Source organism: Vigna angularis, chromosome 3 (genome assembly GCF_016808095.1).
Source record: "Vigna angularis cultivar LongXiaoDou No.4 chromosome 3, ASM1680809v1, whole genome shotgun sequence".
Classification (NCBI taxonomy): Eukaryota; Viridiplantae; Streptophyta; class Magnoliopsida; order Fabales; family Fabaceae; genus Vigna; species Vigna angularis.
The window spans coordinates 15,407,058-15,517,363 of NC_068972.1; the positions used below are offsets into that span (position 1 = coordinate 15,407,058).

The following is a 110,306-nucleotide window of genomic DNA, read 5'->3' on the forward strand; positions in this document are numbered from 1 at the left end:
TTAATTTTTTATATGATTGAATTCAGATGTTATTGGTATTTATATCTTTTTAATGAACCTCCTTTTCAATAGATGAAATTCTAGTATTAGAAAACAAACTGTTATTCGCGTGTTTAGTTTGTTTATGTCTTCACTCTATAAAAGAGCATACATCATTATCATGATCAGTAGTGTACAAAATAAATCACGTTGGGACAACAGTTTATTATAAAGTTGGTTATTGTTAGAAATATTATATCTTTTATTTTTATCTTTTATCTTTCAGTTAGTTTGTTATTATTTCTTATTTGTATTTTGGGCTTAGCCCATATTTCTTCTTTTATCTTTCAGTTAGTTTGTTATTATTTCTTATTTCTATTCTATTATAAATAGAGAACCCTATGTGTGTTTAACACAAGGCACATAAGGGAGATTAATCCCATATATAATTTTCATTATGTTTAACATGGTATCAGAGCAGGTTTTCTGATATCTTCCGGTGGTCTTTGCTGTTTGCCGGCGGCCGGCCGTCATGGCTGCCGGCAGCCCCTAAAAATTTCATAAGATTCATTTTCTCTTCTTCTTAAATCTCAGCACCCAGAATCAAAGAAACAAGTATCTTTGGAACCACTGCCTCCTCTGAACCAGCTGCCTTCTCGCCGGCCACCGTCACAGTTCCGACCGGTGACCAATGGATCTGGACCGTCTCTTCAAGCGCGACCTAACCCTGGCGGTCGCCGTCTTTGTCTCGTCTGCATGCGCTGTCACGCGCCTCCACTCTCCGGAAATAGATCTCGAATGTGTGTTCATCACGCTCCGCCTTCTCAGTGTAGGTATCAAACCTAGTCGTCTCACCGAACCTCCCTCTCTCTATTCAGACCTTCCAGAGCAGCCATTGCTGCCATCGACGTCTGTCTTCTTCTCGCCGCATGCTTCCGCATCTTCGGACCTCCTTCTTCTTTTTGCGTTTTTTGTGCTTCGCCTCTGTAGTAGAGGGTTTCGCCTCTGTAGTAGAGGGTTTCGCCTCTGTAGTAGAGGGTTTCGCCTCTGTAGTAGAGGGTTTCGCCTCTGTAGTAGAGGGTTTCGCCTCTGTAGTAGAGGGTTTCGCCTCTGTAGTAGAGGGTTTCGCCTCTGTAGTAGAGGGTTTCGCCTCTGTAGTAGAGGGTTTCGCCTCTGTAGTAGAGGGTTTCGCCTCTGTAGTAGAGGGTTTCGCCTCTGTAGTAGAGGGTTTCGCCTCTGTAGTAGAGGGTTTCGCCTCTGTAGTAGAGGGTTTCGCCTCTGTATTGCTGTTCTTGCCTTGTTCTTCCTTTCTTATTGTATCTGCCGCACAGATCTGCTGCGTTTATTTCCTCCTTCTCCGCTGCTCTCCTTCATCCACTTCTGAAGTTGAAGTGTTTATTGCCTCCTTCTCCGCTGCTCTCCTTCATCCACTTCTGAAGTTGAAGTGTTTATTGCCTCCTTCTCCGCTGCTCTCCTTCATCCACTTCTGAAGTTGAAGTGTTTATTGCCTCCTTCTCCGCTGCTCTCCTTCATCCACTTCTGAAGTTGAAGTGTTTATTGCCTCCTTCTCCGCTGCTCTCCTTCATCCACTTTTGAAGTTGAAAGTTTCACAAGCTGCTGTTTGTTCATTGAGATGTGATAACCCATCTCTCCTTACCTCACACTCTTGAAGACAAATCATCTAGTTCAAAATCAAGTTCAATTATTTCAAGCTTGGTTCATACAATTTGTATGCTCCAGCTTGAGGGGGAGTGTTAGAAATATTATATCTTTTATCTTTATCTTTCAGTTAGTTTGTTATTATTTCTTATTTGTATTTTGGGCTTAGTCCATATTTCTTTTTTTATCTTTCAGTTAGTTTGTTATTATTTCTTATTTCTATTCTATTATAAATAGAAAACCCTATGTGTGTTTAACACAAGGGAGATTAATCTCATATATAATTTTCACTATATTTAACAGTTATCATTTCCCTAAGTGATTATTTCCTAAGAACAGACGAAAAGTTTTAATCAATCGAAGTTTCATATGATTAGGAAAGTCAGTGAATACAAAATCCAAATAATCCAAAACTGCATAAAAACAAAAATAAAGTTACACTCTGTTTAAAATTTTCATTTCCTATGAACACACGAGACAGTGTTTAATTCTAATCTATGATCTATCTAAAGGGAGCATAGCAAGAGGATTTGGACTACGTGGAGCTTTAGACTTTCTAAGTTCTTTACACACATTATCTAACATCCCCAGAAAATCTCTAACAATCACAAATATCCTCAAAGGATTTGCATCTTCTTTGCTCACATCCCCATGAAAATATTCCGTGATTTCTTTCACACGTACCAATACTTTATTTTCATCTCCTCGTAACTCTTTCAAGTTTGCATCAGCATAGTTCAGAAATGACTTCATACACTGTACAAAGTTAATGCTTCTCTCATCTTTATGCAGTTCCTTTTCCACTATATGTTGCAGCTTTTTCATACCTTCTGATAGATTCGACACAGAGCTTGCAAGAACATCCAAGTCTATTGTGGCTGTTTTCTTCACGTTGTATAACTCAGTGCTGAGTCCAGAAACAAGTTCTAATCCCATTCTTTTGTAATCTTCTTCCTTCTCTTCCTCCGTTCTGTTCTTACTTCTCTGGCTGATTTTTCCCATAATGCTATCTGAAACTCTTATTCCTTCCGAACGAACAATCTCCTGAACAACGAAATGGAGCAACGTGGTTTTCCCATCAGTTCCCTTAACATCTGCAAGCTTGAGAAGGGCATCTAGTTTAAATGCTCTAGCACCTCCTCTGATTGTTCCAACGTTCATACGGTTTCCTGTTTTGAGCACTGCTTCTAGTAGCTTCAAGAATAACCTGCTTGATCGAAGTTCCTTGCATGCTTCCTATGGAAATGGGAAAATGACAACGTGAAAGAAAGAATTCACAAAGCTTTCAATGGGATGAAAAAACTTCAGTTTGGTGTCTAAACAAAACCCAGAAATAATAATGCTGTCAGATCAAAGTTAGAGTTTTATCTGATCATTTATGTTAACATTTAATGCAACCTTTATTTGGTGCACCTACTAAAAAATTCTAATTTTGTTCGAAATTAAGTACTAAAAAAGTGTACAGATGGATATGTAAGTTTTGTCTTTGATGGGTACCTCAAGCATTGAAAATGAGTTCCTGAGGTGAACTACTTCATCGTCAAACGTCTCTCTGAAAAGCATGCCTTCTACTCTTTGAAAGGCATATGGCACATCAAGCATTGCTCTCACGAACCTTTCGGCGGACCCCAATTCATTGATGTCACCTTTATAATTGAAGAGCTTGGATTCTTCTTCCTTGGTGGGTACCATCTTCACTAGTGCCTCTAGTTGGGGTAAAGACAGCCCCTTCCCTGATTTTCAAGAAAACAATAAGACCTTCTTCGACAATATTATTATGACCATCAATTTTCTCCAGCATATGGAATAAATGCACATGAATACTCTCATGTTATGAAAATAAAAGTCGGTGTGAGAATTTACTTAGTGGTCATAACAAGATTGATTATTATTAATAATGTTGTCAATGGAGTAAGGGATACTTTATATAATTATTTCCACCATAAGTATACTTATGGTAACATGCACTTTGGAGTTAGGAACATTTTTAAACAACGATTTCACCTTTTTCTTCGGCATATTTCATAATTGAGGACTTAACTTTACCTTGCATTAAGGCCTCGCAGACATGCTCTGCTGTCGCATTCAGAGCTTTTGACAGTATAGTTATGTTCTGCAGGCGTTTTGGCTCAAGTACGTGCTTGCCTGGTGACGGGGTTTTACTCTTTGTTTCGTCGTTCTTAATTGAATTTTGCAAGTTGTAACCAAAAAGAGACTCGATCATTTCCTCATCCAACCTGAATCAAATCCATAATGTGCTTAAAACTGTAAAAACAAATGACCATAAAAAAAATTGATGCTGGGCTATGAGTGATTAAGTTGAACTTACTCGAATGAGCTCGATCGCAGTTTATCCCAAACCATTGTGCGATTTGGTGCGGCTCTTACTTTGTCCCAGTGAAGTGGTTTTAGTTTTGGCAATGGTGCGCCATCTTTACCAAGTGGGGTGAATTGGGGGAGTTGAGATGGTGGAGGAGGTGGGGTTTTGGTATTGTTACTATTGCCTTTGAGAAATGGAGGTGGGCATGGTGGTGGGGGGATGTTGGGAGGAGAATGTGTAGGGTAAGGTTCAGGTGTGGAAGGCAACTCCTTTTCTGGACTTTGATTTGAACCTGAGAAAGTGTCTGAATTTACCGGAGATGATAAATTATTAGATGTCAAAGAAAGTAGGGAATGAGAAGAGACTCTAGAGGAAGAAGTGAGAGAATGCAAAGAAAACAATGGCATTTGCAATGGTGGAGGAGGAGTTGGAGGAGGAGGTGGTGGTGGTGGTGGTGGTGGTGGAGGGGGAGTAAATGTTTTTGAACATTGGTGAGTGGTCTCAGTCTCTTGCTCCTCATGTTTTGTACTACTTGATGGTTGGTGAGATTGTGTATTTGGGATTGAGTTGTGTGGTGGAGAGCGAAGAAATTGGTTCAGTAATGAACTTGAATTTTGACGTGACAGAGAGTTTGTGTCACTAAGATTACAAGCTGAAGCATTGGAAAGTCTATTATTGGAATGAGAATCAACGAAGGAATGGAAACTTTCATCGTCTGAAGAATGACAATCTTCAGGCATGATCTTATCCCCAGAAGAGTTGCCGCCATCAGATTCAGCTTCACCCTTTTCTGAGTCTGCATCTTCATGAACAGATGCAATTTCCTTGGTGGAAGAACCGCTAACATTATCATAGTGTATACCATCCTTGCAAGTTTTTTTCAAGGTGCAACCATGTTGCTCAACGTCCTCGCCTAAAGCATTAAGATAAAACAGATCTAGTCCAGAGTTTAAACTCACCTTGCCTGATGAACTTCGATAAGAACCTCCACTTCCCTTGCTCTTGCTACAGAGTGGCATTGTCCTTTTGGGTTTCTTTTTGTGACTTGAGAATTTCCTCCACCACAAGAATAAACCACAAGCACCAATCAATGTAGCAACACCAGCAGATACAAGAACAGCTATTAGTATTCTTTTGGCCCTGCCTCTATCTTCATGATGAGTTTGGTGAAGCGGAGGATTCTTACGGTGCCGTGGATGATGGGAATGAGAGTGCACGTGTGGAAGTGGAGAAGGAGAAGGGGCCGAAGCCTGAGCTTCTTCAATGAGGGGAGATGGAGAAGGTGAGGGAGAGAGAAACTCGAAATCACCATTGGATGGTACTTTGGTGTGGAAAGTCTTTAGTCCAAGCAAGGATCTAAACTTGTCCACTATGAAAGCTTGCTTCTTTTCATTCTCATCCAGTCCTGAGATTTTCTCAATCTGCTTTTCATCATTCTCTTCAATGAAATGAATATCTGGTAGGCCATGAAGTTGGAAGCTTCCGACTGCATTGAACAGAGAATCCGCCACAGTAAAAATGTGTGATGACAGGAGCACGAAAAGGGTGATGATGAAGATGATAGGAAAATGGTCAGAAGCAGAAGCCATTTGTTTTTCCTTCTCCAAGCTAAAAAGTCATAAAGACATGAATGCATGTTTCCTCTTATAAAAGTAGTTTGCTTCCATTTTATTGCATAAATTTGAGAAGAATTGGGATTTGGGTGGTGGTGGTGGTGGTGATGATGTGTGAGGGAAGATCTGGAACAGTGTCTTTAATGCTACTCCAAGGAACCCCTGAACCTGGCAGTTGTGGTTGTACTGGTCCTTCTTTAGTTCCCTGTTCCTACACTCTTATCTCTTCTCCCCATAATCAATTCTACCCTACAAACACAACTGTTAATGCATTGCATACATAACACAGCCAAACTCTTTTCCCTCTTTCCATTTTGACTTAATTCTTTTGTCTTGTATGCCTTTTTAAGCTGTTTTGTCAGAAAAGAAAAGTTATCGGTCTTTTCTCCCGCTCATGGTGATTAAAACATCCAAATATCCACACCCTTTTAGTGTTAAGTTGAGGATTCAAACCCATGTTCTCTTCAGAATTTCAAGTTTGGATAAAACTTTTTAGTACCTAAAAGTCACCTAATCAACACCATGTAAAAGTATATGGTAGGTCCTCTTTTGTTGGCCCTGCCTAACGCTATGAGGCCATTCTATATAACATTTCTCCAACCCTTTATTATTTATTATAAACAAACAACAGACTGCGTAAGGTGGGGACAAATCAAATTTTACTCTATAATTTAACTCTGCAAACTTAACGGCACATAGACTTATAGTGACTGAAATTTTATCTCAGGCTTACTAGTACAGTATAATATATATATATATATATATATATATATATATATATATATATATATATATATATATATATATATATATATATAAACCTTTAGATTCACCTAATTAAATATGCTAATTATGCTCAGAAACTTTTTCTCATCTTATCACGTGAAGACATGTATGAAGTGTTAAAAGCAGTATGTTGATTGTTTAATAATGAGATGTTACAGAAACTGCTGGTTTTCTTCCCACATGATATTGTACTGATTATTCAGTCTCAAGGGTGTTCTTTTAACGCAACTTACTTATGGCTACAGTAGCGATTGACATTTTGTGAGCTAATGTTAAAATAATATATGGAAAAAATTAAGGGAAAAATGTAGGGTGATATTAAGAAGCAGACATGTACACGTCTGAATGTCTGATTTAACCTCAAAGAATGGCGTGGTCTTGACAGCTACTTGCAAAACCTGTTATGTGTCGCCTTCCCATCGTTTTTTTTTCCTGACTTGCTGTACCGTTTCATCAAGGTAAATCAGATGTACCTGCTTCTAACTCTATTTTCACTTCATTCGTATTTTAAATATATATAATATATTTCACAAAAAAACAAGAAAAATTTAAGATAGCTTTTATCCTTCTTTATTCTAAAATATATAATCTTTTTTTATTACACTCCACTAGATTGCTACTCATTCTTGTTTTCATCTTCTATTCTAACAGTTTTTCCAGAATGTTTGGAACTAGAGTCTATGTTTTTGGAACCGTATTTCAGTAAAAAACTTAGTTTATCAGAAATGTAAGGACTTTAATTAAGAGTAAAAGTGGTCTATTTTATATTGTATTTAAATATTTTATTATTAAAAGTGATAGGTTTACAAATAAAAAAAATCAATTATTTAAGTTCAATTTGAAAAGATTATATAGTCTCTTCAAACTTATTTTTTTTTTGTCTGAAACATTCTTTCATTTTTTTTAAATTACAGTCCATTATAAAGATTCTGAAGTAGAATAAAACAATTTTGTTCGATCATAATTTGTATTAGAATAAGTTCATTTTTTTCTATTTCTTTGAATCATTTTTGAGAAGTTTTGCATGAGTAATATGTTGCTTTCATAAGATTCTATTAGGTTCAAGATGAATATTTGTTTGTTTAAAATTGTTGGAGTATTTTTATATCATTGATATAAGTTTTCTATTACAAGTATTGCATCTTATGAGAGAATAAAAAGTTAATGGAGCACTTATAAAATCAAGAAGCTTGATCCATGTAAGATAAGCTAAATTATTTTTTATGATGTTTCGGTTTAAATGATTTGGTAATAAGAGTGACATGATCACTATTTCTTATTGGAGAAAATTGGTTTGTGTGTATGAATAATGAATGAGTTGGTGTTGAGTTAGAGATTTTGTATATTGTAGATAGTAAATTTAGTTTGATTTTCGAATAGATTCACCAGTTTGGATTGTTTGAATTAGTGTATTTGATGATTTTTTTTAATATCGGGTGAGAAATATGTTTTTGTTAAATCTCTAGAGTATTTTGTGATTCCGAATAGTGAATAATAAAAATATATCAACTCAGTCAAATTGGTTATGTTAAATACTATTTTAGAATTAAAAATGACATGTTAGATAAAATAATTGAATAAATAAATTTAGTTTGAACCAAATTGAGAAGTTAATAAACTATTATTGAATCATGATTTATTCAAACTCGCTAAAATAATTATCTTTTTTTTAAGTTAAATAAGTTTTTAAATAATATTATAAGGAGTTTGTCAAGCCTTGTTAAATAAGTTTCTCTTTAGATAATTGAATTTCAGTTTTATATTTCAAAAAGTATAAATTGAAAGAAGAGAGTGCAAATTTGTCACTTTGAATAACGTTTTAAAGGTAGAATGATCAACTTAAATAGTAAATAAGTCTAATTTAAAAATTAAAGTAGGAATGATTTTATTTAAATATTTACTTTTAAAATAAAATTATTCTGGAAAAGAAAATGTAAAATAGTAAAATTACTTGCCTACATGATAGTGTAATGCATTGTTCATCATTCTTGTTTATGCTTTACTTTGTTATAAAGCCTAAGATTTTGAAGTAGCCAAGAATTGTAATACTTTTTCATCTTAACAAAATAGTCATAAAATTTCTTCTACTTTTTTCATTTTACATTACAAGTAGTCTATACATAGGTTAATGGATTAAAATTTAAATATAATCGACATATGAATAATTAATACTATCTTAAACGTGGACCATTACAATAAAACACATTTAACAAATTTAAAAAAATTCAACAGATAAATTATAAAAAAAATATGAATCACTTTAGTCACTTTCGTTTTCTTCCCTTTTAAGTAAAACTAAATTTTGAGAGCATTCAAATCCTACATTTAAACATCAACCTCCACTGCACATTGTAGCAAATAACAACGGAAACATTGTAAGAAGAATTGATTATGTCATGTTAATTAAACATTTTTATCTTTATTGTGATTATCACCAACTCAATACTAAATAGTTTGTTTGATCTATTAAATTATTATTATTTGCAATCTGTATTAGAATAATGAAAATTAACCCTATTATTCTTAACTAAATCTTTGATTATGGACTTTTTATATTTTTTTAGAAAAGTTTTTATTAGAGAAATATTATATAATGTTACATAAGTTCCATATAGAAAAATTGAAATTATTTTTAATCCAAAACTTCAAAGTATTAGATTTAGGTTTAATACTAATTTTAGTTTTTAGTTTTGTTAGGTGTGTTTAAAGTGGTTTTTTTATTTTCACGGATTTACTTTTGGTATCACTCCAAAAGGCCTCTTAACAATGGAGATATGTTATGTGTATATAAACTCATGTTCATCTCTTATTTTATCCGATGTGGGACTTTGTTTGTATCCAACACTTTTAAAGGTAAATCACTTTCATATAATATATTTTTTCTTAAGCATAAATGAAAGTGAAAGTTTTAACATATCTTATGCTAAAAACATGGAGTGTAAGAATAAATAAAAACTTAGTAACAAGTTATATAATAGTAGGTAACATGATAAATTTATACATCAACCAACATAAACTTTTATAATTGTGATATCATAATTACATCTAGCTTGACCTCATTAAATAACTTAATAAAATTAAGATGTTTTTATTTATATATTACAATTTAGTATTCATTGACTCCAACACCATCTTTAAGGAGGTTTAACATACACTCATAGATTTCTACATTGGTAAGATATTGTCTATTTTTGACCAATTCCTCACGGATTTGTTTTAGGTATCACTCCAAAACATTTCTTACTAATGGAGGTATCTTATGTGTATATAAATTCATATTTATCTCTTATTTTATCTGATGTGAAACTTTGTTGATACCTAACATATACAAGATCTGATAAATATATATGAAACATCTTAAAAACCATGTGACGAAAGGTTTTAGATGCAAAGCTATTGATAAATCAATCTTATTGCTTTTAAAATATGTTTTGAAAATAGTTAGTATGAGAAGGGAGTGTAAGTTTAGATGTGAATTATTGAGAATAAAAGGTAGATGAAGTTGAAGAGTGAAAAAACAGTAAATATTTATAGAAATTTATGTAACAGATGGCAGAAAGAGGAATAAGGGCCCATAATGTGGTGAAGGTTCAAATGATACATAATTGATGGGAGGAATAAAGAATATCGCATATGCATTGGCACAGACATCAAACAACAAGACCAAACAAATGAGGAAAACAAAGAAATGGAAACAGAATCCAATGCAACATTTTGTCAGAAATCAAATTACAAATTAGTAGACTCTATTGTGTTTTACTATGTTTTATGTCTTCTTCATCCATTTATTTATTATTATTATTTAGCCTCCACTATCTATTTTTCAGTTATCCACCACAGTTTTTTTTTATGGTTTTCTAAAAGGAAACGTATTAAAGTAATGGTAAGTGGATGGAACCATTAATAAATTTCAACTACGAAATCACCTTATATTAAGTTTTATCTTTTATTTAATATGTTAGTGTTTATTATGATAACAAATTTAAATTTAGTTATTTAAAAATACAGATTTATTCATCCATTAATTTACCTATTTTTTTCTGCAACTCCATTTTTTCTTCATGCACTTCATAGCCTAAAGTAAATTACCGAAGCACCCTTAATTTAAAAATCATTAAAAATTAAAAGTGTAAATATGAGAATTATCATTTCTTCTCTGACCTAGTTGCCCACTTCATGAGTTAGTCGTCTTCTCTATACATCACTATTACTCTTTTTTCTTCCACGAATAGAGTAAGAATAGAGTAACGCACCTCCCCCATTAGCTTCTCACCGTTCAAGAAGCTCTCTTTCACCATTCTCTTTCTCTTTCTTCTATTATTATTATCTTTCTCCTTCTTCCATTACCATTCAAGTTCGAGAATATCTCCCTCACCATTCTCCTTTTTTTTATGTCTATTTACTCCTCATCTTCTTTCACTTTTTGCAAATTCCTTTCTAGAAAAAAATATAAACAATACTTTTTTTAATGAATTTAACTTGCATTTTTAATTAAAAAAATGGTTATAGAAGAACAAAAAATATTAAGAAAAAAAGCTCAAGTAATATATTTATAAAACAAATAGGTGAGAGATATATTATAGAACACCTAATTCGAAAGGTATTTTTGGATTTCGAAACTACTTCTAAAACGTTCGTTCTAGATTTTTTTTTTGTATTTTGAGATGACTATTTTTGAAGGTATTTTCGAATCTAGAAATACAATTAAAAATATATATAAAAAAATCCATAATGAATGTTTTAAAAGTCATTTCAAGATCTGAAAATACCTACCAGAACACCTATTTCAGTTTTTTTTATTATATAATGACTATTCTTAAACATATTTTCAGATTAAAAATACTTACTATAGCACTCAATCCAGAATACAAAAAAAAATATAAATTCCATAATAGGTGTTTCAAAATGTATTTTAAAATTAGGAAATGATGTGTGAAACATCTGTTTTAAAATATTTCTTGTATTTTAGATTGACGATTCCAAAATATATTTCCCGATCCAAAAAGACATTTTAGAACACTCAATCTAAAATATATTTACTTATACTTTTCATATGATTCGAAAGATATTTTCTAGATTTTGAAATATCTAATCTGGAAAATATGAAAATACGGAGGTGTATAGAATTTTATTGTAATTTTAATAAGAGATAGATTGGAAATTACAATTTTTTTGGGAGTGTAAGAAGAAAAAAGGGAGTGCAGGAAGAAGACCCGGCAAATAGATAAGAAAAACAATGGGCCTTATGACAGGCACTGTAACAATATATACATTAAAACTATTTTAAAAATTTACACATCTGTCAAAAGAAAAGTTATACATGAAGGTCCTTTTAAGAAAATATAAACCGTGATTTATTAAAATAATCATTTTAAAAATAAGTGACTCTAAGTTTATAATTCATAAGATTTGTTAACATATATTAACGTATTTTTAGAGTAAATAGTTTAATATCTTATTCTTTAATTTATTTAAAAATGAAGTTACAAATATTTTACACGTTTATTCTAATCTTTTGTTCAATATAGTATTTTTAAAGGGAAGAGAACATAATTTAGATATTTAAAATTTTTGTTTTTTCAACATTGGTCACTTTTTATTACAAGAGAAAAACATTATCTTTAAGATATATTTTAACAGTGGTAGAGGTTTCATATTATTACTTAATTCTGAATGGTTATATTTATTTACTTTTACAATAACTATCTTAAATGACCTGGTAATAGTAACTAACTTAAATTCATTAATTATAATTGTGAGGAATAGTGTTATGTGTTGGAGTAAGAAGTAGTCTATTGTGAATTCAGATACGAAGAAATACAGGTTGGTATTTTGATGCATACTTTTTTACTTTATGCATTGTTAGAGATAATTTTTATCTATTAAGCACATAAAAATATAGAAATTTTTAATAGAAAAAAAATTTATTTTTTTATTGTTATTATAATAGGTGGAAACAAATTTTGAAGTGATTTAAACATATAATTTAAATAACTTAAAATGAATAAAAATATAATGTTTATAAAATGAATAAAAATATAATTTAAATTTTAAATAACTTAATTAATAGATTAAATTTTAAATCAATTAAAATAAGGAAATATAAATAAACATTTTGTATGTAAGAATATAATTAAAAAGAAATAATTAAAATGCGGGAATTTTTTTTGTATTCTTACAAACAATTTTTTTATTTTATTTAATTTACTTAAAATTAATTAATTCTATTTAACTTTTACAAAATCACTCACTCTAGTCTTCAAAATTAGACTATATATTTTTATTCAAATTATATAACTGTTTATGATTGATACAAATTAAAAAAAAAAACCTTAATTTATTATTATTCTAGAATAATATGAGGACTAATGATAGTTTAATATATTTAATCTAATGAATTTCTTAAAAGTAATAATTAATATTCTAAATATTTCTTACTAACCAAGAAAATAATATCCAAGGAAATTTTCAAAAATATCACATATCATATCATCACACTTATCACTTAAATTTATTGTTCCCACTTCTTTTTTAACTTGCATTACTTTCTCTGTTTTTCATGTTCTTATTGAGTCTTATTTTTCTTTCTTCTTCTTTTTCTTCAAAATTTGATCTTATTTGGTCCTTCATGTTCTTATTCAATCCTAATTTCTACTTTTCTTCATTCACATTTCTTTGTGTCTCATGGTGTTTTGAGATGTTTATTATGTTATTCTTCTTAACTTCGTTTTTTAATTTTCATAGTATGTGTTTTTAGTTATCGTTTGGATGGACGGGCTGGATGAGCTGAATGAGTTGGATGATTGGATGGATTAACCGAGCTAACAAGATGGACAGGATGGTCGGTCATATCAGAATGAAAAGGTTGACAAGATGATCAGGATTGATTGGCTAACAAGGATGACCAACATGGACAGGCTCGCAGGGATGGAAGGGATGGAACATGTTGACTGGATTGTTGTGATGTGATAGATGGATTCCAACAATGGATGAATTGACGGGATGGATGGACTGCCGATCTGGTCTGGATAGTTGAGATGGACAATCAAGATGGTTAGGCTAACCAGATGGTTGGGATGGACGAGTCAACCGAGATGGCGTGATGGCCGGACTGACGGCTGGGATGGACAAGCTGGACGGGCTAGTCAATCTAGCTAAGATGGACGGTCTGGCGGGGATGGTCGGACTCCAAAACACCTCCAAAACATGTTCTTTTGCATTCAATCAATTAAATCACATGATAATGTTTCTTGGATTGACCAAACTTAACCTTTATACTACATTATTTGAGGGAAAACTTAGTTTTATTTAATAATGTTTGTGTGACACAAAAAGTCATCTATCAATGGTCGGAATGTACAGGATGGACGGGTTGATGGAATAGCCAAAATGAACTAACTGACGGGATGACCAAAATAGACAAAATGATCAGGATGGACCAAATTGACGAGATGACTGGAAAAAGCTGAATAATAAGATGACCGAGATGATAAACTATACTGACATAGCTAAGCTATATCTAGTTTGATTTCTTTTGTCATCTTTAAAAAAAAAATAATCCATCCAGAATCAAGAGAGTAGTGATTAACAACACTATTTTAATACGAGTTCCTCCTACTTGTGGTGTAAAACATATATAAGAAAACTAATTGGAAAAAATATAAATTATAGTTGAAATACAATTGTGACGCATATAATCGTTTTGCTCTTGACCGTTTCTAACGCGCTTTACGCCGTCTCTTTGAAGGGGTCATTAGTGGTTGTCCTTTTCACAAAAGTCGAAAAAAAAATCTAAATATGTAATGATTTCAAGTTCCATCCAAGATCATACTCACATTATCAACACTGTCATTAGTGTGTCTTTCGCTTTTTTCTTCTCAGCTTCTTATTCTCATCCTATCTACACTCCATTTAGACAACTTCCAATAAGTACAACAACCTCTTCAATTCTTCTATTATGTTTCCCACAAAATTTAACACACAAAAATGGTTGTTTGCTTTAAGAAAAATTATTAATTTAATCACAAACTGACTCAGACGCAGAGAATGTTGACTTTCCAACACAATACGCGCAAAACTACACCTTCTGAATTTTCATCCCGCTTTCACCTTATCATTCAAATAATTTGTTTCAGTAATTTTGTCGAATATTTAGTAAACGTTTACCGAATAGATTTATCAACAATGAAATTTGATTAAAATTTATATAAGATGGTTGAAGATGTTATATTGATTAAAGATAAAATAAATTTATACTAGATGTACTATGAATAAAGATTGAGTTAAGTTTAAATTTCATTTTTTATTGTAATTATGTCTTAAAAATATTGGTTATTAGTTATACGTGTTTTTGGATTATTATTGAATATTAAAATATTTAAAATATATTTTAATAAAATTTGTTATTTGTTAAATTTATCTATTATTATTATTATTGAACATAATAATTATCTGAAACTTATCATTAATTGTTTGTTGGATTTATCTTATTACTATTATCATATCATTATTAAATCATAATAAGATTAATTATTTGTTGAATCTATTGTATTACTATTATCATATTATTATTAAATTTAATTTCATATTTAAAATTTATATATCTAAATAGAAGGATAGGTAGAAAAATTTATATTATCTAAATATAATTAAAAAAATTATCACATATAAATAAGTGTGTACATAATTTCACAAATTGATTTTATAAATTGGAAAACTTAAATTTAAGATTTTAAGAAAGATGATATTAATATCTCTTTTAATTTAAAACTTACATGAAATTTGTAGTCTTCTATTTTATTGATCAACTTTCTTATATTCAACCTGAAACTTAAATTCACTTAAATTTTTTAAGTATGAAAATGTTAATAACACATTATCACTTAATTTGTATTTTGAGAAGATTTGATCAAGAGAAGAAACTATGTACCTAAACTATATATGTGGAGAAAGCTGAAAGCATTTTTCATAGCACTGAACAGGAAGATGAAAGAAATATGTATCTGTCTTTCCTATATGATGGTCAAGAAGAATACGATAATGCAATCTGTCTTTAGTGTGACAAGGAAAAATTAAAATTGCTATTTAATGAATAAGTTCAACTATAAGTCATAGATAAAGGCAATTGAGGATGTTAATTCTAGAGTCTTAGAAATATATTTTATGTTATGGAGTCTTAATTCCTATTAATACTTTTTCACACGGTCAATGCATACAAGTCGAATGGGTTGTTACCCAACCTTTCACAAGTACCATACTAATTACGTATAATTAATTTCTAAATCAAACTATCAAACACATTCATCGTAAATTAAATTATTTTATTTAGGGTGCCTTGCTACGCTTCGTAAGCAGATATTCTATCGTTGAAATAATACACACATCTATATATAAATTAAATATATGTAATATTCAATCCCACGAGTAAAAGTTTTCAATGGTCAATGTTCAAAATTTCCTATATACCAAACCATAAACTTTACTTTAATCAATCTTATCCTAACTAATGTTTTGCTGAACCGTTACTTATTATATTACAATTTAGTGAGAATGATTTCACAATATTATAGAACTGCTAGACTACATTTTGGGGAGATTCTAACTCAGTTTCAGACAAAAACTCTGTTTTTTAATATATTTTATTATTCTAAAAAATAGTATATATATGTAATCTCTTTAAAATTGGTGAGTTCTAATTTTGGTCCTCGCAAAACATTTTATTTGCCTTTTATTCTTGTAAAATTTAAGATCACTCTTTTTAATTCTTACAAATAATGTGAATTTTGGTTTTAATTTGTGTAATATATATATATAGAGAGAGAGAATTTGTTAACTTATGTAACTTTTTAAAGTGTACCAAATTTTAAATGATAAAAAATTCCTATACATAAAAAAGACACATTTTAAACACATGAATATTTTAATAATTTTTATTTTTAATTTAAAATAAAAAATAAAAAAATCATAAATTATTTAAATACTTTTAACATCCAAATTTAGAATTCATAATATATGAAATATTTTTGTCAACTAAAATTTGATATAGTTACATAAGTTATGAAATTCCTATATATATATATATATATATATATATATATATATATATATATATATATATATATATATATATATATAATTAATGAAATATAATATTAGAAATAAAAAATATTTTTTAGGACAGGAACCAGAAAGCTTTAATAAATAAACTATTTCACAACTATTTTTAAAAATATTAATTGAAATATTATATTAATATGAGAATAATAAATATAAATATAGATAAAATTTGAAATAAAATAATAATATATATAGTTTTTCATATTATATACACATCTTCAAATACGATTCCATTTTCTAAATATATTTTTTCTTTTATTTACAGCGGTCAAAATACGAATGACATTACTCTTTACCATATGTTTAACAAATCATATCTGTTATGAATTAAATATTTTATTTATAAACTCTTTGAACGTGTGTAATGCGAGATACGTGCGGTCGCAGAGCTAAGTTATTTAAAGGGATGATTAATGCATGTTTAATAGTGTTTTTGTCGAACATTGTTAATATATAGTAATTGTTTTATTAAATTAACTACAATGAATTCTAAATAACTTTTATAATTTTTAACTAGTTCAAAGTCATTTAAGAATAGTGAATTGATTCATAATACCGTTGTAATATATAATACATTTCACTAATACATGATAAATTCAGTTAAAAGTTTTCTTTTACAATGATAAATTAAAAAAGTTGAGTATTGTAACAAAATCTAAAATAATGTATTCTTAATTAATTTTTTTTTATGATTGATTAGTTATTTAAGTTGACCTATTATATATATATATATATATATATATATATATATATATATATATATATATATATATATTTAACACAAGAGAAAGATGTAAATTTTAATATACTTTAAAAACAAACATAATAATTCAATAAGAATAAATAATATGAAATATGTTTTTCTCAGATAATGAGTATAAACATTTAAATATATGACAAAATTTGATGGGTTGAACAATTTTGATGTGTACTCCTGAGTATTGGAATGTAGGGAGAGATTCACTTATAAAAAAATTCTTTGACATTAAGTTAATAAGAGAGTTTAAATCTTTTGGGTAAAAAAGATAGTGAATATGAGTGATTATTTATTTTCTCGAAAATACTATTTGTATTTATAGGATTTCTGAATTTTATTACTTATTATGTGATAAAAACATATAATATCAACTGGTATCAAACAATATCAATAAACATAATAACTTACCATATATGTGATAATTAACAAAATAATCATAATAATGTAATACCTTACCTGATTAACCAAATATTATATAGATAGATGGTATTAAAGAATATCATAACGTAATCAAATGATCGAGATTTGATTATATATTCTATTAATATATGAACATTTACGCCAACAAATATATCTTAAAATGTTATATAATCACTTTAGGACAACAATGTTGAATAGATCTTGTTGGGCCGCATCACTTAACATATTTATTGGACCGAGTATGTTCGCAAGCCCCACACGGTCGAAAGTATGATTAGCGAACATGAAATACCTGTTGTGGTTGTAACTGACCATTTGGTCAAATTGTAGTTGGTTTCATGTTTGTCAATGGATTGATCGTTTGGTCTAACTGTACGTGGTTGTCTTTGACTTTTTTTTTTCTTAAAATATGACCATGTAAATATTAAAAAAAATCCAAAGTATTTTTGCCACCTAAATAAATGATGTATGAATTCTTCTTCGAGAATGGTACAACAACCCAATATGTCTAAGTTAATTAGAAACATAATAGCATATTAAATTAGCATATCAACATTAAGAAAATATAATTATTTAAATTGAATGGCATTTTGTAGGGGTGAGCAAATAAAACTGAACTGCAATGCACTACTAAAATTTGTAATGAATTAAAATCTAATTTGTCAAAACTGAACTGTAAAACAGTTCAAACAAACTGAACTGAACTGTTTTTTGTTTTATTAAACTGGACTAAACTGAACTATACTAAATTGTACTAAACTACAATATAAACTAAACTGAACTACTAACTATACTAATTTTAACAGTGCCCTAGTTTTTATTAAACACTTTTCTTCAAACTTTTCTACTTTCTTGAACCGCCACAAACACATACAACTGTAATTATAAAAGTTTATTACAAAAAGATTAATTATTTAAATTTTTTAAATGGTAGCTGTCTGATACCCAGAAACAACGCGGTAATTATATTAAATAAATTATTAAAGTAACTTTTTAATTGAAATTAAGAAGTATAACAATGCATGTTCTTTAAGTTTTTAACTGATGAGTCCATTAAATAAAAAATATTTAAATTTTATTCAAAAAATATTATGATTCTATAAATATTTTTTTATTTAACATTTTTTTCTTTAAATATTTTTGAAAAATTTGTTTATTTGATTCTAGATGAGAGCTTTTTAGAAAATCTATTATCTACTATAATATAAAAAAAATACTAAAAATTTATTTTAATATTTATTTTATTTTATTTATAAGTGTCTTACAAATTAATTTTTTAATCATTTGATATTATTATTATTTATTTTATTTATATTTCTTTTATTATTATATGTGTATGGAAATTATTTTATTATTTATTTATTTATTTTATTTTTTATTTTTTATTTATATTTATTTTTTCATGAATATTATTTTACTTTTATATTTATTTTTTTTTAATTTTTTATTTATATTTTTTTATATGTGTATATAATTTATTTTATCTTTTTATCTACTTATTTTATTTTAAAATAATTTTTTATTTATATTTATTTTGTTGTCTCATAAAATTGTTTTATTAATCAATTATTTATTATTTATATTTTATTAGTAAAAATTAAACTAATATTTATTAATTATTATAATATAATAAAAGATGATACTAGAAAAGTTACTCTTAGTAAACGTTTGTTAATATTTTTGTCATTTGATATTTCTATAATATTAATTCTTTTTTCTATATTACTATTTTTTTATGATATTTCATTATATAGTCATTTAATAAAATTTAACGTTAAAAAATATATTTTAGTTTTAGTATGTAAAATACTATCATTTAAAAATAATAATATTGATATTTATTTTAAAGTTAGTTGATTTTTAAAATAAATAATTATTTTAGTACGTGCGCTTACACACATTTTAATATCATTAAAAGTTTTTTTTAACATATTTTGACATATTTAATAATATGTTAAAAAATATAATATTTTTAAAGTATTATTTTTTTATATAGTCTTTTTCTTTTATGATTTCTATTACTTAATCATTTAATAAAATTAAATTTTAAAAAAAAAATATTTTACTTTTTTTTCTTAAAATAATATTATTTAAAAAGCAATATATGTTTATTGATAAAAAAATTATAAAAATTTTTGATAAAAAAAGTTTGTCTTAAAAAATTCATTATTAATCTTTTATGTGGTTTCTTTTATTAATATTTTATTATTAAATAACGTTTTCTTGGCAAGACGAAACAGTTGAACGACAATCAGAGAAGAAGAAAGAGTAGATACAATTATCCTAGTTAAGTGAACCAAAAATGTTATAAGTTCAGTTTTTAAAAACTAAACCATAAAATAATATATTGAACTTTTAGTAAAAGTGAATAAGTTTTTTTTAGTATAATATAGTATAATTAACTATAGTGCAGTATATCAGCTATTTTTGCCCAGTCCTAACATTTTGCATTCATTTTCATATTATGATCCTTGTTTACGCTACATTTAAGTAAAGATAGATCCAAAAACATAATTGCAGGAATATAGTATGTGATGATATAAAAGTAAATTATATGGCTACATATAAGAAATATATAGGTGATAAACTAATTAATAATGTTATGATAATTAATCTCAAGAGGTATGCAAGAGGTGAATGTTATAATAAGTTCACTTATTTATTGATAGTGTGTGTACAACTTGTATTGATAAAATCTATATCATGTAATATTTTTCACATTACTTGGTTATGATAACTTCCTAATTAAGGGTGTTGCAGTTAATGCAAGTTGTAGATTTCTACTACAGGTATGAAAGTAAAACCACCATACCTCAACATAGTAAATGTTTTTCCTTGCCACGAAGAAACTTGTACGGTCCACGATTTATACGTTAAAATAAGTCAAATAGTGATAATGGATAAGGTTATTTATTTAAATATTGCTATTTTATTTGTGACTTTGATGAATATTTGTTATGTTTAATTATCTGCTTATTTTATAGTAATATTTTTTTGAACATGTAATGAAAGTTTTAAGATGTGGTAATTTTAATTTGAGCTGTAAAAAAAGGTAATTTTTTACGCGGAAAAATCTTTAAAAGTACTAGTGTAGATAAAAATATTGTTTGACATAAATTAATGTTTGGGTCTCGTTAACACATAAATTTAATTAGAAAAATATATTTTTCATATCCTGTATTTTTATCTCCTTATTTATATAAGATGAATAGGATAGTAATAAAGTTAGACAATAGATATAAGAGTGTGCAAGTAAAATTTTTTAAGAAATAAAGACACTCGTGTTAGGGGATTATATATAAGCTTTTAGGATAACTTTACTCTATTTTGCATATAAAATATTACTACACAAACTTGCAGAACCATGTCGAAGATTATGAGAGGTGTATCATAATTAGAGTTGAGTTGACAATTAACATTGATTTAAAAATATTTATTTTATTTTTTTCACTAATAATATTTTTTAAAATTCAATTTCTCAGTTTAAAAGAAACACATTAGTGGAAAAGATAATTCATGATGATTTATTATGATTGATGTAGTTCACTTGTTATAATAAGTTGATCGATGACATTTTTGAAATAATAAATAAAGAGAAAAATCTTATTATGACAAGTGTAGTGGACTTGTCATAGTAAGTGAGACGCGGTGACACAAATGTAATTATGTTGAAAACTATTATGTTATATTTAGGAAGACTTGTAATAGTAAGACTTTACCATCACTGTTAATTAATCATAATATTTTTAAATCCCTAATTTTTTGAATTCTCATGTTTCGCCACGCTCAATCTTTCATTCTCAACTTTTCTCACACACAGTCGTTGTCCAGTTTGTTCTCACGCAGTGGCGTCGTTGTCTCCCCTTCGTAGCACTGTCATCTACCATAGTTGCAACATCGTTCCCTTCGTCTCGCACAATGGTGCCTCGTCTTCCATTGTCGCTTCTCGACTTTTATTGTTGTGTTTCTAGGTATAAGCATAACTAAAGTCAAATGTCCTCATAATTATGAGTAGGTAGTGTATTTCCATCTGTAAGCTTTTCATTCAACGACACCAATAATTATGTGAAACTCTCATCTGTTCACTCATTGGTCGTCTTTAAATTCATTAGTCTTAACACTATTCACAATCATGTGAACATAGTTGAACTAACATATAACAAAGTCTCTACAACAGATAAACATCATCTCACACATACGCGGTTAGGCAAAAGCTTATGCGTCAAGTTGTGAATCATTTGCTGTAATTTGTCTTCTTCCAATCGATCTTCCATTGTGGAATCAACAACATGTTCAGTTCAGGAGATAATTGGAAAGTCTATTACTTTGTCATGCCATATCCATGTTATATAACTTCGAAGGAAACCATCACAAGTAAGGTGTCATCTAATTTCGATTGCATTAAACTTTCTTCCATTAAAATAGTTGACACAAAGACATTTAAATTTCACTTCATCACCACTTATACCCTTATTACGTTGTGAAAATTACATAGATTCTTCTAGTCCTTTTTCATACTCAGCATTAATACTTGGTGAATTAATCCAATCTTGATTGATCATACGTATATACTGAAATTATGTGAATAATATCAGTAATCTTTAAATTAATGATCACCTCTCACTTTTGTATTTAAGGTCATATTTTATCCCATTCAAGAATATTGAATTTTTATTTATTTATTGGTACATATCAATTTTAAATAAGATATCTTAAATTTCACAAAATTTTGTCAATATTTTGAATTGGTTTTTAAGTTACATGAAATTAAAGTGATTATCAATCAGAATCAAATATACACCCAAAGATCAATATAAAATACAATTGGTAAATATTTATAAAATTTTAGACATGTATATTAAAATATATATACTAATAAACTAAGAAAAAGTGATTAGTCTTCTTAAATTGTCCAACCAAACAATTCAAGATTTAATACATATAAATTATTAATATTGTCTCCTCTTATATTAATTATTAAAAAATACAATTTCGTAAAAAACTTAGAGACAGTATACAATTTTTGTATTGAATCTCAAACAAAAAATTAGGACTAACTCAATGTAACAACAATCTCAAATGAATAAAATTTAAACATATAATTAACCAATCCTAAGTAGATAAATAATTCAACATATCAAACATACAAAAATATTCACAACATATTAAAAATATATAAAATGATAGGAACCACAACAAAGGAGTGTATTTTCGAAGCAAGTAAAACATAACCTACAAAATGCCACCAGAATGCAATACCATGGACATGAATGGCCGACAAAATGCGTGTGAAGAAAAACGCGATAGAAATGGAAGAATGCGAGTATCGGCTTCGAAAATGATGAAAAAAAAATGTAAGTGTTGGCTTTGAAAATGGTGAAGAAGAAGAAGAAAATGACTTTGAAAGTGGCGAGAATGGAGCAACAATGATGGAGAACACAACTTTTTTATAGCAAATATGTGAAAAGGGATGAGGGAAGAAGAGAACACAACTTCTTTATAGTGAGGCAATGATATAGAAAAATAATGAGTGTAAAATTTGATAAGGATTAACCTATGTAGATGTTTAAGTTTCGATTTTTAAATAAAAAATAATAATGACATTTTTAAAATTGAGAACTTTTATGAATAATACCATCGAAAATCCAAATATATATAGGTTTGGATTTTGTTAGAATGAAAATTTAAAGATTTTTAATAATTTAAAAAATGGTATCGCATTTTTATATTTATTTTCATTAAATCCGAGATGAAGTTAAATGAAATTATTTTCACTAGTGCAATGCTTTTCTTTATACCAATAAGTTAATGTAAACTTGCAATCAGCGAAGTGTTTTCTTTTTACGTATATTACTTGATAATAATTATCCTAATCAATAAAGTTATTCTAATTGATTGTTGTTATTTTACGTCTGGCTTTTGCCGAATATTAGTTACATTTAATTATGAGTTTATTCAAAAGAAGTATTATACTTGGGTTTGCAATGAAAAATTTATGAATATGTTTATACCGTGGGAACTTAATTTTGAGTTGTGGTATTTAAAGAGATGGATGTCTAACATTATGAAGAACAAAGAATACGTAATACATGGAGACCAAAACACGAGGGAATTTTTGTCTTTTCTTGGAGGCAGCAAAGAGATGAGGCCTAAACGAAAGAAAGCATTATTCTTATATTATATTGCTGTGAAGTTCTGTTTGGCTAGCATAAAAGCGGTGTTGAGTAATTTTTGTTAAAAGTTAAAACGACAAACAGAACTTACAACATGATCTGAAATAAAGAAGTTGCATCATTGACTTTTAATGTAACCATAGAATTGTGTCGCTTTCGGTCCTCTGCCCTACCGCAATATTTTGTTGGAAAGCTTATCTTGGCACTCGAAAGTGGAATTTGCAGTGAAAAAATAAGAAGAAAATGGAACTTCTTAACCATTTCTATACGTAAGAAATAGGTTTTGGTTTGAACACGAGAAGAAGGGTTTGAATCCCAACAACTCTATTCCGTGTGTGTCCGTCAACTAACACGCCCAAAACAAAACCAGATCAAGAATATCCACTGCGCCCCTTGATTCACCTCCCCCATTATTTGACTTACATATCAATCCCACCTCCCATTTTATATATCATTTTTCTACCTTTTCCTCTCTCTTTTGCATTATATAAACTTCCACACTCTCCCCTCACTCCAATTTCTCACCTTATATTGCCCCAAAATCTCTTCACCAACCCTTCAATACACTTCTCATTCAAAACATACAAATATTTACCATTTTTTTGTTTACATTCATCGTCATAGTATAGGTTGGGAGTGATGCCAGACAAGAGTGGAAACATGGAGATTCACGAAAACCAACAAGATTCATGGTCGGAGACGGAGAGCATCGGAAGCCGAGGCATGCAAGTGGGCTTCAGTGGGCCTCTCAGCGGGCCTTTGAGCGGGCCTTTAGTTACCACCAGCCACAAGAGGAACGGCAGCAAGAACAAGAGCGCCAGGTTTAAGGACGACGACGAGATGGTGGAGATAACGCTCGACGTCCGCGACGACGCCGTTTCCGTCCAGAACATCCGCGGCGGTGACTCCGAGACCGCCTTCCTCGCCAGCCGCCTCGAGATGAGGCCCTCCTCCTTCTCCGGCCGCCTCAGACAGGTGTCACGCGAACTCAAACGCATGACCTCTAACAAGGCCTTCGATAAAGTTGACCGTAGCAAATCCGGTGCTGCTCGCGCCCTGCGCGGTCTCAAGTTCATGACCAAAAGCGCTGCAGGTGCAGAAGGTTGGTCACTGGTTGAGAAACGCTTCGATGACTTGGCCATTGACGCAAAATTGCCCAAGACTCGCTTTAGCCAGTGCATAGGTATCGCATACACACATTAGTTAAACTATCATCTACAACAGCACTTAATAATAAACTCGTTTTCAGAAATTAGTTCTTTTCCTGGAACTAATTAGTTTTGATGACGACCAGGGATGACGGAGTCGAAGGAGTTTGCCGGTGAGTTATTCGACGCATTAGCTCGCCGCCGGGGAATTACATCATCTTCCGTAACGAAGAACGAGTTGCGTGAGTTTTGGGAGCAAATTACCGATAACAGTTTTGATTCACGGCTTCAGACCTTTTTCGACATGTAAGACTCATGATCAGCATCTGTTCTACTATATATTATTTAATTCTGATTTCATTTTCATCTGGAAGCTCATGTTGTTATAGTTTTAAAATATCTAACAAATAATTCAACAGCTCATTGTTTTGCTTTTGTAGTGAAAAACTACTTGTTTAGGATATGCATGCCAGAAGATATTTATTTAATTAGGCAACATGAAAGAGACGGATTTTGTCTACTTCCACAAATGGCCCAAATTCTATATAGAAATATTTCTTGGTTGGACTATTGATGTCAAAGTAGGGCGTTCAGTTTTCAAATATTTATTATGTAGAAAATCATTTCCCTTGATCATTTTTTTCTCTGTAAGACTTCCGAATATCGTTACCGCGTTTCGTGGAATCTGCATGTGAAGTCATTTGTCGTAATATAATATCGTGTGTTAATTACTTGATTAAATGTGTTATCTGGGATATGATAAGAAAATGTTATGACGATGTTGTGGATAGCGATACATAAAAGAATGCTAATCCCATGCAACTGTTTCGTGTGTAACTAAAATTATTTGAAGTCACAATTTCTTTGTTGGAGTCAGTAATTTGCTTTGATGACTATGTACAGTTTTTCTACGTATCAATGACATCCGTGAAACCTTTTGTTTTACTTTTCCAACCGTTTCAATTGTTTGACTCACTATTCAAGTTTCCCACAAACAAATTGGAGTGATGATAAATGATCGAATACAAATAAACAGTGTCATGTGTGCATAACCAAGGTTAGGTGACTATAAAAAGAATATAAATGGAAAGCAGCTCTATTTGAAGAATTTATGTATGCATGTCACAGTAAATAAACAATAATAATACTTTTAAGCCAGACGTAAGAAATATTACATCACTGATTAGGTCTACATGCACTTATGGTTACTGATAAACCTAAATCATGTCAGGGTGGACAAAGATGCTGACGGACGAATCACTGAAGAAGAAGTAAAAGAGGTAAGAGTCTATTATCCAATAAAGAATTCCCAAAAAAACAAATTCTTTTACTTTTATTGAATATATACGGATAGTCTAGAGAAAAAGACAATTATTACAGAGACCGTTAAATGCCCAATGGCTCCTGATTAAAACTTTATTTTTAAATGATTTAGATTGTTTATTTTATTTTATTTTTTAATTTGGAGACTTGTGGAGACGTGAACATAGTTTTATGCTTGATTTTGCAGATTATCACCTTAAGCGCTTCAGCTAATAAGTTGTCAAAGTTACAAGAACGTGCAGAGGAATATGCTGCCCTTATCATGGAGGAGCTGGATCCGGACAACTTTGGATACATTGAGGTTTATATTTTACATTCATAAATACAAAACAAAAGAAGTTAATCAGCTTGAAAATGGTTTAATGGTCGTGTTCATATGTTTATACTTTGAGGTTTATCTTTTGTCATTGTTTTTTATATTCCTACGTTCGGTTGGTAGGCTGCATTGTACTGGGTGCTTTTTCTTTTGGTCAATTGGGTTGTTTTTTCTTTTTGCTGAAAATTTTAGCACCCAATGGTGGAGAAGACGCGTGTTTAGCACCTTCAGTGGGTGAAGCCCATCCAATATTGGACCAGCGGCTGCACTTCTACATGATATAAAAATAATTTGTTGACAGTATAAACACCACTTCGTAATCCATTTTTAAGGGTAATATAGTTATTAATTAAAAGTAATTAAAGAGTAAAACGATAAATATGAAGTGGGTATAAAAATTATTAAGTGTTACAGTATTCTGATACTGTTATGAAAAATGTTACCTGACGTAAAGCTGTGGTGTGATGCAGTTGTACAACTTGGAAACGCTGCTTCTGCAAGCGCCAGCACAATCAACCCACATAACCACGGATAGTAGGGTGCTGAGCCAAATGCTGAGCCAGAGATTAGTCCCTACGAAAGAGTACAACCCCATCAAACGTGGATTTAGGGCGGTGTCATACTTCGTGCAGGACAATTGGAAACGCCTTTGGGTCATAGCCTTGTGGCTTTCCATTTGCGCTGGTCTTTTCACTTGGAAGTTCATCCAATACAAGCACCGCGCCGTGTTCCATGTCATGGGCTACTGTGTCACAGTGGCTAAGGGGGGCGCAGAAACAACCAAGTTCAACATGGCCTTGATCTTGTTGCCTGTATGCAGAAACACCATCACTTGGCTCAGAAGCAGGACCAAACTAGGAGCAATAATTCCCTTTGATGACAACATCAACTTTCACAAGGTAAACAAAACAATACCCTCGTACAAAAACAAATTATACTGGTTATCATTTTTTTGATTAAATTGTACCACCAGTACTATTACTTACTTGAACATTTATATATACAGGTTGTAGCCTTCGGCATTGCAATTGGTGTAGGATTGCATGCGATTTCACATCTCACGTGCGATTTCCCAAGGTTGTTGCATGCCACGGACGCAGAATACGAGCCCATGAAGCCATTTTTTGGGGATGATAGACCCAATAACTATTGGTGGTTTGTGAAAGGAACTGAGGGATGGACTGGGGTGTTGATGGTGGTGCTTATGGCTATAGCTTTCATTTTGGCACAACCATGGTTCCGAAGGAACAGGCTAAACCTCCCTAAATCCCTCAAGAAGCTCACCGGTTTCAATGCCTTTTGGTACTCCCACCACCTTTTTGTAATCGTCTATGTGCTTTTCATCATTCACGGATACTTCCTATACCTTAGCAAAAAATGGTACAAGAAAACGGTACGTGCATGGTCTCTCTCACACATGTACCTCTATCCATTCTCTCTTCCCTTTTTTCTTGCAAATCCTCTTTATTGATGTTTTTTTTTAATTGGTTGACAGACATGGATGTATCTCGCCGTTCCCATGATACTATACGGATGCGAAAGGCTACTTCGCGCGTTTAGATCTCGCCACAAATCTGTGAGAATTCTCAAGGTGCGTATATTTTCAAAAACTTCACTCCATCTCTGCTTTGATATATATCAATTGTTTTACTAAATGAAATTTTAACAAAAAATATTCCAGGTTGCTGTGTACCCAGGAAATGTTCTAGCATTGCATGTGTCTAAACCACAAGGATTTAAGTACTCTAGTGGACAGTATATATATGTTAACTGTTCAGATGTTTCCCCATTTGAATGGTATGCACCCAATTTAAGTTCTTTATTTTTTCATATATATAACAGCTTTTACCAGGATGGTGATGATGAACAAAGTTAATTTAATTATGTGGCATTGATATCTATTTGTAGGCATCCCTTTTCTATTACATCAGCTCCGGGAGATGACTACGTGAGTGTTCACATTCGAACTTTAGGTGATTGGACATCACAACTGAAAGCTGTTTTCGCCAAGGTAAATTTTGCATAACATTTTTATTTTTTGTTTTGCGAATTAATCCTCTGATGACATGGCTGATCATCGAACATTCTATACATGGCTTATGCAGGCATGTCAACCAGCAAACGATGGCCAAAGTGGTCTTCTACGAGCTGATATGCTACAAGGCAACAACAAACCAAGGTATGTTTAGCTGTCTTAAAAATGTCATTTTAAATGTGTGGTAAAAGAGATATGTAACCATGAACAAAATTTCAGGATGCCAAGGTTATTAATTGATGGACCATACGGAGCTCCGGCACAAGACTACAAAAACTATGACGTGATCCTTCTTGTGGGGCTTGGAATCGGTGCCACCCCTTTGATTAGCATACTGAAAGACGTGCTAAACAATATCAAGCAAAATCAAGACGTAGAAGAAGGAGTGGTGGAAAGTGGCGTTAAGGACAACAAGAGAAAAGCTTTTGCCACGAAGCGAGCTTATTTCTACTGGGTTACCCGTGAGGAAGGTTCCTTTGAATGGTTTAAAGGGGTGATGAATGAGGTGGCAGAGAATGACAAGGAAGGAGTCATTGAGCTTCACAATTACTGCACAAGTGTATACGAAGAAGGAGACGCTCGGTCAGCTTTGATCACTATGCTTCAATCCCTTCACCATGCCAAAAGTGGTGTGGATATAGTATCGGGAACAAGGGTAAAGACGCATTTTGCAAGACCAAACTGGCGCAATGTCTTTAAACATACAGCCCTCAAACACCCTGACAAAAGAGTTGGTAAGTGTTATATTGATTTTGTTTTCAATTTGATTCCTGAGACGTTTACTCACCTAACTTTGCATCTGCTGCGATATTTTCAGGTGTTTTTTACTGTGGGGCGCATGGATTGGTTGGGGAACTGAAAAGGCTTTCTCTGGACTTTTCCAGGAAAACCAGCACCAAGTTCGATTTTCACAAAGAAAATTTTTAGATTCTTTTCAGTTATGTTGATATTGTTTTTTGGTAAATGTATTCATATATAGATTATAGTTGGATTATTTTTTGTTGTAGAGGTGGTATATAGCTAGCTGCATTTGATACATGGAATTTACATGTATCTAGAAGTTGTATTTTCTTTTTAAGTAGTGTGTAGTCCTGATATGTTGGTCTTTCATACTATCACTTCAAATGGTTACTGTAATTGTTTTGTAATATAAGCCAAACTTCTTAGTTTATTTAATAACGGTTATGTTTTTTGGAAGGATACATAGGTATCCATCCACACACAGGTAAACATAAGCAACTAGTAACTGGGACTATATATATATATATATATATATATATATATATATATATATATATATATATATATATATATATATATATATATATATATATATATACTGTCATATCATCCCAAAGGAAGATACTTAGAGATGGAATGACCAAATACAGAAGTCTGAATATATTTTTTTTACGAAATTCTCATTTTCTCCTTACTTTGTATGTAACCAATGCACTTTTACTGTCACACATTCGCTACCAACAGATCTCAACTTGAAATCATTAACTTTAGTAAAATAAGTTTTTTACTACTTTAAAGATACTTATCTTGAATACCTGAAAAGTAACTAGTAAAATATTTTGTATAAAAATTATGTTGTTATTTGGTTCATATGATAAATAAGTTTATCTTATTATACTACTTCTTTATATGCCAAAAGGAGCTGAAAATAATGTTCTGTCTAAAAAAAACTAAATGAACAAAGTAATTATATCTTTTCCGGTTTAATGAATTTATTTCATCTTTTAGTCCTTCTACTTTATGCTATGAACAGATATAGAAGTTACTACTCATGTTTCTTTTTCCTTCTTTTTAATAATTACCACCATAAAACTTTGCTTCTTTACAGATATATGGTGTCAGAATCCTTTAATCTGCATTTGTCTTGCTGAGTTGTGTCACTGTCACATGGTTATTTTGGATGATCAATCCTAATAACTTTACAAGACTTGTTGGGTAAGTTATAGTTTGGTTTAGCCTAAATAAGCTTGATTTCTAATAAAAAGAGTTTTAATCAGAACAAGCAAATTAGCCTTAGCCTTTCAATTGAGCACTCGTTTATAATTAGCAAAAATGTTTTGAATGAGATGTTGCTAGCATTAAAGTCATTATCTACCAGCTACCAGTATATTAATTAATACCATATTAATGGAGGAAAATATAAAATTAGGTGCCCGTGCTAAACAGCCAATGAATACCAACTTATATTAACCTTAAAAAAAACTACTTTGATCACCACAGATTCTTTGGAGATACTTAGGATTTCTCACAATTTAACATAGGGTCTCGATATTTTGAGAACCAAATTTTAACACATTTTTTTATAACGTCACGTGTCAGTAGTCCATTGGTCCATTTTTTCTTTACTTTTATTGTTAAAATGTGACGTCGAAATTGAGGAGGGTTTCAGAAATTTGGAATTCCAAATATATCCCTTACCCTCTTTCATTAGAAATCAACGTTCTCTCTCTTTGTTTTCGTTCTCCCTCTTCCTTGTCATTCTCGCTCTCCCTCTTCGTTCTCGTTCTTCGTTGTAGTTGTCGATCATCATTTTCGTTTGGTCAACGTGGTCTTGTTTGTTGAGGGTATTGTGCGAAATGGCAAGTTCCAGTGACCATGGTCCTTCGAGCAAGGTAAATGCGTTCTCCCTCCATTTTCTTCATTGCGTTTTGGGTTTGGCTTTGGGTTTTCCATGTGGTGTTTAAATTTGTGTTGTTTTCGTTTTTGGGTTTTGGATTTTTGCTTATTTTGTTTTCGTTGATGCAGTTGACTGTTCGTCACTCTTTTTCAAACAAGTATATTTGTACTTTGAACGAACGTATGAAGACGTATGTGAGGATTGGATCACAAAGGCGTTACAAGAGCAGAGCGCTTAAGACTCCATACATTGGAAATATAGTGCTTAGAATAAAAAATGAGTGATAATTGTAATGATTTGTTAAAAGAAAGTTATGCAACATTGTACTTAGATGAACAAAGGAGTGTAATGTAACCTATTTTGTTCAATGTTATAAAAGATGCATCTTTTCTTCCGTTAAATATTGTTAATGTTAATTGAAATGTTATTCCCTTCGTTATTATCATTGTGGAATGAGGTTTTGTTTGGAATGTTAATGAATAAAGTAACCACTTTGATTCAATATTCATGTTTGTGATGGATGAATGAAACAATGCTTGTGACATGATGAACTTAGCAGAAGTTCTGAAACTTCTGGACCAAAAAACACACTTGTAATCGTTTACAAGTGCTTGGTAAACGATTACAAGAACAAAATCTAGGTTTTGTACAAAAACTTGTACTGTAGGAGCCAACTGTGGTAACCTAGGTGACCATAGTCAAAATTTTTAATTTTTTGGCATAAATCCACTGGTTTTCACTTGATTTTGGTATTTAAGTGTGAGTAGAGGCTGGGAAGTCATGTTTGGGCACCCCATGATTGAGGAAAGGAACAATGTTTATGAGATGAGCAACTTAGGTGGAGTCCTGAAACTTCTACACCAAAAAACACACTTGTAATCGTTTACAAGTGCTTGGTAAACCATTACACGAACAAAATCTAAGTTTTGTACATAAACTTGTACTATAGGAGCCAGCTGTGGTAACCCAGGTGACCATAGTCAAAATTTTAATTTTTTGGTATAAATTCAATGGTTTTCACTCGATTTTTTTGTTTAAGTGTGAGTAGAGGCTGGGAAGTCATGTTTGGGCACCCATGATTGAGGAAAGGAACAATGTTTATGAGATGAACAACTTAGGTGAAGTCCTGAAACTTTTGCACAAAAAAACACACTTGTAATCGCTTACAAGTGCTTGGTAAACGATTACACGAACAAAATCTGGGTTTTGTACAGAAACTTGTATTGCAAGAGCCAGCTGTGGTAACCTAGGTGACCATAGTCAAAATTTTTAATTTTTTGGCATAAATTCAATGATTTTCACTCCATTTTATTGTTTAAGTGTGAGTAAAGGCTGAGAAGTCATGTTTGGGCACCCCATGATTGAGGAAAGGAACAATGTTTATGAGATTAGCAACTTAGGTGAAGTCCTGAAACTTCTGCACCAAAAGACACACTTGTAATCGTTTACAGGTGCTTGGTAAACGATTACACGAACAAAATTTGGGTTTTTTACAGAAACTTGTATTGCAAGAGCCAGCTGTGGTAACCTAGGTGACCAGAGTCAAAATTTTTAATTTTTTGGCATAAATTCAATGGTTTTCACTCGATTTTGTTGTTTAAGTGTGAGTAGAGGCTGAGAAGTCATGTTTGGGCACCTCATGATTGAGGAAAAGAACAATGTTTATTAGATGAGCAACTTAGGTGAAGTCCTAAAACTTGTGCACCAAAAAACACACTTGTAATCGTTTACAGGTGCTTGGTAAACAATTACACGAATAAAATCTGGGTTTTGTACAGAGACATGAATTGTAGGAGTCAGTTGTGGTAACCTAGGTGATCATAGTAAAAAAATGTAATTTTTTGGCATAAGTCTAGTGGTTTTCACTTTATTTTGTTGTTTAAGTGTGAGTAGAGGTTGGAAAGTCTTGTTTGGGCACCCCATGATTGAGGAAAGGAACAATGTTTGGGCACCACCTAGGTTACAAGTGTGTTTTTTGGTGCAGAAGTTTCAGGATTTCACTTAAGTTGGTAAACCATTGGATTAATTTAAAAGACTTATTAATATTGCGCGTTCCTTTGTCATAAAAAACACACACAACGTAAATAAAATAACATTACACATAAAGTAATCATGAAAGCTATGATCTTATTGCAATAACAATCTATACATATATATATCATTGTTTGTTACAATCTGTACATATAACAATCTTATTGGAAAAAATCTATCTTCCTCTAAATACAAACAAAATTTATACAAATGGAAACAATCCTAGACCACGTATTTCTAAACTTGTGGTCATGAACACATCAAAAACAGTAAATGGGACCAATTGTTGACTAACTCTAAAACTAACATCATGCTCAGCCCAGCGTTGGACCATCACCTTCAATAATTTCAAATTCACCTCCAAATGGCTTAGAATATGCAAACACCACCGAAATGGAATCATCTTAATGCGCTCTACATGAGTGTGTCCTAGTAAGCTATTCATTTCAACAATGCTGGATGAATCCATCGAGATACGAAGGAGCCACTACAAAACATTAACAAAAAAATATTATTAACTAAGATTCAGAGGATAACACATCATCTATAAAAATAAAAAATTACATTTCATCTTACATTTCCTTTTTGGGCTGCCATTGGACCTGCAGTTATAACATAAACAAAACAACAATGTTCGAGAAGATGGTTAGGATTCACGAAAGAACAAAATGTCAATGCTGGAGAAGATGGTTAGGGTTCTCGTAGTTCTACTTACCAAAAAACACCACGACAGCGAGAAGGCACAATACCAATGGTGGATAGGGACATCGAAGAGGGCTTCAATGGTGCACAAGACAGACGTCCAAGACAACGAGAAGGCACAAAACCAACGGTCGAGTAAAAGGTGAGTCTTTAGGGTTTGAACACGAGAGAGATGAGAGAACGAGAGAGATGAGGGAACGCGAGAGATGAGGGAACGCGAGAGATGAGAGATGAGGGAACGCGAGAGATGAGAGAGAGCGATAACACATCAAACTGCGAATGAAAGAAGAATAGGGAAAGCACGAAACAAAATTTCATATTCCCTTCCCATAATACTCTCGCCTCATCAATTGTATATATTTTTTTTTCAACATCAGCCAATTGACAACCTCCACATGGCGTTATGAAATCGGTTGCAAAAAAACGTTGCTAAAGAAGCGTTTTCATTTAATATATTGTCTTCTTGAATTTTCTCCCATCATCATTTTATCTTTAAAGATGTTTTGATGAGTTTAAAAACATGTACGAATAAGTTATAAAGTATATTAGTCCTTAATTAACATTATTTATTTTGCCTTAACATGATAGTTTTATTTAGGTAAATATTTTAAGATGATATAATTTTGAGCCCACAATAGTATAGAATACAAAATAATATTGTGGGTTTAAAATTATATCATCTTAAAATATTTACCTAAATAAAACTATCATGTTAAGGCAAAATAAATAATGTTAATTAAGGACTAATATACTTGAGACTTAATAAAAAAACATTTAGATCAGACTTAGAATACTATAAATAGAATATATTTTATGAGATATATTGTTTATTAATTTGTACATTTATCATGCATGTTCTTCACTTGAATGTCAAAGTCTTTTTTATGTGGGAATATTTTTTTATTTTATGAACATCGTGACCTTTCATCTATATTCCGAGATCTCAATTAAGAAAACAACATTACATAATAAAAAGAATTGGGAAACTGTTGATTGGATAAAAATATCTTAACTGAATAATTATACAAATTATTTTTAATCTCTTACTTTTAAATTATTGAGGATAAGAAAAATTTCAGTGAAAAGTGGAAACTGAAAATTTGATTTTGGACTATGATGACTTAACATAGAAGGCTTCCAAAATTGCTTTACAACTAAAGATGTTTCCCATGAGTTTACAGCAAGATCCTATCTGTATATCCAATAGCAATTTGCAAACTCTATAAAAGTGGTGTAAAAAAGTAGAAAGAAAAAGAAATAAATGTTTTTTTCTTTATTTAAATAGTCGCCTTCAAGTACAGTATTTCCCTGTGCTCGTTTAAATAGTTATGCTAGTTATCTCATTTTGTTTTATGCATATGTCTACAAGTATAAAAAAAAGTTTTATTTTATTTTTATCTTTCTCTCTTGCTGAGACAAAAATATGAAGCCAGAGAAAATGTAAAACACGTCATAATAAATAGAAAAAATTGAAAATATTCATGATATTTTGAGACATGGAATTTTATAAGAAATGTTTAATTATGCTTTGGTTGATTTTTGTAAAAAAAATCTTAAATAGATTCTCCAATTTTTATTTTTATCAATTAGGTTTCTATTTTTTAAAATGTTCTGTAAATAGGTTATAATTGTTAACGGGGCAAAATCGTTAACGAAAGAGTCACACTCATGTATATATGAAGTTTTTAATTACATGGTGACGTTGATTTTTGTTAATGTTACGGAGAATATTAGGTGTTAGTTTTAAGTATTTATTGCTTAACGACTTGATACTTCTTTTTATGTTTGGCACACACGTGGTGGATATAGATATTCATAATTATTTTTAAAGTTAAAGAAAACAACTCCTAAGTATCTCCAAATCTTAAGATTTTACAAATTTATTTGTCATAATTATCATTTAAATTAATAATAAAGAGTTTAAATTAAATAACGCTATGAGTAATAATAGATATTTATTTTTTCAGAAAGAAATTAAACGTGTGTTTTCAAAATTAAAATAAACTTAATTTGAGCCCAGTTGATTAATAATTCCACGAGGAGTAATGGAATCCAAACTGCTAACAAAAATTATTCTAATTGATAAAGATTGAACCTACATAAACCTAAAGTTTCATGGGTGCATTTAGTTTTGTAATATTAAAAAACGGGGAAAAAAAAGGATTGACTATCAATTTCTTCTCTAGCTTAAATTATTTGTATTTTTTTTTTCATTATTTCTTCTGGATCAATTAAGTCTTTATGTTTTTAAAAATGAATAAAGTTAGTCTTTTAATTGATTTTCTTCTCTTTAAATTTTTGGTATAATGGAATAACCCGTCCCACTTTAATTACATTTTCATTAACTATACATTAAAATTTCAACTTTGTAGAAATGATGAAAATTTTAATTAGAAACTTAAAAGCTAGCAGAAAATAAGATGATTAAGAAAATTAGGAAAATTAAAGTAGGATTATGAAAATACATTAAACCTTATTATGTGTTAATAAAGCCTATGATTACTACAACCTATGAGAATATATTCTCGAAATTCCTAAAAGTAAAACCTTTGAAACATTTGGTTCATCAATATATGTATATGATGTGAAGGAAAATAAAACCAAGTTGAAAAGGCAAAAACGGAATCAAGTATGTGTCCACTAACAAAGGAATTAAATTTGCATAAAAGAAAATTGAACGATTCCCGTTGAATTACGTCTAAACTGAGACCACCGTGTTTTCACATTCTTTTTCCCAATGCAGGTTCTTCTTTTCATGAAACCCTTCTTCAACTTTTCAATTTTCTTCTTTTAAATTATAAATAAATAATAAATAAATTATTCTCTTATGCTTCAAACCCTTCCCTCAACTCTCTCTTTCTCTGCTTTTTAAGCCATCCGCATCTTTCTCACCACTCTTCTGTCTTCTTCTCTTTTCGCTGGAACACTAAAATCCCTTCTTCTCTCTTTGAAGCTCCAATGGCAGCAACAGAATCTAAAGCGGAACCCAAAGAAGCCGAAGAGCGCGTAGAAGGAGAACCCATCGCATGCAAGGTAAAACATCGTTCCATCTTTTACATTTCTTTATTCGCTTAACAACGCCCAGTACTCTCCAACAGGTTCTGAACTTCTTACGCTTCTGTCTCCCAGACCGTGGCGTTGAGGGTCTCCATCCACTGCCAAGGCTGCAAAAAGAAAGTCAAGAAAATTCTCCAAGCCATTTACGGTAACGTAACCACCTTCAAAGCCAAACACTCGTTTTCAGTTTCCCACCTTTTCCTCCTTCTTTGTTGCACAACACTCGTTACTCTTCCGTGCTGCAGGTGTTTACGACATAGACATCGATCAGAAGCAACATAAAGTGGTGGTAACTGGGAACGTTGATGGCGAGCTGTTGATTTGGAAATTGACCAAGGCGGGGAAGCATGCAGAGTTGTGGCCTGAAAAGGCAGATTCCGGAAAGAAAAAGCAAGTGAGTTCAGAGAGCAAAGAGAAGCGACAGAGCGACGCAGAAAGCAGCGAAGGGATTAAGGAAAACGATAAAGAAGATGTTAAGGTTGTTGCGCAAGACCCATCCAAAAACGCGGAAGGTAGCAACGATAAAAATAATAGTACCAAAAGTAAATCCGTTAAAAAAAACAGCGACGGATGCGCCGCCGGTAAAGCCGCTATTCAGTTGCAAGAGCCAAAACCGGAGGTGAGGCAGACGGTGGTGTTACAACCGGCCGGACCGGTAACCGAAAAAAAAGTGAGCATCGCCGTTCAAGTTCCTAACGACAATGAAGCAACCGGGAATGAGAATACAACCGGTGGAGCCGGTGCCAGTGGAGCGAAAAAGAAGAAAAAGAAGGTGACGGCTACCGGGAAAGAGAGTAATAACAACAACGGGAACGACGTTGCCAGTGATGCCAAAGCTAAAGAAGGTTCAAGTAACCAGTCAAATGGTCAAGGTCATGTTCATGAGCCAGCGGTTCCAGTTTCAAGTTCAGTTCCTTTTGTGATCCCAACCAATGATAATGCGACACGTCATCACCACTTTTACCGTGATTACCCACCGCATTACTATGCCCCTCCTCCTGCTCCTCCGCAAGTTGTTCATAGTGTGAGCTACCACACGGCGCATCCTAGCAGCAGCTACGGCGCTGCGTACTATGCCCCTACGCGACCGATTTCGTACGCCCACGTGGTGCGCCCTGGGTACGAAGTGGAGCCTCCACCCTACATGTACGACACGGAATCGTATGCTCCATCGTATACTTCATCGTATGCTCCATCGTATGCTTCATCGTATGCTTCATCGTATGCTTCATCGTATGCTCCATCGCAGCCGTCGGATTCTTTCGAGCTCTTCAGCGATGAAAATCCTAATGCGTGCTCACTCATGTGAATGTGAGTTGCATTGCACGTAAACATTTTATTCAAGTAATTTTGTAATGCTTGAAGATATACAAGAATATTATCACTGGCCTCCTTTTTATTAATTACTATATTTTAGTGAAAAAAACTATTTCTTTTTTTATGGAAAGGATGAAAAGTAAGGTACAATAATGGGTCAATGTGGCTCTGAGCCTTCGGTTTTTGTTCAGTGGCTGTTCTTGCTTTTTACTTCCATATCATGACTACACTAATATAATATATATGTATATGCATATGTGTATAGTAAATTGGAAATTAAAATTATTGGACTTGTTATGGTACCCCACATGCTCCACTACCTCATATCCATCACTTTACAATGGGGGGATATATGCTTCTTATAGACTCATAGGTGTGATGAGGTGGGGTGGGCCAAATGGAAGAACTTCTGAAAATGAAGTTCAAAATGAGAATAGACTCTATTAAAATTGGCCTTATTACTTGTGAAATTTCTAAAACATTTTTTTTTATGACAGGTTACATTAAGCATGAGATTATGAGATTAATTATTTGTTAATGGTTTGATATTGATGGTGATAATGGATTCTATACATTATGTTAAAATAGATTTTGATGTCGCCTTAGAAGAATAATGATTATTGAATTAATCAGTTTATACGTTTATAATTCAATTTCGGATATGGGCCATGTTGTACCTACCCTGCCTCAGAGAGGAACATATTCCCTGCATGGCATGGGAAGAACACCTTTTTTGAGTTTCAACTTTGTGCTACAATAAAATGAAGTGTTACAGAAATCAATTGACACATATCAGTACTTGGCAAACTTGTTTTGTTGCAAAAATCAATGCTGCAATAATTGGCTGAAACCATTGCAGCACTTGAGTTAGTAAATATTTACAGTAAAAAACAAGTTAATGACAGTCACATCAGGTCCTTTTAAGAGGATTCTGAAGGAAAAGCTTATGGAATAATAGTGATGAGGAAGTTTAGTAACAAATATTATAATGCTGCCCAAATTGTATATTCTTTCTTGTCTTATCATTTTTTCCTTGAGGAATCCGATTCCTTTTATTAAAGATTCAATCTACCTTCGTACATAAGCCTCACAAGGCTATTCATTCACACCTTCAACCTTATCAGAACATAATGTTCAAGGAGAGTTGTAAATGTCATACACATCTTTTCCATTTTTTTATATTTTAAGAATTGAATTTTAACATTAATTCAATTCTACAAAATTAATTTATAAGATGATGTTTGCACCATTTATATTTTGCACTTATTTATATATTAAAAATCTATTTTATTTTATATGATATTTTAATATGAGATCGTCAATATATCTTCTAATGTTAAGGTATTATGTCTTATGTTTTGAATGTAGAACTTAAATATTAAATTAGACTTTAATAAATTCATCTATTGTATAAAAAAAAATTTGTATTATCTTCTATTATGCTTTCAAAATACATTGATATTGATATTTTAATTTTTTCATTATTGGAGAGGGTTAGAAGGAAGCATACACAACACTTGAAACTTTTGTGGTAAATTAGGGACACTATTTCTCTACTTCTTCAATTGAAACTTTTTCATTTTCTTTATAATTTTTATTTTGTGAAGATTCTTAATCTTTATTGCTAGAGAACGTTGATAATGTTAACATTATTTTTTATAGGTTTATTACTAAGAGTATATGTATAGTTGATATATATGTAAATTTATTTTAATTTCTTTATTACTTAAATACTAAAAATAAATAATACCAAATATTTTTATTTATTTTATGGATGATTGGCAACTTATCTAATATTTTTTAAAGTTTAATAGATCGTTTTATTAATATTTAATGAATCAAAATTAATTTTTTTCATAACTAAGTATATCTTAATAATATTATTAAAAAAAAAACTACATTGGCCTTCTAAGATAGTTATTGGGTAACCGATGTAAAATAAAACAATGATAAACTAGCCATTATTTACAAGTTTCATATGTTATAATGGTTTAGTAAAGATAATTTCTAAGTAATTTGTTTTCTTGACATTGAAAGTAATATTTTACAGATCTTTTATTGAACAATCAACACATGAAGGTAATTAAAACATCACTTTTTCCTCTTTGTAAGCACACTAGTTTTTTTTTTTTTTTTCATTTCCACAAACACCTTCGTTCTCATTTTTTTCCACTCCTTCGTCATTGTCGCTAGTCGCACTCTTCCTTTTTCTATTGTCAGCATACTTCATCTCCTCCAAATTCGTCAAGTCACTCTCGAGTCTTTTCCTCTTTACGACATTCTATCTTTTTTAACTCTACTTTTTATTGTTACTAACTTTTTTTACTATACTACTTATAAGTTAGAATGACTATTGTCGTACATGAATATTTCATTTCAATGATTTAAAAATTTTGTTGCACAGTTATTGCATAAGGTGCATCCAATTATACAACCACTACTAATTCAAGTAATTCCAGTATGACTTTAGATATTCCCAGTGTACCCATGTGAAGACGTAAATGTTATTATTCGTTCATTCTCAAATATCGTTAGTTTAAGTCAAAATCGTGTTTGGTAAAAACAGATGAAAATTCCTATATCAAATACACAACAATTAATGAAGAAATTTGACGTTCGTTTGTTAAGAGTCATCTAGTTGAGGGATGATTTAATTTACTTTAAATTATACATACATATGTAAATTGATAATTAAGTATAGGCTAAACTAATTCATAATTTTGGTCAATTATCTTATTGGGTCATTAGTACACAATAAGTCTTCTAATGCACCTAATAGACTTTGGTATTGAAGAAACCGTAAAACCATGAGATGACATTTTTTTAAATTTTGCGAATATATAAGTCTTGGTTTACCAAAAATTGAAGTCATATATATCTTTTTACCTCGGTTACCAAATAACTGAAACTTAAATGGTTGTCAAATTTTCAAAATATTTCAAAAAAATTGTGATTTTTTTTATTTATTTATCTAAATTTTTTTTATTGTAATATCTTTATAAATCATTCAAAACATACTTTATAGGGCCAAAAACTGCTTTGGCCCTCAAACATCTCTCAAAGACTTTAATTAACTTTTAAAATAATTAGTTTCACCAAAGTTGAAGGTCGAGGTAGGTCGGCCAAGGCCAAAGGCAGAGATAGTCCGGTTAGGTTCAAATATTGAGAAGGGCTAGTTTAGATTGGAGGTCAAGATGGGTCACCTTAGACCAAATGATAAGATGAGTCGGTCTAGGCCGAAGGCCGAAACGAACTCGTCCGTGACGAAGGTCGAAACATGTCGACCAAGACTGAAGGTTAAGACGGACTAGCCCCAAGGTGGAGACAGACTAGTCCAGGCAAAAGCACATGTCAGGCTGGATCGAGCCAAAGACCGAGACTGGCTAGCATAAGCTGAAGGTTGAAATGGGTCAAGGCCAAGACGGGTCGACATAGCCGAAAGCCAAGATCGTCGGCCCGGGCCCAAGGTTTATACTGGTTAGCTTGGGCCAAAAATTGAGACAGACCAACCCAAGTCAAAGGTAGAGATGGACTAGCTCAAGCTGAAGGCCAGTATGGGTGGCCCAAGCCAAAGCTAAAACAGATTGGTCTGAGTCAAAGGTCGAGACAAGTCGGCTTGGGGCGAAGGTCATGATGGGTAGGTTCAGACTGAACTTCCAAGCTGGTTTGCCCAAAATGATTGTCGAGACAGGCCAGGTTGGGCTGAAGGTCAAGACGGATTGGTTTGGACCAATTGTTGAGATTAAATAAATGAAATGGACAGGCGAAAACCAAAGGTTGTGATAGTCGGTTCAGGCTGAACACCGAGATGGGTCAACCCATACTGATTGTCGAGAAGGATTGACCCGACTCAAAGGTTGAGACAGGCCAGCCCAAACTAAACGTCAAAATGGATTAGTTTGAATAGAAGGTCAAGACTGTTCGACCTATGCTGAAGGTTGAGATGGGTCATCAAGGACCGAACAACAAAATGGACCAATTCGAGTCAAATTTCGAAACAACTTGATCCGAGGTGGAGGTCAAGATTGGTTGGGGCCTACTCAATCAAATTCAACATAATTTCAACCAAAATTTACTTAGTCGAATGTCAACCAAGGCCAATTATTAATTGAATTTCGATCAAGGTCAACACAACCAAGTTTCGATTGAGGTCAAAATTTGGCTGAGTCTGACTTATTTAAAATTTGGCCAAATTGATCAAGTTGACCTTAATCAAATTTCAACAAAGTTGACCTTTCCAAAATTTGATTGAATTCGACGAGTTTGTACTAAACTAAATTTGATTAAAGTTAAAGATGTATTGACTTAGGTTGAAGGTCAATATCATATTGTCCAAGCTGAAAATCAATCTTGATAGATTAGGTTGAGAGTGGAAAGAAATTGACCTACACATAAAGTTTAAAAATGATAATATATTTTTGTTGTTTAAGAAAAAAACTCATGGTACATGAAACTTTCGTGTGTTTTTTAATGTTGTGAAACTTTTTAATAAGAGTTTTTTTTTTGGGGTTTTTTTTTATATCAATCCACGTATTTTAAGGTTAAGTCTATGGACTGATTCAAATTAACACAATTTTACAGCTCTAGGAAGATGTTTTCTTTATTTATAAGGTTCACATTATTGTAAAATCTTGTTCATCTATAAAAACTATAATTTATGCAAATAAAAAATATATATTTGTTTTAAGAAAACTAAAATGAAAGAAACTATACGGCGATTTTATCATTGAAGTAAAACGTGTATCTTAAATACAACACTAAATGTGTAACATGTAACAAATTAGTTTAAGAACTTGTGAAAAATGTCTCTATTAAATATGTTCCAAGGAATGTATGGACAAAATAGCATAAAATAAAATAAAAATTCAAATATATAATTTTTTTCCCATATCTTTATTTTTATAAAATACTTATACTTAACAAATTAAAATTAAAGCATAATATACATAATAATTGAGTGGGACCGAGTTTAATAGAATCCTAGTATCCCATCTAATAAATAATAAATTTGATTAGATTGACTTCGATGTCACATAAGTACTCCAAATATATTAGGTTAAATTAAATGAAATTTACATGGTAGTATCTATAAATACCCCTAATTTATAACTCATGTTTGGAGTTGATAGCGTACACATAATTGATATACCGACAAATTTTAAGTACATGCCTTCCATTAAAACATTTTCATCAGAAGATGCCAAAATGAGTTTTTCAACTACAAAATAATAACGTCTTTCTATCTTACAGAGTTACTTTTACACATGCTGCTCAAGCAAATTTTTTCGAGTAATTCTATAAAAAATAATAGCTCATTGTAGCGATATATATATATATATATATATATATATATATATATATATATATATATATATATATATATATATATATATATATATATATATATATATATATATATATATATATATATATATATATATATATATATATATATATATATATATATATATGAGGTTTGTCAACTTGCGTACACTTTTGTTTCAGTTGATACATTTTAGTAATATGTATTGGATTTTAGTAGACAAAAATAGTTTTATATATTATGGACTCTAAGTTTTAAGGTCAAGTGTCTCCGTCTCTAATATTTTCTCTGTCATCCCTATTGTAACCCAACTGAAAAAAATCAGAAACACTTATTTAATCCTAATTCACGTTCCTCATTTATCCAATTTGTTTTTCTCTCATCTTTGTACTCTCTCTCACCCACACACAACAACCCGCGACAAGACAATTTATTACTCTTGTTTTGTTCGTTCATTTGTTTTCCACTTTACTAACAAAATAATTTTGTTTTTAAAATGAAAAATAAATGAACGAACGGAGCAAGAGCAACAATGGGTTGCTTTTAATTAACTTATAACTCTTTTCGTATTCAAATCTATGTTACTTGATACGACTATGTTTATGCATAACATTCGTATTTAAAAGTTTTAACTTTTTTTCTTAAATCATATTATTGAAATCGTCTTACTTCACACGACTTTAATTGAATTAAAATTGTATCAGCGATTTTAGTCCAAATTTATAAAAAAGAAAATCAAAGTTACACATTATTTTTTTCTCATTATATATATATATATATATTTATAATTTTCTTTTAATACAACCGTAATACTTGTTAGTTTTGATAACTTTAATGTGAAATTGTTCTCTTTCAATTTATAAGATTGAGGTGAACACTTTTTCTTAATATGGTTTTCAAACTCTCCGGTATTGGTTAAAATTTTTCTTTCATTTAGCTATCATTTCGTTAAATTAGAAAATTATCTTCGATAGATACTCTTATGTCTAAGTCATTAAAAATTTGAAAATGTTAACAATGTGTAATGTAATAAATGTAATCAACCTATTATCATATCTTAAACTTGTATTTATGAATTTTGAAATAAATTTCAAATTATCATGGAATCATTCTTAATATTATTTTTTATTAAAGTAAGCGATCATATTATGCATATTTCATAGTAATAAAAAAAGTTTAATCATTTCTGACATCTCTATTTGTGTAGGTTTGTTTTAAATAGATCCATGTATTCTAAATGGTCTCAATTAGGTCTCTTATTGTGTAAAATTGAATCAATTTGGGTCTCGCCGTTAATTACGTTGGACGGCGTTAAAAATTATGAATGGTGGCTTGGTGACTCAACAAATTTTATTCACGTGGCATCATTTGGACACCTGGATTTTATTTATATAATTTTAAAAAAAATTATTTTAATAAAAACAAAACATTTTACTTAGGGAAAACTGATTAAAAGTTAGGGATTAGTAGTTTGATTGTTGAGTACGTAGATTAGGAAAATTCGAAAAAAATAGGGTTTTTTTGGCTTCGTTGTTGTGGTTGGAAATTGGGGGTTTCTTCTTCCAGGTTCGGGTTGTTGATGGTTGAGAAGCACGGAGACGAATGTTGATGGAGGCAGGTTGCGTGACGGCGGCAAGGAAGGTCGTGCTATGGTTCGAACCCTTGCCTCTCTTCGCGATAGGGTTTCGCCTCTTCTCCTCTATGGCTCTGTTGATTCTTTTTGGTGGCAAGATGAAGGTTCGAATGGTTGGCTGGGTTTGCGTTAGTGCTGGTGGCGACGATGAGCGATAATGTAGAGGTTGTAATGGTGGTGATTTAGGTTTTTAGGTTTTTAGGGTTATTTCAGTTTGGGATCTTTCTATGAGTTTCAAGGATGGAATCATGGTGGTTCTGTTGGAGAAGATGAAGATTCGTGGTGGTGATGTAGGTGGCGGGTAAAGGTGATTAGAGAATGGCGGAGACGCAATTTGCTTCATTTGAGTTTCGAACAGGTTTCCGGTGCAGTGGTTGTAGGTTATTGCGTTGAGTTGTGCAATTCTTACGACGGCAACCGCCTGAAAAGGGCTTTGCAACAAGACAACGGTGGTGGCGGCCTTGCGGCGACGTGTGCGTGGTGGTGGTGCGAGGCAGTGGCAGCGATGGAGGATGACAGTGTTGTGGTTTTTTCTAGGCTTGGTTGTTGTGGTTTCCCAAATTTATCCAATCTGGCACGCACTCAACAATCAAACCACTAATCCTAACTTTTAATCAGTTTTCCTTAACAAAAGGTTGTGTTTTGATTAAAATAAAGTTTTTTAAAACTGTAAATAAATAAAATCCAGCTTAGGCGCTGAAATGCTGCCACGTTAATAAAATTTGCTCAATCACCAAGCTACCAACCACAATTTTTAACGCCGTCCAACATAATTAACGAAGAGACCCAAATTGATTCAATTTTACACAATAAGAGACCTAATTGAGACCATTTAGAATACGATGACCTATTTGAGACAAACCTACGTAGGAATGTGCGAAATGATTAAACCAATAAAAGAAACATAACTTGAATTGAAAGTGATAGGTTTTGGGTAAAGGAAAATAGAAGTATAGATGTTGAACACCTAATCTAAGTGGAATTGATTTTCTGAGGCTTGACTTTCTGTTCTACCATATCCACCTTTCAAACTGAGCCTCGTACAATCCATCAAGTATACCGGTAGTTAATCTCTTTCCCAATTTTCCTTTTCGTTTATTTAAAGCCCTTATCATAGTTCTTTCTCACGCTTCCTTCTCAATCACACCAATTAAAGTACTTCTTAGACGTGTTGGGAACTCACGCATACAATTTTCTCACACTTACAAATTTGTATTCAGCAGAGTAGGTGAATGCAAATTTGGAGAGTAATATAGTAGCAGCTACCCATTTTAGTCTCTTCCTTCTCATAACTACTCTTCTAAGTTGTAGGGTGGAAACTAGCACCGCACAACCACACAAATAGTCAACTTACCTCAATATAATAATAACCTTTCTCAACTTTATAAAAAACAACAAAACAAATATGCATATAAATAAATATAAACATTTACTCAATAAACATACCTAAGAAAAATGCAAATAATACACTCTTCTTCATGCTCCACACGTCTCGTCTTGCTCTCCATCTCGGTCCCTTGTGTATTTTCTCCTTGGTCCACCATATTTTATAGAACCCTTCCATTAAAGATGAACTTGTCAAATTCGGCAATTTAAATTTATTTATTTAATAAAAAAAAGAAACTTGTTAACCGGGATTGCTTATTACTTAAGTATTTTCTTTTCTTTTTTTGGTTACACAATAAATACTTTCTTTCTATCGAGTGATGGCTAAAATGTGAAAAAAAAAATTGAATTAAAAATTATAAAAGGAGGGATTTTGACGTAGGGGGTAAAAGAAAAGCGTTAAGAAGGTGGTTGTCGTTGTCGGAAATGGCAAAAGCGTAAATAAAGAGAGTAGATTGTCTTTTTTCAAAGATCGGAGAGAGGGTTTAAAGTTTGAAACTTGCAACTCGCTGTGTGCATTTCATCGCGTGGGTTGAATTCGTTTCGTTTGGAAATCAAAAGGAAAAGAAAAACGCAGCATTCCCGAATTGAGCAAGGAAAGGGAAAAGAGAAGCCTCTGATCAATGGCGAAGTCCAGTTCCTTAGCTATGGCGGTGATCTGCGCCGCCGCAATACTGGTGGCTATGAGTCGGTGGCCGACAGCCGAGGGAGGCGGGGACCACCACCTGGGATTGAGATGGGCTTCCACGTGCAGGGGGTCCATCGGGGAGTGCCTGGGAGGGGAGGAGTATGAGTTGGACTCAGAGATCAGCCGGCGCATCTTAGCCACCAACAAGTACATAAGCTACGGTGCGCTGCAGAGGAACACTGTTCCCTGCTCTCGCCGCGGCGCCTCCTACTACAATTGCCAACCAGGGGCTCAGGCGAACCCTTACAGCCGCGGTTGCAGCGCCATTACGAGGTGCAGAAGCTGAATTTTCTTTTTCTTTTTGTCCAATGTGCTTTCTTGTTGTTATATAAATTTATTTGTTATTCGTCAACATTTGTGTTCATCCATTTTCGTATTGCTATTGTCAGAATACTCTGCCTCCTCTTAAATCTTAATACCAGTATTATTGTTATTATTTGGATTTGAACGTTTGTGTAAAAAGAACAGAAAAAATGTCACTGTTTTTTTTTCTCAGCTAACCTTTTTACTTTGGTTCTGCCCACTCTGCTACTCGGTCTGAATCTGAGTGGGTGGGAAAAAGACAGAGGCCGTGTCCATGTATTGGTGATTGTATCAGCAATTCATTAATGCTCTCGTTTTCCATTTTTCAAATCACAGTCCCTCTTACGTTGCGAGCATAAATTCTCAATATTTTTTTGTAGGTAGCTTTATTGATTAACCAACTTTGGGTTTTCCACTTTTTCTCCGTTCAAACCAAGTCTGAAATCGGAATTGGAAAAGATTAAATTTGTTTCCTCGTTGCTTTTTGTTAATGCTTTACTTTTGCATTCTAAAACAAACCCAATGGGTCTGCTGAACTTTGAATATTACGAGGATACGTGAATTTGTTGAAAGTGTTACTGTTTGAAAATTGAAGGGAGCAGTGAAACGCTGAAGTGGGTAAACGAACCGACACGCCAAATATGAGACAGAAAATGGGTATGTGGGTATGTTTGGTTATTCAATAAATAGATAAAAAAAAAAAAACTCATCAAACACATATCACAAAAGAGAACAGCAATGGAAAATGTAGTTACACCCATAAGTCTGATAAATTCTAGTAAGGGAAAACCAGACACGCATAAGTCTGATATAATAACAATGATTAATTGTAAATTATCAGTTAACTAACCTCAGATGAACAGGTTTATAAGGGCATTAAGGCCCCCACAAATTATTAGGGTATCTCTTTAAAAAATGGGAATCAGGTTGTAAGGCTTCTATTGGCTTTCTGTTTTGTTGCTTTTGGAAAAATGATCTAAGAGCTGAGATTCTATCGGTCATGGAAATGGGGGACCAGACTAAAGCACTGAAATTGTTAATGAGCCAGCGTAATCATTCATAATTTTTATTACTTCACTTACCAAATCATTGGCGTTGGGTCATCAGCTTTTAATAAAATATTCACACATTTTGGAATTAGCTCTGTAACTCGCTTTCTGGGATTCGCATGTTTGATATGTTAGGTAGATGCTTAGTTGTATGAATTTTTATTTTCATACTTAATAAATTTTTACATACTTTATATTTACTATTTTACCTTTTAATATCTTTTTTTATATATAAATACAAATGTTAATTTTTTTAATGATAAAAATACTCTTAAAAATAGATTATCAATTGATCTCTAAGCAGTGTAAAAAAATAATTTCGTGAGTGTATTGTATTGTATCGTAGTAGGGAAAAGATTGTTTTGGTCTTATATCATGTTTTCCTTAACAAAATTCTCGGATTTTGAAATAGCTTTTTTCTTTTTGTTAGTATATCCAACGATAATGATACGATGACATTTGTTTGTGCATGTTTTCAATTGTTCTTCTAATTGATTTAAGACAGAGAAAGTTTTATTATCAATAATTTTGAAAACAAATTCATTAAGTAAGGTAATATTTTCTACTTTGATATCTTCAATATCATCTTCTAAAAGTAGTGGTTTCTATATAACAAACCTTTGACAACGTATTTGAGAACAACAGAATCTCAAACATACCTTATTCGAATATTATCAGTTTTTCATATACTTTATGTTTTAACATTGAATTTGTATAATTTAGATATGGTAAGAGTAAAAACAATTTTGTACATTTCTAACAGCAGAGACATGTTTCTTCCACTGTTATAAGTTGTAACATACTTTTGGTTTTCAAATGTACAGAAAGTTGGTGCATAAACAAGGACTAAAATGTTTGAGGTGAATGACAAAGTAAGTAACTTGTCTTTTTCCATCAATGTTCTCAAACATGTGTAGCTCTGAAAAAACCATTGTTGGAATACTGTTCCTAAATTCTTTGGCTTGACCAAGAGATGGGAATAGACCAATAATGTTGATACCTAAAAGAATGGAACAATGAGCTGATATTAATGTAGTGAGTGGCTTTTAGTTCCTCTTTTGTTTATTTGTATTGTGTCATTACTATCATCAATTCATCTTTTTCCTCTTAGAAACTATTATCATGTCATTGTTTTGAAACCTTTTTTTTATTCATTTATGTAAATTCTTATAAGAAGTTATGGAGTTTGAATTCAAATATAAATATAAGTTTGCTCTTCATTGACGGAGTCTCTTACATGCGTCAATTTTAATTTTACTTCGTATAAGTTTCTTAAGTTAAAATATATGTCAAATCGTTTCAAACGATGATAAACTATATGCGCTACGTCTCTTGTATGTATTATTTACAGTGACGGATATATCATCATAAAACAAACAGGTTGATGTGATGTAAAAAGAAAACTAAAAATATTTCATAATCGGAGGAGTTAAAAATATTTTTCAGAAACTTAAAGCAAAATTTATAGTTCAAAAATTTTGGAAATTTGAAACAAAAATCCATAATCTACAAATTATTTAAATTTAATTTTTCATGTGTTACATTTATATTACAATTTTATCCAACATTTATGCATTGAAGGAATTAAAATGAGCATCCACAAAAACCTATATATAAATTTTAAAATATGATAAAAATAATTCCATTGCCGGGAATCGAACCCGGGTCTCCTGGGTGAAAGCCAGATATCCTAACCGCTGGACGACAATGGATTTTTATTATAAATCAATGCCATTACTATTTTAACCCTGACCTAAATATATTTTGACCACTACCTTTTTATTCAGATTTTATACTTAAGTGGCGTGAAATTAACAAAATTGCTCGACTCTATAATTTTAAGTGACTCGTGAAACTCACGTTAAAATTAAAATAATATATTTGTTGTAAATAATTATTGTAGGACATTTCAATACAAATATCATGATTAAGAAAGGTTTATTAGATTTCTTTTATTAGAATATGTTGGTGTTGCAGGATTTTAAATTTAAAACTTTTAGTTACATAGATTAAAAAAATTACCTTATAAAAAATAAAAATATTACTTGCATTGAAGTGTAAATAAGTATAAATAAGTATGATTTGATGCAAATCTATATTATAAATTTTAGAGTAGATTTTTCCATGCTTTAACCGTATAAATTCTCAAATAGTATTATTTGTTTATCAACGTTTCTATTTTTTATTATATTAATTTAACAATTATATTTTTCCTTTTTTTTAGTCTATTACAAAAGTATTTGTAAGAGTTGCATGCAGAATACTAAAAATAAAAACTTTGTTATTTGATTTGTATAAAATTTTTGTCTATTTATTTAGAAACGTTGTTAACGAATCATCTTGATTTCCCTATTATTTTTTATTATTCTAAAACCAACATAAAATTGTTTTATATTTCTTTTTATATAATATTTTTTAAGGATTCATATTCATATATTTTTTTTGTGTGTTTGTTGTTATAGATTAATATAAATAAATATATTAAATTGAGTCAAAATTTGGTTTACAAGGTTTCTTTAAACATGTGACAAAATTAAAAGTGAAAGAAAAATCATTGTCGTGTATTATATCATGAAATCTTACTATGCCGTCTATGTAAAATTAGATTAATTAAGAATTATCCAACATATAGGTAGAAAGGGTACAATCTTCATTGATCTATCCATTATTACTGCATTGTACATGACAAGTGAGTGACAAAATCTAGAAAAAATAATTCTACTTTCACGCTGGGATGTCTAATTGTGTTAACAAATCTCCAATGTTGATGTTTAAACTTTGATTTTAACAAGTTTAACAAATAGCTATATCATTCATCATACCATGCTGTCAACAAGGCTCATTGAGATCTTGATACATCTTGATCATACTAGTGGTAAAGTAAACTTGTTTTTATGATCTTGAGATAACACCATATGCTTTAAATCATCATCTTGTGACACATATTATGTTGCAAAATCTTTAGATATTATCCATTCCCACAAAGAACTCTTTAATTTTATCAACACCTAATATGCCTAAAACATTCTTCAAATTCAAATCTATAAAGTGATTTACTCTTACTTTTTTCTAGAAACTCATTAGTTATAACAAATATGTTACAACTAATGTATTATGAAGATATAAAAACTACCAAAATTAAACTTTTAAAACTTTCACTCCAATTCTCTAACCTTAAGTGTTGACACTTTCATCTTATTGCAACTTTCAATACAGTGGTTCCCTTCAACTAAGGTTGTTGAAGGAATATTAGATGTAGGCTCGGCCGAACCCGTATAAATTTGTGTTAATCTTTCTATTCCTTCTCTTTTATTATTGTTCATATACTTGTCATATTGATTTCAAGAAAATCTCAAATATTTTGAAAAGCTTTTGAAAGAACAATTTTTTTAAAGGGATAACCAATTCACCCCATTGGTTGAGACAATTGACTTAACTTTTTCTACAAATATGTCTAGAGTATCCATCACTATCATGTGGCTACTCGGGTCTTATGTCTATTTAGAAAATGTTGATTATTTATGTAACTTGATCTATCAAATTAGGGTCAATTAATTATGCTTTTAATCCTTGAACTTATACACGAAATTAATATTGTCTCTCTTTCAAATTTCACATAAAAGACATTCATATATTTTATAAATAAGTAAAATTGTTAAGACCTTGACAAGTGTATCAAATCGTATCAAGTAATAAACTAGTAAGACCGAATATCGTATCCCAAGAGACTCGTATAACACTAAACAATTGTATAATGACTTAACTAATTAAGACTAAATAATGATCCAATTGAATGAAATTTAAATGCAATGAAATTAAATATGATACTTTAAATGTAAATTGATCTTTTGTAGCTAAAACAAGAGCGAATGAATAAAATTAATATGATATGAGATGATGATGTTGGGGTTAGATTTCACCTACTTCACTTTCATGCATATTAGAACTCATCTTCTTCATTAAAATGCTAATGCCAACTTACTAGATTACTTAAAACTCAATTCCTTGGTGTAGAAAGCCTAGATTTGCTTATTAGACAACAATTTCTTGAAAAACCCTAATAATTAATTATGTAGTAAGGAAAGAAGTTTATGACAACTAAAGGTCATATCTTTATTTCTAGATAATATTTTCTTTAGGTAGATTACTCCAAGTCACGGTTCATAAACTATTTTCCAATAACCAATAAATCCAAACATCGAGTTATGAATGACCAAAAACATAACAAGCATTAAGAACAAGAGAAAATCACTAACATTCAATGAAATAAGCTTAATATATTCAAAACATATTCAAATACATGAAGTTTAGAGGTTACATCTTTCCCTAACAACAAATGAATTTAGCTCTCCATTGTCATGGAGAACCTTGGCTTATAATGGATGAATGTGGAAGAGATGGAAACCCAATGAATAGAAAGGGAGAGCTCCCACGCGCCCAATCTTGCTCTAAGAGGTTGAAATTATGGTTTCTATGCTTCAGCCATCCAAAGATATCCACCCCATCACGTAAAAGCCTTTAAATAGGTTAAGAGTGCCACATTAGCAAGTGTTACGCTCAGCACCCAGACAGGAGGGCACCAGACGCGACTTCAGCAAAAGTGACTGACGCTCAGCACCCTAGCTAGGGCTCCCAAGCGTGGTTGCGCGATGAATGACACTCAGTGCCCCTAGAGGTGGCGCCCAGGCGTAGCTGCATGGTGAGTGACGCTCAGCGCCCCTTGAGTGGGCACCCAAGCGTCCTTGTGCGACAAATGCCCCTCAACGCCCCTTGAGTGGGCGCCCAAGCGTGCTTGCGTTGCCCTTGGCCCTCTGCGCCCCAGAAAAGGGCGCTCAGGCGTGCCTGCGCCTTCTTCAGCCTTCTAGTTTGGTGCTTTTGTTGTTCTTCCTGGGTTCACACTCCTTGATAGTTTGATCTTGTTCAAAAACATACCAATAACCTACAAAATTGAGGGAATTAGTGATGAAAATCATTAAGTATAACCTCAACTGACTTATTCACCAAATTCAGATAAAGCGATAATTTAAGCAAGATTCAAGCTCAAAGAGAGTTGATTTGGTATAAAAATGCACCATAGATAATTGTGAGATTTACCATTATCAAAAATACATTAACTTTTCGCCATCATGTCTAACTATCATACTGATTGGATTAAAAAGTCATAATACTTTGTTGACACGTGTAATTTTTTTTCTTTTACTTTTTGTTTTCTTTTTTCCTTCCTTTTATTCTTCATCCTCACTCTTTTGCACCTATATTCTATAGTAAAAAAGTTGTTGACAAAATCACGAACAATATTTCCTAAGGCGTGTAGATTCACTCTCCTTAAGAACTTATTTGTGGTATATTGCGCAAGTCTCTTGGAATATAATTGAAACTTCTTGAAAGTATTCGAGGATATCAGAACTAGCAAGAAACTCTAAAACGAGTTTATACCCAGAATACACCAAAGATTAGAAATGAGAAAAAAAGAGAAAACAAGAAATTAAGAAAATCTGGAATGTGTTTTAGAACTAATTGAGGGTTTCTCATAGAGTTTGAAAAAGGAAAGTAGCTTTATGGTTCTATGTTTTTATGGCAAGAAGAAAGTTCTATAATTATAGAGCTAGTGGATGTTGCCAAAGTAAAACAATTGTTGCCATCAAAGTTCTCAATGTTGCAATTGATGAACCTTGCACAACATTCTTTTGCAATAAAATAATAATATCTTACAACAATCTCCCACATATTGCAAAAGAAAGTAGAAAAAAGGTCTTTAACCCAAACAATTATGTCTCAAAAGTGATTTTTCATTTTGTAGGTAATCATTTTTCCAAAGATGTCCTCTTCTTGTAAACTTGAAAAATGATTGTATATAAAGCAATAATGCAAATCTTTGTTTTGGAGATTAAACAAAGATTAAAAGAAAGATAAGAATTTTTTTATCCTTGGTTTCATAAGATGTAAGGCCTCAGAGCTGGTATAACAAGCTATATGAATCAATCTTAGATCAAGAAAATTAACACACAATGTAGTTGGTATAGCAAACTATATGAGCCAAAGCCACTTAACGGTTTATCAATCACAATACGTCCCCACGCTTCTTGTTATTTATCGTTGTGTTGCGCTTATTAGGTCATGCGTGTGGCTGGTATTCACTAGTGCTCCAGAGATCATGCCAACATCTCATGCAAACAGCCCCACTCAACACTCATATAGAGGATTTCATCAAGTGTATGTTGAAAATCATACATAACCCATAAGAGATATGAAAATCATTAAAAACTTTGTTTAAGCTAAAATTCTTTCACCACATAGAATTCTAATGACAAAGTTTAACCTTTGATAATGTAGTCTCTAACACTTTCACGCACACCATATGAATGGACATAATTGATTAAAATCAATTTAGTGCTATTAGATCTAACAAGTGACTTGTTTTTACCCATATGAACCTTATTCATGGGATCTCCAATAACAAAAGTTGGATTACCATCACTTATTTGTTTGCAAGTGAGTTAAGTCTCATTCTCCTTAATGTTTTTAATATCATTTGTCTTCCCAAAGGTTTTGTCAGAGAATCCGCTAGATTCCGTTCTGACTTCACATAATCAATGAAAATAATTCCACTCTTTAGCAACTGCTTCACCAAATTGTGTTTCAATTGTATATGTATGTTCTTTCCATTTTAATTATTTTTTTAGCTATATCCATTGTCGATTGACAATCACAGTGTGTTGACATAGATGGGGTTGGTTTCATTCCTAGTAGAATGTTTAGGGCTGGGCAAAGTTAACTTAAAATACTTAAACTATAGTTAATCCATACTTTTTTAAACTTAAAAAACTGATAATGCAGTTAACTAAAAACTAATTAAACTAATTAATAATACAGTTTAAAAATACTAAACTATTTTATATTCAGAGCAGTTAACTGCAGTTTAAGTTTATATCTGAATTGCAGCAGGCTTCATTTGCTTCTCCACTCACTCGGTGCTACTCTCGTTCATTCCACTCACTCGGTGCTACTCCCGTTCATTCCACTCACTCGGTGCTACTGTTGAAGGCTGCCGCCGAGGTTACCGTCGTTAAAGGTTCGTTGCCGTCGAGGTTACCGTTGTCGAAGGTTCGCCGTCGTCGAAGGCTCACCGCTATCAAAGACTCGCCATTACCGAAGACTCGCCTTCGAAGGCTTTGCCTCACTCTGCCGTCACCGAACTGTCGAAGGTTCTACCTCCATTGTTGAAGATTCTGAGAACATTGGAAAAGAGAAGCAAATCTGGAACCCTAAGGTACGATTGTTTTTCCTGTTGTTCAAACATTTTTTAAATGTATTCTTAGTTGTTCAAACATTTTTGAAATGTATTCTTAGTTGTTCAAACATTTTGTTAGACATCTTGTAACGATTGCTTGTACGTGGAGAAAGCATTTGGGGTTCTTCCATCATCAGTGGCCAAGGTACTTTATTATTCCAATAAGGGTTTTAAATTACCATCTGGGGTTCTTCCATCATCGTTAAACACTACACCATGCTTTGCCAGTAGTTGTCCTGTTTATTGTGTATGAAGATTATTGTGTAGTTAGAAAAGTTAAAATTGTTGTTGGGGTCATCACACTTCACACAACACAAACACTGAGTTAGTGTGTGTTTGAGTATTTCTTTTTCTATTTTTCTTACCCTTTTCACTGTTAACTCTGTCTTGAGACTTTCTAATGGAAATGACAACTTGTGAGATTTTTTATATTGTTTTCATGTGTCAAATTTTGATAATTATGTATTAGTCAGATAATTAATGCATACTAATCCAGTTGTTAGTGATATTTTGGTTTAAAAGTTTATTGGTTATGAAATGTTTATTAGTTCATAGAAAAACTATCTTGCAGTTTGTTACTATAAAGTTTCAAATATTCTAAAGAATGAGAAATAAGAAGCAAATGAGTGATGAGACTTGAATGCAGTATGGAATGTAAAAAGTTTCATGAGAAAGCACAAAAACCAGACTTTGAAACTTTACCTTTAAGCTTTTCATTCAAGGAGAAGCTCACTGACTGTAAATTAGCCTTACATCTAGTTAATGTGTGACTACCAATATAATGTTAATAGAGGCTATAGTTGACACATTGCATATTTGTGGTGACTAATTTGTTTGAAGTATAGTATTTATTTTGCTTTTCAACCTATTAGTGTTCATTCCCTGCAAATCAAGTCCAAATCTGGATTACACAATCCACATCTTCATCCTTCATTGTTTCTAGCTGATATTGAACCAAAAGGAGTTAAACAGGCTCCAGTCGATACATATTGGCTGTCAGTGTGAAGCATGAATACTTACGAAGAATCACACGAGGGATTTAGTTCATCTTCCTTTTGATTGAAAAGTCATATACTGTAAATGGGATTTTTGCATAAAGGAGAATGCAGAGTGTCACTTGAGAAATATAAAGCTGATCTTGTGGATAAGGGGTTAAATCAAGCTCCTGGCCTTGATTTTGACTGCACATTTTATCTGTTGACAAACCTATCATTATTTCTCTTATTATTACTGCTGACAAAGCTTCGATCTCCAACCAGATTCGTTTTTGTCAAAGACAAACTCAATGTGATGGACATTTCTCATGCATCTACAACTTGTGTTTGAAGGAGGATATTAGTATATATTAGAATAAAGAGTATATAATATATTATTTCCATTCCTTTTACACTAGGACAATTTCCCCTTTAGATTGTTATTTCCAGCTGTCTCTTTTTGGTGAGTTTGTTTTGGTCATTTTGCTTTAAAGGGTAGCTCTATAAAGGCCCCCTTTTTATTCAACTTTACACATGACAAAAATAATAAAATGTTATATCATTTTATCTTTTCTCTAAATAGAAACTTGGTTAGAAAGGATCTTCAAGTGTTCCCTTGCGTATGTGCTCACTTTGAAATTATATTTATTTTGGGATTATTGGGTACTGCATTTTAAACCATTTTTGTTTTAATATGATGGGGTGTAGGTTGAAGAAATCAACTTGAATGTTGGAACTGGATCAGACATAGGTGAAAGCATAATTCAGGATGTGAATGGGCTATCTCTGACTATTAACCGGTCGCTTTGAGACTTGTTAGGTCAATTTCCAAGTGTTGAAGTCATAATCAAGGTAATATATTTCATTTTCATGTATAATATTTGTGAAAGCTGGATTACCATACTGTTGGAACTAAAACTTTTAATCCATATTAGTTTTTGTCATCTAAAACTGTAGGAACTAAAACAAATTGAATAGTGTATGTGCATGGATTGAATGTGTTTAAAGTTATGTGTAAGGACTAAAGTGAGTTAAAAATATATTTATAGGCACTAACATGAGCTGATTTTAAAGTCCCTATAATTACACAATTTTTATGCATTATTCCCTATAGTTAAAAGTTTTTCATTTTAATCCACATACTCGTTAATCGTTTTTTGTCTCTCATCTAAAGTTGTGGGGACTAGAGCAAATTAAAAAGTGTGTATGAATTGAGTTAAAAATAAAAAAGCTATATTTATGGGGACTAAATTTAGTTGTTTTTGAATATAAGGAATAAAATGTAAGGGTTGTGCAAGTATAGCCAAATAACTAATTAAACCTTGGTTCTATTAGCTTGCTATATTAAAATGTCTATTTGAATTTTTGTTTACTATTTTAATATTTATAAACTTTGAATTGAACAGTATTTTTTTGTTTACTATTTTAATATTTATAAACTCTGAATTTGTTTTCAGAGTTTATCACAACACTTTCATCAATGTAGTGATGTGATTTCTGAATTTTTTTCAGACCCTATATCATCATCATCATTTAGATAAATTTGCCTTTTGTTTGATTGAACTCTTAATTAATGTAGTGACGTGAATGTCAGAGACGGTAGAAACCCTCACACCAAATACTTCTAGAATGGATCATTTACCTTCTTATATCGATTCATCGTCAATTGAGAATAGTAAAGGTCGATCAGATGTGTGGGGACATTTTACTAAACAAAACCCTTATTCTGAGAAGAAGGCTAAATGCAATTATTGTGGTGATTTGATTAAATATTTGGCTAGAACAAGCGGGATGAGGAATCATTTGACGAGATGCAAAGAAAATCCTAATAAAGAAGCATTCAAAAGGCAAAAGCTTTTATCATCAACTAGAGAAGTTAGTGTTAGTCCTTCACCAACTATTTCTAAATTTGATCAAAATGCATCTCGAATCAAGTTGGTGAAGATGTTTGTGAAGTCCGAGCTTCCTTTTCGATTTGTGGAAAATGAGGACTTCCGTGACTTTGTATGGTCCTTACAACCACGATTTGAAGTCCCATCCCGCACTACATTGAGGCGTGAAATGTGGGAACTCTATGAAGAGGAAAAAGCAAAGTTGAAAATGTTTCTATCAAAGCAGTGTGAGAGGGTTTGTTTAACTACAGACACATGGACTTCAATCCAAAACCTAAATTACATGAGTTTAACAGCTCACTTTATTGATAATGATTGGAAACTTCAAAAGAAAATTTTGAATTTTTCTCAAACAACAGGACATTCAGGGGAGCTCATTGCTAAACATGTTGAGGGTTGTTTGAATAATTGGGAGTTGAAGCGAGTTCTTAGCATCACTGTGGATAATGCTACAGCAAATGATGTTGGGGTCCAATACCTCAAAAGAAGGATGTTATCATGGAATTGTCTCGTCTTAAAGGGAGATTATGTTCATATGCGTTGTTGTGCTCATATATTAAGTTTAATTGTGAAGGAGGGTTTAAAAGAAATCAAAGATTCAATTTCAAAAATCCGAAGCGCAGTTAAATATGTGAAATCTTCTCCCGCTAGATTTGCTAGATTCAAGGCATGTGTTGAACAAGAGGGAATTTCTTACAAAGGTATTGTTTGTCTTGATGTTGAAACAAGGTGGAATTCAACTTACTTAATGTTAGAGGCAAGCTTGAAGTACAAAGATGCCTTTGTCTTGCTAGATATGCAAGATAAGAAATTTAGTGTTGAAATGGCCAAAAGTAATGGTGGTGTGCCATTAGAAGAGGATTGGGAATATGCGAGGTCTATTTTACCCTTTTTAAAGATGTTTTATGACTCTACCCTACGCATTTCTGGTTCTTCTTATGTCACCAGTCATATGTATATGAAGGAGGTGTTTGGAATTGGTAAAAGGATCAACAATATTCTGAGAGTAGTGATTTAAGCATAAAATTGATGGCAATGAGGATGAAGGGCAAGTATGAAAAATATTGGGGAAATCCTAATGGAATTAATATCTTATTATTGATTGCTGTTGTGCTTGACCCTAGGAGTAAGTTGGATTTTGTTAATTACTTCATTGACTACCTCTTTGAATCTAGTATGGCCAATGAATTGAAATCAAAATTATTGTCATCTTTAAAAACACTTTATGAACAATATCAAGGTATTGAGGAGGGTTCTCAAAGTAGCCAACAAGAATCTCAACTAGATGATGATGATGATGATCCTCATGGCATGAGTTTCTACCTAAGAGCTACAGGACGTAGATTTGATTATATATCAGAGCTTGATAAATATTTGAGAGAGGATCCTGAACCTTATATGAAGTCAGTTGAGCTTGATATTTTACATTGGTGGAAAGTCAACTCGACTAGATTTCCTATCCTTGCGAACATGGCTCGAGAGGTGTTAGCCATTCCTATCTCTACCGTAGCATCAGAGTGTGCATTCAGTACAGGAGGAAGAGTGGTTAGTCCTTATCGTAGTTGCCTAACGCCTAAAATAGTGGAAGTGCTTGTTTGCACACAAGATTGGTTAAAAGGAACACCTTTCTCTATACTTTTTGACGAGGATCCTAAAGAACTTGATAAATTTGAGCAAGGTGAGATTATATGACAAATTTATACATTTTTTAATTTATATTTTACATGTTAAAAAATGATTAAATATTTTATTTATTTTTGTAGAGATAACATCTCAAGATGAAGTGGGACCTTCAAGTGCTGCTATTAATTTGGATGATTGAAAATCAAGAAAGAAGCATTGATGTAAGTCCCATAAGGGAGTTGATTTGCAGCATTAGCAGGCTGTTTTCATCATTAAGTGCCATGTTTACCTTTCTTATTGGACGGCAAGGAAACTATTGCCATATGTGTCTAAAGGAGGACTGGAGGAGTAAAATTTAAATAAATGATAATTTTTGTGAAGTGGGCATTACATTTTACTAGAAATAAAACGAAGTTTAAGCTTCTGTTCAGAGATTTAGTTACTGTTGATTTTTTTGTCATGATTTATGGTTTATTCATATATATTACCTCATATTTGTCCATTGTTGCAAAATAATTATTTATATATTATGCTTCATTTATTGGCTTGTGAAATTCAGTATGGTGGGGGGCCAACTCTTTCTCACAATGACTGCTGTTGGGATTGTCTGATCGAAGGGGCACATAATGTGGTGTCAGCTGACTCCTATCAGGATCAAAGAGAATCATTGAAGCAATTTGCATGGGCTTTTGTCAATGGAAATCATGAAGATGGAATGTACTATGTGTCTAGACCATGGTAAGACCGGAGTTCTTTTTTCCTGCTAGTTCTGCTTCTTTAGAAAGGGGTAAGAGGTGGTGTGGATAAGTGCTCTGTTTCATTATGAAATAGGAAAATCTGCCAAGTTTAGTCTTTGAGAAATTTGTCACCTGTTTTGGTCAGTTTTAATATCATTGCATTATCTTACCTTGTCTATTAGGCTATTTCAAAAGATACTAAAACTTTTATGTATGAGCCGAAAATATCATGGTTTTATGGTATGATATTTTCATATCTGGCATATGAACAGCATGGCCTTTTGCATTTGCAAGCCTGCTTGTTTATTTGAAGCATCCCGTTTTGAAGTGGCTAGCAAAATTAATGTTGCTTTTGATGTATATGATGTGAAGTTTCTACTGAATTTATAACAATGTTCGGCAGAAAATCTGGTTGTTTACTGCAAAAATAGCAATTCACCTGAACAAATTTCTCATGAAGTTTTAAGTTGTGTGTTTTTCTGATAATTTCTGTTTGCTTAAACTTTAACAGGACTTGTGAAATCTGTCATTCTGTTGCTCGGAATGTTTATGGAGGAAACGAGGATTTGACAGAGCATGTTAGCGACGGTAACAATGGTACTACAGCAGCAGCCACAGTCTCCACAGCTGCTCCTTTTACAGAACCTAGAAAATTTTGGCAAAACAGTTTACTGAACTGTATTGCAGTTAACTGAACTAAAAAATAGTTTAGTTCAGTTTTTTTGAACTATTTTTTAGTTCAGTTCAGTTTTTTAAAACTATTTTATAGTTAATTGTAATGAATTTATAGTGCAGTGCAAATAGTGCAGTTTGCCCACCCCTAAGAATGTTTTGTAAAAAAATTTTCAACCACTTAGCTTCACTACCAGCCATCTCAAGAGCAACAAACTCAAATTCCATTGTTGATCTTGCAATAATTGTTTGTATGGTTGATTTTCATCTAATCGCACCACCTCCAAGTGTGAATACATAACCACTAGTGAATTTTGTCTCATTTGAATAAGAGATCTAATTAGCATAACTATACCTTTCTAGTACAACGAGGAATCCACTATATTCAATTGCATATTTCATTGAACCTCTTAAGTATCTCATAAGTCTTGTAAGTGCATAACAATGTTCCTGATTTGGACATTAAATATGTATCCACTCAATCTATCTACTACATATGCAATATCATGTCTAGAAAAGCTCATCAATTGCAGTAAGCTCCCAATAATCTAGGCATATTGAGGCTGAGAAATAGATTATCCTTTATTTTTCATTAAATTAGAATAAACATCATAATGGGTATTCACTGATTTAAAGTCATAAAACTCATACTTCTTAAGAAGTTTCTCAATTATTGTTCTTGGGATAATAATGTACTATTTCTCTTCCTTGTGATTCTAATACCTAAAATCACATTGGCTTCACCCATGTCTTTTGTTTCAAAATTCGATCATAAGAACAATTTAGTTCTAGCGATAATCTCATTGCATGTACAAAAAATTAACATGTCATCTACATACAAACATATAATGACACGATTATCATTTTCAGATTTAGAATACACACATTTTTCAACATCATTAGGTGAAAAATCATCACATAACAATACATTATCAAGTTTTTCATGACATTGTTTTGGTGTTTGTTTCAACCCATACAAAGATTTTAAAAGTTTGTATACTTTATGCTCTTGACCAGGTACAACGCATCCTTCAGGTTGAGTAATATAAATTTTCTCCTCTAAATCATTATTAAAAATTGTTGTTTTAACATCCATTTGGTGTATCACTAATTTATGGATAGCTGCTAGAGCTAACAATACTTGAGTGGAGGAAATCCCAATCACAAGGACAAATGTATCAAAGTAATCTATGTTGGATTTTTGAGTAAAACCTTTTGATACTGATCTTGCCTTATACTTTTCTATGGATCTATTTGAGTGATATATTTTCTTAAAGATCCACTTAGAACAAATAAATTTTGATCCTTTAGATAAATTTATTAAAGTTCAAGTTTTTTTTTTTTATTAATTCCAATTCAGTCCTAATAACCTTATCTCATTGCTTCGTATAAAGAACACTAATAACTTTTAAAAGGTTAGTTAGATTATTATCAATAAAAAAATTAATAGAAGAAATAATGTGTTTATAACTTATATACATAATATTAATTTTCTAAATTATTTTTTAATATACACAAATTTAGTTTTTGAAAATTGTATTAGTATCATCAATATTTTCATTTTCTTAAATTAAATATTAATTCATTCATATTTGGAAAATAAATTAAATAAGGCGATTATAAAAACATTACTGTGTTTTTCTAAACAATCTTTTATGAAAGATTATTTTTTGTTTAAGTAATATATATATATATATATATATATATGTATATACTGATTTGGAAAAATAAAATTGAGGCGAGGATTTTATGGTGACAGTTTTATTTAGTCCGCCACTGGTAATATTTTTTAAAGTGGTCATGTTATTGTGTAAATATTAATTTTAATAATTTTAATCCTGATTTTCTTTTCACCATCCTTTCATTCAAGAAAAAAAATCTATTCCACCGCCTTGGCATGCAATATATATATATATATATATATATATATATATATATATATATATATATATATATATATATATATATATATATATATATATATATATATTTGTTGTCAAAATTATTTATGAATAATGTTTTTTTTCTTATTTTACATAGTACGAAAAATGTAAAATATAGTATAGCTGAATTTTCACTAATTTTCATGATATGACTTTTCAATTTTATAATTAATATACCTTATTAATTTAATATACTTTAAATCTAAGTTTATATGTTTGAATTCTGTAATTTACTTATGTTAATTCATAATTATTCATAACCCTATAAAAATTCCTTTACAGAGCAACAAAAGCACGCCTTCGTCTTCGTTGGAAACACTTTAAGTATCGCAGTTGTCCTTGGTTTTCTCTTTTATCTTTCCCCAAATTGTGAGTGTTAGTGTTGAATCGCTTGAAAGAAGCAATTGAAATGGCGAGCGCGATGGTAGAGGATGCGACCTTCGAAGATGATCAGTTGGCTAATATGACCACCGACGACGTCGTTAGAGCTTCACGTCTTCTCGACAACGAGATTCGCATTCTCAAGGTACAACTTCTTCTTTCTGTTTCGCTTTCTCTATTTCTGTAACCCTAACCCTATCGGTTACGCTATTAGTTTGCTCTGTTCGATTTCATCTTCTTAGCGTTAGGGTTTCTGGTTTTGATTGAAAATTTTCCCGTGGCTGAAGGAAGAGTTGCAGAGGACCAATTTGGAATTGGAATCGTACAAGGATAAGATCAAGGAGAATCAGGAAAAAATTAAGCTCAATAAGCAGTTGCCCTACCTCGTTGGTAACATTGTTGAGGTATATGTTTTTCGTTTATCTATTTTAGTTGTTCTATTGGGGGTTTCTGGAGTTCGAATTCTGAATATTGTGGAATCGGATGGAAGAAGTTGTTGTTCATTTGTTCGCATTCTTATTGGGTTATTATGTTGTACTTGTTTTGCATTTAGATATTGGAAATGAACCCAGAAGACGAGGCTGAAGAAGATGGTGCAAATATTGATCTTGATTCGCAAAGGAAGGGGAAGTGTGTTGTCTTGAAGACTTCTACTCGACAGGTGAAATGGATGATTATTTTCATATTGTTGGCAAAGGACATTATTCTTATTCAAATTTCAAGTCTGCTGTTACTATTTCAAAGTTTTAGATGGTTGGTTTTGTTATGGCTATTTTTATCTCGTGCTTTTTGTGAGAAAAGCTATTGGTTTCTGTAATGTCGAGCTTAATAATGCTTTCTTTTGATGGCAGACAATCTTTCTTCCTGTTGTTGGGCTTGTTGACCCTGACAAATTAAAACCCGGTGATCTTGTTGGTGTTAACAAGGATAGTTACTTAATCTTGGATACCCTGCCTTCTGAGTATGATTCTAGAGTTAAGGCAATGGAAGTCGATGAAAAGCCCACAGAAGATTACAATGACATTGGTGGATTAGAAAAGCAGGTGAGCGTTGATTATTGCCTTAATTTATGGAATTCTAGTTTTTTTGGTGTTAGGTAATGCAATCTCTGAGTTATTCAATAAATTGGTCTTTTCCACAGATTCAAGAATTAGTCGAGGCCATTGTTTTGCCCATGACCCACAAGGAGCGGTTTCAAAAGTTAGGAGTTCGTCCTCCCAAGGGAGTGCTGTTATATGGACCTCCAGGGACTGGGAAAACATTGATGGCCCGTGCCTGTGCAGCACAGACAAATGCCACTTTTCTGAAATTGGCAGGTCCTCAACTGGTCCAGGTATGACAATCTATTTCTGTTTATTTTTCATTCTTCACCATTATATATCTCTAAGCATGAACAATTCTGTTTATACCAACTGAATGACTAACTTCTTCTGTCCCTTTTCTAATATAAGTGAATAATCAGTACATTTTCCCATTGATCATTATTGTTCAGTTTCTTTTGGAAAAATTCTTCATATTATGTATGTCTGGATTTCTTCTTATGTTTTAATATTTGGAGTACTACCTTAACCTGCATTAAATAGCACCTGTTTCATCCGACACATCTGAGTAGACAAGATTCTTTTCCTCTATTTCACTTGAACACTGATACCTTTGTTGTTTGTATTAGTGCGTATTGATGAGTTTTCTGTTAGAATGATCTAACAAGGAGTTTTATGCAGATGTTCATAGGAGATGGAGCAAAACTTGTTCGTGATGCCTTTCAACTAGCAAAGGAGAAGTCACCATGCATTATATTTATAGATGAAATTGATGCAATTGGTACAAAGCGTTTTGATAGGTATTAACCTGCAATAATTTAGATCTACATTTTCAATTGACTGACTACTCCCTCTCTGTCTTGAGAGTGTGTTACTCTAGTTAAAGTGTAGTGGCTCAGCAACCTTTATATATATCTTGTGGCTGATTGCAGTGAAGTAAGTGGAGACAGGGAGGTACAACGGACAATGTTAGAATTACTTAATCAGCTTGATGGTTTTAGCAGTGATGACAGGATTAAGGTTTACCTTTAATTCTTGTTATTTTTTATTTTGTGTTGATGTCATCAAACTATGCTTGTTGTCTTCCGGCATAGAGTAAAAGTGCATGCAATTTTTTAAATCCAATGTTTTGGGGCTGGTTTCTTAATTCTATAACTTCCATTTATAGCAATGTAAACCGTGAAAATATTTAGTAGTTGGCATCTAATTTTCTGGATTTTTTGTTATGTTAGGCAATAACTTGAAGTTCCATTTTCTTATTATATTGATTTAAATTGCAGGTGATAGCAGCAACAAATCGTGCTGATATTCTTGACCCTGCCCTTATGCGTTCTGGTCGATTGGATCGTAAAATTGAGTTTCCACACCCAAGTGAAGAAGCAAGAGCCCGTATTCTCCAGGTTTGATGTCTTCAGACTTTATCTGCTGACAAGTATTTGGAACAAAACACTTACTGACTGCTCTTACTTTGATATTTTAGATCCATTCAAGGAAGATGAATGTTCATCCAGATGTGAACTTTGAAGAACTCGCACGGTCCACGGATGATTTCAATGGAGCACAACTGAAGGCTGTCTGTGTTGAGGCTGGCATGTTGGCTCTACGCCGTGATGCAACTGAGGTTTATCTTCTTCCAGATAGGCTAAACTTAAATTAACATAAACATCAATGTTTGAAAGAAAATTAGCACCGTTATTTGTCTGGTCGATAGTAATGGTTGGCATTGTTGTTAATGATCCTTTCTGATAAACACCAACATAATCCTATGAACCCTAAGCATAGCTTCTAGTTGGAGCGATTCAGATATCCCTTACCATACTTATTGTCAATCTCTTTATATTTTTTGCCTTTCTGGTTCAATTTAGTGCCAAAGCTTCTGACCATATTATAGTTTGTTTTTGTATATTTTACCTGGTGTTGGAATGTTCTTGAAATTTGTTTGTTTTAAACGCAGGTGAACCATGAGGACTTTAATGAAGGTATTATTCAAGTCCAAGCAAAGAAGAAAGCAAGCCTGAATTATTATGCATAGGCGGGATTGTGGAGCAAGCTATTTTTCAGTTTACAGCGATCTATTGAGATATCACGAGCCAATGGAAAACCTATGTGGATGTTTGGCATTTATTATCTTTCTCTTATTCTTTTGTCAATTTGTAGCCGTATGATATAAACCTATAGCATGCTATAATCATCGTATCTTTTAAAAATACAGCCTAATCGTCAATTTGTTGTTAGTAATAGAAATTTGATCGGTTTGCAATGTCTAAAATCTTGTTCATCAGGCTAATATGATATTCGACATGGTAAACAAACAAGACTTGTGAAACGGGATATAATCAAAATTTTATTTCAACCTGCGGACTTCAGTTTTTATGCATCAACCGATTCAAGTTGTTTTCAAGCTTATCCAGCAATTGGATTTCTCTCTTATAAGAAACAGTGTATTTTCAAAAATTATCTTGAAATTACACTTCAACTTATATATAAAACCAATCATCCGACTATAAAAGTAAGGGAATGAGCACCAAGGGCTAGAAGATTTTAATCTATTTTGTTTTTTTATAATGGCGTTTTAAATTTTGGGAAAGACAATTTAATATTGTCTTAATTGGTCTTTTGAATTTTATCCTGTGTATGCATTTAAAACTTTAATTGATTATTAAACTTAGTTTTTAAAATGTACACTTGAAACTTTCATTCTATTATATTTTTATAAGCATTTTTTTTCTGGCAACTTGAGTTTAATAATAATAATAAAATTAGTTATAATCATAAAAATAATTAGGGTTAAATATGTTTTTAGTCCCTAAACTATCAAACGAATTTGTTTTTAGTCACTCTTTTAAAGTAAGGTACATTTTAGTCTTTTTTCAAAAAAACCTTAATTTTTGGTCCTTGCAGAAAGGATAAAAAATTAATGTTTTTTTTAAATAGGAAGACTAAAATGTACCTTACTTTGAAATAGGGACTAAAAACATATTTAACCCAAATAATTATATTACAATTATTATTTTTTAAAAGCAAAATATAAAACTTTTAAATTAAAGGAAATAGAATCTTTGGTAATCAATCAAAATATCATATGGCTCGAACATCTGTAAATACAAATAAAATGCAAACAATTTGTAGTATAAATTCTTTTAATTTTTCTTTTAATAGTTATATTTCAAACATAATCTCTTTAACATGTAAAGTTGGATAATGTTAACTACTCAGAGAAAAAAAAAAGCACTTAATATTTTCCTTTTACAAATAGATATTTTAAGCTTTAATTTTGTTCTAATTAATTCTTAAACTTTGAATTTGATTATTTATACTTTTAACTTAAAAATATTTAATTATTATATTTAATATTATTATTGATTATTGAGAATAATTCTTTCTTATTTATTACTGAAAATATATTTGACACAAAAACTGTTTTTTATTAAAATAATAATAATTTTCTATTCCTATAAATACTTAAAAATGCTTTAAATACTTAAATTAAGGTTTTATGTAACTCACCTTAATTACTTGATTCAATTTGTGTCTTCACCTTAATTAACGAATATGTTTTATATTGGGTTTAGATTCTTTCAATTAGGTGAGTATGAACTTTAAAATTTGACGAGAGTTCCGAAATAACTTTATATTTAACTACATTTTTTTTTATAAAATATCCGTTACTGTTTATTATTTTTATTTGAAATTAGGAATTGTTATAAACATGTTAAAAGTATCAACAATAGTTTGTTCAAGTGGTATTAGATTCTATCTTTTTAAGTAAGATCTTAAGTTTGAGTTCTGTTGATGGAAAATAGTAATCAATAAAAGATATTTAACTAAGAATAACGCCACGACAAGTTTACCTTACATAGATTATTAATTAACGAAATCTAGGACAACTAGAAAGAAGCTCACGATATAAAGTTAACATGTAAAACTTCTAACTTTTTTTTATTAAAATATATAAATTGAATGGTATTTATCAATTGATTAATATTTGAATAAAAATAACAATATAATATTTTAAAGCTATTAACGTAAGAAAATTGGCAAGCACCATAACTAAAATCCACCTATCTCATAAAAAATTAAAACACTGGTTTCGAATTTTAATGCATGAAAACAAAAAATTATAGAAATTAAAATTTATTTTATTTTGTAAAAATAAAACATATTTAAAAATTAAATGTTAAATAATATACAAGTCACTTTAAAAATAAAAAATTATATACCAATAAAACATCTTCATTGGTTCACTAAAATTCACAAAAAAATAATAATATAAATTAACAATAATAAGTTTAAATCTAGAACAGCAAATGACATACTTTAATTTAATATTTTCTTTATTGTGTAAATCAAAGTGATATTGTATTGATTATTTTTATTGATTCTCTTATGACCCTAGTTTTATTAATGTTGTCTGACTTCTGAAAATTTTGATGGTTCTTTAGACGATTCTTTGACTCGTGGAACAGACAATATGCACTGAATATATATATATATAAGGGTGCAGTGATTTTCATAACACATGACATGATTAAGACCAAATTTCTTTTTGATCAAACGTGAAGTTCTAAAATGGTTATTAACTTTTCTAAAATGTATAATTTGACATAATAGAATAATACATAACACATTCATAAGTTGAACCAGTTTCTCTGCACCAGTATCAAACCATTTTAAATTAAGTCTAGAAAATAAAACCTATTAAGAGCACAATTAATTGGACAAATAGAACAATGAGTCATAACCAAAACACATGTTCCTCTCATAAACAACCAAAGTAAAAACGGATACAGATCAAACTCTTTAACATAACCAAAACCACAAAACACAAAACTAGAGTTAAAGACAGTATTTCTTGTATTAAGCTGATATACTGTAAACTGTATTGCATGTATTCAGCACTTGATTTCCTTCAAACCGTAGGCAAAGTAGACAAAGGTTGGATCAGTGGCTCCGTCTTTGTAGTAAGCAAAGACAAGGCTTCCATCATCATGCATACTCTCACCCACAAAACTGCCACATTGATCATAGTAAGAAACCATTTATGCATAAAGAAAATGGACCATGTAATAAGGTATAAAATAAAACCAAAGAAGATGAAGCACATACAATTGGAGGTCTTTCAGCTTTGAGAGAAGGAACTTAGTTGCTCCCTCAATGTGTTTCTTAAACAACTCTTGCTTCTCTGTCTCTAATTTCGGTGTCAGCAACTTTATGTATCTCTTCATGTAAGTCACGAATTGCTTTTTGTCAAAAGCTGGTTGCTCCTGAAAAACAAAAATAAATTCACTATTTGTTCTGCAGAAGAAATCAACACATGGTTACTACCAGAAAAGAAGGAATCATCCTTTTACCTGAAGCCTGAAAGTGTCAACAATGTCAACCACTTTGACAGCTTGATCATCAACACCCTCATCCTCCCCTCCCCCTTCTGCAGAAGGGTTAGCACCAATATCTACATCCACTGCTCCTTGAACAACCCACTGCAGAAAAGCACACATTATTCACATAAGAACACACACTTTTAGATGCTTTCACTCGGTTGAATGTTTTTGAAAATTATACAATTCGGTGAGTTCTGTAACTCCTTTGAAGACTCTTCTCTGATTTTATAACTTTCAACAAATTTTGAACAATAAGAAAAAGTGAATTAGAGAGTGTTCCTAGCAATCTGCCATGCAAAGAAACAGAGATTCCGAATTATACAGTTCATTCCCAACAAACCTTTCCTTCAACTTCCCACAGCATTCCATTCTCAATTTCCTTGTACGGGAATGAGTCAGAAAGAAGCTCGTCACCTGAAAATTCATCAACAAACCAAGTTTCCAAGTTAAAGTCATTGAAAATTATGATCAAATCAATAAATCCTGAATAAAGAAACCAAAAATCTTAATCCCTAACTCGCAAACACATTTAAAATCAAAACCATCTTTAGGCCAACAGCCCGTCATCATTAGGGTCTAGGGATGGATTCAATTCAACAAACATAACTTACACTTGTATCACAAATACAACAATTGTCATTTAGAAAACAAAGAATTCAAAGCTAAGGTTATGGAAAGTATTTTAAAAGGGTCCAAACCTGCACCACAAAAAATCAATTATTCAAACCACTATTGTAGCAGAAACAAGATATAAATTTCAAAAAAGAAAAAATCTTCCTTCCACAACTACCATACCTTCCTTCAAAAAATTATTAGTCTAAAGAAGAAAAGGAATTACAATCAAAGTGGGTCACACGAATAATCTAAAAAAAAATCCTACAATATCACAAAAGTGCACAGAAAAAGAAATCCAATAAGGTGACAAAGGGAAAGAAACAACAAGTTCTGAAATTGAGGGAAAAAGCAATTATACCTGTAAGAAGATCCTGGTAGACAAGCATGGTTATAGTTGTTGTTGTTGTTTGTCTCTGATTCTGAAAATACAGGAAGCAGAGCAGAGAAAAAATTGAAGGTTCCGGAAAAGAAGCAGAGGCTACGAGCTTTTATAGAATAATTGGTGAGAGGTTGCTGATATTTCTTTTAGATTACAGAAAATAGTTCCTGATTTTTCTCACCAACAAATCCTTATATCATGATCCCATTATACTACTGAATTTTCTTTTCTTACTTTTTATTTTTGTTAACAAAATCTAAACAATACAAGGTGAATACTGCTACAATATTTTTGGAAATCTTCATAAAACCAGGGAATTAAAATTTGAAGGTAAGATTATTTCTTATCTTTTGGTTTTTAGTACATAATACTAATCCTTATTTTAATATAATAAATATATTTTATTTTAATCTAATGAATATATTTTTCATGTGATAATCAATGTTTAGTTGAAGTTCAGCATGTAAATTAAGAAACTTTATTTGATGTTTTTAACCACTTGAGTATATAGTGGGAAAGATTGTGATGAAATTTAGATAACAAGATTGTAAGAAGAAACAAGCATTTAGATATTTGAGTTTTGAAATAAATATAATATGCATGGAAAATTTTATAATTTTATTTTTATTTTTCTGTTGCCTGAATGTTTGATTTCTTTTAATTCTTATTTTTATATAAAAAAAACACATTTTAAAAATAAATTGTTTGTGCTTTTTGCTTTTTATTAATTATTAACTAATATAATCTTTTAACTCTCTCCTTCTTGTCAAAAATTGTTTTTCATTGTTTCCATGATTCCTTCCTTATCTCTATTATTTAATATATTTAATCTCTCTATTTAAACTAATTTGACCATTTTATCTTTTAATTCATGGAAAATTTCTATGAACATTTTAGAATAAGTTATCTTTTGTCTCTTTCAACTTGATACTGGTTCAAATTATTTTATCTCTTACTTGTTTTTATTCTTTTAATCAGTTTAGTTAATATTTTCATAACTTTTAGCTTTTGACTATATTGATATATATATATATATATATATATATATATATATATATATATATTGAAACAGATAATTGTTATTTAGCTTTCATTTTAATTCAATTTTTCATATTGTTGGTTATTATATTTAGATGAAAAATATATTTTCAAAACTTATGTTGAAATATATATATATATATATATATATATATATATATATTCACATAAATTATATCTAAAAAATCGTATTAACTGAATTATTTAGTGCATGTTTTTAAAGTATAAAAATATATTATTGATTTGATTAAATTTTGTCTGCCAGTTCAGATTTTATGAAATTTCACACTAACAGTTAAAGTAATTCATAATCAAAATTTTATGTCAAATTGATTATATGTATATTTATATTAAATTAATGAATATGTAATAATGAATATATATATATATATATATATATATATATATATATATATATATATATATATATAATAAGAGATACGGGAATATAGTTTTATGTATATGTGTTGTGTGACATATATCTTAGACCAATAAATTATTATTAATTGCTAAATAACTATTTTATAATGTTTGTGAGAAGGAATATCCAAAAGATATATTCTCTTCTAATTTGCAAACGAAGGAGAAGTGGGGTTGGAATAAAGAGTAAAGGTCAGACCAAAATGTTGACCACTACCAATAGCTATTTTTTTATAAATAAAAATTCTCCATGGAAAAATTATGACTTGAGAGAGAAAAAAAGTTCTCTTTAATAATTATGACTCATTTGTTGGTATTTTATTTATTTATAATTTAATTTAAGAGATTTTGAAATCACCAAAAATAATTTTTATATATTTAACAACAAAATGGGAGAAATAAAATTAAAGATGTCAATATATGATTAGAAACAGATACTATAGCAATATTTTTATAAGTAAAGGTACGTTAATTATTTTCTAATTATCTAGGAGAAACTACAAAACACATATAGATAAACATTTATACAGTCTATTCCATCCTCTCAAAACCCATGCATGCTTAATAATAATATGTAATAACAATATATTTTTAATGATTTCTTAATTATTATTTTTTGCAAACTAATATGGATTAATTTACTATCCAACCATCAAATTATCCTGCAGATTTGTTTCATTGCTTTATATATATATATATATATATATATATATATATATATATATATATATATATATATATATACCTTAAACAAATGAGAGAAATATAAATAATGAAGGAATGTATGTATTTTTTTTAAGTTGTAAATATTATATATAATTAGACATTTGACCTTCTACTCTACATATCTTACTAAATAAGTTATCACGCAAGTCTAAAACGTTAATAAATAAATTTATCAGTTAATGAATATATTATTCAAACTTACTGAGTTATATACAAATATGTACATAAATATTACAATGTATAAACTTTTTCCACTTTTTTATTCCTCTTCACCACATACAAAATTTTTTTTTTTTTCATAACAATCCACAGCCACATTCTAAATTCTAAATAGTTATTTTGACTTTAAACAATAATATTATGTTTTCATCACTCCTCTCTATTTCGAATAACACAAAGAAATATTATGTATGCCAAATAAATATTTTATAATATTAAAGTTTATTATTTTATTTTTACTTTATTATATATATTTTAGGGTTAAATATGTTTTTGTTTTTTGTGAAAATTGAAATTAGTCCTTCCTCAAAATTTTAGACTAATTTAGTTTCCAAACTTTAGAAATGTGTGAATTTAGTCCTTTTAACTAAATTTTGTTAACTTCATTTGTTGAGGGACCAAAACATATTTAACTCTATATTTTATACCTTTACATATCATGTTTTGATCACTAGATCTATACATTTTATTATAAGAAAACTAAAAATGATAAAATATCACATGTTAACAATAAGTCTAATCAATTTTTTTTATTGTATGTGTATATACGAGGAAACCTGATTGGTTATAGTGATAAATTTTAAAAATAAAAATGTTTTATTTTCTGTACATTGTCAGATGATAATCATACCTTGACATAAAAAAAATATGAAATGCATATATTTTTAATCATAATGGGACGAGAAAGGACAGTAGATACAGCAAGACAGGAATTAAGAAAGTATTTAGAGCTAATAAAATAAAAAATATGTTTAAAAAAATATTTGAAGTCAAAGGAGGATGAAGACATAGTGGATGAATGGTAACCGTCGATGAAGTTGATTGGACAAGAGTGATCAGAGTCAGAAGAACAATCCAACGATCCCCAATGGATTTAATGGAAGTAAAAAATCGGAAAGAAATTCATTCAATCTTCTTCTATCCCAAGTCGCAGACCAAACCAAACCAAAGACTTCAGATCTCAGATTACACCTCTTCCTTACTTTTCTCATCCTGTCCTAACTCGGACAACAAAAATTCAATCAAAAGCTCTTTCTTTTCTTCTCCCTGTTCTGATTTTAGGGTTTTTGTAATGGGTCTTGGTAACGACGAAGAGGAAGATAATAATAATAATACCAATAGTAACAAGGTCCATGATGAAAGAGATGGTGGATGTGGGAAGTCTTTCGCCTCAGTTTATTGTTCCATTTGTCTGGAGCCTGTTGCCGATAATGGGGATAGATCCTGGGCTAAGCTTCAATGTGGTCATCAATTTCATCTCGGTAACTCCAATTTCTCTTCCTCACCCTGCTTGTAAATGAGATTACTTACATATTCCTTGAATTATACACTGCATTTATATATTAGGTCTCAATCGATGTTAATTGCAACAATTTAGATCTAGAATTTGGAAATTTGGTTTTCCTTGTGTTTACAGTTTGTCAATGAATATATAAATATACTATAATAATAATAATAATATACAACTATGGGAACTTTCATATTCATTGGTGTTGAGGTCCTAAAAACAAGGAACTTTGTGATTTATGAATTCAGTTTTGATTGATAGTTTAATTTGAATGGACAATTGAAGTGCATTTATGGAATGTGTTCCAGCCACTGGTGGAAGTTATGGTGGATATACTGATGTTTTTTTTTTTGGAAACTCCTAGATTCAAACAGATTTTTCAATTTTTATTCATTACATTTGTTATTTAATGATGGTGCTGATTGGGCTAACTGCTGTAGCAAGTTAGATTTTATGATGATATTTTAAAAATTTAGTTCAGTTTCAATATTTATAGCTGGTAGGAAATCATGATTATGTATGGAGAAGTTGGACATTGTCTTGGTCTTGATGAATTGCTTAACCAGAAAAAAAGAAATTAACATTCTTGTCTAACTTTATATAAATTTGGTGGAATTTCTGCATAATACATGTAACTGCTCATGCTTAACAATTCTTTAAATAACTCTTGTCAACAGCAAGAAGATCGGGAGTGTGTGATTTCATTGTCTTGGTCTTATTGAGTTGCTTAACAACAATTTCAGATATATTTTGGCTAACACTGCGTAAATTTGGTGGATTTTTTTTGCATAATATGCGTAGTTGCTCATGTTTATCAGTATGTATTGATTGCTTTTAAACAATGAGGAAGTCCAGAGTGTGGTTTGTTTAATTGCTTAACAACAAAAATTGTAACATTTTGACTAACTTTCCATAAATTTTGGTGGAATTGCGGCGCAATACATGTAGTTGCTCATGATTAGGTGTGCAAATTTACTGCTTTTAATAGGCCTTGTAAACAGTGAAACTGTGAAAATCTCCATAGTGTGTGATTTCATTGTCTTGGCCTTGTTGAGTTGGTCAGCGACAAAAAATGTGGTGTTTTTACTAACTTTGTCCATAAATTTGGTGGAATTTCTGCACAATATGCCTGGTTACTCTGGTTTAGGAGTCACCACGTGTGCTTTTAATAGGTCTCGTCAACACTGAGGAGATCAGGAGCGTGTGATTTCTTTGTTATTGTCTGGCCGAATTGGTTAACAAAGAAAGTGTGTCATATTGACCAACTTTCCATAAATTTGGTGGAATTTCTGCATAATATAGGCAGTCTTTCATGTTTAGCAGTATGTATTGATTGCTGTTAGTCGGTCTTCACAATAGTGAGGAACTTCAGAGTGTGTGGTTTCTTTAGTTTTCTGTGGAGCCCAGTAAGGCTATATTTCCAAAAGGTATATTAACATTTTTCTTGAACATCCGAAATAATGTTCTACACGATTTAAACCTTCCCTCTCTGAAACTAAGAATAAAGATTCTCTTATGCAAATATAAAATTAAAAAAATAGAGATTATGGATAACCCTTGTTTTATTGTTCAGGTGCTATGTCAAAAAGAAGTTTGACAATTATACTAAACATCCCATTTTGTTGAAATTTAATAGAGGGGATCTTAGGGGAATAGGCTCCACATGTGTATATGAATCATCAAATCATTTTATGATAATGTCCAAATCGTATTGGATATAGCACCCCAACAGTTTTGTGAACAATATTAATTAAGTACGCTTGTTAAACATACAACTACAATCCTCTTCGCTAGAGGAAATATTTTCAATTGGTCCTTGTATGGATGCTTATTTAGGAGATTGTTATGGTCTGGAATGATTTAGCAGTGGTCATTTCAATGTACACTGTTTCCTCTGTTGGCAGCTTTCTCTGAGTTTAATACAACAAGGTCAGTTCAGCAATGGATTTTGTTAAAGGCTTTATAAAAAAATATTAGAAATAAAATCACTTTTATTGTCATTGTCGGTGGATATCTGAGGTGCTTTCTGTTTAAGTATTTCTTAGACGTTAAAATTAGAATTCACAACTTGGCACTGTCAAATTTGTTCTCATTGTCACAAAACAAGTGAAGGACTCACGATTCTATGATCAAACAAATTCAATCCTGACATGTACACTTTGAAAGTAATTTCACGTGTCATTTTAAATAAAACAGATATGTACATGGAATCCCTGAGTTTAGCGCTAATTACACTTACATGCTTCTTGATTGATAAATTACACTCGTATCCCTTTGCATATTGACACCTTCTGCTTCTTAGAAAATTACATACTCCTGAGATTTTTTTTTTTAATGTTTTGGACCATGCGGATTTTACCTTGAAAATTAGAAGTAAGTGTGGTGCGGAGGAATTAGGTGTAATTTTGAAATCAAGGCTGGTTTAAATGAATGCTAACCTCAGACGAGGTTACTGTGAAAATCCCCTGAGAATGTTATTACTAGTTTTATTTATTTTGTTATTTTTTACTAGCTTTTAATATTTTTCATCTTTATTATTGACGCTTCCATATTGATTTATTTGATAATGTAAGCAAGTTAAAGTGTGGCCATTTGGTTTTAATTGTAAAGCATCACATGTTAGGTCCATGAATATGTTTTATCTTCATCAACCCTAAGAAGAAAGCTTTTTGGTTTTGAAGGGTGGAGAAAGCACTAGCTGATTACTTAACCTTGTGCTGATGTCCACTCCCTATCTCGAAATGCTTCTTTTATGAGTGTCCTGCATTTAATACTTCTATAAAAGAATGAGTTGTGTGAAAAAAAATTCAACACTAGCTCATGGTTAAAGTGTTTAATGTTGTTGGTCATACTTTAACTTTGGATAATTATGGGGCTGATTAAGTTTGTACTAATATTTTCATTATGAGCTTAGTTTCCTGCATACAATTTGGGGTTCTATTCACACATTGTTTTTATGAATTGTGTCATCTTGGAAATAGTATATTGCATTATTCATTGTTTACTGTAGTGCTAAGAGCTTTTATTGCTCTGTGTATAATGTTAGTATTGACTTTCAATAACTGGAAAATTGCAATTTGAAAAGAGAATAGAATGATGTCATTGATATGTCATAATAATATCACAGGTATTTCTAGCATAGTGCAAGTGTAAGGAAATAAATCACCCCAATAATCAGAAATTATATCCTAATAATCAGGTCTAGCTTCCTGGACAGACTCCTTTACAGATTCCTTTGATTCAAGGGATTTCAAACCTGATACACTGAAATGATTTACATCTAATTTACAATATCCATATTTTCAGCTTCTCCCCCTCTCCCCCAGTTTTATTAATAAAAGTCTTCCATTCTTAGCTTGGTAATTGGATCATTGAAACTGGAGCAACTGGAGCCTTTTAGCCCCTGTGCTGGACATGAGCTATTTGCTCTCTAGATGGAACAAACTAGGTTTTTTTATAGCTTTTCCATGATGACGTGTAAAATGATTATCTATTTCATCATGCTTTGTCCTATACTCCTATCATGCTTGTAGGACTGAGTTTTATTAATCGCTAACTTCTGGTTATAATGGAGCTTAATGAGAGATACTTACTTGGCTTCCAAGTTCCAAGTCATCTAGGATAACTCTTATCCAGAGAAAAAAACTCCTTGAATAATATATTTGAATTTTTATTCTGTAGATGATCTAGCTACTGTGTTGTGTTCTTACCATTTCATTTAACTAAATTTCCTTGTAGGAAAGTACAATATGTGAACATTAATCTTCTATCCACTAGTGAACCTGTATAGTCTGCATTGGTGTGATAATAACCTTGGGAGGCCACACCATAAAAAGTTAGTTGTAGTTGGAAAGCTCAACAAGGTCTAGCTAACCCTACATTAAAATCCTATTAATCAATTGTGGGACTCAAGTCCTATACCAACTGGGTTCTAACATCCCATCACACTCCATTATGATCATGTTGGTCTGTTATGCACTTTCCCTTTGACTACTTTGGTGAGTAGTGCAATACCTATTCAGCTTGTTTGATGTTGAAAAACATGTTCGAAGCTCTTGTACTAATTGATAAGAACCTTTGGTGAATCATACCACAAAATCTAGCTATTGTAGTTGAAGAGCCAATGAATCCGACAGTCCATACTAGAATCCTTACTTCAAATATGGGACGGAACTCCCTTACTTTGCAATTGGATCCTAACATCACTTTTTCACTATTCTTGAATAAGACTATTTTTGGGGTTCCCTTGTGAAGTGCTTAAAACTCTGTATGCTGCAGATTGAAGGTGAGGTTCTCTTGCATTGAGCATGAATTGACTAATGAGACTAACTGAATATGCTATATGTCTGGGCCATGTTTAAACAAGATCAGTCTTCCAGCCATCTTTGGTTCATTCTTTTGTCAACTGCAGGTTTTACTTTAGCTTCCCATAGCTTATGCTTGAGATCAATGGAGTAGGGGCTTGCTTGCATCCAATTTATCTTGTTTCCATCTATAAATCCGTTTCATTTTGTAAAAATACGAAGATCTCTTTGCTGGAGCGTGCCACTTCAAATTTCTCAGTTCTTTCATCTAGAAATCCTGGATCAGTCTCTGCATCAAATCTTTTTTTCTTTTCATCATTCCCAGCTGCTGTGATGTCATCATTATAAGGATGTTTGGCCCCCTTTCTCATTGATTCTTTGATAAAGGGATGTGATCTCCTAGGCTTTATTTGTACCAAACTCCTTTCATGAACTTTGCTAACCTTTCTAACCAATGTGTAGGATCTGTAATTTGTAAAGGGCATGCTGCAGGTTGTGCACCGTGTTATTTCTGTTCTTTTTTCATATCTTGGTGGATTATTCAGATTTCTTTATTAGGTCCTCATACAGAAATACGTTCTTGACACTGTACTGAATTTACCAACTAAAATGTGTGACAAGGGTAATATAGTTCGAATAGTCCCATAAGTTTCTGAGTAACCTTTGATGTCCAACCTTTGTATGTTTGCAGAGATCCATCTGCCTTGTACTTTAATGTGAAAATCCTTTTGCAGTCAACAATATTCTTCCATTTTGGTTTGTCAACAATATCCTGTATCAGTCTTTTCCAATTCTCATCCTTTTTTATAGCACAGTTAGATAGAGGGTAATGGGATTCAGTTTCAAGGACCTTTTATAAACCAATGAGAAGATCTAGGTCATCTGTGGGACTTCATTTATTTGTACAGTTCCTTCAACTATCTCGATTTCAAGACTTGGTTGGATTCTTGAACATGTGTTATTTTAGGTTGACTCTTCTTTTCAGTCACTTCAGAGAATCTTGAGAAATTGTGAGTTACTTTGACATTCATATACAATGGCAGAGTTGAGTAACTCATTTTGTGGCTCACAGGCTGATTTAGGAGACTTTATGTTGGGTTCAATCTCTGAATTAGAAGCAAAGTTTACTGAAGCTGGGGGACCTTATGGCTTGCAGTACTTGCTGACCCTTTCAAGAAGCTCATGTTCATCATCTGTCATTGGAATCTTCTTTTTGACTGGCTGATTTAGGACACTTTATTTTGGGCTCAAGATCTGAAGTAGGAGCAGAGTTTATTGAAGCTGGGGGACCTTGCAGCTCGGCAGTATTTGCTGACCCTTTTGGTTGTTCAGGAAGCTCACATTATTCATCATCTATCATTGGAATCTTCTTTTGAAAAGAAATGTTGGAGAGAAAAACTTATTTTCATTTAAAGGGCATATCAGCAAATATGTACTATTTTTTTGGATTAGGGGTCTTAGACCATGTAACCTTTTTGAGTGAAAAATTAACTAAGGAAAAACACACATGACAGCCTGAGGATCAAGTTTGCCTCTATTGGCTGTGAATATGAGCAAAGGTTGTAGACCCAAAATACTGTAGGAATAACTATTTACGGTTTTGAAGTATTAAAGTTGTTTAAGAACTCTATGTGACTTATTGGAGAGGTTTATTTATCATGTATGAAACTGTGAAAATAGACTGTTCCTAACGGGATTAGAATCCTTTCTTTGACGGAGAAGGCTCAGTTTTTGGCTGAGAAATTGCTTATTTTCCTCTTGGCCTTCCCATTTTGCTTGTGGTTATGCATGAAGAATCGTGGATATTTCCTTATGATTAAGGAGACAGTTGATTGAAATAACAATTCATTCCATTGTCTGATCTGAGCCTTGTTCTTGTAATCCTTAATTTTTTTTAATCATTGAATGAAAAAGGGGTATAAAAGTAGTCACATTAGTTTTTTCTTGAGAAGATAAAATCAATTGACCTCTGTGCAGTCATCACTATTCCCCCCTATCGTTGCTTTTTCCATGCAGTTTCCAACATTCTTTCTTTTAGTGCGTTGATCTTTTGCAATAAGTAAACTGCAAATTGTCAATGGTCTCCTTCCACTGGTTCTTTGCAAGATTGTGGAATCCTCATTTTCCCACACATTGTACTTTTGGTCTTTCTTATCTGGTCCCTGCTCAAGTAGATGACTGCCGTGTCACTTGCCTTTGAGATAGGTGTGAACAATCTGGGACCATTTGAGATAGTTGTTTCCATTGAAGCTTCCAAGTCTTATCTACAAATCTGGAATCCTTGATTGGATTTAATTGCTGATACAGTGGTCTTAAATTGAGATCCTAACATGAAGATCCCAGGTTTCTTAAATCTAATATTCTTTTTATATGTAAAGTTGGGTCAATATGTATGGTGTTTGGTTTTACTGTGTTGGAATTTTATATCCTTTTTTGGAATGGTAGATGAGGCATAAACATGTAAATTTATTTTGAAATGAAAATGCAATTTAATGTCACTTTCTGACTTCACTTATCCGTGGAGAATGATTCTCTTTTAGGGTGAAGATGGTATGTTGTGTCCCTCCTTCGCCTTTGTTGATCACTTTACAAGGGGCAAAAGAAGCACTCATGTATCTTGTTTTGTTTTTCTTACACTGATCAAGAATAATTCAGTAGTGGAATATATAGAAGAAATAGTGATGTCATGAGTTTTTCTTACACTGATCAATAATACTTCAGTAGTGGAATATTGAATCAATTGTGATGTCATGAATTCTGCATGCACTGATTTCTTATTGACAAAAATAAATGCTGTAGTAATATTCTTATGCTTATTATTGATTTAAATTATTCAGATTGCATTGGTTCGGCATTCAACGTAAAAGGAGCAATGCAGTGCCCTAATTGTCGGAAGATTGAGAAAGGTCAATGGCTTTATGCTAATGGTAGCCGGTCATATCCAGAGTTTAGTATGGATGAGTGGACGCATGACGAGGACCTTTATGATCTTAGTTACTCTGAGATGGTAAGAGTGCTGTTAACTTTTTGTTTGTGTTTATATTTTATGCTTGCACCTGAGTATAGGCTTGCATAAATACTTCTCTATTGATTAGGCTTTTATGTGTGTGTGTGCGCTCAAGAGAGAGAGACAGAAATTTAAAAATTGTCCTTTACTTGGTTTTATCAAGAAGTTATTCTCTGAATGTCTTATTCGGATTTGGAGGGCGTTTAACTATATGCTATATCAAATTGTATGAAATTATAGACCAAAAGCAAAAGCGTAGCTGTCTGCATTTAAGTAAAAAGGGAAGCTAGTTAATATTATTTCACTATCTCCTTTGACCTTATATGAATGTGAGCTTCCTCTGCCTAATGCCTTTACTACTCCTCTACTTTCTTTCAATCTGCAACTCTTAATGGACTGCAAACATATGCTGTTATTGCTTCCCTCCATTGGCCATGTATGAGTTAATAATTTTAGATGAAATTCATTTTCCAATGTATTAGTGAGTAGTTGGACTTTGACTTTTAGTGGCTGGGATTAAATCTTTTTTAATGTAGTTGTATTTTTTATGTGGGTGGATAACATCTTGCTCATCATTTTGACTGCCTTTTTAACTGTATGGTGTTTGCAGTCTTTTGGAGTTCATTGGTGCCCTTTTGGCAACCTGGCACGACTTCCATCATCTTTCGAGTAAGCCTAATGCATAGAAGCTAATATCTAATTTGTTTCATGGGCTTGGACTAGACATTTTCTGTATTATTTTATTCTTTATATTGTTCTACCAGAAACCATGCACTATCACTCCTTTGTATCCACATTTTAATCACATTAAAATAATACAATTTTAAGAATATATTGTAAGAATGGTTTAGAAAAAACGTATGTGGTTGTTATTTTTAAGTGGAGAACTTATGTATTTACATTTGAATAGAGAGATCGTGAGGTTGTGCAGTTACATATTAAGTAAGAATTTTTTTTTAGTTGTTAAAGGATAAAATTGTGTGACACCAAAAGTAGTTACAGAAAGGTGTATCCCCTTTATATAATGGTATACATAAACTGTGTTGTGTTTTGTGCATTTAAAAGAAACATGTATGGGATTCTTGTAAAGACTGGTTTCAAAACACTCTTTTGCGTTGTTACAGTGTGCAACAACCATATCTGACTTTTATTTATTATATTGGTGGTTTCACATATATCATCTTAACAATTATTATAAAGGTTTGCTGCAATGGGAAGCAATACACTGAAGTAAAATGCTTTTATTTTAATATGGAACCTAATTAGGTTCATTGAAGTCGAATGTGGTTAAAGCTACTGATTTTATTTATAAATCTGAACCCTGAAGTCCTTGTTATATTTAACCACTATTTTTGCAAAAAAGAAAAGAAATGTTGCAAAGACTGGGGGAAATCTTGGTTAGCATCACAATTTTGAAGGTGATGGTGTCAGTAAAAATTTAAAGATTGTTACTTAATGTGTTTGTTTGTGCATTGGGAGTTAAATTGAAGCGACAAATATTAGTTTGAGTTTTTTGGGAATTTGGCATGAAATGTGGATAATGGATGAAGACCCAATAAAAGTTATAGTTTGACGTATACCTCACTTTGTAGTCCAGTTCTTTCAGCTTGTTCCATGCCTTGGCAGCCTTGCTTCCACCCTAATAATATTTGGGAACGAGGAACTTTGAAGCAACCCCCTTCCTTTCATCCTTTATTCTTCTTTAGTAATGTCATTGGCTAATCAAGTGTGTTTGAGTACTCTTTTGAATTCCCAACAGAAGACTCAGTTGTTTTTTTTATGTTGGGCTTATATCTGGCAATATTTCAGTATGTTTCTTGAGATTGGAGTTGCAGCCAAAATGAAGGCCTGTTGCATACTTGTTAATGCATTTAATCTTTGTGTCTAGGTTGTTGTTTCATCATACTTCTAACTTGTTGAATCTTGAAATAGTGTTCCTACCTTAATGAGTGTGCTTTAATTAGATCATTAAATGGATTCACCCGTGAGGTTTACTTTCCTTGCCATGTTAAAGGGAGAATAGAATAGTGCTATATGTTCTGTACAATATTGAATGCAACACAAGTTGAGTATTGTCTGATTGACATGCGGGTTGGGGATGGGGATGAGTTAACTGTGCATTTTAAAAAACATTTTTTTCTTTGTTGATGAATAATTGTTTTATCTTTCAATGACAAATTTTTGGACATTTTTTAAGAGACTATTCCCCCACACTCAAATGGAAAATAGTAGCATGCTTATCGGACTAATATTTATATTCCTTATTTTTCCAGGGAAGGGGAGTTTTCATCATCTGCATGTAAGATCCCTTTTGTAGCTCATCACCGTCTCCATTTTTTAAAATGATGTCTGCATGACACTGAATTCTTAATTTACTGGAATTATGAGATGCAGATCATGATGTAATTGGACAACATGCTATATTTGCTGAACATACAGCTGTGTCATCTGCCAGTCATCCTTGCCCGTATATTGCTTACTTTGGACCAATACATCCATCCTCCTCCAACTCAGGTGGAACTGTATCAGAGGCTTCAAACTTCAACCATTGGAATGGTTCATCTGTGCCCAGTGACATACCAACTTCATACTCATTTCCTGCCGTGGATCTTCACTATCACAGCTGGGAACACCACTCCCCTCCTTTTTCGACAGCAACTACTCGTCTAGTTGCCGCTGATCAGCCATCAGGATCCCCTGGTAGTCAAAGGCCAGTCAGGGGTGGTTCGGATGTACCAAGATCAGGATCTTTCATGCATCCCTTCCTTGTCGGTCACAGGTGCCACTACACTTTAGAGTTGCCTCCCAATAGTAAATTACATTTATTTGCATGAATGTAATATTTGTTCAAATTTAATTTGATTTGTGAGCTAAACCATAATATATATTCTCCCCTTATAACATTAAATAAACAAATTGTTTTTGGTTATAGAAGATAAAAAATTATGGATATCAGAATCGTCACTGGCTAGTGAAAATTTGCACAGGTCATAAGTTTGATTTTCCATCACTTTTTCGGGTTAGAACTTCCAACGCATTAATTTCCGCAGTTGTATAACATTCAATGCACATTAATTTCTGCAGTTCTGCTGCCAGAGCGGGGAGCTCAGTTTCTTCCTCAATGATCCCTCCTTATCCTGGTAGCAATGCCCGGGCTCGGGATAGAGTTCAGGCTCTTCAGGCATACTACCAACCACAGCAACCTCCTAACTCAACCACAATGCGGACACCTATCACTACTGGCTCCCGACGATCCAGCAGTCACAGTGGATCAGCTCAATTAGCACCAATAGCCACATCGCCAGACCAAAGTGGTGGCTTTTTTCTTATCCCATCAAGTTCATCAGGGCGCAATTTTCAAGAAGAAAACCATCTACCAAATCACTTCCACGCTTGGGAAAGAGACCACTTGCCTTCATTGTCATTGAGCCATGTTGATAGAGATGCAGGTTGGAGAGCATACCACCAGTCCAGCAGCAGGTCAGACCCCGGTGCCAGGTCCAGTAGCTTCCGTTTAAGGCACGGATCAGATAGAATGCCTTCACAAAATCGGTAATACCCTTGTATCCTGCTCACTGTGCAGCAAACTACCATTATTATGGAAAATTATGTATGCTTTGAGAAATGTTATATATTGCTTTGGCACTTCAGCCTTTGGGTCTGTCCTGTCATGACAGACTATATACTCTGGCTGGCCTTGGAATTGATTTTTCCAACAGCCACCGGTGTGATGGACATTTGCTTCCTCTTAGTTTATTTGCCTCCGTGGGCATACAATAAACGTTATATCTAGTTGGGGGAATCAGGATTTGGAAGAAAAACCGGGGCGTTGTTATTTCAGGTGATGAAACAAGTGGATGAAGGCAGCTGTGGTTGGATTTGTAGTGAGTCAACTATTTATGTTTCAGAACGATGCTCATGCAAATGCTGTGTATTGAGAATACAAGTAATTTTACTTCTACCCATTGGCAAGAGTGATTTGTAAACTGTTGTGCGAAAATTGAGCCAAAAGGTATGAAACTCATGAAAACTCCCATACCTAGGAATAATGGAAATTCGAAGGCTGGTTTTAAACAACAGTAAAACATTACAGTATCTCACAACCAACGTGAGATGGCGTCTATAATAAAAGATTATTTAGCTTCTGCAACATTTTTTATAACTCCTTTCAATCCCAAAATTTTCCAATTGCCTTCGAAATATTTTTCTTTAAAAAAAAAAATCTGTTGTCTTTACTGTGCACGTTTTGCTGATATGAAGATAATTGTAAGCGAAGTATACATATTTGTCCAATTATATTATGTTTTCATCGTGTCCAATTATAACCAGCTAAACGTTTTATTTCAAGTACTATTATTTTACCAAGAGCCAGAAAAAAAAAATATATATATATATATATATATATATATATATATATATTATCATAGCAGAGTATATACTGATGTTGAGAAATTCAGTTTAATCCATTGATCTTCACATACACTTGGATTTTATCATGGTGTTAAGCTTTGGTATGAGTTGCATATAGTTCATGAAGTTATTTAAGTTTCTTTTGGTTGCACGAGAGTACACTTAAAAAGAAAAAAAAATGGAGATAATAGTAGTACTTTGACTAATTCGTGTGTGACGAAAAGAGAACAGAAATAAGAAAAATGTCGCCTTATATATCGATACATAAAATTTTACATAGAAAGTATGCATTATGTAACATCTCAAAAAAATTTACACTTAATAAAAAATCTTTACATAAACTAGAGAAAACTCACACCAAACTTCCTATTATATGTTTTAGCTTTATCGTTTCTTAGTATTTGTTCACTCCTAACATTTTGCTTAAGTTTACACCATTAAAATAATAATTACAAAAGAAAAAACAAACACATAAAATAGAAAAAAATAGCAAGAGTAAACTAATATTGTAAAAGAATCAAATCAAGCAAATTATAATTCAACATACAATACATTTCACTTTAAAATCAAACAAGAACATGAGCATATGTACATATACTAGACTTGACAAATCTGCATACAAGTATTGATGTCGAGCTATGGCGGGTCATGCACTTGTGGTGGCCTCTACTACTATGTAGAGCCATTGTTAATGAGTTTTATCCTACCAGACACACAAGGTTAGTCTGTTACGCATTTTAGGTTAGGATGGAGCACCTAGACTAAGACATCTTGCTACTCCTTAAAAGAGAATAATCCCATGTCTTATTTCATTAGAATCATCAGTTTATATACAAATTATACAGAGTATAATTAGGCTAGAATTAGGGAACTAATTAGCTATAAATAAGGAACTAAAATATATACTTGACAGATATTATATTATCATATATTCTAACACACCCCTACAGTCGAAGTGGGAGATCGGCGGACGCTAAGACTGTCCCGAAAATCTTCAAATAGCACCAACGAAAGACCCTTGGTGAAAATATCAGCAATCTGATAACGCGATGGAACATGTAACACTCGAACCTGGTCACGAGCGACTTTTTCGCGAACAAAATGTATATCCATTTCAATATGCTTAGTACGTTGATGCTGAACAGGATTTCCAGCAAGGTATATGGCACTGACATTATCACAATAGACCAATGTAGCCTCTTGAATAGGACACAAAAGCTCCAAAAGCAAGTTTTGCAACCAACATGACTCAGAAACCACATTGGCAACCCCTCGGTATTCCGCCTCTGCACTAGATCATGATAAGGTAGCCTGTTGTTTGGCGGACCAAGAGATTAAGTTATCTCCCAAAAAAACAAAATAACCAGACGTAGAACGTCGTGTATCTGGGCACTCGCCCCAATCAGCATCAGTATAAGAAATAAGGGTGGATGTAGAAGATGGATATAGATGAAGACCAAGATTGATAGTACCCTGAATGTAACGCAAAATGCGTTTTAGAGCATGAATGTGCGCCTCCTTTGGGTCATGCATGAATAAGCATACTTGTTGCACGACATAAGTAATGTCAGGTCTGGTGAACGTAAGCTACTGAAGAGCCCCTGCAAGACTCTGATAAAGAGATGGATCCTCAAAAGGTGGGCTTGTAGCAACACTCATCTTTGGTTTGGTATCGACAGGAGTATGAGATGGCCTACAGGATGACATGCCAGCTTGGTCAAGGATCTCTGCAGCATATTTTTTTTGAGATAAAAATAATCCACCTGCATGATGAGCCACAACAATACCCAGAAAATAGCTCAAATGTCCCAAGTCCTTCATAGCAAATTCTGAGCTAAGAAGAGTTATAATAGACTTACGAAGCTCATCAAAAGAAGCAGTCAAAATGATATCATCCACATATAACAATAAATAAGCCATAGAAGTACCACGACGATAAATGAACAAAGAATGATCCGAAGTACTATGATAAAACCCAATAGTACGGACATAGGTAGCAAATCTTGTATATTAAGCCCGTGGGGCCTGTTTAAGTCCATAAAGAAATTTCTTCAACAAACACACATGATTAGGATGAGCAGATTCCCGAAACCCCAAAGGTTGATGCATGTAAACATTTTCCTTGAGTTCTTCATGTAAAAAAGCATTTTTTACGTCAAGTTGATGAATAGACCAAGCTTTAGAAATAGCCAAACTGAGAACTGTGCGAATAGTTGCTGGCTTGACCACCGGACTAAATGTGTCACCACAATCCACGCCAACTTGTTGCGTGTTACCACCACCTACAAGACGGGCTTTATGCCTCTCAAAAGAACCATCAAAGTTTTCTTTAGGAGAAAAAATCCATATAGATCGAATTACATTAACATTAGGTGGACGGGGCACCAATTCCCACGTTTTATTATTAATAAGAGCATCATATTCATCAGTCATAGCCTTCTTCCAATTCGGGTCACAAAGAGCATACACGGGGTTACGAGGCATTGGGGACTTAGACACAAATGTTAGAAGATTGAAGGACTTCTTAGGCTTAAAAATCCCATGTTGGCTTCTGGTAACAAGCCTTTTTGGTGGGTTAGGATGGGAGGGTGGAGTTGGGCAAGGAAAAGAGAGGGGTAGTAGAGGAGGTGGGGTGGAAGGGCTAGGCTCACTAGGCTGGGGAAGGCTTTGTTGTTGGCTAGGCAAACTATTTGTTGGACTCGACAAAATGGGTTGTGGCGAGGCGGGTAAGGGAGCAGCTGGTGGGCTTGGGGTTTGTGGCGAGGCGGGTAAAGAAGCAGCTGGTGGGATTGGGAGAGTAGAGTAATGATAGACCATGTAGGGAGATGGCCTATTGCCTAAAAACTGATAAGTGTGAAGTTGAGGAGTATGTAACTTTGCAAAAGGGAATTGCGTCTCATCAAAAATTACGTGACGACTAATGATGATTTTTCTGTATGATAAATCAAAGCATTTATACCCACGATGATTCAAAGGATACCCCAAAAAAACACAAGAAGTAGACCTAGGTTGAAGTTTGTTGATGGCTGTAGAAGGAAAGAGAGGATAACATAAACACCCAAACACCTGAAGATGAGAATAAGATGGAGCCTTTTGATAAAAGGATTTGGAGAGGAGATTGAAAGTTTAATAACTTGTGTGGAAGAATATTGAGAAGGTATGTTGTCATTTGCAAAGCGTGATGCCAAAAAGAATGAGGAAGAGAAGCATGGGCCATTAAGGTACGAATAATGTTGTTGAGCGTACGAATTTGTCTTTCAGCTTTCCCATTTTGAGGGGATGTATGAGGACAAGAAAAACGAAAAGAAAGACCATTAAGTTTGCAAAATTCCCAAAAAGGCCCATTATTAAATTTTGTGGCCATTATCACATTATATATTCTTTATGTCTTGTTCAAATTGAGTTCGGATGAAGGACTGGAAATTAAAAAACGTGGAATAAGTTTGTGATTTTTTGGATAAAGGAAATGTCCACAAAAATTTAGAATAATCATCCACAAACAAGACATAATATCGATGACCCGAGGAACTCAAAACATGTGACATCCAAAGATTACTATGGATAATATCAAAGGGCATAACAGTACAAGAATTTGAAGCATAAAATGGCAACTTAACATGCTTTCCAAGAGGACATGAATGGCAAATACGAAAATCCTTAATGGAAGTACAATTAATCAATTTATTCTTCCTAAGAGAGTTCAAAACAGGTGTTCCTGGGTGACCCAAACGATCATGCCAAAGAGATGGTGCTACAGTAGTAAATGTAGATGGAAGTGTAGGGTTGGTGATGGAATAAAGCTCGCCCTGACTCTCACACCTCATTACCGGCCTCCCCGTCAGAAAATCCTTCACAAAAATTCCAAAGGGATCAAATTCAACAGAAAGAGAGTTATCAGTGGTAAACTTTCTAATTGACACCAAGTTTTTAACAAGTTGAGGAGCATGAAGGACATTGTTTAAGGATAAGGGAGGATACGGGGAAGATAACTTGGTGTGACCATTACCAACAATTATACCATGTGTGTTGCTCATATTAAATTAAGACGAGAGGTTACCTTGTGCGGATGTCATGTGAGAAGTGGCACCAATGTCCATGTACCAATTTGCATCCAGAGGATGGATGCTGAGAGTATGCATTGCAGCCTCTATATCTGTTGGAGGTGGTGCTACGGTGTAGGCTTGCGGCGGTCTGGGCCCAAGTACACCAGGCTGCTGACGCTGTTGTTGTCCCAAGTTAGGCATGGCCCATGAATTAGAAGGGTACGGATAAGGAGGTATAGCCCATAGAGTCATCCATTGCCAAGGGTACGACTGTCCGCCAGACCATGGGACATTGGTCGAAGCTTGCGGACTGGAATGTTGTTGTCCACCACTGCAGCTATTGCGGCCGCCTGTCTTACCCGCACCGCTGGTGCCACCCTTTCCACCACCACCACCACCATTGTTGCTGCGATATTGACCGTCAGTATTGTTGTTGCGATATTGATCGTCAGTATTGTTGTGAAAGTGACTTCTCTTTCCACCATTATTGTAGTTCAAAGGGGAATAATCAGAAACATCATGAGGGGCAACCGAGTCACGAGCAAGCATGGCGGATGATGAGGACTATGCCGCCTTTTTGGTAAGGCTGACCTCTTCAAGAGTGAGCATCGAACGAGCTTGATAAAAGTGGGGCAAGGGATCCGTTTGGCGAATAAAGGTGGCCACACTGTTGTAGGGTTCAATGAGACCAGAGACCAGTTGAAGAACTAGTCGATTGTTGTCAATGGGAGAGCCGACATTCTTGAGTTGATTTGACAAAGATTTGAGATGTTGACAATAGGCAAAGACATTTGGGAAATTTGCCATGTCTGTGTGAGTGAAGTCATGCTCAAGGGTGACGACACGAGAGTATTTGTTATTCTGGAATATGTCACGCAATCTATTCCAAGCCTCTATGACCGTGGTGTCAGTTTCAAGAATGGTATTAAGATCATGAGAAATAGTAGCGTAAATCCACTGAAGAATAGTAGCGTCAAGAGTTGACCATAGTTCTTGCGCCTCCTCTATCTGAGGCATTTTCTCCTTACCTATCGCTGGAGGTATAATATGATCAATTACTCTATGGGAACGTGCATGAATTTTGAAGAGTTCCGCCCAAGTCGTGTATTGGACATTTTCCATCTCAAGAATGATGGGAATGTGGTTCCGGATGTTGGAAACAACAAGAGCAGGGTGAAAAAAAGACTTTAAGTTAGACATGGAGATGGAGACAAAGATGAAGAAGACAAGGAAGCAAGGGCAGAACGGCGCTAGGGCTGTGAGCGGAAGAGAAAAGTGGAAGGATCAAACCCTAGGAAATCTGATACCATAAAAGAGAATAATCCCTTCATGCCGAGGTATAGACATCTCGTGTGTGATAGTAGAAATTAATGGGTGGTCCGATAGCGGCCCGACAACGGGTGAAAACAGAAATACCCACTTATAACTCGCTAGGATAGGCTCTAACCATGACTCTGATACCATAAAAGAGAATAATCCCCTGTCTTATTTCATTGGAATCATCAGTTTATATACAAATTATACAGAGTATAATTAGGCTAGAATTAGGGAACTAATTAGCTATAAATAAGGAACTAAAATATATACTTGACAGATATTATATTATCATATATTCTAACACTCCTCACCACATAATCTCCTTCTCTACCTGAGAAAGAATATTGGAGCGTCAAGATAACCCCCAAGACTGAACTTCACACATCAACACCCCTACACTACAGAGCACCACCATGGAATCCCTACACGAGAGTCATGGAATTATGTCCATCTACTATGCACATGATCAATACAAACTCATTCACATCATACATCATACAGTTCAATAGATAATACCAAACAAACATCAAAGTACAAACTTTACATATCTAAAATACAACATGATCATTTGTAATAAGATCAAGTTGCCAACAATTCTTAAAAGAACCCATAGAAGCAACAAAAGATTTACACAACAAGGTTAAACTGGAAAAGACCCTGGCGCTGAGTGACACATCCTTGTTGTTGAGCGTCATCCCTTGCGCACAACTGGTGTCTGAACACCACCCTGGTGTCGTTGAGCGCCAAAGCTCTCGGCCATCATCAAATCACAATCATACATTGAAATATTCGTAAATATGCAATAATGCACTAGTCAATATACAATACCATACAAAAAACATTTCAAATAATATCATATTCAACCTAGCATAAATTACACTACCTATCAAACAAAAATTCATGCTTCTCATACAAAAATTAAAGTAAATATTAGTTTTTCTTACCTATTAAAAAACCAAATGACCCCAAAGAATCTCAAACTCATAGGAAGTCCTATTTGCTCAAAGGGAGTCTTATAGAAGACTCAAACTTCACATGCAACACAAAAAGGGCTAGCATGCAACGAAAACAAAATAAACCCAAAAAAAGGAGCAGAATATCAACTTACTTTATTTAAGAAACTGATTGGTTAGACTTGAAGATCTCGCCGCTGGGATCATTCAAACAGACTCTGATCTTCAAACAGATGAACACAGGAGAAGTACTCTTAAAGAGAATTCAGATAACTCTAGAAAAGTGGTCTCTGGAGAGGTGGTGTGTTTTAAAATAATGAAACTCGTTTATAACGAAACTATTTATAATAAAATCATTTAAGATTAAAATAATCGAGTCTCGCAATTTTTAAACCACTATCATTTCTAAAACACCATTTTCTAGGTCTTTACATTCTCCCCAGCAAAAAAAATTTGTCCAAAAAAATTTTTTATCCTCGAAAATTCCCTTATCAATTAGAAAGAAAAGCTTGCTCTCTTCACTTTCACAACCACCTAACTTGAGCCAGATAGTACTCCCCAAACTAACATGAAAATCTTGCCTTTATGCTAAAATGCTCTAGTGTTCAATATTGTAGATTGGTCTAACCACTACTCTTAAAACAATTTCTAAACCTCCAAACCCCCAACTTTATATAGATTCTTCTTTTGCCTGACCAACCAATTTGTATTTGCAAAACTAAACTCAACCCTATCTGTCTTCCATTATCTCTTGTAAACTCCTTTTAAAACTTAGCTAGCCTTGACTTTAGATCAACACCTAACTGGTTGACTTTAGATCAACACCTAACTGATATCATTTCACTGTCTCTTGCTTCCTCTTTGAAACACAATACAAAAGACTTGACCGCTCACAACTTCTAATCTATTACCAACTGCTAACACACTTGATCACCCTTAAACACCATCACTTTGATAACTTCACCTTCCTTTATTAATATTTATCCTAGGGTAACATAGTCTTCCTCTTATACACATACCTTACTCTTAAACCACATTTTACTCATAAAAATAGAGTAAACTCATTTTTTCTCTCTTAACATCTTCTTGAAATCACCATTGTGACAATATAAAAGAGATATCTTCTTGAAATCACCATTGTGACAATATAAAAGAGACATCTTCTTGAAATCACCATTGTGACAATATAAAAGAGAGTTAATTATATTTTTTGTCTCTAAATTATAAAGTTGTTTTAGTTTTTGTCTTTATCACAAATTTTGGTTCTGTTCCCTGCACTTAAATAAAAGAAATGCATAGATACAATTATTTTCATCCAAATGTATTAATTATTTTTTGTTGTGACAAATGATAAATTATGTTTGATGCAACTTTCCCTCCTGCCAAAATCGTAAAAAGTTAGTGTAATTCATAAAAAAGTTATATCAATACATTTCTTAACTACGATGATATGAAAGTTTAAGATAAAAACGAAAATCAAATTTATATCATATTATAATTTAAAAACAAAAACATGATTAACTTATAAAAACATAACCAATTTAAACATTTTGAAAAGATCATTGAATTGTAATCTATATGTTAAAATATCTCAACAAAATCAATCAATTTTAATATGATAATTATATGTATTTTGTAAATATCTCAATAATACATTATTTTTTACTTCTTAGTTTTCGAAACAAGTGTTATTTGTTATTCTATTCCGTGTAAATATTGTTTTAAACTTCAGTTGTGAAAATGTGTCATGTTTTTATTTTACTTTTAACAAATAAAGTAAACTTTATTTTAATCCTTATATATTTATTATTATTTTTATATTTTAATCCTGGAGAATGTCATTACTGTTTTATGATGTTAATAACACTGAATTAACAATTTTGTTGATGTTTGACTGGATGATGTCATTATCATTATACTTGAGCTTATAAAAGTTTAATTTAAAGAAACGAGTTTTGGTGATGTAGCAGACAATACATTAGTTTTGTGGTTTGGTTCTTCCAAGTTTGAACCAGAAAGGTTGGTATCGCAAATACAGTGGGCCGAAACAATACCACCTTGCACCACACACACACGTGCATCAGAAACTACTTTCAACGCGCTTTTCTGGCCTTTCGAATTCGCAGTCTCACGTTTGAAAATTACGAGTTTTAGTTTATATTCGCTTCTTCTTATTTTCTTTTTAATTTTTTAATTTTCTTTTCTCTCAATAAATTTTGAATATCCTATATAAGGCAAAACCTTTGGGTATTCCCTTTCATTCTTTTCGTTACGTTCTGAAATTTCATTCCCCTGACCTTAACCCCTCTTTCTCTTTCTTTCTTTCTCTCTCTCTCACGCGACAATGGCGGAAGCTAAGAGTCAAATTGAATCCTTGAGGAAATGGGTCGTCGAGCACAAGCTTCGAGCTGTTGGTAAATTTCTCAGTTCCCCTGTTTGTTCGTTCCGTTAGATTCTTTTATTGTTCATCGCTATGCCATTTTTTTTTCTGTTTATTATGACATCGATGGATGTTTTGTTTTAATGATTTCGATCTTTGTGGTTTTGCGGATGGTATTCGGATCAGGGTGTCTGTGGCTCAGCGGTATCACGGGGTCTATTGCGTACAATTGGTCTCGACCCAATATGAAACCCAGTGTGAAGATCATTCACGCAAGGTTAGTTACAATTCTGTTCGTTTTTTATACACTGTTGATTGTATATAATTCACTGGATGCGTCATGCAAAGGAATTTGTGCAATCCGTTTGATGCCGAGGCAAAGTTTTTTGACATTTTGATGTGGTTCTGTGTTTATAGTGTAAGCCATTAGTTGGTCTGGTGTCACCTGAATGCTACGGTTGCTTTGATATTTAGCTAGTATCGTTTGTTTCATCGAGGCCTATTGTATTCTGTTTCCACCATTTTCAATCAGTGTGTAAATTGGGGCCTTATCTGTGTAACAGAATGGGATTGAATATATTTTTTACAACGGACGGTGGTGTCATTCTATTCCTTCTCATCTATCCTAATATAGCCTGGGGATTGAGTCAAATTGAACTCCTTTATCATTTGTGATTAAATTTAGCTTCAAAACTAGTATTTATGTAACACTGTTTTTACTGAAAATGTATGCTTGCAGTTTGCGTTTATTATTTTTTTCATATCGCTACCATTTTTCTTTTTTCCATTTTGATATGATGTCAATTTCATTTCTCCAAGAAGTTAATAATGTCAATCAGCTGGAAGATCGAAATACAGAGCATTTTATTTCAGTCTTTAGGATAACTATACGAAGCATTAACTATTATTTTACTTGGTGTTGTAACAACGGTACATTGGAGTCTTGATTGTCTTGTGCAATATGTAGTGTTTATTGATTACTTTTCCCAATGGATTTGCATCTTTTTCTCGTAGTACGTGTGGTATAAACATATGCTTTTCCATTTGCAATTACTCTACTGTCTCTGAGATGAAATCAAGTTTGTTTTCATCTTCTTCTCCCTTGTTCGTTGTCTCATCAATTAAGTGATGGCACACAGTTCAGCATAAAAGCCTTCAACTAAGAGTAAGAATTACAATTGCAAAATTTGAGTTCGAGGGTCTCAGACCGTTAAGAGGATGATGTATTATAGAATATGTGGTCGAGATGGTATTTCTTTTAGATTTGGGTAAATTATAGATGAATATAACGGATATGAGCTGCACTATGAAATTATTGGAAAAGTGATAGCTCGTATCAAGAGACGAAACCACGATTGCAGAGAATTGATTGGGATTTATATTAGGAAAGTCTACAACAAAAGCTATTCATCTTTTACTGGAGTTGATGAAAATGTCAACAACATTTTTAAATATCAAGAAATGTCTTTGTGAGAATGGTGTGAGAACTCTTGGATAAGTATTTTCCTACAAGGATATCTTAACACCAGGTTTCTGTTTTGAGTCTTTAATTATTTGGTTCCATTGGCTTGGTTTCAATCTTGTCTTACTCTCTTCAATTTTTTTTAAGGTCCCTCCTTTTTAAAAAAACTTGTCAATATCCATTTTGTGAAGGTTTTTATTCCTGTGAAAAGGGCAAAGGGAGACTGAGATGAGAAGTATATTACATGAAATCGTTAAGAGGAAGATGGGAATAATATCCCCGACAATTTAGTTTTATTTAAATCCAGTGGCACTGTGCAAATCCATTTAACTCATTTTACATGGTTATATGATTATCGCTTGTTATTGTTTGACTTGTCATCGTTCAATTTGAGGGACTTGAGACCTGAAAAAATGAACTGGCGTCTTGAATCTGAATAACTATGTGATGTATTGGGTTTAGTTCTTACTGCTCCCCATTGCAAAATTTACTGTACAATTTGAGTCGGTTTAACTTTTTTTCTTTTTTTTAAGTTTGAACCTGCTTTGCGATATCTTGCATAATTTCAAGCTTATGCTTCTTTCTAATGTTTCTGAGCTGTGTAATATCAGGTTGCACGCTCAAGCACTTACACTGGGAGCATTAGCCGGAGCTGCACTGGTAGAATATTATGATCATAAGAAAGAAACAAAGACTTTATAAAGAACTTGGGGAAATATTAACGCAACCAGATTAACCTGAGACTCCTAGTACTGGTACTACTCATTTTAATCATTATTGCAAAATTTGCAATTGGACTTGTACACATTCTTTCTCAAAATAAAATACTACTTTAAAATGTTAAACATGCTTGCGGCGGAGTGAATGTATTTTTTCATTGTAGAATGGATTGCTTATAGTGCTAGTTGCTTCACACATTTGCTAGCAAATTTTGTCAGTTCACACATTTGCTCTTATTTATAGGATAAGAGCACTTGGCTGCATAAAGAAAGATGGAACAGCATCTTAAGATTGTAAACTTCAGATTCGGCAATATTATTTTCAGTGTTATCATTATTAAGTCTTGATATTATTTTTTTATTTTATTTTGTCATTATTACTTTATTAGCACTAGTTCAACTACTTATTCAAGATTAAATATAGAGGTGGGAAAAACTTGGCCGTATTGTTTGAATTTGTCCATGTGTTAATGAGGAATATCTAAATGGATTAGAAATGAATATGAATATAAATGGATATAAGAATATCCAATATTTAAGTTTTAAAGTTGGGGACAAAATGATTATATATATATATATAAAGACACACATTTATTTTAATTGTTTACTTTTAAAAAATAATCATTTGACAATTATGTTATTATTATTTAACATTATATTATTCTTTAATCATGCAACTATCAATTTTTTAATCATTCATTTAATATTAAAATAAGAAAATATGTTATTTTGACATTAAATTTTTAATATTATTTTATTTAATATGATCACTATTTTTCATAAGAAAATACAATTAATATTATGATGGATACAATTCAAGTATATATTACTAGACAATGTTGAAAGTGTTTCTCTTCTATCATCTCTCTTTAATGAATACTTTATATTTAAGTGTATATATACTTATATTTTGTCTCCTCCTATCTTTCCTCTCAAATTAATGTTTGACCACGGAATTATTTATGCATAAATATTTATATTTTTATAATTTAATCAAGATTTACACTTTTTATAAATATAATTATTTTTTATTGAATTTTTACTTTCTTGTTGTAACATCCAACTTCTAATAATATTCACATAACAGAAACATCACTCGTTTAATATAAAAAAAAAGTCAAAAAATATATAAAATAATATTATAATTATTCTAAATATAACTAATATATATATATATATATATATATATATATATATATATATATATATATATATATATATATATATATATATATATATATATATATATATATATATAAGGGTCATGTACAATTGTACAATTAAGATCTAAAATTTTAGAGAAAAGTCATAAAACTCTAAAGTGTGATGCTATTATGTTTGTATCTTTTATTACAAGCTAATATTTTATTTTCTTTTATACAACGAAAAAAACTATGATTGATTTAAAATTACTTCGAAGCAACAAATACTTACATATTTTTTAAATAAGTTAGCAGGTGTTTCAACTTAATTTTAGATAATATGACATGATTTTTCTATTCACCTTCATATGTTCATATGATGTTGTTGAGAAAAACCTTCTAAATTAAACAATTTAAAAGTTAAAAGTTAAAAAAATTGAATATCATATAATTTAAAAACATTTTTCAATAATATTAGTCATTGATGTGAATGAAAAAGTTACTTTTTGACAAACTTAACTTTTAGGGTTAAATATGTTTTTAGTCCTTAAACTATCACGCGATTTTGGTTTTCATCCCTCTTCGAAAAGTTTGTTCATTTTAGTCCTCTTAGTTTTGAAACTCTTATGTTTAGTCCTTAAAATTGAACATCAGTTTTCTTTGGGAGGCGCGGCTCAGGCATGATCTCGCCTTTGTTGGCGACGAGGCGCAGTGAGGTGCGGCAAGGACGTTCTGTAGCGTCGGCGCCTCTGCGAGGGACTTCGGCTTCTCTGATTGCAACGACGAGGTTGAGGCGCGATCCGGGCAGAGTTCTTCATCGCACAACTCCGGGAGAGTTTTTCTTCCTCTTCCGCCATGGAACGTGCTCACAGTGCTATGGAGAGATTTTCTTTCCTTCCTTTTCTCTGTTCTGGTTTATAGCGTGGTGGTCTTGCGGCGTGAAGTAGAGGAGAGTCGCAAACTGGGAATTTTGGAAATTTGGAGTTTGCTGAGTTAAGAAAATTTTGGGTTGTTCCTCTGTTCTTTCTTGCATATCTTGGATTTATGTTGTTGAATTTGGGGTTTGAATAAAGTTTTGTTGTTTGATTCTCAAAGTTCTTGTTTTTGTGAAATTGAGAAATTTTTTTATTGAGATTGGGGTAACCGCTGTTCGTGTTCACAGCCGCCGCCGCAATGACCACCGCAACGATCACCTTGCTTTGTTTCGAGTAAAACTACTTTGCTTCCAGTAAAACTACAAAAAAAAATTAAGAACCCTAATCTGATTTCAAAAACCAAAAGGTGACAATCACTTAATCTAATTTTTAAAAAGAAAAGCACATGGGAGAAAGCAATGAGGGAAGTGGCATCACACGTGGACTCGCCATTTGTCACATCAAATAAAACTTAACACCTTAAGAACTAAACATAAGAGTTTCAAAACTAAGAGCACTAAAATGAACAAACATTTTGAAGAGGAACGAAAACCAAAATTACGCTAAAAATATATTTAACCCAAACTTTTATTTATTTTGACATTATATTTTACTTTTATTATACCATGTGAATTTTGTAATTTGAGTTGTACAATATATAAATATATTATGAATTAGATCATTTAAAAGGAAATTTGAAATTAAACCATAAAAAATAACTTTTTTGAAGGTACTGTTGATGAGTTATATATATATATATATATATATATATATATATATATATATATATATATATATATATATATATATATATTCTATATAACATACAAAACTGTCTCATATTTACTCGTTAATAATATTTTTAACATTCCTTTTGTAATATGTTAAGATGCATGAAGAGAATATAAAGTTGACATGAATAAGCAATTAAACGTATGAATTTTAGGTTAATATATTCTGTTTTTTTTTTTTTAATTCTCATCTAGATCTCTATATTTTTATTAGTTTTATTTGAATTTTTATTTTTGAAAATATATAATAATTAGGTCATTAGTATTAAATATGTGTCACGTTTGATTTTTTATTATTTTTTTATTTTTTACAGAAGAATTGTCACATTTTATCTGTGTCACATTTCAAGTAGTTATGGTTAGAATATTTATTTAATTTTTATATTTATTATTTTGATTCGATTCATTTTTATTTTTTAAATTAAATAATTTTATCTCTTGTAAATTGAGATTAAATTTAATTTTTATATCAAAATATTTTTATTAAAATTAATAATTTTATCAAATATTTTAAACCATAATAAGTTTATTTAAATTTATATTTATATTCAACTTTATTTAAATTTTGTTTCAAAATTTTAAATAAAACCTTTATAAATTCAAATTTAAAATTTCAGAATAATTTTATAATAATTTTAAATAAAATTTGAATAAAATTTAATATAAAATATAAATTTAAATAAAGTTAATCTTATTAAAAATATTTAATAAAATATTAATTTTAGTAAAAATATATTTCTAATATTTATATAAAAATTAAATTTAATCTAAAATTAAAAAGAGATGAAATTATTCTTTTAAAATAATTGAAACTAAATTAAATTAAAGTATTAAATATATGAACCGGGAATCTGATTATACAATTTTTTAAAAATATAAAAAATTAAAATAAAATTTAAAAAGTCATTGGTACGTGAAATAACCCCTTAAAACTTATAAGATGAATTATTTATTAAACAATTTAAAAGTGTTCGCAAATAAATGTTCGCAAATACTAATTATCTATCACAAAGCTCATATATTTGCAAAAATAAATATTTTTGTCATCTTAAAAATATTTGTTTTTCAGTTTTATAAATAAAAAAGTAAAAAAAAAACTCAAAAATTGGACAATTGTCTCGAAAATAAGGATAATTTTGGAATTTTCATATCTTAGTATTGTAATAGACGTAGTAGATTTATAAATTTTAATTATATAAACAAAGAGTGCTTCATCCTACACCTCGAACATCTCATCTTGCACCTTCAAAAATTCCATTTTTAACCTTCTGACATACTGCACCTCCAACTTTTCTAAAAATTTTATTTATTCTCTTTCTTATTAAAGACATTTTAATAATATTTTTTTATTTTCTTCTCTTTCTTATTAAAGACACTCTACACCACCTTAAAATTAATTCTAATTTAATTTAAAATTTAAATATTATTTAATATAATTTTATATTTTAATAATTATTAAAATATGATTTATATTATAATAATAACTATATTAAAAAAATAAAAATAAAATAATTAAAATAAAAATAAAATAATAATAATAATATAAAATTTGACTTAATATATCCAAAAATATTAAATTATATTAAAATATTAAAATAAATTAAAACATTATTAAATTGAAAATAAAAACAAAATTTTTTAAAAACTTGTTATCGAAAATCAGTTTTATTTTTTATTTAAAATTTAATTAATATTTAATTTCAGAAACGAGTCGGATATTGACGTCCGATAAATTTATAATCGGATATGGATATCCGATAAATAAATTTTTCTAAAATTTTGATTTTTATTTAAATTTTAATAATTATTTAATTTAGTTTAATATTTTAATATAATTTAATATATTTAAATATATTAAATGTCATTTTTAATATAATTTTTATTTTTATTATTTTTACTCTTATTTAAGTTATTATTAGTTTTATTTTTTAATAAAAATATTATAAAAATATAAATCATATTTTAATAATTATTAAAATATAAAAATATAATAAATAATGCTATAATTTTAATTAAATTAAATATTGATTAAATTTTAAATAAAAAACAAAACTGATTTTCGATTTTTTAAAAATTTTTGTTTTTATTTTCAATTTAATAATTATTTAATTTGTTTTAATATTTTAATATAATTTAATATATTTGAATATATTAAGTCAAATTTTATATTATTATTATTATTATTTTATTTTTATTTTTATTTTAATTATTTTATTTTTATTTTTTTAATATAGTTATTATTATAATATAAATCATATTTTAATAATTATTAAAATATAAAATTATATTAAATAATATTTAAATTTTAAATTGAATTAGAATTAATTTTAAGATGGTGTGAAGTGTCTTTAATAAGAAAGAGAAGAAAATAAAAAAATAGTTATTAAAATGCTTTAATAAGAAAGAGAATAAATGAAATTTTTAAAAAAGTTGGAGATACAGATGTCAGAAGGATAAAAATGGAATTTTTGGAGGTGCAGGATGAAATGTGGAGGTGTAGGATGAAGCACTCATAAACAAAATATCTAACACTACAAAAAAAAAATATATCATGGCCTCGCCTATAACTTAGTACCCAAGAGTGTTTCATCCTACACCTTCAACATCTCATCTTGCACTTCCAAAAATTCTACTTTTACCCTTCTAACATATGCACTTCCAAATTTTTTTAAAATTTCATTTTTAACTTTTTTCTCTTTCTTATTAAAGACATTTTAATAAATATTTTTGTATTTTTTCTCTTTCTTAATAAAGACACTCTACGGTCACCTTAATAATATTTCTATTTAATTTAAAATTTAAATATTATTTAATATAATTTTATATTTTAAAAATTATTAAAATATTATTTATATTATAATAATAACTATATTAAAAAAATAAAAAATAAAATAATAAAAATAAAAATATAATAATAATAATAATAATAATATAAAATTTGTCTTAATATATTCAAATATATTAAATTATATTAAAATAAATTAAACAATTATTAAATTTGAAATAAAAACAAAAATTTTAAAAGACTTGTTTATCGAAAATTAGTTTTATTTTTTCTTTAAAATTTAATAAATATTTAATTTAATTAAAAATTATAGCATTATTTATTATATTTTTATATTTTAATAATTATTAAAATATGATTTATATTTTTATAATAGTTTTATTAAAAAATAAAAATAATAATAACTAAAAATAAGAGTAAAACTAATAAAAATAAAAATAATATTAAAAAATCATATTTAATATATTTAAATATATTAAATTATATTAAATTAAATTAAATAATTATTAAAATTTAAATTTAGAAAAATTTATTTATCGGATATCCATATCCGTATCATAAATTTATCTGATCTTTGTATCCGGCTAAGACATGTTTTTAAAATTTTGTTTTTTATTTAAATTTTAATAATTATTTAATTTAATTTAATATTTTGATATAATTTAATATATTTAGATATATTAAATGTGATTTTTAATATTATTTTTATTTCATGGTTACTCTTATTTTTATTTTTTAATCAAACTATTATAAAAATATAAATCATAGTTTAATAATTATTAAATTATAAAAATATAAAATAATATTATAATTTTCAATTAAATTAAATATTGATTAAATTTTAAATAAAAGTAAAACTGATTTTGATATTTGATAAACAAATTTTTTTAATTTTTTTTTTATTTAAAATTTAATAATTATTTAACTTATTTTAATATAATTTAATATATTTGAATATATTTGTGACATCCCCAAAATATACGGCGTGTGTATATTATAAAGACGTCACCATATTATAATAATAGAAAGCAGTTGGAAACATATAGCCGAGTACTAGGATTACAGTCATCCTTAAAATAGATTTAGAATTTAAACATTAACAAAAGAGATATAAACTGTAAACTTAAAGAGGAAAGTATTTCAAAATAACATCAAATGACTAAGAAACCCCTAGGAAGCCTAAACTGCAGCATTGTCGTCTTCTTCCAAAGTTGTCTCCAAAGAAACCTCCTCATCATCTGCTCCCATCCAAGTGGATGATCATCGCAAAAGGAATCATACACAAACAACACAAACAAGCAAGGGTGAGCTAATTATATAAAAAGCATGCAATATGACAATATGCATGCAAGAGTTAACTTCAATCAAGCAAGGTAAACACGCATCCTAACATGTTGAATACTAGACTTGACTCGTCCGAACTTTAGAATGATAGTCGAGCTATGGCGGGTCTTGCACTCGTGGTGGCTTATGAAACTTGGGTTCCCCCACCCTACCACACTTACGAGGTTAGCCTGTTCCGGGCCTCTCCCAAGACTGAGACCTCCTGCTACTCCTCACCACATGGTTCAATCCTCTCTACGTGAGAAGAAAGACCATTGGAGTTTCAGGATGACCCCCATGACTGAGCTCCTACTTTCATTCTAAACAACTAAGGGCACCACCATGGATCTTCTCCTTGAAGATCATGAAATTGCGTCCATCAACCATACTTTTAAAACCACATACTTTGAATCACCAATCATACCATTGAATCACACACATTTCCACTTTAACAATATACAACATGTTTGAATCCCATCATACAATATAATTTGCTCCAACACATACTTCACACATCATACAACATTCAACTCTAAGTGAAACAATATAAAAGGGAAAGTAGAAAGTAAAACCCTGAACGTTTCGCACAGCGCACCACCCTTGCGAGGCGAAACTGGCGTTATTCGCGTAGCGCACCTACCCAGCTCGCCTTGCGAATTAAGTCTGAATAAGTGTCAGACTTTGGGTCCCTCGCATAACGCACTCAGGTCGCTATGCGAGAACCCAGACAAAGACCAACCCCCCTAAAACTCTCGCCATGCGCCCCACTCGTCTTTCGAATTAAATGGGCAGTGGTTCCAGACCACCATCAGTCGCATAGCGACAGGATTCGCCAAGCGAATCCACAAACAGAGGGCAACACCCTCTGGTCATTCACACAGCGCTTCAGCTCGCACAGCAAATGACTCAGACAGTGAGCACCCTCTACAGGATCTCGCTATGCGAGACAGCTCGCATAGCGACTCTGCATCATCTGCAGAACACAAATTCTGCAGAATCACACACTCACACCAGCTCTTACCATTTCTAGGCCTCTTGGCCAACTTCTAAGACCTCCAATTCGTGTATTAAGCTCAATTACACCTACCTAGATGATCCTAACTCTTCCCATTACTAATCTAAAGTGATTAAGATCAAGTTGTATCTTTTAAAACATCAATTCCTACAATTTAAGGGCCCAATTTCAATTCAACCCTTTTCACCTGTTTTGACCAGTTTGATGACCCTAACAAGTCACAATTAACCTCCCTATATTGTCCCAACAGACTACAAGAACCCTAGACCCTTAACCCTCAAATTCCTTATCCCACTTCCTCCAAAATAACTTAAACCACTACCAATTCACTATGCTTTCTTTCTAAACAATGTTGTAACAGACTTCACACCTCGAATCACTCCCAACCTGATCAATCACAGTAAATTAAACTCATCCACTCAGTTCATAACATCACAGCACAGTTCATAGTTTTCATATATCAACACATATAATGCAACATACTCAAAAACGAAACATACCAGTTCAGCATTCAACATGCATACACCTTTATAAAACAGATTTAAAACAAACAACTAGCTCCCCTACCTTGGTGGTTACAAGCACAGTACTACTTAGAATAGTAGCAAAACCCCAACAGTGCCTTACACAGCAAGCACACAGTAAGACCCTACAATCCACTAACAGTGGAGACAGAAACAGCTCTTAGAGCTATAGTAGGCAGAGAATTAAAACAGGAAGACTACCAGCTGCATGCAACCAGTAAAGTTGCATGCCCTAGGTTCAAGAGAGATGGAGAAACTGACTTACCCATCCAGAACGGAAACTAATCGGATGGATGGAAAACTCTCAACTCCGTGAACGAAAGGATACCACTTATTTGACAATGCAACGGTTGAAATTTGTGAATGGGTAGAGAGAAGGCAAAGCAAGAAGAAGAAGACAAAGTTTAGAGAGAGAAGGAGAAGTTGACTAATAAACTTAGATTGGGAAAAACCCCTTCTAAGGTCATGGTGTCCTTAGTTTTATGGGTCTCGCTGCCCCAACATAAGGTTCAAAAGCCCTATATTTTTCTGGTCCTTACAATATTAAATCAAATTTTATACTATTTTTATTTTTATTTTTTAATATTACTATTATTATAATATAAATCATATTTTAATAATTATTAAAATATAAAATTATATTAAATAATATTTAAATTTTAAATTAAATTATATTATTATTAAGGTGGTGTAGAATGTCTTTAATAAGAAAGAGAATAAAATAAAACGATATTTATTAAAGTATCTTTAATAGAAAAGAGATGAAAATAAAAATATATTTATTAAAATTAAAAATAAATTTTTAAAAAGGTTAGAGATATATTAGAAGGTTAAAAATGGAATTTTTAGATTTAAAGAAAGGTTTAGGATGAAACACTCGTTACCCAATAAACGTGCATTTTATCTAGTCCAGTATAGAAAACAAGAGCCAAATCCAAACCCTAATTATCGATCTCACTTCAACGCCGTCACTTCTTCACACTGTTGGGCTATTTCGGTGTAGCTTAAGGTAATTCTCTCCCTTTCTCTCTCTCTGTTCTCCGCTATCTGCAATTTCTTACGAGAAAGAATTAATTTCGTTTGAGCTGTTAGTTTTGTAGGAACCACCGAAGCTAATAAGCGATTCTTCTTTGTGTTTTTGGGTTTTTGAATTCAGAGTTTCGCAGTAGAAAGTGAAAAGAATGAGTCGGGGAGGTGTAACTGCTTCGAAGGGCAAGAAGAAGGGGGTGACATTCACCATTGACTGTGCGAAGCCAGTGGAGGACAAGATCATGGATATTGCTTCTCTCGAGAAGTTCCTTCAAGAGAGGATTAAGGTTTCTGGCAAGGCCGGTGCTCTCGGTGACACCGTCGCCGTTGCACGCGAGAAGACCAAAATCATTGTTACTTCCGACAGCAACTTCTCTAAACGGTAACTTTTTTTGTTTTTTCTTTTTACTCTCTTATATTTTCTCGAATTAGGGTTTGGACTAATTTGTAATATTGTTCACCACATACATCACATGTGAGTTTGCGCTTATCTATTGTCCACTTCAGGACTCAGTGTTTTGGAGAGGATATTTTTTAACATGTATATTTTTTAAAATGGTGTGTTTTTAACATTTCAACTGATTCCAGTTACCTCAAGTACTTAACTAAGAAGTATTTGAAGAAGCACAACGTTCGTGACTGGCTCCGAGTGATTGCTTCTAACAAAGATAGAAGCGTTTATGAACTGAGGTACTTCAACATTGCTGAGAATGAAGGAGAGGAAGAAGATTAGTCATGTCGGTTTATTCATTTGAGAACCTTGTTTACCCTTTTTCTGAATGGTAGATTATCGTTTGGCTTGAGCTCTGTTTACATCAGTTGCAATTTAACAGTTTTGTTTATTTGAGAGTTGTGATTCGGAATAGAGTTCACATTATATTTTTTTCCTTTGATACAGTTGCTATGTGTTACTAAACTAATATTCAGATCATCTTAAAGCCCATACCCAGTCCCTTATTATTTGTTCTTATGTCTTCCAATTGAAAAATGTTTTATCAGAGCATCGGTTACTTATTGACTTAAATTTGGCATTGTACTTGTTAGGACTAGAAATAGAGAGGGAAGGGGATGAAAAATTCCTTTTTCTTCAAAGGAGTCACGCTCCTATATCAGATGTTTTCAATAACTCCCTGACAATCTTCAACCAATTGAAATAAATCTTCTTGATTGGATTAAAAAAATTAATGATATATAAAACTAGTATATGGGGTCTAGGTATAATTATTTCTTGATAAACAAGTCTTCAACTGTGAAAGTCAATCATACCAATCTGAATATTTGTTTACATTACAATTCTTCTGATGTGGAGAAAGGAAAATCCATTCCTTCTAACAGGATATCACAAATTTCATAGCCCGGAGTGCATTTGCATAAAGAATATACTGATGCTTGAATGGATAATTTAAAACCATTCATTTTGATGAGTTTGTTCTAAGCCTTTCTGACTATATTATATTAAAACAACTATGATCCATGATTTTGGTTAGCTTTATAAATGTTGTACACCCTATTTCTGTTTAAGTACGGACGAAGAAGTAATAATATTGAGCTTAAGTTGTTGTATCTAATTGAAGTTTATTATAGGTTGATAGCGAATTACTAGGTTGTTAGCATATTATGAGATATAATTCATAATGGTCACCAAGCATTGCTATGCTTTGTATTTGTTTTTACAATTAATTTTGTTTAATCTTTGCACTGCCGAAACTTGGGTTCTATATCTAAAATTCCATTTTTTATCATGCTTTTCTGTGTTCTCATATATGTGAATTGCCAGGGGTGAAGATTTCTTCTATGCTCCTCATTTAATTACTTTTCTTTTCAAATTTTGCTTCAAAACGGTTCAAATCTTTGTATAAATATTTTCCAATATTTACAGTTATTGGATGATTCAATTTTTAAATCGACTTATATCTGTTCCATACTCTGTCGTTTAATTGTCTAACAGAATAATGTAATATTGTGTTGATGATGGTTATTTGATATTTGAACAAAACTAGTGTAGTAAAAAAGTTACAATTAATACATTGACTCTAAGGTATTCAACATGATTTTAAGGCACCCCAAACATGATAAATATGAATATGCTGAAACCATAAATAGAACAATCAATTCTAATCACCATAGTCAAACACCTTAAAAGATTAGACCTCCCAATCTTTATTATTATGGTTGCCATAGGCGTGGAGTCTTTGTTTTTCTTTTGGGAAACTTAGTTGTCATCATGATTCTCTGCTGTGAAACAATAATATTTTTTATACAGTGTTTCATCTTAATTTACGGCTTCTATTTTCTTTATTATCTCCATCTTCTCTCTTGCTCTCAGCAGTTTGAGGTTAATGATTTTAATTGAAGTGTGCTGAAGAGGATGCTGAAGTGGTGGAATTGTTCCAGAAAATTTTTACTATTTAAAAATAAAGGGAGATGGAATTGAAATTTTTAATAATTGTGAAACAAAAATGTATGAAGGAAATAAAATTTTGCATAAAATAAATTACTAAATTCCTTTTTGAAAGATAAGGATTAGACTAAACCTTATGATAATTTGTTAAATTCGTTATTTATATGACTTTTTTTAGATGACTTGATAAGATGAGAGCTGTGGGAGTAGTTTGATTGAAAGGAATAAAAGAAAAATGAAGTAGAGATATATACAACTAATTAAATTATAAGTAATGATTTGCTTTTAAAGTGAGTAGGGAAGACATACCTTTCTCATCTTGATTGTTTGACATGATTTTATGGTTTAAATAACCCGTGAACGGACTTTGGTGAAACATACTAAAATTAATGTAGA

General features: G+C 31.7%; 11 protein-coding genes and 1 non-coding gene across 17 annotated transcripts; 8 read left to right on the plus strand and 4 right to left on the minus strand.

Moving 5' to 3' along the window:
• Positions 1-2,001: 2,001 nt before the first annotated feature.
• On the minus strand, positions 2,002-5,906 carry LOC108324173 (formin-like protein 11). The gene is made up of 4 exons (XM_017557031.2): positions 3,968-5,906; positions 3,685-3,875; positions 3,136-3,371; positions 2,002-2,874 (listed from the first exon to the last, which is right to left on the minus strand). The coding sequence occupies exons 1-4, from the start codon at positions 5,545-5,547 to the stop codon at positions 2,134-2,136; spliced, it is 2,748 nt and encodes a 915-aa protein (XP_017412520.1). The 5' UTR covers positions 5,548-5,906; the 3' UTR covers positions 2,002-2,133.
• Positions 5,907-24,301: 18,395 nt separating this feature from the next.
• Positions 24,302-29,816, plus strand: LOC108324033 (respiratory burst oxidase homolog protein B). Its single transcript, XM_017556824.2, has 12 exons — positions 24,302-25,006; positions 25,118-25,277; positions 26,203-26,251; positions 26,482-26,595; positions 27,081-27,509; positions 27,617-28,003; positions 28,106-28,201; positions 28,292-28,407; positions 28,519-28,621; positions 28,716-28,789; positions 28,865-29,379; positions 29,463-29,816. Exons 1-12 carry the CDS (start codon positions 24,463-24,465, stop codon positions 29,570-29,572), a joined length of 2,697 nt encoding a protein of 898 aa, XP_017412313.1. The 5' UTR covers positions 24,302-24,462; the 3' UTR covers positions 29,573-29,816.
• A 6,833-nt stretch (positions 29,817-36,649) lies between these two features.
• On the plus strand, positions 36,650-38,690 carry LOC108324875 (heavy metal-associated isoprenylated plant protein 35). Its single transcript, XM_017557811.2, has 4 exons — positions 36,650-36,759; positions 36,970-37,049; positions 37,146-37,221; positions 37,319-38,690. Exons 2-4 carry the CDS (start codon positions 36,975-36,977, stop codon positions 38,380-38,382), a joined length of 1,215 nt encoding a protein of 404 aa, XP_017413300.1. The 5' UTR covers positions 36,650-36,759; positions 36,970-36,974; the 3' UTR covers positions 38,383-38,690.
• An 8,472-nt stretch (positions 38,691-47,162) lies between these two features.
• On the plus strand, positions 47,163-47,862 carry LOC108325423 (rapid alkalinization factor). Its single transcript, XM_017558492.2, has one exon. The coding sequence runs from the start codon at positions 47,356-47,358 to the stop codon at positions 47,704-47,706; it is 351 nt and encodes a 116-aa protein (XP_017413981.1). The 5' UTR covers positions 47,163-47,355; the 3' UTR covers positions 47,707-47,862.
• Positions 47,863-50,412: 2,550 nt separating this feature from the next.
• Positions 50,413-50,484, minus strand: TRNAE-UUC (transfer RNA glutamic acid (anticodon UUC)). Its single transcript has one exon. It is a non-coding gene; the product is annotated as a tRNA-Glu (tRNA).
• Positions 50,485-61,081: 10,597 nt separating this feature from the next.
• On the plus strand, positions 61,082-61,984 carry LOC108324698 (uncharacterized). Its single transcript, XM_017557634.2, has 3 exons — positions 61,082-61,290; positions 61,562-61,660; positions 61,801-61,984. The coding sequence occupies exons 1-3, from the start codon at positions 61,082-61,084 to the stop codon at positions 61,982-61,984; spliced, it is 492 nt and encodes a 163-aa protein (XP_017413123.1).
• Positions 61,985-64,145: 2,161 nt separating this feature from the next.
• On the plus strand, positions 64,146-67,594 carry LOC108326526 (26S proteasome regulatory subunit 6A homolog). The gene is made up of 10 exons (XM_017560080.2): positions 64,146-64,430; positions 64,573-64,689; positions 64,839-64,946; positions 65,137-65,328; positions 65,427-65,618; positions 66,007-66,125; positions 66,258-66,345; positions 66,606-66,725; positions 66,806-66,946; positions 67,280-67,594. Exons 1-10 carry the CDS (start codon positions 64,314-64,316, stop codon positions 67,355-67,357), a joined length of 1,272 nt encoding a protein of 423 aa, XP_017415569.1. The 5' UTR covers positions 64,146-64,313; the 3' UTR covers positions 67,358-67,594.
• A 2,432-nt stretch (positions 67,595-70,026) lies between these two features.
• On the minus strand, positions 70,027-71,867 carry LOC108325278 (translationally-controlled tumor protein homolog). The gene is made up of 5 exons (XM_017558323.2): positions 71,680-71,867; positions 71,047-71,120; positions 70,677-70,805; positions 70,432-70,589; positions 70,027-70,335 (listed from the first exon to the last, which is right to left on the minus strand). The coding sequence occupies exons 1-5, from the start codon at positions 71,705-71,707 to the stop codon at positions 70,218-70,220; spliced, it is 507 nt and encodes a 168-aa protein (XP_017413812.1). The 5' UTR covers positions 71,708-71,867; the 3' UTR covers positions 70,027-70,217.
• A 3,117-nt stretch (positions 71,868-74,984) lies between these two features.
• Positions 74,985-86,688, plus strand: LOC108326331 (E3 ubiquitin-protein ligase RFI2). Its single transcript, XM_017559778.2, has 6 exons — positions 74,985-75,365; positions 82,533-82,702; positions 83,313-83,371; positions 84,976-85,001; positions 85,097-85,481; positions 85,787-86,688. The coding sequence occupies exons 1-6, from the start codon at positions 75,176-75,178 to the stop codon at positions 86,256-86,258; spliced, it is 1,302 nt and encodes a 433-aa protein (XP_017415267.2). The 5' UTR covers positions 74,985-75,175; the 3' UTR covers positions 86,259-86,688.
• Positions 86,689-91,719: 5,031 nt separating this feature from the next.
• Positions 91,720-92,355, minus strand: LOC108324696 (uncharacterized). The gene has a single exon (XM_017557633.1). It carries the CDS (start codon positions 92,353-92,355, stop codon positions 91,720-91,722), a length of 636 nt encoding a protein of 211 aa, XP_017413122.1.
• Positions 92,356-95,651: 3,296 nt separating this feature from the next.
• LOC108324208 (uncharacterized) lies at positions 95,652-100,222 on the plus strand. 5 transcript variants are annotated; one of them, XR_008247590.1, is made up of 4 exons: positions 95,652-95,839; positions 95,992-96,082; positions 97,879-98,022; positions 99,783-100,222. XR_008247590.1 is itself a non-coding variant. In XM_017557071.2 (3 exons), exons 1-3 carry the CDS (start codon positions 95,770-95,772, stop codon positions 97,967-97,969), a joined length of 252 nt encoding a protein of 83 aa, XP_017412560.1. In that variant the 5' UTR covers positions 95,655-95,769; the 3' UTR covers positions 97,970-98,327. The 5 variants fall into 5 exon arrangements, 1 of the variants encoding a protein (XP_017412560.1); XR_008247591.1 differs by having other exon boundaries at positions 99,796-100,222; XR_008247589.1 differs by having other exon boundaries at positions 99,807-100,222.
• A 7,109-nt stretch (positions 100,223-107,331) lies between these two features.
• LOC108325276 (60S ribosomal protein L22-2) lies at positions 107,332-108,489 on the plus strand. Of its 2 annotated transcripts, none has more exons than XM_017558321.2 (3): positions 107,332-107,489; positions 107,637-107,891; positions 108,098-108,489. In XM_017558321.2, the coding sequence occupies exons 2-3, from the start codon at positions 107,662-107,664 to the stop codon at positions 108,240-108,242; spliced, it is 375 nt and encodes a 124-aa protein (XP_017413810.1). In that variant the 5' UTR covers positions 107,332-107,489; positions 107,637-107,661; the 3' UTR covers positions 108,243-108,489. The 2 variants fall into 2 exon arrangements, with proteins under 2 accessions (XP_017413810.1, XP_052730250.1); XM_052874290.1 differs by having other exon boundaries at positions 107,364-107,489; positions 107,573-107,891.
• The last annotated feature ends 1,817 nt before the right edge of the window (positions 108,490-110,306 follow it).

What these genes read in the sequence shown, in the direction of transcription:
- LOC108324173 (XM_017557031.2), bottom strand. Translation starts at nt 5,547, where the DNA reads ATGGCTTCTGCTTCTGACCATTTTCCTATCATCTTCATCATCACCCTT. An exon ending in CTGCGAGGCCTTAATGCAAG is followed by an intron (nt 3,372 to 3,684) that starts GTAAAGTTAAGT and finishes CTTGAAAATCAG; the next exon opens with GGAAGGGGCTGTCTTTACCC. An exon ending in ACTCATTTTCAATGCTTGAG is followed by an intron (nt 2,875 to 3,135) that starts GTACCCATCAAA and finishes CCATTTCCATAG; the next exon opens with GAAGCATGCAAGGAACTTCG.
- LOC108324033 (XM_017556824.2), top strand. Translation starts at nt 24,463, where the DNA reads ATGCCAGACAAGAGTGGAAACATGGAGATTCACGAAAACCAACAAGAT. An exon ending in ACAACATCAACTTTCACAAG is followed by an intron (nt 27,510 to 27,616) that starts GTAAACAAAACA and finishes TTATATATACAG; the next exon opens with GTTGTAGCCTTCGGCATTGC. An exon ending in ACACCCTGACAAAAGAGTTG is followed by an intron (nt 29,380 to 29,462) that starts GTAAGTGTTATA and finishes CGATATTTTCAG; the next exon opens with GTGTTTTTTACTGTGGGGCG.
- LOC108324875 (XM_017557811.2), top strand. Translation starts at nt 36,975, where the DNA reads ATGGCAGCAACAGAATCTAAAGCGGAACCCAAAGAAGCCGAAGAGCGC. An exon ending in GAGAACCCATCGCATGCAAG is followed by an intron (nt 37,050 to 37,145) that starts GTAAAACATCGT and finishes TCTGTCTCCCAG; the next exon opens with ACCGTGGCGTTGAGGGTCTC. An exon ending in AATTCTCCAAGCCATTTACG is followed by an intron (nt 37,222 to 37,318) that starts GTAACGTAACCA and finishes TCCGTGCTGCAG; the next exon opens with GTGTTTACGACATAGACATC.
- LOC108325423 (XM_017558492.2), top strand. Translation starts at nt 47,356, where the DNA reads ATGGCGAAGTCCAGTTCCTTAGCTATGGCGGTGATCTGCGCCGCCGCA.
- LOC108324698 (XM_017557634.2), top strand. Translation starts at nt 61,082, where the DNA reads ATGCTTCATTTATTGGCTTGTGAAATTCAGTATGGTGGGGGGCCAACT. An exon ending in TACTATGTGTCTAGACCATG is followed by an intron (nt 61,291 to 61,561) that starts GTAAGACCGGAG and finishes GCATATGAACAG; the next exon opens with CATGGCCTTTTGCATTTGCA. An exon ending in TTTGATGTATATGATGTGAA is followed by an intron (nt 61,661 to 61,800) that starts GTTTCTACTGAA and finishes AAACTTTAACAG; the next exon opens with GACTTGTGAAATCTGTCATT.
- LOC108326526 (XM_017560080.2), top strand. Translation starts at nt 64,314, where the DNA reads ATGGCGAGCGCGATGGTAGAGGATGCGACCTTCGAAGATGATCAGTTG. An exon ending in TCGTTGGTAACATTGTTGAG is followed by an intron (nt 64,690 to 64,838) that starts GTATATGTTTTT and finishes TTTTGCATTTAG; the next exon opens with ATATTGGAAATGAACCCAGA. An exon ending in CAAGAGCCCGTATTCTCCAG is followed by an intron (nt 66,726 to 66,805) that starts GTTTGATGTCTT and finishes TTGATATTTTAG; the next exon opens with ATCCATTCAAGGAAGATGAA.
- LOC108325278 (XM_017558323.2), bottom strand. Translation starts at nt 71,707, where the DNA reads ATGCTTGTCTACCAGGATCTTCTTACAG. An exon ending in TGTGGGAAGTTGAAGGAAAG is followed by an intron (nt 70,806 to 71,046) that starts GTTTGTTGGGAA and finishes GCTTTTCTGCAG; the next exon opens with TGGGTTGTTCAAGGAGCAGT. An exon ending in TTGACACTTTCAGGCTTCAG is followed by an intron (nt 70,590 to 70,676) that starts GTAAAAGGATGA and finishes TTTGTTTTTCAG; the next exon opens with GAGCAACCAGCTTTTGACAA.
- LOC108326331 (XM_017559778.2), top strand. Translation starts at nt 75,176, where the DNA reads ATGGGTCTTGGTAACGACGAAGAGGAAGATAATAATAATAATACCAAT. An exon ending in CGACTTCCATCATCTTTCGA is followed by an intron (nt 83,372 to 84,975) that starts GTAAGCCTAATG and finishes TTATTTTTCCAG; the next exon opens with GGAAGGGGAGTTTTCATCAT. An exon ending in GGAGTTTTCATCATCTGCAT is followed by an intron (nt 85,002 to 85,096) that starts GTAAGATCCCTT and finishes TATGAGATGCAG; the next exon opens with ATCATGATGTAATTGGACAA.
- LOC108324696 (XM_017557633.1), bottom strand. Translation starts at nt 92,355, where the DNA reads ATGTCTAACTTAAAGTCTTTTTTTCACCCTGCTCTTGTTGTTTCCAAC.
- LOC108324208 (XM_017557071.2), top strand. Translation starts at nt 95,770, where the DNA reads ATGGCGGAAGCTAAGAGTCAAATTGAATCCTTGAGGAAATGGGTCGTC. An exon ending in GCACAAGCTTCGAGCTGTTG is followed by an intron (nt 95,840 to 95,991) that starts GTAAATTTCTCA and finishes TATTCGGATCAG; the next exon opens with GGTGTCTGTGGCTCAGCGGT. An exon ending in GTGAAGATCATTCACGCAAG is followed by an intron (nt 96,083 to 97,878) that starts GTTAGTTACAAT and finishes GTGTAATATCAG; the next exon opens with GTTGCACGCTCAAGCACTTA.
- LOC108325276 (XM_017558321.2), top strand. Translation starts at nt 107,662, where the DNA reads ATGAGTCGGGGAGGTGTAACTGCTTCGAAGGGCAAGAAGAAGGGGGTG. An exon ending in GACAGCAACTTCTCTAAACG is followed by an intron (nt 107,892 to 108,097) that starts GTAACTTTTTTT and finishes AACTGATTCCAG; the next exon opens with TTACCTCAAGTACTTAACTA.